The 144,179-nt window shown below is 37.3% G+C and overlaps 1 protein-coding gene across 1 annotated transcript; it reads left to right on the forward strand.

Annotated features, from left to right (window-relative positions):
- The first annotated feature begins 4,414 nt into the window (after positions 1 to 4,414).
- Positions 4,415 to 118,047, forward strand: LOC134530110 (uncharacterized). The gene is made up of 5 exons (XM_063364717.1): positions 4,415 to 4,496; positions 15,878 to 16,067; positions 32,421 to 32,663; positions 71,416 to 71,658; positions 116,746 to 118,047. Exons 1-5 carry the CDS (start codon positions 4,428 to 4,430, stop codon positions 116,886 to 116,888), a joined length of 888 nt encoding a protein of 295 aa, XP_063220787.1. The 5' UTR covers positions 4,415 to 4,427; the 3' UTR covers positions 116,889 to 118,047.
- Positions 118,048 to 144,179: the final 26,132 nt, after the last annotated feature.

Genomic DNA, 144,179 nt, shown 5'->3' on the forward strand with positions numbered 1-144,179 from the left:
ATTAAAAAAATTCCGACCACTGAATGTGAATGAGATTCCTTGCAGCAGACAAGCTGGTAACATTCGCTAAGCCCAGTTTCTTCTTAATCTGGCCAATATTCTTCACAAAAACACGCGATGAATAATATAAATGAGTGCGTGTACCTATGTACGCGCGTTAGAAGTTACACTTACATGGAGTAGTAAAATATTTATTTTATTGTTGCAAATATACAAATGTTTGTTTGTCCCGTGTGCGTTCCTAAACCAGTAATCCGATCTCGATTAAATAAATTTTGCACACTTGACTTCAAAACACGAAGAAGGTCCCTAAAGAGGTGGTGAAATTCCGAAAAACCACCCTCAACTCCCTTTCACATCCCTGAAATAATATTTTTTTTAACAATTTTTTATATGACATCTTACACACTTAAAATAAATTCTCACATCCTCCTCAAAACATAAGATTTCGAAAAACCTCTCCTAATTCCCCTTACTACCCCTAAAACAGTATTATGGTACTTCTTAATGAAATTTGCCAAACTCGACGTTAAGTGAAAATTAACTTTCAACATTTAACTAATAATTTATTCACCTCAATCATATATTTGAGATTTCAAAAAACAAACCACGTCTATCTTCCCATCACCTAAGGTATAGCATTGGTACAACTTGGTAACATCTTGCACACTTGAGGTTCTAAAGAAAATGGGAATTACTTTATACAACTGATTTAAATAAACATTTTTATTGAATACATACTATTAAAACAAAACTCCTCCAAACTACCTTTCTCACACATTCAAAGAGAATTTTTCACTCCTTGATGAAATTTTTCAGACTTGATACTAAAAATAAAATTAAAATTACGTTAAACCGACCCTTTTTCCTGGCTACATGAAGTTCAGAAATAAATAACTACCCTATTCCACTTTACTACCCCTTAAAACAGATTTTTGGCTCTCCTTGGTGAACATATCACACGAAAAGGGGAATTTATCGTCAACATCCAATTGAAGAAATTAAAGTTCACCGAAAACATATTACGAAAATTTACCCCATTGCCCTTTCCTACCCCTTATTTCTGGTCCTGCAAGATGAAATTTGGCACACTTGACGTTAAAATTAAGAAAACAATAACTGTTTACATTGATTTAAAAAAATCACCTTCACCTTGTTGTCAGCACGAGCAACGCCGAGTACTTCAGCTAGTAATTAATTGAAATAAAATAATAAAATAACTGGAGTGATATTATAAATAGGTTGGTAAGTATACATTCAATGAAATAAATAAATAAATACTCAGTATTCAATATTCATATAAACAAGTGTTTAAATTTAATTATTTCATTTAGTAAAATAATCTAGATAGTCTAGTTAATAATGACAATTATTAATATATTGATTGTTGATTCTAATGTGTCAATTAAAATTTTTATTAGATAATAATCAAAAACCTGAAACCTGAAAATAATTGTAAACACAATTTCTATCACTTATATTCACAATAAATAAATGTTTGAAATGATATGAATGAGTATTCAATATCAGCCACTAAAGTAAAAGATTTATAAGCATATATATAATTTTTATTTGTATGAAGCCTTTTTTAATGTATTCTATAATTCATCCTGTGATAATTTCGTTGCAAGGTGCGCGCGTATCATAAAAATCACACTCATAATTTTTTCATAACGCGCTTTAAGAAGTATAATTTTTAAAAAATGTTTTCATACCTTAAATTTAATATTACTTGTAGCTTGAGAGTTTTATATATTTTAAAATAAGAAAATAAAATTGTTAATTACAAAATATAAGTACCATACAGAGATTTGTAAAGATTTATTTATTTTTGCATGGTTCCACTTAGCGTAGCTTAGTGTAGCAAAGTAGACTTGAAGCACATATACATCTGCTTAACGTTGATGCTTGGACTACAGTGCTCTTGACACGCCTAGCCAGTTATAAACAAGTATGTGACATTGGTAACGCAACAATGAGCACTACAAAAAGTCTAGCCTGGAGTGATATTTGTCTCTATCTATGTAGTTTCACCACCTGAAGGAGCATGTGGGGTCTTCGGCCCGTTTTTCCACCGAGTGGTGAATGTCACGGTGGCAGAGGAAGGTCATTGTGGAGGGGGGAAAAGGACCCTGAAGGGGAATGTGGAGGGGGTTGATTTCTGTTTGGCGCAACTTCCTGCCCCAGTGATTCACCGGAATTACATCTGCCGGCGCGGCATTGTGCCGAGGCGACTCGGATCAGTTGGCGGCGAGATGATGTCCGCGAGCGTCCGGCGAGTCCGCCTGCAGACGCGCGGACGAACGGACGGACGGACGGACGGACGGACGGACGGACGGACGGACGGACGGACAGGGACCGTGGACTCGACCCTAGACGGGCCGCGCTCGAAACCCTTGTTCCTTGGACTGGCCCACACTTGATGAGGATATTCCTCCGCGCCAATACACCGTACTTTTGTTTTTGTAAACGGAACAGAAATATTCGTGTAAAAATTACAGATATTTGTAAATTTTGTACACTTACATGAATACAACTGTGTAACCACAAAATAGTGCTCGCAGTAATACTGGGTTAGGATTCTTACCCGGGAATTTATGCTCTGCGCCGTCCCAGTACCTCCAATAGTTAAATTTATTTGCAAACCGTTCTCTGAATAGCTTTCCAATATTAACTGTGCACATTAACAAGCCCAATAAAACCAAATGAAGTACATTTTGAATATATGATTATCTTTTCCATTGTTAGAAAAAAATTTATGCTGTAAAGAAACGTCAAATAAAATATAAAATTTTTCGCCAATTTTCGTAAGAAATACTCAGTATTATCTTGAGAAACGTATTTCATACATGATAAAATAACCACAGCCATGTGTTGTACAAATTTACAATACATTTCTGGCAGTATTACAAACTATTTTCGGCAACTAGTTTCCAGAGGAATCTTTTGTAAAAGTACAGTTTTTTTTCTGTGTAGCAACCCTGTCACTAAACAGATGTTCTAACTGGAAACCCTCGTAAAATAACAGCCAATGAACACATAGCATCGGGTGCCAGTGCGTACAGAGGACTGTGGAATCTATCCTGCAGGTCATGGATCCCGGAAAATTTTTCCTGTTCCTAGAGATGGACATATTTCCCTGTACTTAAGAATTTCAGCACTACAACGAATGCTTGGTCACCACAAACAAATGTTATTCATTGAAACTTGCAAAATTTTCGTTATTGTCTGGCGACAGCGTATAGAATAATATGTATGTACATTAAATGGCTGTTGTATTTGGATCACGGGTTATTTGACACGCCTTGAATAATTAGAAGCCAATCTAGTTTATAAAAATCTTAAAAAAAATCTCATAACTGAATCCCGTTCACACGGACATAAGTCTAAATGTGTAACAACCAACAAAAAATTGCACATATGTGGCTGCGTATAGCATTATGAAATCTACCATGTTGCTAGAAAAATAAACTATTTTTGGAGGTATCAAACATCACTTTAATATTTCAATGGCATGTTTTTATTCGTACGTATACATTAAAATACTAATCTCCTCGCTATTATTTTCCATCTAAAATATTAATGTGTTTTCTATCTCAATTTAGCGAACGCTGAAAAATAAGAACCTTTGTGTTTGCTTTAGTACCAGCTAAATACAAAAAGTTGGGTGTGAATTGAAATTTTTTTGCTAATTATTCAGTGCTCTTCAATGTTATTAATGTATATATTAATAAATCATAAAGTGATCTGATTGATTATTAGACTGCACTAAGTGGCTTTTTTTCTTGTGGTTGGCGGCCGCCTGAAAGAGAAGCCATCGCCTTATTTGACCTGGTCATTCAGAACGCGTTTGCTTCCGCACAAGATTGATGTGAATGGTGTTCCGACAGTGGGCTTGCACCTGTAAGATACTCGAACAATCACGAATCACTTACGATACTACTATGTTTTAACACGATGCTTATCTTCCTATATTTAGAGACTGGGAAAAAAAAAATCGTTGATTCACTGATCTCTAAGATCGACTCCACAGTTCTCAGTACACTCTACTGCTGACTTGTTATGACTTCTAACGTAGTGGCCTATTGGGGGTTTCTCATTAGCCGAATGTCCTGGTATATTGTTAGCCAACAGCAGATGCAGCTCAAAGGTAAAAATATTTGCATTTTACCCTAGCACGAAGTGAAAACGTGAATCTTCCTGGTCTCTACCTACATTTGACGGGGAAAGGTTTTTGAAAAGGTGCTGGCAGCAGGGATACGGAATAGCATCTCGCCAGGTGAGGCGTCGGTGCGTCGGTGCGGCAGAGGGGCAGTTGGGCCGGTGTTGCCCCGCGGCGCCGCGTGGCGAGGCGTGTCTCCGCCGGCCGCCGAGGTCGCTGGAGCTGTGTGCCGCTGCGTCAGTCCGAGCCACAGCGCAGCAGCAGCATGGGCCAGCCAGTCCTGGACCTCCTGAGGCTCATACTGCCGCTCGCCCTGGAGAACATGTCCGTCCAGGTGAGGACTAGTCCTTAGTCACCTCCGCGGTACTCCGCATACCCGGCCAAACCTGCTGACTTGTCTCGACTGCGTAGCTTGTGATTCAATACGTCTTTCATCGAGGGTCTTCAATTGACCAACACTCCTCTGACAATAGCAGTAGAAGCACAAAGGAATAATTAATTTAATTTAACCTTATCACGAAATTAATCCGCGAATTTTTCCTGTCTCTACTAATCGTCTGTGTTTCATGATTGGTGTAAAATTGTCCAGGTACAAGCCCTGCTGCCAGTTGCACTGATAACTCCAACTCACAACAAATTACTTCGTTTATAATAATAAATTCCCCACGGAATAAATTTATATGGAACCTAATTCGTACACTTAAAATCCGCGCACATCAATTTGCAAACTATGGCCACACACCATTAATTATTTCAAATAAAGCTTCTTAATCGCCGCCTTCTTTGATTTTTAAATTTTTTTGACGTGACAACGTCTAATAAATCGATAAACGCCGTCTGCACGCACAAAAAAGTGTCCCGTTACGCACATTATTCCGTTACACTGTGTCCCGTTACGCTCATTGTACGCTTGCGCCTCATCTATCTCTCTTCCACTCGACTGTTTATAAAGTGAAGTGAAAAGTTAATGTGGTTTTCATTGGTTATTACAACAACAATTTCGGCAATAAAGGCTAATTATTCTTGCATTTTAAAAATCTGATTACTAGTATAATTTCAAGTATTTATTCTTTTATTAATAAAATAAAAATGATTCACTTTTATTCATAAAGTATGCAATCATTTCATCAATGTTTTGTTATGACGTTGTCACGTTAAACTATCGTCCGTAAACCGACTTTACAGACAACCAATTTTTTTTAGTTAAACTTCTTTGCTGAGTTGGCTACAATATTTGAGCGTTTAGAAATTTGCGATCGTATGAGGGGAATAGTTAGGTACGTGGTGGGGGAACCGGTAGAGGAGGAGAGTGCGTCAGCGGCGACGCCACTCCAACGCATGCACTAAGAATCGAAAGTTTAGAATGCAATGGGGGAATAGATTCGTAGCGTAGAATGCTATATGCTTGTCGTAATGCCGGAAGAACATATGGCAGGGCAGAGGTAGAAATGACGCATCACAGCCATGATGCTAAGGAAATCTCGTAACGCTGATTGGGTTCGTCTACTCCTCAGTTTTCGTATCAGCTATCGTTGACACTAAAATTTTTCCTTTATTTTTTTTTTATAAGAGATTATACCCGCATACTTACTATTCTCAATTATTATCGTCTGTTTAGTAAAAAATACTAATAATGTAATAATTTATCTCTATCTTTACCTAATAAGCAAGAAGTTTCAATTCTGTTACGTGTGGAATCCACGCACACACATTTTTTTATCTATAATTCTAATTTTAAACTACTTATCCTAATTTTTAGCATGTATAGGCCTAAATAATATCTCCCAGACCTTCTATACCTTGTTGCAAACACATATTTACTAACAGACTCTAGTCCGTAAGCGCCGCGAGGAAATAACTTATTATTTCATGCATTAACCACACCAGTTCACAACTGTTGACTTCAACATGTACCAAAACGCTAAATTCCTATACCATGTTAAACAAAACCAAAATATCACGGAGCTTTATTGCAAGCGGTATCAAAATATTTTAAATGTCAAGATGGCGAGGTCTAATCCCCATTTAATAATATCTCTCCGTTCAAACCTAACAGAAGTAGTCTTCAAGACTAGAGGCTGTGAGAAGCATTCCGCCGCCTGGAGCTCCCAGCCAGACCTCGGAGCTAGGCTCTTGGGTTCGCCAGGGCGATTAGGATAGTGCAGTTACCGTCAGCAGAGACTGCACGCAGTTGCTTTATCAAGCGACTAGCTGCCCGACCCGGCTTCGCACGACTATACTAATGGGAAAAAATTAAGCCACATCTCCCATTTCCAGTAATGGTAAACAAAAAAAATTCAGTGAAAATTTATTACAATGCTGTATAATGTACCGGAGAGAAAATGAATAGCACCGATGGTTGCCCGACTCGTGCACGCAACGTACAACTGATGTACCCGTACTTCGCTACGGCAGTCTACAGGCAGATCACTCTTGCGCCGCTCATTATACATGCTCCTCCTTGTGGGTACGCCACTGCCGCGCGATGCCCGTTGCCATGGAGACGCAGAAGGCATGAACAATGCAAAATCCTTTTTTTATGTAGACAAAGTACCCACTGTTGCTTGGTTTTAACCACCCATGGGATCTAACTTTCGGAAAATGTCATCCTGCGTAATATAAGGAACATTACTGTGAAGTTTCAAGCCTGTAAAATATATATTTGAAAAAAAGGGCAGTAAAAAACAAATTAAACACAGAGAGAGGAAAAAAAAACAATAGTTTATGTTTGCGATTTAAAGTGATAAAAATTATTTAAATACTAATTGAACTCTTATGAGGGTACTGATTGCTTCATTGTTAATATCACACATGTGTTTTTTACTTGTATGGGAAAATTAAGAATGATAATGCATCTAGTGCGTGGCAACAATGTTAATAGGCAATAGCGCCTGCGGCATTGTCAACACACACTTCGTACGTGTACTGCATGTTTTATCTAACCCCCTCCAACGCATTTGATTCTAAATTGTACTTTTAGTAAGGATCCCTAATGTTATTGATAATATAATATAGCCTATAGCCTTCCTCGATAAATGTACTATCCAAAACTGAAATAATGTTTCACATCGGACCAGTGGTTCCTGAGATTAGCGCGTTCAAACAAACAAACAAACAAACTCTTCAGCTTTATAATATTAGTATAGATAACTACGAGCCCACTGCGGGCGCACCTCTTACATCAAGCTTATGCGGAAGCACACGCTTCCTGAACGACTCGGCCTTGACTTCACCTGCAGATGGCCGCCAAATACAAGGAAGAAATCGCTGGAGTGAGCTCACCTTACTGCAGTCTAATGGGTAGAGCCCGGAAAAATTCGCGGATTCATTTATTGAAATGATAGAATTTTAAATACATACTTTTGTGCTTCTTCTGGTATTGATTCAATGTAAATCTGGATGACTGTGGGCCAATTAGATACTCAACTATTTAAGGATAGAATCACAATTTACCCAGCTGAGACGCCTCAACAAGCAACAGCCAATGAACAGGCGACTTTTTCCCGAGTATGCAAAGGATCGTGGAGTCCATCCTGGAGGTAATTGAATCCGCGAATTTTTCTATTCACTACAAATGGGCGATAAGATTATTTCGCATAAAATTCCGGCCCTTACCGATCAGTTATCCAGCATCGAAGCAAGATTTGGCAACTATTAAGATAAGGCTTTACCAACTTGTTGATTCAGTTGTGTCCTTATATTTTCATGGAACTACTTTTTATATAGGGAATGTTTCTAGGAATCTTGCACTATACAAGCAAATCATTTTGTGTTTCAAAGCCAAATGTGTTGAAAAATTTGTTTATATGTTGTCTGCTATTTACTAAGAAGTCAGTCAAACGTCCACCATTAAAATGTTTGCTTGACTATTTGTGTTATTGTCACCTACCTAAATTTATTTTCTTGGTTTACTCGTACAAAACTGTTTTTTGTGAATTATTTTAAAATCATTTTCTTTACAAAAAAAATCTAAAATAAAAAAAATCGAGGTCAAGGAACTTAAAGGCGAAGAATACAAAATAACGCCCTAACTTTGTGAAGTACCTACTGCATGGAATTTATAAATAGTTTTCCGTAAAATTAAAAATTAAATTCAATGCTCAGACCATACCCATTTTCGGAAAGTTTTCATACCGAAAACTAAGTATTGCCTAATTTATCAAGATTTTAGTTCTAATTTATTTATTTTTTTAAATAACTGAAAAACGTAAAAATAAATAATGGGTGTTCCCATAATTTAATAAATTCACTCAGCGTCACAGTAATAAAAAACAATTGTCTAAATAAAAATAGATCTAACAAGTGATAAAAAGATAATCCCTATATAATCAATAGTGTTCAAAATAACACCGAATAAAACCACAGCGTTATTTCCCTCAAGGTGGAATCATAAACACTCTCCTTTACAAGTCCTCTATAAAAATCATGTAAAATTAGTATGGATTTAAACAATTTTATAGTGTTCCAAAAAGTGCATAAATCTGCATAATGTCTCAAAAAAAATCGAGCTTTCACTTAAAATTACAAAACATTAAATTACTTATCAAAAAATATAAAATTATTTTACTGAATTCAATTGCAGACAATAAAATTAAGCAGATGATAAAGAACCTGAGGAAAGAAAACCACTGCGTGAAGGCCGATTAATAAATGCAATTTCAAATATGAGAACATTTAATTTTTTAGGTCATGTTGTATAGAAAAATTATTGACTTGCTGATGCATTTCAACCTCACAGTCTGAGTGCCCTTGTGTTATTCAGAGGTTTTCAGGTTCTCAAAATATCAACAGAATTTTCATCTTTACTGGGGAAATACTGTCACTGACTAAAAAATAAAAAATCTGCTTCTGAAAGCCTCGCGAGGAAAGAGGATTAAACACAGTCTCCCAAAAGCCAGCCCGCTCGCACAGAAAGCGACCGCTTCTGTTCAGTGCAGGAGACGTGAACACCTTCATTGCCTTAAGGTGGTAGTTTCTTAAAGTACTTTTCTTCTAACATTTCATGTTTTTTCACGTGATTTTAAATCAATTCATAATAAAGCAATATGTAATAGTTTATAAAAGTTTTTCTCCAACCAAACAATTCCTTATTAAATGTCTTCATGATTAGAAAGGAAAATACTTATGTTAGTTCTAGCATTTACTTAAAGCATGAAATGATGAGCACAGAGAGAAAGGTTTTGTGAGAAAAACAAATAATAGTTCCTCTAGGCGAAACAAAAATTAATTTAATTAAAAAAACATTTCTTTAACTATAACAAAAAAAGGTTATGTATTACAAAATTTATTTTATACCCCTAACGAATTATATTGTTGAGTTGACAAATCCTTTTTTTTCAGGCCTACCAAATCTTTCCTATATATAAATAATATTTTTTTAATAAACCGTTTGTATATATTGGTCATATAAAAAAAAATTGTTGAGGCAAACAAACCTTTATTTTAGTGTGTTATAATGTTTTGGATTAACTGTTTATATGTAGCCTTCGTCTTAAAACTATTTATTTTTAGTATAATATAATATTATACACTGAAAATAGAAGGTTTTAACACAAAGGCTTTCTAAGAACGGTTAATTCAAACTGTATATCAAATAATTTCGTGCTCTCAGTAAGTGGTAGGACTGAAATGAAAATTTTCCATTCAATAGTTCATGAAAACAATTAAATAAGGACTTTTTAAGTAATGAAAAACCTCTCGCAAACAACTAAATATTATTACATTATGGAATGATTTAGGATCATGTGCAGAAAAGCGAAACATTAGAAGCAAAATAATTAAGATATTACCCCTTTAAAGGTGTGGCAAGTCCCCGAAGGGCGATTACAGAGGGGTGAGTCAAGGGCCCGGTAACCCCAAACTAAACACATTTTATACATACATACAGCCAGCCATCTTTAGCTGCAGGTTCACGACGAAAAAAAATAAAAAATAAACTTACGATCTCAAGTGCTTCTCAAAGCTGATACACATTTTCAGGTGTTGGAGTTGAACTACTGATTTATTTCACGTAATTAATTATTAAGATGGGAAAATAAGCACCGGGATGATTTTTAAATGAACAAAGTTCTGCAACCAACGCAAAAAAATTCGCGCTCTTAGAATAATTATTTCATTAAAACAATGGATGATAACACCTTTATATCCAAAGCATTTTTGTGACGTGCTGTTACACTCAAAATTTGAATTAAATAATTTTACGACAGTGTCATGTATGAGGTGATTGCGGGAATTATAATTTAGGAAATTTAATCATTTAAACTTTATGATAATTGTAAATTTATACCTTAACATAAAATCAACTCTAAAACTACAAACATATTTTGTACTAACACTTAGTTTGGATTCTTGCCCAGGCTATGTGATGTTACAGTACCTGCATTTGTTTAGGATATTTGTTAAATGTGCCCTGAATAGTTTCCCGGTATTAACTGTACGCATTAATAAGTTCATTAAATTAAATTCAAATAAATTGTTGCATATAAAAGGTATTCTTGTATAAAATATCAATGAAAAAAAATCACTAATTTTCATAACGCGACAAGAAATATATAGTATATAGAAAACAAGTATTTCGAAAGTAAAAAAATAACCACAAAAATGAGTTGTACAGATATACAATATTTTTATTGTAGTATTTCAAGCTATTACTTGGCAACAGGTTACCAAAGGAATCTTTTGAAAAAAATGCAAAAATGTATTTTTATAAGTAAACATTATCCAGGCACTTTGAGTTTTATCTTAGATATTATTATGTGCAAAACTTAGTGGTTCATTTCCCACTTTAAAAACGTATACAAGCCTTGGAAAAACCGTAAGACCCCGTAAGTTCATCAACTATATCTTTATTATGAACCTCCAGACGATGTTTGTCTGTTAAATTTCGATTCATCGTGTAAACATATTTAGGAAATTCCTGTTCAATTAAATGATTCCACGCATTTGACAATAATATAGTCGCAGATAAGTCTGTAATAGATCTCATGTAGTTACGAAGATTTTTGTTATTACAAAAATTTTTGTGTGCGCACGTGCATAGAGTGTGGTATTCTTCTACATACGCGCTGTTAAATTTGTTCCATACAAACACATATAATATCCAGATAGGTTTTAAAAATATTATTTTTATATAAGTCAAGCTACAATATTATATATATTGCATATATTGTTTTATAGACCGAATACGACAAAAAAAATCGTCTTTAAGTTAAAAAAATTCTTTCACTTTTATGAAGTTTCATTATTTCACAAGGACACATGATTGGTTTTATTTAAAAAATAATAATATTTCGTATGATATAGCAATACTTGTAACTAAAACCGAAGAAATACGACTGACTGTGTTCTTGGCTTACGCCGACTAAACCGTTACATATGTAACATAATACTCATGCATTTCAGGTACGTGGTTTACATGTGCATTAAAATTATGCAATCATATATATCTCGTATATAAACCTTTTTTAAAAAAAATTAAGTGTCCGTCTCACACGAAATGTTGGATGTCTGATTTTACTGTCGCAACTATTATTTGAGGGCTTTTCCTATAAATTTATCAAAATAATCCTCTTGCATTTAATGTTTCATCTCAAGTTTTCCCAACATATATTTAGGCCTACTAAATATCAACTACAACGGTAAGAAGTCAGGCAAGTTCATAACTATCACTACTTCATGTGTTCTTGCAAGCTGAAAATAATGTTGAATATAAATGTGGCAACAAAATTTGTGACCCAAAAACCAATTCAAGAAACAATTCAGAAAAGGTAATACTAGGTAATATCTTATTAAATAGTTAAGACAAGAAAAATATTTCATAGAAGAAGGCTTTTAGACTAAGCCTTAATCCAGGCCTTCTGTAACAATTTTTTCCCACAATCACAGAGACAAAATTTATGTAATTTAAAAAATATATTCCCGTTGAAACCAATTGCGAAGAAAAAGTTTGTAATATACAAAAAATATATTGTAAATTTGTACACCACATGGCTAAGGTTATTTTGGCATACATAAAATACGTTTTTTGAGATAATACTTAGTATTTATAACGAAAATTGGCGCCAAATTTATATTTCATTTAAAAACAATTTTTTTAACCATGAAAAAATTAATCGAATATTTAATAATTAGATTTTATTTTGTTTTATTATGCTAATTAATGTGATCAGTTAATACTGGAAGGCTACTTAGGAAATGGTTTAAAAATGACTAACTATTGGAGGAACTGGAACAACACATAGTATAAATGTCCAAGTAAGAATCCGAACCCAGTATTACGGCGAACACTATTTTGTAGTGATACAGTTGTTTTTATATAAATGCCCATGTCTAAAATATCTTTTGTTTTGCATGAATATTTATGTTCAACTTACAAATGATTATACAGTGTAGCTGGGATTAAAAATTAAATTAGATAATTATCAGTGCATGTAGTCTTCTAAAAAAACTTGCAGGGTAAAATTAATAAGCCACTCATGCAAAGCAGGGTACCAGAGTAAGTGGGTAAATAAATATGTCACGTGACCCGCTAACAGTCTTCGACGAGAGATGGGATTAGCGCAAACAACCAAACCCTACGGACGTCTCATCATAAACATCTGTCTCGCTAGAGATTAGCTCTGTTGACAGATTTGAAGTCGTTAAATGAAGGACATTAAAAAACAATATTGTTCTACGACGGACTAATGTGCTGATCCACATGCAACGTAAATATTGAGAATACTTTACTTTCATTTTTGAGGAAAGCAGATTATTTTACGATCCATTCTTTGTTTACTTATCGTATACAAATTCCTGACAAAATTGGTTCATTGTATACTTAGTTTTTTTTATTAAAATGATAAAATTATTTTTGGCCTTCAGCAGCATCAAAAGCATGATTACCAAAGTAAAACCAGCCATAGATAAGTTTCAATGTCAAAACTGTATCAGATCCCCTGCGAATGTGGTTGTGTGTATATTGGAGAAACTGGCAGGCGCTTTCAACACGCATTAAGGAGCACAAAAATTACTTAAAGAAGGGTGAAACTCAGAAATCTAGACTTTCCGAACATGCCTGGGACCATAGCCATAGAATACTCTGGAACATTGCTACACCACTCATACAGGAAGAACACCCAATAAAAAGGAAACTTAAGGAATCAGCATTTATTATCAGCAATAGCAATACATATTATCAGTAAACAAAGCATTGAATGAAAAAATATATTTATACCTTTAATTTAAAAAGAAACCAATTTATTTCACAACTCAGGTGCAAACCAACAACCCTCACAGCAATACATCAGCCAATAATATCACCCCTTTTGTGCATGACCAATGAGGATATCCCTCGGCTGCCATTGGCTGTGCATCGAGAGGAGCCCTAACATATATGTATAAATCCATGGTTTTCCATCGCTTCGGGAACTGACATCTGTTCCCGTCATCAGGCACAAACAGACTGATATTGGACAATACAATCGTGTCCAATGTCAGTCTGTTTGTGCCTGATGACGGGAACAGATGTCAGTTCCCGAAACGTCGCAACTGTTCTCATTGGAAAAATTCTGTGTTTTCAGTGCTATCGTCTTTGTGTTGTCCATTATACTTGTTTATACTCATCGCTGTGTTTATGTTTGCTGCCTTGTTCAGGTTTGTTGTCTGCCTGCATTTAATCTGACTCGTCGTTGCTAGCCCACTGTGTTTGTCTGTGTTGTTATATTATTTTTCCATGACTAATTCCCTTCACAGGAATTCTTGTCCTGTATGACATTTATATGTTGAACATTTTTGTCCGTGCTGTTGTCGTTGTGTTTTCCATAATACTTGTTTAATTTCATCGTTGGTTCCGTTTGTCCGACATCAGCTGATTCAGTCTTGTTTACTGTGAATCTTTTGTCTTCATATTTTTATTTATTTTTGATTTTCGGAATTTTCCCATGACAAACAGTGCAAAGCTGCAATGAGGTTTGTCCAAAAAACTTCGTTAAATCTATTTAATACAGTTTAATATTTTTCCTGCTGTAGCTATAGACCAGCAAATTTTCGGGTTTATTTAAAAACAATTTGAAATAAAAAACATGAATGTTATTGAAAATAGTTCAATAGTTTTTTTAGACACGCCAAAAGCAGTCCAAAACCATTCTATTAACCCCAAAAAACAATGGTTGAATAATGTGCTAGTCATTCATTATTACGTTTTTAGGAAACCACACAGAATACACGAATAAAGCTCGAGTGAGCACAGCATCATTCAGTCTAGCCTGCAGGTCATCAAACCAGAAAATCGCAGAAACTCTAGCTATAACTGGAGACACGGTTATTTCGTAGATTTATTGGGTATAAAAGTGGACTTGGAGCACATATACACCTGCTTGACGTTGATGATTAGACTACAGTGATCTTGACACTCCCTTGACAAGATAAAATAAAGTAGTTACACAATCACGTGTACCATCCTCCAAATAATGTAAATTTGCTATCAACCAATAAGCATTTAAAAACTGCTTGAAAATGTATGAGAAAGTTGATTCTATTCAAGAATGAAATGAGTCTTCGAAATTATAACAGAAATGCAAAATTCACGGTACTATTTGGCAACACATTAGACTACAAACATGGAAATATATGATATATATATATATATTTTGTTTGTTCATACGAAAAGCCAAAATTATTTTTGGATTAATTTTATTCCAGGCTTAACTTTTCTTGTGTACGTGTACAAAACAACCCATTTTGAGGTGCTCATTGGTCGATAAGGTCACATCCTTTTGGGACTGCATGTGGTTGGGTGACCACTTCTTCTCCTTGTTTATATCTGGCTCAGGGTGGTCAAGTTCCTAGAACACGGTACCAGTTGTCAAAGTGAAGCAGTTTTATATGTGCTTCAAGTCTACTTTGCCAACTTGTAATCCGCAAAATACTCATCGTTCTGTTATTAAGCAGTGGCATCGGACAAACAGATAATTTTCACGAAAAAAATAATTATTTAATTTGGAAAGTGATTGCAACGATAAAAAATAAATGTTAAAAAAATATGTTCATGCTCGTTGAAAAATATTCTTAATTTTTACAATAACAGTATTAATTAACACTACAATTATCACCTTTTAATTATCTGATTGATTCGATTGTCACGGTTCGATCCTTGACGGATGCAAAAAAATTAATTTAAATTACAATTAAAGTGACAGGCTTGAGAAATAAAACAACAAAATTACAAATAAAAATTAATTACATAATTTCTACTCTACTACAGGAACACTTGTAAAAGTTAGCAAAATTATAAACATTTAGTTCTGCATTGGCGCGAACTGACTGATTCTCAACTCCAATCGGTTTATTGAAGAAAGAGACCAGCCAGATCCTTTACTGTAACGGAATTTATAAATATTTACAATTGTATGAATATTTATTATAGCTAGAAATACAGGTACCTATCCTAAATTTGTTTAGTAGACAAATATAATTCATAGGAAATGTACTTGTATGTTAATTAACGTATGTAATTTTATAGCTTAACATGCATTACTAGCCACTTAACCAGTTTGTGATATTTTCTAGTGCCATTTTAAAATCCATGAACGAGCGCAAAGTAAAGTTAATGTCATATATATATATATATATATATATATTGGCTGCTGCCACGTCACACCTTTCCGCCATTTTGGATTCGAAAATTATTTCGGTCATGGGGAAGTTTCCGCGAGTGGTTTTGTCTGCACGCCGCAGTCGCCGTTCGTGCACGACCTGCTGCCGGCCAGCGGCGAGGCGGTGCACCGGCCCTCGGGCTGGAACCTGTACTCGCCCGGGCCCACGGCGTGGGACTGGAGCCTGCGCGACGCCAACGGCACCACCTGGCGCTGGGAGGTCCCCCAGGGCACCTGGGACACCTGGCTCTGGGGCGCCGACCGCGACAAGTGTGAGTCTCGACCCACCCTCTACACACAGGGAGGACCGCTGCCTATCCAGTCACAGCGCAGGAAACCGATTGCCAAGGCAGATACAGTAACTTTTTTTTTTGCATGCATCAATAGTGTTTTATGAAAAAGGACGCATAATTTTATTTTTGACGTGACAACGTCTAATAAATCGATGAACACTGGCTGCACGCACGAAAAATTGTCCCACTACGGATGTTCCACTACGGATGTCCCACTACGGATGTGTTTTTAATTTTTTTTTCTCCTAACCTAACTAAATCTAGTGTTTTTTTTGGGAGGGGTCTGGGTTAGGGAAAACTCTAGGTGCGTCCCAGGCCGAAGCCTTTACGTCTATTCATGCTGGGTTTAAGCCATGCAGACAAGGGAGCATGCATCGTGTGCTTGTTCGGGGATTGGCCAGCAATGGCTGCAATTGGCACCATGACTAACTCCGATTTTTTTTTGTACTTGTAAAAATAAATACGGCGCACGCAGCATTTCAAAAGTAATAAATATATTTGAATTAATGAATGCAAATAAAAGTAAATTTATTAATTAAATTGTACATTTCATTTCACTCCTATGTATCCATACAAAATAGTGATAATTCAATTAAATTGTTTCAATTTTATTCATAAAAGTATGCAGAGGTAGATTTTATCATATAAAAGATAGAAAAATTTAAAAAAAATTTCTTCCTCAAAAAATATAATATTCTTAATGCCTAAATGGTTTGGTTGCAAAAACGTATTACGGCTCAGTCTCACGCCGAATATATTTTCTTTTCATCTGGATAAATCATTTCATCAATGTTTTGTTATGACGTGGTCACGTTAAACTATCGTCCGTAAACCGACTTTACAGACAACCAATTTTTTAATTGATGTTTCATTCAGGCATGATTCTTTTAAATTATGTAAAAGAAAACAGATTATCAAATAATCGGACTGGATTTTGTTTAATTTGGCTTTTTTAATGCGCGCAGTTAAGACTAGAAAGATATTCAGAGAACGGTTTTTCAGATAACTTTAACTACTGGAGGTACTGGGGCAACGCGAATAAGAATCCGAACCCAATATCACAAAGAACACTATTTTATAGTGATGCAGTTGTTTTCATGTAATGTGTAAATGTACAAATTACAAATTTACAAACATCTGTAATTTTACATGAATGATTCTGTTCCATTTACAAAAACAAATAGAGTGCAGTGACCCGCCAAAATATGTGACCTTGTCATCGACCACTGAGCACTCTTGAAAGGTTAGATTACAGGCAAGTCGAGTCCAGTCTGGTGTGAAATGAATCCGCGGAATAACAGGGGCTCTGAATAAAACCAATAATGAGCGAGTCAAGTCTTTGTCATTTTTCATGTGACAAAACTGACAGTTCCTCAAAAGTAGTACCGCTGCCCTTGTTGCCCTGGCAACTTTTTTCTACACGTCCACGTATGATTAAGAGTGTTTGTAAATCAAAATTATCTATTTCCTTACAAGTGATAGTTGAGATAAAGTTCTCCACTAGCAGCTACCATTCTTGCAAACTGGGAAATTTCAGACAACTTGAAGGACACAGACTAAAATATAACAACTCATTAAACTATATTAATGTATGACTGCGCCAGTGGTTTCTATCTTGTAATTGGTGGTCGTTCGCAATAGAAGCCATTGCCTTATTTGGCTGGGCCGTTCAGAACGCGTTTGCTTCCGCACAGAAATTCTGTGATTCGTGTGCAGACAGTGTGCGTGTACAAGAAAGGAACACTACCAATCATGAAACACAGACGATACTACAGTGTTTACACAAAGCTAGTCTTGATACCATTTCGCGATAAATACATGCCACTGGCAATTATTCGTAGATTCCTTTCGTGATATGCTTAAATTCAAATAATTCTATGCTTCGTCTGGTATAGGTTTACTATTAATCTAGAGGAATCTTGGCCAATTTAAGACCCTCAATCACAGGTCACCCAGTTGAGACGCCCCACAAGTCCGCAGCCAATGAACAGGCGACTGTCGCCCTAATGTGCTGAGGATCGTGGATTCCATCCTGGAGGTCACTGACCCACGAAATTTTTCAGTCTCTAATTATTCGGGATAAAATTTCGATTATAAATATTTACGCGAAATTTCACAAACAGCAGATGATGACCCTAGCCATTGATAACACATACTGTCTTAAAGTCTATCAAAGAGTTTAATTCTCTGAAAAATTACAGGTGTATATTAACTTTTTTTTTACTACATTAGGGGTGTGACAATACAACTGTGATCCAATTGATGACGCCTCAAAACACCAAAGTGTTCGGAGTTCTAACTGTCCGTAAATCAAATTGCTGAATAAATTCGTCTCTTCTAGCGATACAAAGGTTTTAAAACACAGAATACTCAGAAATACTATTTCTTGAACTCACAGAATACTCCTAAAATAATTTTGGCTAGAAAACATTCGTTGACGACTTAAACACATAACACAAATTGTGTTAATAAAACTTGCGCTTATCTTTCTCCAAGAAAAAAAATTATTCCAATTTTTTCTATTTTCCTTTTTTCTAAAATGTTGATGCATTGTCCGACATAATTTCCATCTGAAGAAAGTCGGGAGCGCTCCTTGAATACGGAACTAAGAAAGACACAACCTTGAAAGACGGAAAGCCCACTGTCGAGTTTGCATATTCAGTCGATGAGGACGCGCGGCTTGGCTGTTCATTTAAATCCCGAGAGATGGAGTTCTGGGAGATCTGGAAACCCCGAGGGAATGTGAAATGTGGCTTCACTCTTACTACTCCTCTGGCACTCGGAATGGGCTACGCATCATCTGTGTCACATTTTAAGGCACGGTATTCCAAGACACAAAAATATATTTAATTATTGAATATGCTACACATGTACCCTAAACGTATTTATAGTGTACGATAAGACACCGCCAGTCCCTTATTTTTAGGAAAAGTATTTTGATTTGCCGTTCTGTTGCCCAAATTCCGCGCGTGTGCAGAACTCACTTTAATGTTTATTTCTTCCAAATTTTTGGCCCGCATCTGGCGCCATTTTTTCGTACATATTAATTTTTGTGAACACAGTGGGACGTACCAAGCATGTTAGTGTGACAAATGAAATTTTGTGATAGCGATACTATCTGGAATACATTTTGTACACTTCAATGGTCATACAAAAAATAACAGCTTTTTAAAAAGTACTTGAGAATATTGGAAAGGACGTTCTATTTTTGTGTGATGGTGCTGCTATCTCTAATGTTTATTTTCCGTAACAATTGACTCGATAGTATTAATATGATGCGTTGGAACCAGTTTCTAGCCTTGCGCAGGGCACCGTTTATTAAAACGGCTGCTTATCTGTTTCCTTACTGGGATTCGGTATGGACACTTTCTGGAATACGGCCCATGAGTTAGCTACGGTCGTATCCCAACAAGGCAGTGCTTATTCACTACCTTACCCGAACGTTTTGGAATACCTCCCGAAGTGAGTCGGCGACTTCAATGTTGTAGCAAACTTGGAACCGCTTGCAAATAGATTCAGTGCTCGAGAAATGTGAACGGACAGAGACAGGGAAGTTTGCCGGTGACAATGCCCTGCAGTATAGACTCCATAGTCCTCTGCGTTACCGGGCCAGCGAAGTTTCATAAGGTGCTGAATTGGGAGAGTCCCAAACGAGTTTCTCATAGTTGGCACTTGTACTCTTTCGTTTCACTCACGAATTTGTCTTTATGGTTAATCCGTAATCGCAAATTATTATGAAAAAACTATTTATCAAATTAGATTATAGAAGCCCTATTTGTATTTGTTATAAATTAAATTAATTCTAGTGTGACCCGAATCAATTGGTTGGATAATCTATGCATATAAAGAATAGTTTTTATTTGTTTGTGTATTATACAGATATACAGTCTTACACAGCGATGCAATTTTGCATACTTGACATTCGAAACACGAGGAAGGTCACTGTCTACGTGGTAATTAAAGAACCTACCCTTTTAAGCAGAATAATGGTACTTCTTGATAAAATTTTTCTATTGCATTGTTAATGCTTTTTTGTCTCCATGGGAACGGCTTTTCATTGTTGATGCCTTCTGCGTCTCCTGGCAACATCCATTGCATTGTTAATGCCTTCTTAGTATTCATGGTAACTGTTTTTGCATTGTTGCCCTTTTATTTCAAGCGAGTGCAGTTTTGGATATCAACAAGGCAACAAGCGATATCACTTTGTGTGGCAGGGAATAACTTTGAAATTCCATTTTTTTTTCACATGAAACAACTATACGAGGCTGCTAAATATTCGCCACGCCAGGTAGTCTGTTGGTTTACTCTCTGGATGGATAAACGAAAAACATTGTGTTCCCTCAAGCTTTGCAATTAAAGGTTCAAAATATATTTTAAAATGTAAGCGAGTCTTTCAGTACTCGCCAAGGATGCATAACATCTAACCACGGTAACGAGCAAATTAATGTGTTCTCATGTTGAAAATACACTAGTCATATGAAATTTGGACGTGAAATTTAACTTAGAATTCTTTAAAATAATACCGAGGGCAATAAATTTATGCAAATTGTGTTTTAAACTATATTTCTAATCGCGAATCACACGTAGTTTCGGTACTCACAGCTAAAATTCGCTAATGCAGCAACTTAATTACCTACTGAATCATTTGATAAGCAGACCGAAATTTTAAATTATACAATAAAACGGCTTCGATAAAAGCGAAAAAAACTTGAAAAAATACTAAACACCAGCTTTGGACCTGAATTTTGACAAAAAAAATTAATTAAAACACCGCCTCTATTGTTAAAACTCATTAAACTGTTAAATTTTTGTCTGTGTAAACTTTGGCTCACGCCATCCGTGGTTACGCATTTCCGTTTGTTTATTTCCGTCGCATTCGCGGGATTACTCACATCAAATGCCGTATGCAGATTGATAAGACGTTAGTAGTATATAATAGTATTTCCGGAAACAGGATGCAGGATGTGGATTGTGATTGTCGGTCCACCATCTTGGATTTGTGACGTCACGGCGGCAACAATTCCTCAAAATTCCTCAAAAATGACTCAAAATGACTCAAAATTTCCCGTTTTAAGAAAAAATTTCCCGTTTTCGAGGGAAAAATTCCCGTTTCGAGGGAAAATTTCCCGATTTAGTCCTTAAAAATCCCAACGGCTAGAAATGTCCTGATAGAGGCTTAAGCATCCTTAACTCAAGCCTCAGTTAAGCCTCTATCAGGATGTGACCATGACCTTTGACCTTGACCCCGACGGCCATCTTGGATCCACCATCTTGGATGACGTCATTTCGTTTTCTCGAACATTCCGGCATTGTGTTATCGGCCATTTTGAATTATGACGTCACCGTTGCAATTTACGTTACGGCCGCCATCTTTAAATTTATTATCCAATTTTAATGAAAAAAAAATTTAAAATTATAAAAAAATCAAATAACATTTTTTTAATAACATATTTAAAAAACAAACATTTACAACATGGAGCTCGGAGTCCTCGGTTCGAACCCAACGAGTGCAAAAAAATAAAAATGGCGACCGATCCTTCCCTCGTGGTAGGTGCTGGCAGACTGACTCCCGCCACTTTTTATCATCATCTAGTATGACGTCATGGCCGCCATCTTGTCTTCGATGCTGGAAGCCATCATCGTTGTATCGTCGGCTAGAGTGCGCCGATGACATGTTAGTTTAATTCGTATCCGCTAGAGTGCAGTAATCATTTATTACTGTGACACCCGCCATCTTGACATTTGGCCGCCATATTGAAAATCCGTAATTATTTAGCTAGAAATTCGGGAAAAGTTCCAAAATTCATTAAATAAATCACTCATTAATTTACATATTGATTCGATCGATTACCGTCCTCGGTTCGATACCCGATCGATGCAATAATGTTTAATCTTATTTAAAAAATAATAATTTCAATATACCATGTTCAACATTCGTAAAGAGTCTCTAAATCCTCTACGACCACCATCCTATCAGACATCAAGACAACCATATTGGAAATGTGTAATTTTAATGCTAGAGATCCGGGAAAAAGTTCAGAAATCATTAAATAAATTTCCGATCAATATACTGATTAATTAAATCGACTAAGGTCCTTGGTACGATCTAGGATGATGCAAAAAAATAAATATAACATCAATTTAACATAATAGTAACAGGTTCGAGGAATTAAACACCGCAAGTTCTTTTACAAACATAATATTTATTACATAAATTCTATTCTACTACAGGATCACTTACGAAAGCCAGCAATCTTATAATCATTTAGTTCCACAGCGGTGTGAAATGACTAATTCTTAGCTCCAAATTGTTTATACTAGACAGAGACCAGCCAGAACATTTACAGACATAGTCCACCTCTTCTTGACAGAGTTTCTGGATACCGTTTTTAACAGTTTGCTTCACATCGTTAGAACTGTAAATTACTGCAGCCGATGTCTTGAATGCACACTTCTCCACTTTGTCATCGAACGGATATGGTTTTCCATATATACAGTCCAACCACCAGTTATATTTCAAAGGTCCGTTTGTTGCTACATCATCAGTAAGCTGATTGATTATCTTCTGTCTGATATCGTCAAGAAAATTACAAATGTCCTTCGACTCACCGAACGTATTTAGATAATAGTAGTCTTTCAACGTTCCACGAAATGCAGACTGCGCCAAGTAGAAGCCATTATCGTTCACTTGTAATGCTCCGAACACAGTCTTAGGTTTAGTTCCATGTGCAGACGTCATAACAATCGGTTGCCGGGCATCTGTTTTTTTGGTTGTACGCTTTCGTGTCTCCAATCTAAAGCGAGGAGTCTAAATGTCGGCAGGTAGTTCAGCAGTAGGAGCACAGACTCCACCTTTACATTTTTTCGCATGATGTCGCAAACTGTCAATTCGAGTAAACCATTTAAGGCACTCATCACATCGAAACTTCATGCGAGAAGATTCTTCGTGCATTTGCTCCGCTCATGTCTTCATGCATCATGGGAAAATGCGAACGACGTATCACAGTAGCTGCAAGGATACCGTGGTGATGAAGACGATCCTTTCATACCCGATCCAGATACAGGCGTTGCAACAGTAGTACCATTTCCAGGCATTCTCTTATGCACATCGATGCATCGTTGTTGCGCCGAAACCTTTACTTTCTGCCGCACAGCAGGACCTTTGCATGCCTTCATGTGCGTTTTCATATTATCTTTTCTGGCAAACTGCTTATGACATTTCTCACAAACAAACATTTTACGATATAGGTTCTTGGCACATTCGCTTCTCTCGTGCCGCCGAGAATTGCTGTTGTTTGAGAAAATCTTGCCGCAGTAAAACCACCGATGTTCGCTAGTTGTCAAATCAGCATCCATTGAAGTCTCCATCGAGGTCGTATCGTCGATCGTCGTGGTTTCATGCACATCCAGCTCAGTAGTCATTAAGCTATCTTCTGCTGGTGGTATCACATCTGTTGAAATCTCCTCCAATGTTGACGTCGTCGTCGTTGCCAACGGGATCTGCTCCACCATTGTCGTCGCTGACGTCAAGGTTCCCGTAGACGATGGTACAACGTGCATCGAGTTCGGCGTTAAAGTCGGTAAAGATGCCATCGAGTTCTCAAGAACAGGTAATTACGCGACTTATGCACCAGATGAAATAATCTAGGTGATCCTTACACCGTCGACGACAGTAACAAACTGAGCGACCTGCTGTCTAGGACTCGCTTATATACATGCACTGGATGGAATAATACGCAAGTCAAATCAAGAACCATTTACTATAATACTAGATTCAAAACAACATTAAAAATAGAAGGACCATCAACGAAAAGGCAGCACATTTGGAAGCACCGACAACGAAAAGGCAGCACATTTGGAAGCACCGACAACGAAAAGGCAGCACATTTGGAAGCACCGACAACGAAAAGGCAGCACCGACAACGAAAAGGCAGCACATTTGGAAGCACCGACAACGAAAAGGCAGCACCGACAACGAAAAGGCAGCACCGACAACGAAAAGGCAGCACATTTGGAAGCACCGACAAAGAAAAGGCAGCACCGCCAACGAAAAGGAAGCACATTTGGAAGCACCGACAAAGAAAAGGCAGCACCGCCAACGAAAAGGAAGCACATTTGGAAGCACCGACAACGAAAAGGCAAAACCGCCAAAGAAAAGACAGCACATTTGGAAGCACCGACAACGAAAAGGCAGCACCGCCAACGAAAAGGCAGCACATTTGGAAGCACCGACAACGAAAAGGAAGCACCATCAACGAAAAGGCCGCACCGCCAACGAAAAGGAAGCACATTTGGAAGCACCGACAAAGAAAAGGCAGCACCGCCAACGAAAAGGAAGCACATTTGGAAGCACCGACAAAGAAAAGGCAGCACCGCCAACGAAAAGGAAGCACATTTGGAAGCACCGACAACGAAAAGGCAGCACCATCTCCGAAAAGGAAGCACATTAATTTATCATTGACTCCAATATTCATTGGCTCCAATATTCATTGGCTCCAATATTCATTGACTCCAAATATCCATGAGCTCCAATATCAATTGGCTCGAATTGCTCCAAAAGGTTCCATCATCCTTTTGGCTCCAACAGTCTTTTGGCTCCGATAGTCATTGGCTCCAATAGTCATTGGCTACAATATTTATTGGCTCCAATAATCATTGACTGCAATATTCATTGGTTCCAATATTCATTGGCTCCAATATTCATTGGCTCCAATATTCAATGGCTCCAATATTCATTGACTCCAATATTCATTGGCTCCATCAGTCATTGACAACTACAGTCTTTTGGTCCCAAAAGTCTTTTGGCTCCAAATATATTAGGCTAGAATTCTTCGAGTCCAAGAGACTATGAGACCACATGGCTACGAGTCTAAAATGATCTAGCTGGTTACGAGTTATACATGGCTTGCGAGGCTACAGAGCTACGAAGTTTCTAGTACACAGGTTTACATGACTGCGAGGATACAGGACTACAAGTCTGCAAGAGTACTTGACTACGAAGGTACATGTCTACATGACTCCAGTTATCGCATCTGTCTTCGATGGAATTTTCTCTTTTGCTACATCTACACCATCAGCATTATGTTATAAGATTACAAAACTACTTGCTTACGTAGCTTCAAGTCTACGAGGCTCCAGTACATCATGACTACGAGACTACGAGCCATGAGGTTACGAGACTATGCGATTGCAAGTCTTCAAGGTTACGTCATCGCGAGGCTATAGGACTACGAAGCTTCCAGAACGCATGGTTACGAGAATGCATGACTAATAAAAGCCGCATGGCTACGAAACTTTATGTCTCTAACTGACTACAATAGCACTATTCAGTGGTGAAAGTTAATTTATTTCATGCAAAGGTACTTGCTGCAAGCAGTTCCGCTTTTCAACATCAGATGACGTCACGTTTTGCTTGCAGGTAAAATAATATTTATTAATTTTATGCGGGATGCGGGTTGTTCACTATCGATCGCATAAGAAGAATGGCATCGATAGTCTTCAAGGAGAAAAAAGTTCGTCCTTCCTGCTAGTGATTCTCAGATTTCTCACGGTCCGCCATCTTGGATTGCGACGTCACGGCTGCCATCTTGGATGGGTGTGACTTTGACCTTTGACCGAAACCGCAGGAATGATCGCAAGCACACGGATTAACCATCATAATATTGGCAAGAAAAATCAGGAGCACACGGAGACAAACGACACATAGTTTCTTTGATATCATAAAATTACAGAAAAAAATATTTAAAAATAGAAATAAATTAATAAAATAATGTAAAATAAAAACAAAAAATATATAAAATTATGTCTTGTACTAGAACTCTATCTTTGCTCAACAATGATAAGTTTACAAGCTAGCAGAATCTGTTTATGTATTTTTTGTTTTTATTTAACATTTTTTTATTAATTTTTTTTTTAAATATTTTTTTCAGTAAATTTATGATATCAAAGAAACCATGTGTCGTTTTTCTCCGTGTGCTCCTGATTATTCTTGCCAATATTATGATGGTTAATCCGTGTGCTTGCGATCATTCCTGCGGTTTCGGTCAAAGGTCAAAGTCACACCCATCCAAGATGGCAGCCGTGACGTCGCAATCCAAGATAGCGGACCGTGAGAAATCTGAGAATCACTAGCAGGAAGGAAGAACTTCCTTCTCCTTGAAGACTATCGATGCCATTCTTCTTATGCGATCGATAGTGAACATACCGCATCCCGCATAAAATAAATAAATATTATTTTACCTGCAAGCAAAACGTGACGTCATCTGATGTTGAAAAGCGGAACTGCTTGCAGCAAGTACCTTTGCATGAAATAAATTAACTCTCACCACTGAATAGTGCTATTGTAGTCAGTTAGAGACATAAAGTTTCGTAGCCATGCGGCTTATTAGTCATGCATTCTCGTAACCATGCGTTCTGGAAGCTTCGTAGTCCTATAGCCTCGCGATGACGTAACCTTGAAGACTTGCAATCGCATAGTCACGTAATCTCATGGCTCGTAGTCTCGTAGTCATGATGTACTGGAGCCTCGTAGACTTGAAGCTACGTAAGCAAGTAGTTTTGTAATCTTATAACATAATGCTGATGGTGTAGATGTAGCAAAAGAGAAAATTCCATCGAAGACAGATGCGATAACTGGAGTCATGTAGACGAGTACCTTCGTAGTCAAGTACTCTTGCAGACTTGTAGTCCTGTATCCTCGCAGTCATGTAAACCTGTGTACTAGAAACTTCGTAGCTCTGTAGCCTCGCAAGCCATGTATAACTCGTAACCAGCTAGATCATTTTAGACTCGTAGCCATGTGGTCTCATAGTCTCTTAGACTCGAAGAATTCTAGCCTAATATATTTGGAGCCATAAGACTTTTGGGACCAAAAGACTGTAGTTGTCAATGACTGATGGAGCCAATGAATATTGGAGTCAATGAATATTGGAGCCATTGAATATTGGAGCCAATGAATATTGGAGCCAATGAATATTGGAACCAATGAATATTGCAGTCAATGATTATTGGAGCCAATAAATATTGTAGCCAATGACTATTGGAGCCAATGACTATCGGAGCCAAAAGACTGTTGGAGCCAAAAGGATGATGGAACCTTTTGGAGCAATTCGAGCCAATTGATATTGGAGCTCATGGATATTTGGAGTCAATGAATATTGGAGCCAATGAATATTGGAGCCAATGAATATTGGAGTCAATGATAAATTAATGTGCTTCCTTTTCGTCGATGGTGCTGCCTTTTCGTTGTCAGTGCTTCCAAATGTGCTTCCTTTTCGTTGGCGGTGCTGCCTTATCATTGTCGGTGCTTCCAAATGTGCTTCCTTTTCGTTGGCGGTGCTGCCTTTTCTTTGTCGGTGCTTCCAAATGTGCTTCCTTTTCGTTGGCGGTGCGGCCTTTTCGTTGATGGTGCTTCCTTTTCGTTGTCGGTGCTTCCAAATGTGCTGCCTTTTCGTTGATGGTCCTTCTATTTTTAATGTTGTTTTGACTCTAGTATTATAGTAAATGGTTCTTGATTTGACTTGCGTATATTCCATCCGGTGCATGTATATAAGCGAGTCCTAGACAGCAGGTCGCTCAGTTTGTTACTGTCGTCGACGGTGTAAGGATCACCTAGATTATTTCATCTGGTGCATAAGTCGCGTAATTACCTGTTCTTGAGAACTCGATGACATCTTTACCGACTTTAACGCCGAACTCGATGGACGTTGTACCATCGTCTACGAGAACCTTGACGTCAGCGACGACAATGGTGGAGCAGATCCCGTTGGCAACGACGACGACGTCAACATTGGAGGAGATTTCAACAGATGTGATACCACCAGCAGAAGATAGCTTAATGACTACTGAGCTGGATGATCAGGAAACCACGATGATAGACGATACGACCTCGATGGAGACTTCAATGGATGCTGATTTGACAACTAGCGAACATCGGTGCTGTTACTGCGGCAAGATTTTCTCAAACAACAGCAATGCTCGGCGGCACGAGAGGAGCGAATGTGCCAAGAACCTATATCGTAAAATGTTTGTTTGTGAGAAATGTGTTAAGCAGTTTGCCAGAAAAGATAATATGAAAACGCACATGAAGGCATGCAAAGGTCCTGCTGTGCGGCAGAAAGTAAAGGTTTCGGCGCAACAACGATGCATCGATGTGCATAAGAGAATGCCTGGAAATGGTACTACTGTTGCAACGCCTGTATCTGGATCGGGTATGAAAGGATCGTCTTCATCACCACGGTATCCTTGCAGCTACTGTGATACGTCGTTCGCATTTTCCCATGATGCATGAAGACATGAGCGGAGCAAATGCACGAAGAATCCTTCTCGCATGAAGTTTCGATGTGATGAGTGCCTTAATTGGTTTACTCGAATTGACAGTTTGCGACATCATGCGAAAAAATGTTAAGGTGGAGTCTGTGCTCCTACTGCTGAACTACCTGCCGACATTTAGACTCCTCGCTTTAGATTGGAGACACGAAAGCGTACAACCATAAAACAGATGCCCGGCAACCGATTGTTATGACGTCTGCACATGGAACTAAACCTAAGACTGTGTTCGGAGCATTACAAGTGAACGATAATGGCTTTTACTTGGCGCAGTCTGCATTTCGTGGAACGTTGAAAGACTACTATTATCTAAATACGTTCGGTGAGTCGAAGGACATTTGTAATTTTCTTGACGGTATCAGACAGAAGATAATCAATCAGCTTACTGATGATGTAGCAACAAACGGACCTTTGAAATATAACTTGTGGTTGGACTGTATATATGGAAAGCCATATCCGTTCGATGACAAAGTGGAAAAGTGTGCATTCAAGACATCGGCTGCCGTAATTTACAGTTCTAACGATGTGAAGCAAACTGTTAAAAACGGTATCCAGAAACTCTGTCAAGAAGAGGTGGACTATGTCTGTAAAGGTTCTGGCTGGACTCTGTCTAGTATAAACCGATTGGAGCTAAGAATTAGTCATTTCACACCGCTGTGGAACTAAATGATTATAAGATTGCTGGCTTTCGTAAGTGATCCTGTAGTAGAATAGAATTTATGTAATAAATATTATGTTTGTAAAAGAACTTGCGGTGTTTAATTCCTCGAACCTGTTACTATTATGTTAAATTGATGTTATATTTATTTTTTTGCATCATCCTAGATCGTACCAAGCACCTTAGTCGATCTAATTAATCAGTATATTGATCGGAAATTTATTTAATGATTTCTGAACTTTTTCCCGGATCTCTAGCATTAAAATTACACATTTTCAATATTGTGGTCTTGATGTCTGATAGGATGGTGGTCGTAGAGGATTTAGAGACTCTTTACGAATGTTGAACATGGTATATTGAAATTATTATTTTTTAAATAAGATTAAACATTATTGCATCGATCGGGTATCGAACCGAGGACGGGAATCGATCGAATCAATATGTTAATTAATGAGTGATTTATTTAATGAATTTTGGAACTTTTCCCGAATTTCTAGCTAAATAATTACGGATTTTCAATATGGCGGCCAAATGACAAGATGGCGGGTGTCACAGTAATAAATGATTACTGCACTCTAGCGGATACGAATTAAACTAACATGTCATCGGCGCACTTTAGCCGACGATACAATGATGATGGCTTCCAGCATCGAAGACAAGATGGCGGCCATGACGTCATACTAGATGATGATAAAAAGTGGCGGGAGTCAGTCTGCCAGCACCCACCACGAGGGAAGGATCGGTCGCCATTTTTATTTTTTTGCACTCGTTGGGTTCGAACCGAGGACTCCGAGCTCCGTGTTGTAAATGTTTGTTTTTTAAATATGTTATCAAAAAATGTTATTTGATTTTTTATAATTTTAATTTTTTTTTCATTAAAATTGGATAATAAATTTAAAGATGGCGGCCGTAACGGAAATTGCAACGGTGACGTCATAATTAAAATGGCCGATAACACAATGCCGGAATGTTCGAGAAAACGAAATGACGTCATCCAAGATGGTGGATCCAAGATGGCCGTCGGGGTTAAGGTCAAAGGTCAAGGTCACATCCTGATAGAGGCTTAACTGAGGCTTGAGTTAAGGATGCTTAAGCCTCTATCAGGACATTTCTAGCCGTTGGGATTTTTAAGGACTAAATCGGGAAATTTTCCCTCGAAACGGGAATTTTTCCCTCGAAAACGGGAAATTTTTTCTTAAAACGGGAAATTTTGAGTCATTTTTGAGGAATTGTTGCCGCCGTGACGTCACAAATCCAAGATGGTGGACCGACAATCACAATCCACATCCTGCATCCTGTTTCCGGAAATACTATTATATACTACTGACGTTACACATAAAAAGGAATGTTTTTTGGTGTTTTGTATTCTTTCTACATACATAAAATCTTCGCTCCACACGAAATTAAAAAAAATACATATATCCACATCCCATTAAAATATGTCTATTAATGCGCGCAAATCTCAGGCAATACCAGGAATTTTGTTTATTATAACAATAATGAGTATTAGTCTGATACCCTTTCCAAGGGAAAAAATCTTTAGGACTCGCCGATTACACAGAGAAAAATGTTCTGTATTTTTACAAAAGATTTCTTTGGAAACCAACCACCACGAAATAATTTGTAATACTACAAGAAATGTATTGTAGCTTTGTACAACGCGTGATTACGAATATTTTTACATACTTATATTAAATACTATTTTTCGTGATACTGAGTATTTCTTACTATAAATGCGCATAATTTTTATGATGTTTCATTAAAGCATATTTTTATTAACCCATGGGAAAGATAATCTAATATTCAATAATTTGACTTTATTTAATTTAATTATTATGCTTATTCATGTCCGCAGTTAGTAGGTTCTGGAAAGCTATTCACGGAACGGTTTACAAACAAATTTAATTATTGGAGGTTCTGGGACAAACATAACATAAATGTCCGGCAAGAAACCATACCCCTTATTGCTGCGAACACTATTTTTGTAGTGATTCAGATGATTTTATGTAGATGTAAAATTTTAACAAATATCTGTAAATTTACATGAATATTTCTGTTCCATTAAAAAAAATTACATTGTACGCACATGTCATCTGCTGCCCAAGAAGTTTTGCTCGAGTGGAGGTGATCGACACCAGCTATATGCATGGAATAAGCATAATATTGAACAAGTGTTACTTAAACATAGTTAGATTACCTCCACAGTGAGGGGCATTTTATTTTCAGTAAGATAACTACCCCCAAACCTCGGGATCTATTACCATGCCCTGAAAAAAGCAAATAAAACTTCGACCGAAATGTTAGAGAATATATTATAACAGGTTGGCTCAGTGGTCACATCTTCTGTCCAGTGAGCCAATATCCCGGCTTGTCAAACTACCATTCTTTCGGTGTGAAAAAAGATAATGAATGAACAGGCTGAACGTCTTGGCGATAGCGAGGTAGGGTAGCCAGGGGTGATGAGGGTTGAGGCGTTGGGAATGCAGAATCGTCAGAATGAATGGGCGAAGAGAAACATGAGTACAGCGAGAAACCACACTCGCTCACCGCAACGTTCACCACGTTTTAAATTTGCGAAAAACCCACTTAAGACAAAGGTGTGAATTTAATCCGGGTCGCCTTGGTGGGAGGCGAGTGATGTGATTTGGAAACCTACTTTTCACTGATCCCGAGTTAACCGTTCGAATAATCCTCATTCATGCTTATTTGGATTGTATGTGTGTATATATATTAATATAGTTACGTATGGGAATACAGGTCCAGAAAGGTTAGCCTAAAATAACTAATTGCAATATTTATTAATAATAGCAGACTATTAAAACTGCGCCATCCTTAAAACTGTTCGTCCCGAACACGTAACACGTCTTCCAGCGTATTCCCTCAATTGGTATAAATGCACCCCTTTCATTCGGGTATTTTTGTTCTATGAATGTGGTGAATCACATCGTTTATTCGTTTCAATACTTCAGTTGAGCCTTCCTATGCCGCTTGAAGCTTATGGCACCGGCCTTTCTTTCTTTGTTGGTTTCTATAGCCACATCAAATCCCCTTTTTCAAATACCATAACCACAACTATTTCACGGATGAATTTTACTCCAGGCTAGTCCTAAATCACCTGTATATAATAAAACTTTTTTTTTTAGATAGATATAATAAGAACACATTTTTTTGACGGGTAATACGTGATTGGGTAACCATTTCTTCTCCTTGTTCATAAATGGGGTCTCAAAGGCGTGTCAAGACCAATGAGGTCTAGTCATTAGTCTACGGCCCTCAAGTCTGCTCATGGGTCATTGACTTTTCTTGCAGATGGCCGCTCCTAAATGTAGTAAACTGTTCTTGCGCAGCGAACCACGGCGGCGGGTTCCGGCTGGTGCAGTCTGACGGCGAGGCGTGGGCGGAGCTGAGCTGGGAGCGCGCCGACGCCGACTCGGCGCGCTGGTTCTGCCGCATGCGCGAGCCCGACCAGAGCCGCGGCGAGACCGCGCGCTCCGTGCAGGACCTGCCCGCCGAGCCCTGGACGATCCGCTCCGGCGACCACTCCTGGGGGCTGGTGCGGCGGCGCGGCGCCCCCTGGTCCTTCTGCGCAGGTACTCCCTCCGAGCCCAGGACTGCCACGTCATCACGGCCATCTGACCTTACCTTCAATATCTGCCAAACATTCACCAACATTGACTCACATTTTGTCAAAACTACTAAAAATTTCCATTTTATAGAAAGTTTAGCATAAAATATAAAAAAAAAAAGAAAAAAAAAATCTCTTTTCAAAGAAATTTTTTGTATTGAGGCCAAATTTTTCATTTAATCCCTCAAATATGTAAGAGGCTTAAAAAAGCTAAAATAGGCTTAAATTACTTAAAATTGGCAAAAACTAATCCTCTGAGGTCATGAACTATACCATTTGGATAATGTCATGGCCGCGATTTTGAATTATGATGTCACGACCGCTATTTGGTTTTCTAGAACTTTCCGCCATCTTGAATTATGAAGTAACAAGCACCGTATTGAAAATCAGTAATTATTATAAAAAAAACGGGAAGAAAGTTTGAATCTTAAAAAAAAATATTTATCTGTAATTTTAACAACATTTTAATAAAACATGCACTTATGGCTGGTATCTTGGAGTCCTTGGTTTGAATTTGGTTAGGTAATTCGATTAAAAATTGTGTTAAGTCCTTCCTCCATGGAGTCTACACACAAGCTCAACCTCACCAGTAATTTCAAGGAACATATATAACACCAACATTTTTGATGTTACAGCGGCCATCTTAGATCTGCCATTTTGTTTTCGTCAGCTAGAGTGCTCTGCTACCATATTGGTTTATTTTTACCCGCTAAAGTACAGTAATATCATCCACCAGACTCTCGTAGCATTCGCCATCTTGTTGGCCACCTTTCGCGCCATATTGTCTTTCTGTAATTATTAACCTAAAAATCGTTAAAAATATCACATGTTAATATAAAGACTGATTTGTTCCATTATTGACCATGCTTAGATCCTTAGCTGCTGCAAAAAAGAAAAATATTGAGGTCTAAAATATTTATTTCATTAGTAGATATAATTAAAAGTCCTAAAAGCATCTTAAATTCCTCATCCACCAGTTGTCATTAAGATGATAATGTCATATTTGTCACCATATTAAAATATTTTATATAATTAATCTAAAATATAAAACAATTCTAAAAGTAATATAATATATATTGCTATACTTTATTAGAATGTTATATTTTCTTCAGGTTGAAATTGTTTCTGTACAATATGCTTTAACATTTTGGGTTGTGTATAGGTTGTATAATAATTCTTATGTGAATTTTTTTTAGAGTTTTATTATTCGTGCAATGAAATACTGCTTGAATTTGTTACGAAACAGAAAAAAAGAAACAGATTTTTTTTTTAAATTGGCTTCAACTAGACCTATATATTTAAACTAGGGCCAAATATGGGCCATTAATTCATACTAAAACTTTCATTACTGTGCAAAAACAACAACTGTATTGTACCATTTCTCATAAAGTGGAATACAAAATAAAAATGTTATACTGTTTATACTTAGAGACCTAGGAAATTCGCGAGTACAAATGAACCACAAACTATACTTAAGGAATTGCACTTTTCTTCGATTCTTAATCATTGTTCATCGGCTGCTGCTCTCGGAAGATTATATTTAAAATATTGAATGACATGAATGCGATTCGAAAGTTTTCTGTTGTTGTTGGTTTAGTGATGGCAAATACTGTTTGCGAAAATTCTAATGGCTCATCAGACTGCGATATGGTTCACCACCCTAGCCGATTCTTCCCTTTATATTGGCGGTCATCTGAAAGAGATATCATTGTCTTTCAGGGCGTGTTTTTCTTCCACAAAACTGTGCTGTGATTCGAGATTCAATAGTGGGATTGTGCCTGAAATAAAATCAACCACTCAAAAAACACGGAAGATGCTACAATGTTTTAAAACCCAACTAGTCTTGAATTTTTTTAAAATCCATGTCCTTGTGGTTTAAATTATTTTATGGGAGTGTAAACCACTTTGGTGCAATCGAAGGACGTTGCATAAACATGCGGGTAGTAAATGTTTAACGTGTTGTCATTGAGCGAGGTGGCGCAGTGTTAAGGAACTGAACACACCTTCCATAGGAGCTAGCTTCAAATATTGCTCCGGTCATTCTTATTGTGGTTTCCTGTGGTCTCCGGAGTTTACCACAGGCTGGGATTGTACTGTTACGAGTGGAAAAAAACCGGTACAGAAAGGATAGCCCAATTAATTATGTATAGTTTTATTTATTTAATAATGTACTGCAAATTTGAAATAATTGGCACAAATTTATTTTTCACCTAAAAATTCCTAATACAAACTTTGTTAGCCCATTGTCCATCCAAATAAAATCTTTTCTATTAGAGTCCTGCTACGTTTTCCCAGATCCGCAACCGAGAGCCTGGTGCGATTTCGCCAACCAAGTATTAGACATCATTTTTCTTCCTGCCTCAGGTCACGAACGTGACAAGTAACAATGTCCGGCTTCGTGACCGAGAGTACTTTTCTCAGTGTCCTCCCAGGAAAGCCCCGTTCCCAGAGCTCAGCTTAGACTAGCAGCTCCAGACACGCCCAATTCTAATGTTTCAGGGCTGTCGGGCACATATCGGCGCCAGCCCAAACACATTTCTCATGAGCTAGCAGATCCCCCATTCATCTTTTCCAGGAACTTCCCCCAGAGCACTGACGGGCCGAAATCAAGGACATCTCGCTGGCCAGCGAAAGGTCTACCTTCGTCATCTCGTGGCGAAGATGACAACTACTTTACTTTAGTTCGGCGAGTAGCGAGGCCTCTAACGGCCGCTACCAAAGCTCTCTCTATTTCTCTTTTAGCCCGACAGAGTGAAAACCAGTTGGTCCCATAAGGACAAGGCTTACGTTAGTTCTCATGCGGGAATTTTTTTTAACTAAACCCGTGTCTGTTTCGCCTAGGCCCTGACGGAGCACGCTGCTTTCGGGGCGCCACAAGTGACCTCTGATGCCCCTTAAGTTAGACTACCAGTCACCATTTTTTTTCTTTTGGTCGGCGGAGCGCATTTCTCAGCCAATCAAAGGCCAGTTTTCTCACTTCCTAGGCCTCCGAGCGCCTGGCGCGAGTTTTAACTACATGCAGCCCAAATGGACGATTGATTCGTCCTTCTGTCGTCACCGTTGTCGTTTCTTACTGGTGCTTCTCACCCACGATCTCTTTCGCACAGCAGTCTCACAGCGACTAGCTTAAGGGATGTGATCCCAGGGAATTCGGGGGGTGATCCCTATTTTATTTATTTTCTATATTAATATTCGCGTCAGTTCTGAATACTAGGTAATCTTGTAGCATGACTCGCGCGTGGCTCCCGCGAGCGCTAGTGCATCGCCAGAGGGAGTGATTTCCATCATTCTACCCCCAGAATGGTAAGTGGGAAATTCTTCTCCTTTTAGCCTGTAGTTGACTTTCTACTTAACCTTTGCCCTGATTTCACGATCCCTGTTTCTTGTCACCTTTATTTCTATTCTTTACCACTGTACCTACTTTTTCGTTTGGTTCCAGTGGGGTCCACGAGATTGCCCGAGAGTTATGGTTTTTTTTCTCTGGCTCAAGTCCATCGCTAAATTCAACTAAATTTATATCAGCTTCCCTCTTGAATGAACATGAACTCGGCACGTCTCTCCAGCTGCCCAACCTTTGAGCTGTCACCTCTTCTCTTCGCTGCTAGTCACCGCCAGTGAACAGACAACGATATCAGATATTGTTAAATCAGAAATAATTACCTAAATCATACTAAGTCCCGCACTGGTTGGACTAACGAATGTTTTAAGGCGGGATTTTAACTATAAACTTTCCTAGTTAAATTATTTATGTTAGTTTTTTTTTTTTGTGAAAGCTTGATTATGACATGTTTAGTTGGTCAAAGAAAATGTTAAATTGGTATTCAGGTACAATTTATAATCTATTTGTAATCGATAAGTTTTGACGGCCGGGGCCCCAGTAACTTTGCTCCGTTTAATTTTGTAATTCTTGAAACTATCAAAAGAAAATAATGAAAACTATGGTTAATAATAAAAAGTGAAAGCTTTAAGCAAACATCTTCGTTTTTAATTTCTTCAAATACGATCCACTTTTTACTCCCTCTTGTAAGAAGTAAATTTCCTTGTTTGATGTTTCTCTCTTGTGTACCTCTGAGTATACTGTAGTGTCATTCGCCCACTCAAAGCAGTTTAGCGGGCTTTTATAACCAAATCAAAACAAAGCTGTCTTTAACTACACAAAGGCAGTAATAATACTATATACAATATTATTAAATCAAAAGACTTTTAATGTCTGTCTACAAATTTATCACTTTTAATTTAGTCCACAGTATTCTCTCCTCACTGGGGCTCGGCTCAACAGTGGCTCTCTCTACTGCTTGTATCTCACCGCTCACCCCTGCCCTAACTCACTGCCTCGCACTACTCGCTCGTCCACGCACACAACACAGTCTCAGATGCACCGGTTTCCGCAGACAAAGTCCGTAGCTCATCGTCCATTTTCGATCACCCTCTTCACTACGCTGACTCGGAGGCTCACGTCACAGTTTTTATACCCCTCAGCCGTCTTCTGGACTCGACTCGCACCCTTTCGAAGTGTCGCGTAATAAGGGTTGACTTGACACCCGAAGCTCCAAGAACAATGGCGTCCTTGTAACGCCACTTCACGCAGTTGGGGCTCTGGGAAAATGCCGAACCTCCAAGGTCGCTGAGAATGCGGCAAGCGCACGGGGTTATGGGGGAGGGAGGGAGGCGGACGATGCCAGTCAAGCGTTTAATGGTATACATTCTAGTCTGTCTTCCAGTTGTAAATGGGAATTATTTAGGTCCCTAGCTGTTAGGTAACACTAATTAAATATTTAGAAATAAAACTTTTATCCAAACGCAGGAATGCAAGAGGACTGTTTAGATAATGTTATTTTTTTCAAGAAAAGTTACAATAATAGCAACAAGAAGCAATGTGTATGCAGCTGAGCATTAGTTTAACTTTTGGGTGCTATATGGGAGGGGTTGGGGGGGGGGGGGGTTGGTGAATGTGATCTAATCTTTCAGTACACTCTAGAGATGTGTAACAACAAACCTCGTAAACGAACAATATTCATGTGTTCTCATGTTTCAAGTACACTTATAATACGAAACTCGTACCGGAAATTAAACGTAGAATTATTAAAATTAATACCGAGCGTGACAAATATACGAAAATTGGGTTTTCAACAACATTTCTTGACGCGAATCACACCAGTTTCCGCACCCACCGCTAGATTTCGCTACCGGAGCAGCTGCGTCAACTATCGAATCATTCGATTTGGAGTGCGAAAGGTTAAACTATGCAATAAAGCGGCTCCGATAAAAGCAAAAAAAAAAAAAAAAAATAATAATAATTGGAAAAATAATTGTAATCCCGGCTTTAGACATGATTTTTTTTACCAGAAGATTTATTAAAATACTGACCATCTTGTTAAAATTCATTAAACGGTTGGAACTATAAGGTTTACTTTTTTTTAGGCGCTGTGAACACTGGTTCACGCCACCCGCCTCAGATGGCGGGACAGCGGTTACACATTTCCGCTGCATGTAAGTTCCTCGAGCCGAGAGCTGAGGTGTTAGGTGGTCCACGTCAGTGCAGCCCGGGGGCTGGCTTCCCGGCGCCGAGGATGCGACCGCCAGCCAGCTCCCGGCGACAGCTTCAGGGAGAGCTCTGGTCGGAGGCCAACTTCGAGCGGTGCTCCTCGCGAAGAGACGTGGGGAGTAGCGGCCTGGGGGGCGGGGAGGGTTGTCGGTGACGGGTGTTCGCATCCATCTTGATTCGCGCGTCTCGAGAGGGCTTGCACGGTACAGCAGTTGTGGTTTTGCCGTGGAGGAGGGGCATTACTACCCTACAATCGTGCGCGCGTTCCCGGAGGAATACCGCAAAACTTATTGCACAGATGTGTGTTTACCGCAACACTTGAAATAAACCAGGTGTCTTTTCCTTTAAGTCCTTTTATTTTCTCGTAAAAAATTTCGTTCAACAACACAAGACGATTGTTTTAATTTACATAAAATGAAATTCAAATGGGTATAGACATGTGTTTTGCGCTCAAATATTTCTAAACCAGCTGTGTATTAAAAACATTAATGTACACAGAAATAAATTCTCTGTAATTTTACAAATAATTCCTTTGAAAATAAGTTGGCAAGAAATAGTTTGTAGATATACCTACAAAAAGAATTGGTAAATTAAAAAAAAAACATGGCTACGGTTACTTTTGCACGAATGAAATACACTTTTCGAGATAATACTGAGTATTTATTATTATAATGGGCGCATAATTTTATATTTTAATTGAAGTTTCATTCAAGCATATATATTCTTTCAAACAAAGAAAAATAGAACATAATAGCCAATGATTAGACTTCATTATTTGGTTTAGTTATAGTTATCAATGTGCACAATTAATACTGTAAAACTGACATTTACAAAACAATTACAGTGTAACATCGTTTTTGTTTCGTGATTGGTTGAGTTGCATTGAGATACACGCCCACTGTCTGCACACGAATCACAGCTGCTCTGTGAAAAAGCAAAACCATCCTGAATGGCCCAGCCAAATAAGGCAAAGTCTTCTCTAGCAGACGCCAATCAATTAGAAGAATAAACCTATGGCGTAGTCGTACCTTATTGCAGTCTACCGAGTAGTCAGTTTTTCCCCCCGCAAAAATACCTTCCCTTAGGAATGAAACTTACACTTCAGTTAGGGGTAAGAATACCTGCTCTGTTATGCAAAAGTGTATGTTTGTTTGATTTTCACTCAACCATTTTTAACGAACGTTTACGTAATAAATTGATAAGAAGTAGCATGTAAATGTTCCTCCGAGAACTGGCTTCTGGCTGTGGAGCTTGGATCCGATCCACCATTTTGGATTGTGATGTCACGAAAGCCATCTTAGATGACCTTCACCTTTGACCTTGACCTTGAACCCGGCGGCCATTTTAGATCCGCCATCTTGTATCCGTCATCTTGGATGATGTCATCGCCACCATTTGGTTTTCTAGAAAGTTCGCCATTTTGAACTCCGCCATTTTGAAATATGACATCACCGTTGTAATTTCCGTTACATCCGCAATCATGAAAATCTTTATTTACTATCCAATTTTAATGAAAAAAAATTTAATTTATAAAAAAAATAATTTATAACATTTTAAAAATAAATATTCAAAAACACTGTTGCACTTTTCGTTACGTGCGTCATCTTGAAAATCCGTATTGTTTATGCTAGAAATCTTGGAAAAAATTCTAAAATTGATAAAAAATATATTTAATCAAATATTAATAAAATAGTTTTTTAAAAACGCACTTACGTCATGGAGTCCTCGGTTCAAACTTGGCGAGATAAAAAAAATAAAAAACGACATATCCTTCTTCCACGGATGCCACCCGCAGACTGACCTCCCACCACTTATGCCAAGTTATAGGCTATATATCGTCACCTAGTATGACGACTTGTCCGCCATCTTGTTTTCGTCTGCTTGAGAGCGCTACCATCATGATTCTCATTCATCGTCAAAAAGAAGCACATATGGACGAAAATTCGACGTGATGTGATACGATCTCATCACATGAATACGATCTCGACAATATGTGATAGGCTCCAACTGCACCATTTTCTCCAATAGCTACAATGCTCCAGTTGCTCCAATTGACCCATAGTTCCAAGTGCTCCAAAGCACCAAATGCTCCATTTGATGCAACAGCTCCATATGCTTTAAATGCAACATCAGATACAAGTGCTCCAATTGCTCCAAAAGCTCCAAAGTTCCAACAGCTCCAATTTCTCCAACTGCTCCAATGCTCCAAGTGCTCTAATGCTCCAATTGCTCCAATTGCTTAACAGCTCCAATGTACTCCAAATGCTCCAAGATCCAAGTGTTCAAACTGCTCTAATGGGCTCCAACTGCTTCAAAGTTCCAACAGCTACAATTGCTCCAATGCTCCAATTGCTCCAATGCTCTAATGTGCTCTAACTGCTCCAAAGTTCCAATAGCATCAATTTCTCCAACGCACCAATTGCTCCAACAGCCATTGGCTCCAAAAGACAATGCTCCAATGCTCCAATGCTCCAAAGTTCCCAACAACTCCTAGTGCTCCAAGTGCTCCAATGCTCCAATTGCTCCAAAAGCTCCAAAGCTCCAAAGCTCCAATTGCTTCAAAGTTCCAACAGCTCCAATTTCACCATATGCTCTAATAGGATCCAATGGTTCCAATTGCTCCAATTGCTCCAACGGCTCCAAGTGCTGCAACTGCTCCATCTACATTGAGCTTCAAATGATTTCAATTGCATTTTTAAATCGAACTTTTGCCTGATTGCTGGTATGACTATTATTACTCTCAATTTTTGGCTGTCAGTGGTGATGATTTTTACATCTTTAAGTTAGAAAACGTATTACGAAAACTCGGCATTAGATAGAAAATCGGATATCAAGGAATGAAACAACCACTTTTGAAATCCAAAATATTTTTTTTTCAATTTATTCAATTATTTATTGTTTTATTTTCATGGCGTAAGTGTGTTTTAAAAAAATTTTTTGTTAATATTTGATTAATTATATTTTTTATCAATTTTAGAATTGTTTCCAAATTTTTAGCATAAAAAATACGGATTTTCAAGATGACGGCCGTAACGAAAAGTGCAAAACTGTTTTTAAATATTTATTATTAAAACTTGATTAATTAATATTTTTATAAATTTTAATTTTTTTTATTAGCATCGGATAATAAATAAAGATTTTTAAGATTATGGCCGTAACGGAAATTGCAACGGTGATGTCATAATCAAAATGGCGGAATGTTCTAGAAAACTAAATGGCGGAGTTCAAAATGGCAAACTTTCTAGAAAACCAAATGTTGGCGATGACATCATCCAAGATGGTGGATACAATATGGCGGATACAATATGGTGGATCAAAAATGGCCTCTGGGGTCAAGGTCAAGGTCATCCAAGGTGGCCGCCGTGACGTCACAATCCAAAATAGTGGATCGGCTCCAAGCTCCACAGCCAGAAGCCAGTTATCGTAGGAACATTTTATATACTACTGTAAGAAGACTGTTTTTATTCTTGTAGCAGCATGAATGATACGTGTTTACTAGTGCTTTGGTTAAAAATGGCCTTTATGAATACCCATGGGCAATAAGCTGTTCATTGGAAGGCATTTCCGATTTTTTAATTTACTCTGCCAATGTTGGGAAGATTGCCCACATTTATATGACATATACTTATCCAAAAATGATATCAAGAATAAGACGCACAAGTGTTGGATACTTCTTGTGAAACGTTACTTAAATAGATGGCTACTTAACAGTCTGTAAATTCAGAACCGTTAAACCTTATAAAAACTTTAAAAAACTATAATTTTTACTAATGCTAATCTCTTTATTTATTATTAATTTCCAGCAACAAAAATAATACTCACGATAATAAGAGTACCGTACTTCGTAGAAACGACGCCATAACAACGAAAAGATTATGGAGATTAAAGAAAAAAGGGTTTTGGGAACCGCCTTCCAAGTTACGGGGTGAATACTTGCAAAAGTTAGCCGTAATGGGATTTCCGTTCACTTAGTGTGTTCCTTAATTAATGAGTTACGCCCTTGTGTAGGTAAACACTGATATGAACGGTGATTAAAAACTAATTTGTTATTTCCACGAGAACCCGCGCCCAGGGTCAGGTTTTAGACTCGCAGCCCGCGCGCCGTGTTTCAAAATTAAGATCGACAGCTATAAATAATTTTTAATTTGATTAATATTCTATATAAGACCAATTGTATGTAATTAAATTTTATAAAGCGACAAGCCAAATAACGACAAACAGATCGAAATGAATCAAAAGTCATCGTAATGATTAGATTATAATGATTCCGTTAAAATGATACGGTGCGATTATGCAACACATAAGCTGAGAAAACATCTCAAGAAGGATCGGAAACCACTGGTCTAGGTTGCTGTAACGTGGCTGATACTCCTAGAAACCGGCTGCCTTGCCACAGGCACAGATCTGTCTCTCCAGCCAGGCTGGAGAATGCGCAAGGTGGGACCAATTATTATTTCAAAACAGCCTATATGTAGGCTGTTCATAAAAGAATGTCCCAGTTTCAATGGTATATTATAACCATTTATTTTAGACTATTTACAACAAATCATACATCAAATTGAAGATTAACTAACCTAGTTTCTCTTACAAATGTTATACATGACCACCTTTAGTTATACGGCACACATCCAACCTAAAGTTCCATTCTTCCCACACTGTGGTTAACAAGTCTGGAGTTGTGGAATAAGTAGCCTCTTCCATTCTGTGTCTCAACTCTGGAAAATCATTAGGTAGCGGCGGGACGTAGACACGATCTTTTATAAAGCAACAAAGGGAAAAAAATCGCATGTCGTTACGTCAGGTGAACGTGGAGACCAGCGAAAAAGAGCTCTGTCGTCTCGACCATTACGACCAATCCCACGGTCAGGGACTTCGACGTTCAACATATCTCGTACAAAGAGTTACAATAGGGAGAGGCTCCATCCTGTTGCCAAATAATGTCTATTAATTGGGGAAAGAGCCAATCGTTCCAGATAATCAAGCGAGAAAACGGCAAAGCAGTACTCGTGCAGGCGATTATCTAAAACTGTTTGAGTTACTTTAATTGTGACCTTGAAAAAAAACATTCTACAGCACTTACCGTTGATACTATTAAAATTTATAGTTGGGACATTCTTTTATGAATATACTGTATAAATATATATATATATATTTATATACACCACATATATTCAAACTCTATTTGTACAGACTAGGGCTTTCAGTATTTCCATTAGTTTTTAATTAATCTTTTTTATTATATCTTCAATTTCGTATTTTTCTATGCCTCTTCCTACATGCATTTTTTTTGGATCTCAAAATATGCACTTGAAATTTCTAATTTATTCTTTATTATTAATATTTATAAATTTGAATAACATATATACATATATTAAATTACTCAAACCATTTCCAGGTCGATTGAAGGGTAGTCATAATATGATCTATAATGTCCTATTTCGGTTTTCATCTGGCCACCTCCTTCCTGTGCTCTTCCGTCTGCCTCCGTAGGTCTTTTGTATCTTTACCTTTATCTTCTTCCATATTCTCTATTCTACATTTAGTTGTCAAGGATTCTATTATATCTTCATTACTTCTTCGACTCTCTCCGTCTCCATGACATCGACGTGGGTTCGGAATGTGTAATGCATTGACGAGGGAAACGGGAGTACCACGAGAAAACCCACACACAGCCGTTGGCAACGTCTGCAACGTCTCCCGCTTTATCTAGAAAGAAAAATTTAGCTTTGGCTGTTTCGGGACACGCGTTGATTTAACGCGAAACGTTGTAACCCTTCTTCCTCCTTAATTGGAAGAGGGGTTGCGTCCCCGACTCACTCTGGGCGCGAAGGGAAAAAATAAATGTTAAAACCAGGCATAAAAAGCTAAACAATATAAATTCCCCACACCACTGCCCAGGGGTCAGGCCAAAAACTTCAAAGGATATAATAGCAGAGTAACCATTAAACAAACAAGAGGCAAGACTTTGGACGTATGTTATTAAAAAATAGAAATTTGCAAAAAAAGTATTTACTATACATAACCATACAAGCTTAGTTACAAAAGCTGACGTTAATAATGGCAGCATCTTATCCCCATTTGCGATACTAACAATAACCTTTAAAAAAATCGTAAAAAAATAAATACTGATAACAACAAGTATAAAAAAAATATATATATTAATATATATATACATAAAATATTAACAACGCCTTTAATAAGTAATCAACTATTATCACCAAAAGGGCGTGAGGCGTGGCCACTATAAAATACCAAATTTAACTGACTGCCCTAATACCAAAAATCGAAACAAGACAATCAATACAAATATATAAAAAATTCTACAATAATAATACTGAAGTACAAAAAATTTATTTAAATAAAGTTCTTAAACTCTCAATCAACGGTTTAGTCTTTCTTCAGATGTTCGTTGCTAAAGACTTGCCAAAAAAACAAAGTTAATATCCTAGGCGTGCGCTGGCTTCCTGACCTTCCTCACCAACTCCAGAGTCTAATGCCACGCCGGGCCATAGATACGAATTCACAAAGGCGTGAACGATGATAAAAAAAAAATTATCTTATTTTTAAGGGAAATGTAGCAAAAACTCTTCACGTAACATAACTATGTTACCACAGAAGTATTTATCATCTACTTCAAACAAAGTCTTACTTCTTTATTAACTTGCCAATGATTTCATAAAAACGTAGAATGGCCGCACCAACCAACATCAGGCTGCGCATGTAGTCCAATACCGATCGCATACTTTTAATAATACTGCACAAGCTGATTATATTAGCTTAAGCCAACTTTAAGTATGCAAATTCCGAAGACAAAGTCTCAAAAACAAATTGCAAAATGTTCGTTTCTTCCAAACTTATACTTTTATTACAACTACAGGCAAACGGGCGACCTTTTTAAAAAATCCCTCACTGGAACAACGTGTGAAACAAATGGGCCTCTTCACCAAACAGGCTAATAAAAGTTCCGTCCAAATAAAATTTAGTATGGGAAAATACACAGTTCACAAGGTTTGCCAAAAACCAGTGCAGCACCACGAGGGTAAAAATCAAAATCGCGGCCTCTCTTTACCTTGATAACTTCTGTATCACATTGCCCTGTCACCCAGCGGGGAGCCTCCATCCCAATACTCTTCGTCGCCCGTTGCCGTCCGGCACACCAGTCCGCACCGTCACATAGCTCTGTCCTCGACGGTCGCTGGCCACACACTCCTCGCGGCCCCAGCTGATTTTCACTCCCGGCAAGCCGAATGTCTGACGTCATCAGCCAACCGCCGGGCGCTCGTCAAGTGGTATTTACGTGAAACACAATCGATGTTCTTAAACTCATAATCGATAGCTACCAAACGGCGTATAACTAATTAACAGAAACAAATATAATTAAAAAAAATTACAGATAAATTAACATTAATTAAAAAAGGCGTAAAAATACGTGAAATAAAAAACCATATAAAACTAGAGACCAGCAACAAAAATAAATTACAAGTAAAAATGTGGCCCTGCCGGCCACAACGTCTGTGTCAGCGAGTCGCTCGTAGCGTGATGGGTTGAAATGAACACGATTGTAACGCCCCTCGTGCCACAAAATTAAATTATTTTAAATTAATTAAAAAGAGCCTTGGAAACTGCTGGGTAAGAAAAATAAGAAAAATTAAGTTATTGACCAGAGGTGGCACGAGGTGGAGAACAAGATAATTTGGAACTCCCTGACACAAGCAACTGGGGAGCTGGTGGATCATTTAAGGGAAGAAGGTATATCATAAATAACTTAACACTACACAAGTAGCTTGGTCTATAGGTTCCCTGTTTTATTTTAAAATGTAAATAATGAATTCTGTTTTCATATTATTCAAACCTGACAATAAAAATCTTAGTAATTAACAAAGTTAAAGGGGGGCGTCCCAGGATTATTTAAAATAATACATATTACACCTTAACCAAAATTATTACATAGTCAAAAATTTTAAAATTCCACCAAATTTGAATGTCCCAACAATTACATATATATATGAGTTTCCTCGATTTTACAGATTCTTGAGGAAGGCACTGTTCGCTGGTAGGCTATTCAATCGATTAATGTAGTTCGTAGCTAGAAAGTGGGGGGGGGGGGGGATGTTGATTTCACATTACCACCCGGGTCTTCAAAAAATAACGTCGGGTCGCAGAAACCTCTCTTCTAACGTGACCCGCAGTGGAGGTGCAAGACCCCGAGCTGGGAGCAATTTGTCTCTCCAGCACTTCGACCCTGTCTGAAACCCAAATCAAATTCAAAACGAATAAGACTTGCTTCCAGACAGTCCTACACCGTCGGCGCAAAAGGCCAACAAATGGGAATGGGGGGGAAAAGGCCGGATTGTCACTCACCAGACAGGGAAGTTGACTTCTATTTACAGATGCGTCGCCAGCCAGGAACTGGATCCCGCGAATACGCGGCTGGGCGCGGTCGTTTTCTAATTTCAAAAAAAAATTAAAAGATAAAAAATAACTATTACATTTTATACTACGCAGACGGACTAAACTACTTGAAAAAGATTATAGGGATAGCATCCCTCATTTAGGCGACTACATAGTCGGTTGCGGCCGGATGGAAGTTTTGCAGAGTCTCGTCGACTCGCCGATAATCAAACGGTCCGTCTGCAGTCGCGGCGCGAAGTGTCCCGCGGAGAAACGTGTCTCGTAATTAAAAGTAAAACTTGAATCAAAAGTGGAGGGGAGGACTGGGAGTCCGGACCGAAAGGTCCCGAAGTTCCCCGAGTGAGGGCCATAAAAAAAAACTCTGATTGAAGTCTCGAAGCTGGTAGCATTGCGTCGACTTTAGCGCTACCTGTTGGGGGCTGTCTGAAATAAAAAGGAATCGACTCGCCCAAGGCGTCTGCTTAAACCAAGGGTTAAAGGGCGCAGTCTAGTGCTACACTCTGGCGGCCTACAGGGTAAGTTGGCTGGGTGGTTAGCGAGTTTGCCGCTAGGTGTCGCAGGGTGGTCCATCTTGGCACACACATTTTTTTTTATGCAAGGCATCCTGGGAGACGGTCGCTGTATGCTGGGGTTTCTGACCTGTCATTGGCCTTAGGCGAATTCTTAGAACCGAAAGAGGAGGGGGGGAGCAAAAGTGCAACGACGCTGAGAACAAGCGTCCATGACGTGCTTTTCGAGGAGAGAACCTAATACGTATTCGTGACCAGACTTACTTCTCTCAGCAGCTCTCTGAGAAGTAGGAGCTTGCAGCCCAGAAGCTGCTCTATGCAGTTTTGGTCGTGCAGGGAATTAAAATTACAAACTCGGGACGTGACTGCAGGCGAGAGAAATTTCAACCGGGCTGACCATGTCCACATTAGACAGCAAAATATCAGATTGGCCCCCTGGGAAGGGGCTTCGGTCCACTGGCACAAAGTTTAAATCCGTGGCGTACACCGGCCTAACAAAAAGTAAATCACACCCATTAACAACCAGATAAATTTAAAAAAAATAGAAACCCCAAAAAATTTTAAAATTATAGAATAAATTTAAAAAAGTGACGAAATGCCTAATTTCCGGCACATACTCCCCCGCTTGAATGCGGAGCATATAGGGAAAATAAAAAAAACAACACTTACACTGCTCAGTAAAACTAGTACCAGGTTCGCCTGTATCCTACTACTTATAAAAAAAATATTACGGTCAATTCGAAAGTGTATTATAATTAATTAAATTACCCTTAACGGTGAATTATGTCATGAGGAAAGTTGATCTCAGATGTTGGGAATGGTGTCACGTGACAAAACTCTAAACATGGGCTCTGTGAGGCGGGCCGAAAACACTGGGCCGGAACCGGAACTTAGTCCGTCGGGTGCCAGTTATGAAAGATGGGGATTTGTGTACCCCTGAAAATAGTCTTTCCATAAGAAGCCGAAGGCATTGGGACTCAGCCCTGCACAGTCAGGCGATGGAGAAGACGGTCGAATTTGCTGCTTGCTCGAAGGCGAAACAGAACCTCAGTCCCAGAGTGACACAAGACCTATGGGTGGATTTCCCTTGGCGGAATTTTAAATATTTGGGGATGAAAACCCCAAAAGATAAACGATCCGTAGAAATGAACGAATTTAAAAATATTAAATATTCGATAAATTAGGAAATTTCAGTGCATACCACTCTGATGTTTAATATAATTAACTAATATTTATTATTTAAAAGTATTCTGCGAACAAAACGATAAATTAACGACTCTTTGCACTCAAATTTAAATTATTTAAAGAAATGTAAAAAGCAATAAACCAACAATTATAAATCAAAAAGGGATAAGTTATAATGAAGCGGTTAGATCTTCCATGACTGCTGATAGGCTTCGCACTGCCTGAGAGGGGGTTTGAACATAGGCCGTCCAAAGATGAGTGGTGGGAATGTAACCCAAAGAACACTCGAAAATGGTCATGAGATTTTTCACTCAGAGGACCTGGTCATGGCTCGTTGGCTCAGAGGACCCTAACTTTTGCACCGCTCGTTGGCTAGCTTGACCTAGCTCCTATTTTAGAAAAACACATAAAAGAAACCAGTTTGCCGTCTGGAAGTCACGTAGCTCTTACTTAAATAAAGCATCTTATCGATAACGATGTAAAAGAAATACAACTTTGGGGTAGAATGCAAAAGAAAAAAGAAAAATTGCTAGATGTGACAGCTTCAGTGCTCAGACTTTATGTACGTCACTGTACATCACATTTACGTGCAAGGGAAAATAAAGAAATAAACATGTACAAGTATTAACGCAAAATCAGTACAAAAAACACTACAAACATTATTTTTTGCTTACTGTACGAATTATGGTTATTAAAAAAAAGGAACGTAATCAGAAATTAAATATATGAAATCGTGGAACAAGATTCATGAAGATTCAAAAAATATCAGAGAGGTATTTCTGAGTAAAAAAAAAAAACATTAAAACTATTTACGTCAAGTAGCTTGTTAAGGACTGAACTTACGTATGTAAAAATTAAAAATTAAAATATCTTAAATTACCTAGCTTGTGCTAGCCTAGAAACAGGATGCTCAAACATACCCAAATTAATTAAGTGGAACTCTCGTTGGGGGTTGAAAGTATTTCACCACTCTCGGTGATTACCTTAAATATTAAAATGAGACTAGTCACCTCGTAGCTGCTTAATTTCGGGGAAAACTTATTTTTATATGCGTGATTATATTATTATTATTGAGCAAAAAAAAAGGATGCCTGTTGCCCTACTGCTTGTAATAGAAGCCGAATTAATTCCATGTCCTTTGACTGTAACATTTCCTGAGTCAAACACAAGGTTGATAATTAAATAGGGTCCATTTAAACTTGGTTTGAATTATTTAACATAAATCCTTAAAATCATTTAATAAATAAAAATATTAAATTTAAAGCTTAACCTTAAAGTACCTGTATGCTTACAACTATTTATGTCTTTGCTATATTAATGAAATGAAATTCATCCCGTTGATCTCAGATTTTGGATATCGTGTAGGAACACAAAATGGGCGCTGTGAGGGAGGCCGAAAAGCACTGAGGCCGAAACAAGGGAAATGCGTCCTTGAGCACTCAGTGACGAATGGGGACTGTAACCCCTGTAAATGGGTATGGTAACCCGTAACTTACAAACTATATTGGGAATATAACCCCTGTACATAATTGTTTCGCTGTCCATAAGAAGTCGAAGGCATTGAGTCATAGCTCTGCACAATCTGACGATGGATCAGACGAAATATATGAATTTAATACTTGCTTGAAAAGCGAAGCACACCTCGGTCCCGGATACCTACATTTATTGACTCACATAGGCTCAATATGTTCAAGCTCTGACGGTTGATCAGACCATCAGGCTGAAGCAGAGAGACCTACGAGGGAATTTCACCCCTGAGTTAGTTCGGGTTCGAAACCCGAAAGATCAACGAATTTGGATGAAAAATTGATTATGTAAAGAAAATTTAGGTAATAAGAGATTGACTGATATAATATTGTAGTTATTATATAATTTTAATAAATCATAATTCTTGCACTCAAATTTAATAAAAACAACTATAAGTAACATCGTAACATGATATATTATGATCCTAAAAAAAGCTAATTTTAAATTAATTATATTTTCGCTGTCGGATCTTCCATGGCGGGCACAAAAGTTCACACTGCCTAGGAGGGGATTTGAACATAGGTCGTCCAAAGGGTGAGTGCTGGGGATGTAACCCAGGGCACACTCAATGGTCATAGGATTTTTCACCTAGAGGGCCAGGTCTTGGCCCATTGGCTCAGAGGACCTCTCGCGATTTAACGCCTGAATTTAGTGCTGCACTGTGACTAGCTTGACCTAGCTCGACTTTAGAAATACACAAAAATTAAACCTTAATGCCACCTTGGAAGTCACAGTTGCAAAACACTGTAAAATAATAATGAACATCAAACTGATAATTTAAGGTAGAGAGCAAGAAATTAATCAAATTTATTGTACAGTGATGCGCGAGCTATGTGCTCAGTTTTAAATACGTAGTTGTACGCCACCTTATAAAAGAAATTGATACCGATCCAAAATAAATATAAAAGTTAGTAAATGGTTTACTCAAAAAATCATAATCACAAAAATATTATTTATCCTTTACTTAGCCTTCTTAGATTGATTGGCAAATAGCTTATAGAAAACTCGACGTTAAAAAAGTATAGTACTTTATCTTACAATAAATTCCTCACCTCATGGCTAGCATAAAAAGTATTGGGGATTCAACCCGTGTATATAAACAATTTAATTCAGTAACCTTTCCTTAAAGGCATGAGTGATTGCACCTCTCGTTGGGTGATCACGAAATAAATCTAAACAAAAGCTAGACGCATGGATGTGTATGGTGACACAATGAAATGGTACGTCGAAGTATATTCACGTTGCTTGTGAACGACGCATTTGAATTAGAGTACTTGAGTAGATTACTTAAGAGCATATTCTTATTTGAAATTACATCATGAATGGACCCTTTATAAATTTATTTTACGTACTATTAAAATACTTAATCGTTAATTTTAAAATACTTAGAAAATGTAAACAATGGCAGTTTCTTAACATTAGCTAAAACAAAATATTTTATATTATCATATTCGTATAGTTAATATTATTATAAGTTATATATAAAATTATTGAGTTATATTTTAAGTTCCCCTAGATTATGAAAATACCTTGCTGCTAGATTTAAAGCAGTATAGATTATTTATAGTGCGTATCTTGTGACATAAAAATTGTATTACTAGGACATACAAAGGATGGGTACTTGTTTACAAAAGACGTGGTGCGTGGGTGGAGTAGAGAAGAGTTCCGCGCGGTTGGCGGTCGGCGCGCCCAAGGCGCAGAGAGACAAAACACAACAATGTCCGAAAGGACTTCTATGATCTGTTTTTCACAAAGATTGCCTGGTTTGCAGGCGGATGTGTTATAAAAAAAACACAGACAAAAGGAGGAATTTAGACAAACTCAGGACACTGTCGGCCGTGAGAAACCAACTAGATTGCAAGGCATTGTTTCGCTGCCGGACACGGGGTCAACGGCATGACCTTGTCTCCTCCAGCCGGTGAGCGGGAAGAGGAGGGGTGAGGAGGATGACAGGGAGAAAGACACGCGCGCCTGATAACGCGCTGCCTCCACGTACGTAGCGCCGACGGGGCCGCGCGGTGTCTCACCGCGCGCAAAAAGTCACCGCGGGACGTAAAACTCAATATAAATTTTAAAATAGAAAGGGCAACATTGCTACAGGGTGTACCAGCGATCAGTTCACAATGTTATTATTACAAAATTGCTATCACAAAATTTAATTAATATTTTTTTAAATATATATTTTTTTTAATTTTAGGTATGCCTACTCGATTTAGGTATGCCTATAGACCAAACCATGCTCTGCTACCAATTGTAACGCCCCTCGTGCCACAAAATTAAATTATTTTAAATTAATTAAAAAGAGCCTTGGAAACTGCTGGGTAAGAAAAATAAGAAAAATTAGGTTATTGACCAGAGGTGGCACGAGGTGGAGAACAAGATAATTTGGAACTCCCTGACACAAGCAACTGGGGAGCTGGTGGATCGTTTAAGGGAAGAAGGTATATCATAAATAACTTAACACTACACAAGTAGCTTGGTCTATAGGTTCCCTGTTTTATTTAAAAATGTAAATAATGAATTCTGTTTTCATATTATTCAAACCTGACAATAAAAATCTTAGTAATTAACAAAGTTAAAGGGGGGCGCCCCAGGATTATTTAAAATAATACATATTACACCTTAACCAAAAATTATTACATAGTCAAAAATTTAAAAATTGCACCAAATTTGAATGTCCCAACAATTACATATATATATGAGTTTCCTCGATTTTACAGATTCTTGAGGAAGGCACTGTTCGCTGGTAGGCTATTCATTCGATTAATGTAGTTCGTAGCTATAAAGTGGGGGGGGGGGGATGTTGATTTCACATTACCACCCGGGTCTTCAAAAAATAACGTCGGGTCGCAGAAACCTCTCTTCTAACGTGACCCGCAGTGGAGGTGCAGGACCACGAGCTGGGAGCAATTTGTCTCTCCAGCACTTCGACCCTGTCTGAAACCCAAATCAAATTCAAAACGAATTAGACTTGCTTCCAGACAGTCCTACACCGTCGGCGCAAAAGGCCAACAAATGGGAATGGGGGGGAAAAGGCCGGATTGTCACTCACCAGACAGGGAAGTTGACTTCTATTTACAGATGCGTCGCCAGCCAGGAACTGGATCCCGCGAATACGCGGCTGGGCGCGGTCGTTTTCTAATTTCAAAAAAAAATTAAAAGATAAAAAATAACTATTACATTTTATACTACGCAGACGGACTAAACTACTTGAAAAAGATTATAGGGATAGCATCCCTCATTTAGGCGACTACATAGTCGGTTGCGGCCGGATGGAAGTTTTGCAGAGTCTCGTCGACTCGCCGATAATCAAACGGTCCGTCTGCAGTCGCGGCGCGAAGTGTCCCGCGGAGAAACGCGTCTCGTAATTAAAAGTAAAACTTGAATCAAAAGTGGAGGGGAGGACTGGGAGTCCGGACCGAAAGGTCCCGAAGTTCCCCGAGTGAGGGCCATAAAAAAAAACTCTGATTGAAGTCTCGAAGCTGGTAGCATTGCGTCGACTTTAGCGCTACCTGTTGGGGGCTGTCTGAAATAAAAAGGAATCGACTCGCCCAAGGCGTCTGCTTAAACCAAGGGTTAAAGCTCGCAGTCTAGTGCTACACTCTGGCGGCCTACAGGGTAAGTTGGCTGGGTGGTTAGCGAGTTTGCCGCTAGGTGTCGCGGGGTGGTCCATCTTGGCACACACATTTTTTTTTTATGCAAGGCATCCTGGGAGACGGTCGCTGTCTGCTGGGGTTTCTGACCTGTCATTGGCCTTAGGCGAATTCTTAGAACCGAAAGAGGAGGGGGGGGAGCAAAAGTGCAACGACGCTGAGAACAAGCGTCCATGACGTGCTTTTCGAGGAGAGAACCTAATACGTATTCGTGACCAGACTTACTTCTCTCAGCAGCTCTCTGAGAAGTAGTAGCTTGCAGCCCAGAAGCTGCTCTATGCAGTTTTGGTCGTGCAGGGAATTAAAATTACAAACTCGGGACGTGACTGCAGGCGAGAGAAATTTCAACCGGGCTGACCATGTCCACATTAGACAGCAAAATATCAGATTGGCCCCCTGGGAAGGGGCTTCGGTCCACTGGCACAAAGTTTAAATCCGTGGCGTACACCGGCCTAACAAAAAGTAAATCACACCCATTAACAACCAGATAAATTTAAAAAAAAATAGAAACCCCAAAAATTAAAATTATAGAATAAATTTAAAAAAAGTGACGAAATGCCTAATTTCCGGCACACGATGCATTGACCGCGTACTGAAACTTTGAATACAAAACAGACACTGAATGGTGCTATCTTCGCTCAATGTGTGCACTGGTGCAGGCACAACAGCGGTAGGGGTGCTCGCGGAGTTCACTGAGCGCGCCTGGCGGCTGTGCGACGCTCCAGAGTCAGTCTCTGTCCTCGGCGCCGGACTCTGGGGCGCCTGTGAGTGGCCCTTAGCCTCCTCTTGCCAACGACAGATGTAAATTATGTTTGCGGCTGGCTCTTCCACGGGCTGAGGCTGACATATTGCATTTTAAGACCTTTCCATAAGGTTTCTTTACATTTTTACATATAAATATTTTCCTAAATACACCATTTTTGACTTAAATCTATACACAAACACATGAATCCCCGCGCCATCACATCTGAGTCGTGAGCTGCACTGAGTAGAAAGGAGCGACAGCGCCGGTTGTGATCAATCCCCGCCAACCCGCTCGTCCGCGACGCAAACTCAAGGTCGTATCAGCGAGCTGACTATAGGTGCGATAAATAATGACACTGCACTTACGTCTCTAAGACTAAGAATATTAAGGAAAGACAATATGGACCTTTACGTTACGGTACAATATTCTGTTTTGGTGCGCGTATGTTTCGGTGTGGTTTTAAAGACGTTTCACGTCAAAAATCAATTCCTGTTCGGACCGGCACGGCGCGGCGCCGGGAACGGAACAAGATCGTGCTTGCAGGGAGGCGGGCAGTCCGACCAGCGTGGCCCGGGTTAAACGAACGAGTGTGGATGTTTCTCTTGAGCTCAGTGGCGCACGCAGAGCTTCATTTCGGCGGGAAGAGGGTGATAGAACCGCTTTGCCCGCTGTTTACATTCAAATTATTTCCTTTAGTTGCGCAGGGGAAAAAAAATGAACTGTACTTTAACAAAATTTTCCCTTGGAAACCAGTTGCCAAGAAGTAGTTAGTAATACTACAAGAAAGATACTGTTACTTTGTACAACACATGGCTATGGTTATTTTGCATGGACGTAATAAGTTTTTAGAAATAACTTTGAGTAGGTATTCCTTACGAAAATTGACGCATAATTGTATATTTTATTTGCTATTTCATTCAAGCATTTTTTCTAACCATGGTCAAGATATTCTAATATTCAACAATTTGACTTTATATTATTGTTCATGCTTATTATTTGCGTAGTTAATAATGGAAAGCTATTCAGGGAACGGTTTACAGATAACTTTAAATACTGGAGGTACTGCCACAACACAAAAAAATTAATTTTCGGGTAAGAATTTGAACCCACCATTTTGAAGTGATAAAGTTGATTTAATGAAAATGTACTAATTTACAAATATATGTAATTTTACATTAATATTTCTGTTTCATTAAAACAAATAAATGACAGTTTGCCAAGGTGTCACGCTCATGTCGCATGATTTGAACATACAGAGAACCCAGTCGGCAGCCAAGTGGAACGGAGCCTTCAGTTGACAGCCGTGAGCTGTAGACTTTACAAAGAAACCCAGGGCGACGAGAGACTGTCCTTTTTCTTCAAACGTGTCGTCGCGGACTGGAAGAACATAGCCGTGTGACGTGAAAACCTACAAACCAACAAACCTTCGTTACGCTCATTAATACAAAATTTCACGCAAATTCAAATAAAAGTACTTAGTGTGGATAGTTAAATTCTAAAAGTTAAAAGAGTTACTATTGATGTAGAAATCTAACAAAAATGCACTCCTGGAGATATAAACAAAATCTTAACCACGCACTGGAAAGATTTAAAACGTAAATAAACATTCCAGGCGTGTATGCTTGTAGAGGAATCGTAATTTTCACCACGCTTGACAGCCAATGAAAATAGAAGCAGCTCAAAAACTATACAGAAATTATAAATTAAAACCAATTGAAACTGCTGCATACCATTTAAAGCCTGACCAAGAAATTGTTGAAACCGCTTTTCGTGAATCAGTGTATTCATATAGTGTGTGTCTGTAACTCAATGTCACAATTTTATAAGTGGCTTTTACTAATTCTCCTTTGAGTTGCCCTCCTTCAGCGCGTGCGTCCCATTTCAGGTCAATATTCTATATCTTCGTCAATCACTGTTGAATTTGTATAGTGTTTGATTGGTTTGGCTTTAAAACAAGTAAGTAATATATACTGCATTATTTATTAATTATTAGCTTTCAAAGTGCCATTTTGCGTTTTTGGAACTTAATGATAAGAGGAATGAAATAAATTACACAACTAAAATAAATGCTAATACCTAATTCATGATAAGTTTTGAATATGTTTTCAGCAAAATATATTAAATTTTATCTACAATTCAATTCTGTTTTAATTTGTGAGAATTACATCAGTAAAATAAAATTAAACATTGTTTCCAAAACAATAAAATTACCTTAACCCCCCAAAAAGATTCAGAACTAGGTTCGATGAAATACTTCTTCTTGTACGCACTAAAAACTTTATAAAAATTTAACTATGGCATCTAGTTATGCATACAGTAACACACTCAAAACGCATACAGTAACACACTCAAAACGTTAAGACACTAAATAATTCTAAAAGTTTATTATTGTTTATCAGAAATATATAAAACGTCCTGAAAAGGGCCAAACCATTTTATCTTAGCTTCATAGTGAGGTTCACTAACACAGCAGAAAGTAAACACCTGTTGGCAGATCTTTCAGTGACTAACATTCAACTGATCCAAATAACTGATTCATATTTAGAATGTGAGCCAAATGAATACGCGAAGTGTATTTTAACATGATGACGTGTTTCTATCTGCCGACACTGTCTGTGTTCAAATGCTTGTTTGTTTGTGCAGCGGAGAGCAGAGGTTGTGACGTCTCGTGTGAGGTAACATTGTAAATGTTTGAGATTCCGGTTCTCTTTGAGTGCCGGGTGCTATTGTTACTAAACAAACTCAACTCTGGCCTCCAATCGACACAAACATTTACACGTGGATAGTTACAGCAATGAGCCATAATTACACAACACAAAACAAGCACAGCGGTCTTGGCTACAATGGACTTATACTTAACCACTTTCCTCTGTTTTATTAGATGGTTTTAGCCATGGAGGAAAGAAGTAAGAAAGTGGCTGTGTACAATCATTGCAATGTTTGAAATTGAAGAAACAATTAGAACGTTCCTCACTACCCTTCCTATCCTACTAATATTATAAACGCGAAAGTTTGTAAGTATGGATGGATGGATGTTTGTTACTCTTTCACGTAAAAACTACTGAATGGATTTGAATGAAATTTGGCCTACAACTAGCTTATAACCTGGATTAACATATAGAGCCCATATTAATATGAAATTCCATCCCTAAGGGAGTGAAAAAGTGATAATTTCATTTTATAACAGAAAAAATCATAGGTCGTAGACATACAAATAGTGAGTGAGTGTCATTTCTATATGTCTGACGCACGATCATACACATAGTAAGGTCTGGCAAATTAATATTTTTCTCCTTGGTGAGACCAGTCCGCTTAGTTGAGCTTGCAGCGGCTAGCAAAATAAAGGCGCTAATAACAGTTTTGTTCTTAACTTCGTCAGTAGATAGAGTTGCCTTGAATTTTAAACGCACCATCGTTTGATGCGTTTGTCATGTCTTTAATTTTCGTTTGTTTGTGCCGTATGCGTTCCTATACCATTCATCCGATTGCGATGAAATTTTGGTGATTTGCTATGCGCATGCCCATGAAGGTTACTGAGACGGTGTAACTATTTTTCAATAGTTGGAGCACGAATCGTGTCAAAAAATGTGTTTATTTCATTTTATATAGCGGCACTTCGTCTGTTTTTGTTTTATAAGTGCGCACGCATGACACAATTTATTTAAATATAAAAGAGAGACAGAGATAGAGTGATATATATATATATATATATATATATATATATATATATATATATATATATATATATAGTGAGATAGAGACGGAGAGATAAGTTGAGATAAAGCGAGGTATAGAGAATGAAATGGGTTAGATATAGAGATATACTTATAGATGTATAGAGCTATATAGAGACTTATATATAGAAGATATAGAGAAAGTGGGAAGTATATATGTAAATATAAAGAGATAAATAGTGATAGAGAGATACATAGATGTATATATATGTAGATAGAGATAAATATGTATTTAGAGAGATGGATAGATGATTTGTATATGTGAAACTACTTCAAACAAATTACAAAACAAAACTGAATGAGGCATTGCAATGCAGGCCGAGCATTAGCTAGATAATGGAATCTTTTCAATATTAGTTATCTCTTATTTTTCAGTTTTTTTTCTATACTGGTTTATAAAGTCTAAATTACATACAGACCAGGTAAATAACTATAAACTGGCATAACAACGTCTGTCGGGATCTGAAAGTGATATAAATTAATTTTCACACTTGACATTCAAATTAAGAAGACAATTACTAACTACATCTGATTTAGAAAAAGGTCCCCTTCACCCTGTGTTCAGCCCGGGCAACGCCGGGTATTGCAGCTAGTCAGGATATAACTTTATTTTGGTTATAGGTCTAATACAGTAAAGTTAATTCCTTGCTGATGTGATGTTAACAACTTTGTTTGACAACAATAACTTCATGGTGGCGTTTCAATGATTCCAACTAGCGAGTTACTTTCGAAGTATTCAAAAATATTTTAACATAAGACTTTATTTAGCTACGGTTTGTTTTGCTTACTATTGGCTATTCAAATTGACACAACCTGCCACTGCCTAGACTAATACCTCCATGGTTTTAGCTTCCGAGATAAAAATCAAAATGTTGAAAAACAGTATTTAAGCATACAATTCATAATAGCGCTGTAATATTTCAAAGTAATGCAGAAAAAATTTGCCCCTTGAGCGATGTTTATAACTTAACTCCATGGTACAAACATAAAAAAAAAATACAATGCTTATCATAATTTAGTGAAAACCTTTTTAGAGTTATACTTCTATAGGCGCGTTTGAAAAAAATGGTGAAAGTGAATTTTTACGTTGTGCGCCCACCAGACATCGAAATTTACACAGGCTAAAAAAAAAATTTACGTAGGCCTACAAATAAAAATGTGCTTTTAATTTTGTGATTAAATTTGAATACTGGTTCATATTATTAAAAAAACATTTATTTACTGTGGAAATTAGTGACAGAAATTGTGTTTATAAACTTTTTCAAGTTTAATTTCAAGTGTATTTATAGATGTGAGGTTATGTTTCCGTGTATAAATTATTTATTGTTTTTAATAAATAATTAAAATTATTAAAGTATAATAAATATTCAGCATATTTATTGATTATCATTATTAATTGATATATATTGATCTTGATTATTTTACTATATTATATAATTAATTTTTACAAGTGTTTGTATTGAATACTGATTATTTGTTTAAACCTTTTCAATTGAATTGTATTTATACTCTATGAACCGTATTTATAATGTCACTCCAGTTATTTTTTATTGATTTTTCTATTAATCATACGCATACAAATTTCATTTTTTTTTGCGCCACGTGAGTAAGTACACGCATCCATTTTTTTATTTATCAAATACTACTATGTAGCACGCGACGTTAGGAGCTTCTGATTGGCCAAAACCTTAACACTACTTATTCAGTAATAACGCAGTATTAACCAAAAGTTAAACTCATGGAGAACTCTTACGCGATACTAATAAAGTACACTTGGGTAGATAAATGCTTATTGCAATGTTACGTTGGTAGCAATAATAAAAAATGTAGTACGAAACAACCAAATTCATAATACACACCTTCAACATGAAGTTGCATGGAAAGAAGTATATTATTTTGTGCCCATTTATAATTTAATATTTCTTAAATAAATATTTAAAAAATGACATTTTGAAAGTATTTTTATTTATAATTTTTGTATTCTTCCAAAAAAAAAACACGGTATGACACTTAAAAAATCGGTATGGTGTTCCAATCTCGTTATTGTTCGCTAACAACGCTTGCGGATCAAGAGCGTGATCGAAGCAGGGTTTCCTGAAGGGCGCAATTAGCAACAAACCACTAACAACCTCTTCAGCTGGTCGGCCGATGGCTCGCGCTTCCAGCCTGCCTGACGCGGCGGTTAATGCTTCTGTTTAGCATGGCTACGGTTTTAGTCCCACCCCCTTTTTCCTATTTCTCCCCTCCTTTTTTTAGGAAGTTACTGTCATCGTACTTAAAGTTCTTCGTAAATGTTATGCAGGTAGAAGTGATGCATAAAACATGCACGTATTGTTAAAACATTTCACCTTAAAATTGAGCGAAAAATGGGAATATGTGACACGTAAGTAGTATGTGAATGGGGCTCCGGCGCCAGGTTTTAAGGAGTGGTGCCTGTATTGCCACCCGCCACATTGGATTGTGAAGTCACGGCGGCCATCTTGGACTCAAAAATTCTTCAAAATTCCTTAAAAATGACTTAAAATTGCTCAAAAATTTCCGTTTTAAGGGAAAAATTTCCGTTTTGTTCCTAAAAAAATTCAAAAATTAGGATTTCGAAAAACCTCTAAAGTCATTTTGCCTTAGAAAGAACACAATTTCCATATAGAGGCTTAGGCATCCATGTATACAGCCTCCGATAAGCCTCTGACGTCATCACGGATTATGTCATCATGGCATATGACGTCACCGTTGCAATTTAATTTACGGCCGCCATCTTGAAAATCTTTATTTATTATCTGATTTTAATGAAAAAAAGTTCATAATTCATAAAAAAATTAACTTATTAAAATACTGATTGATTAGATCGATTCCCGTCCTTGGTTCCAAACTGGTAAGAACAAAAATAAAAAAAACAACAGATCCTTTCTCCAGGGAAGCCACCTAGACTGGCCTATCACCACCAATACCAAGGTATATATCGTCAGCTGGTATGACGTCATGTCCGCCACCTTGTCTTCGTCTGCTGGAGGCAACCATCTTGTTTTCGTCTGCTAGAGAGTGCTGACATAATGTTAGTATAATTTTCTGTTCACCATACCTTTGACCTTGACTGTTGAAATTGAACTTTGACATTGACCTTTGAACTTTGTCCTTGACCTTTAACTTGACCTTGAACTTTGTCCTTGACCTTGATATTTGACCATGACCTTGACATCTATCTTAGATCCGCCATTTTGTGTGCAGTTCTCGCTACCAGGAATGATAGTTAACATATATTACCCGCTAGAGGACATTGCCACCATCTTGTTTTCATCTGCTAGAGAACTCCATCTTGTGTGTGTACTTGTCTGATAGAGTGCACTACCATCATACTTGTTTAAGTTTTACCTGCTAGAGTGCAGTAGTCATTTATTATTACTGTGACACCCGTTATCTTATCATTTGGGTGCCATCTTGGTAATTTGTAATTATTTAGCTAGAAATTCGGGGAAAATTACAAAATTCATTAAATAAATTTATTATCAATATACTGATTGATTCGATCGATTCGATCGATTCCTGTCCTTGGTTCGATCCCTGGACGACGCAAAAAAATTTAATTTCATATAAAAATTAATAATTTCAATCAATCATGTTCAAAATCCTCAAAAAAAAGTCTTATAATTCTCTACGACCAGCCTACAGTGAGCCATTATGACCGGAAACTTTTAAATTTTGTATTTATTGACCTATAAATTCGGGAAAAGTTTCCGAAAAAATCATTCATTAATTTACATACTGAATCGATGGATTCCTGTCGTCGGTTTGATTCTTGACCAGTGTCAAATGTAACTAAATATTAAATATATTTAATACTCTGTTTTCCATTACCTTTCGCGGAATTTATTAATAATTCACTCTACAAAAAACAACTCAAGACAATATACATGTCCGACGAATTAAATACGTTGTCGCATTACCTAACATGAAAGCCTAGTTTTTCGATACATAGAATAACCTCTAAAACATTCATATACAAAGCCACACATACATATAGACTAAACGTCTTCGGACCACAAGACCACCTCATAAACTATGTCAGACGTATGGACCAGTCATTTCCGAACCTCACGACCTTCTTCATCGACAATTAAACCAACGTAACATGTTTTTACGCTTACAAGAGGACCAAGAATTCCATCAAAAAGGAAGCACAATCAAAAAGGCAGCACATTTTGGAAGCACCATCAACAAAAAGGAAGCACCATCAACAAAACGATAACACATTTGGAAGCACAATCAAAAAGGCAGCACAATTTGGAAGCACCATCAACAAAAATATAACACATTTTGAAGTACAATCAAAATGGCAGCAGATTTTGGAAGCACCATCAACAAAAAGGCAGCACATTTTGGAAGCACAATCTAAAAGGCAGCACATTTTAGAAGCACAAACAAAAAAACAGCACATTTTGAAAGCACAATCAAAAAGGCAACACATTTTGGAAGCACCATCAACACAAAGGAAGCATATTTGGAAACACAATCAGAAAGGCAGCTGTGTTACAAGAACTAAGTCTTAGTTAGAAATCAGAACACAAGAAATGAAGCAGAACATTTTTACTATCAATATTTAATTTATTTCTTATCATTATACAGATGAAAGTAAAACAAGACATTATTGTATGTAGCCAGCTTCCCTCAGTTCTTTGAGTATGGATATTTCTTTGATGCACGAATAGTTTCCTGCACAAAGCGAGACATATTGTAGTCTTAGCCGGTCAACCAATATGTTTGGAATTTTCCATGATGTGTAACCAATCTCTTCTGCTACCATATTCCTTGCATGTTTATTATAAAAACTTTTAATATCACAATCGTCCCAGTGATCATAATAAGCTTTATCAGTTTTATTTATTATAACACGTCGTTTCCATCGAATCGGTCTCAGGACACCGCCACATTCTTCGATCTTGCCAGCTTTAGGTGCTTCATCACAGTATATGCCTTTGTCAACAGCCTCAGAGTCACTGTAGCAATCACTGTAGAAAGCATCGTCTTCACCCAGATTACCGTAATAATTCGATGTCGATGATGTTGAAGTTTCTTCATCGTCTTCATGCATGCTTTTTAGGAGTCCATCATTTTTACAAAGTATGAAAGATCTACTTGAATTCGGCTTGATTGTATTCTCACTTTTCACGTACAGGATTCTTCCATTGTCTTCATTCTTCCTTAAATCATCAACGTCCTCCAATTTAAGTTCTTTATCGAGATCGGAAGAGCCACGAACATAATCTCTCCCAAGACAAGGAAAATTATTGTAATACAGATCACTCTTCTTTAGTCTAGTAGATCCATCGTTGTCCTCTAGCTTGTACGCAGGCTTGACGTTACAAGTTCTGTCATGTCTTTTTAAGCTCTCTCTCCGCGTAAACGACTTGCTACATCGAACACATCTTATCATATTGTGTACTGGATTTTTAACACAGTAATTCTTCTCGTGTTATCTTCCATTATTTCTCAAGATAGATTCTTTGCTGAAAAACTTACACCTGTGTCCTTTCGATACAGCGACAGACACCGAATCAGGATTCATATTAGTTACTGAGACTAATACCAGATGCAAACTGAGAGTTTTAAATTAGATCCGTTACTTAAATAGAATCTTTTTAATATTTCATCAGCGAGTGTTAAGTTATCTCATTCAAAAGAACTTGTTACAAGTAGTCCCGTTTATTAGCATGAGATATCGTCACGTGTTGTGTTGAGTCATAATTTATTTGTTTATTTTATGTGGAATGCGGGATGCTCACTAACGATCGCAAAAGAAGGATGGCTTCGCTAGACACCAATGACAAGGAAGTTCGTCCTTCATGATAGTGTTTCTCAGTTGTTTCATGGCATATTATTTGACTGAGGAATATGTGTTTCATTTTTAATTTCAAATGATTAAACATGTTGTGAGACACAACACAAAGCTACGAGGCTTCAGGATACATGGCTCCAACTGGCTACAATAGCTCCAGTCAGCGACGTGAATAAAGTTATCTCATACAAAAGAACTTGTTACAAGTATTCCCGATTTTTAGCATGAGATGTAGTCACGTGTTGTGTTGAATCATTATTTATTTATTTATTTATTTTATGCGGGATGCAGGATGCTAACTAACGATCGCAAAAGAAGGATGGATTCGCTAGACACCAAGGACAAGGAAGTTCGTCCTTCGTGATAGTGTTTCTAATCCGTCCTATCACATATTATCGGACCAAGTAATTATTTTTTTAATTACACCTGATAAAAATATTACAAGTGCTGATTTAGTAGCATAAATTCACAATTTAATTGCAACTCTGGAAAAAATGGCATCTCTCATTAGGTAAACAATCCTTAATGCAGAGATCGTTTTCTTGGAAATAACCAGAAGCACTTGAGAAACAACGGGAATAATCAGGAGCACACGGAGAAAACCATCACAATACTAACAAGAATAATCGGGAGCACAGACCACGGGAATAATCAGGAGCACACGGAGAAAACCACCACGATACTGTCAAGAATAATCGGGAGCACATGGAGAAAACCATCATAATATTAATAAGAATAATCGAGAGCACACAGAGAAAGCCATTACAAGTATTACATAATAACAGAAAATCACAGAAAAAATTTATAGTAAAAAAAATGGTAAAAATTACAAAGAAAAAACCTGCTTGTGAACTTCTCATTTGTAGAACAAGGATAGAGTTTTAGCACAAGCCGGAATTTTGAGTGGGCGCTTGGGACCAAGATAACCGTCTGTAAACCCAAGGGAACACGGCGCCGTCAGAAACGTTCTCAAAGAGCCAAGCAAGTTAGGGTTCGACCCAACCAGGACCCGAGCCCGTACAGCCTTGGTGGAAGGGGAGAGATCTTCCTGACTCAGCTACCGTGCAAAGAGTAGGATTTCCTTTGTAAACGAGGTGCCAGTAAATGGTTTGTAATACTACATCAAAGATATTGTAATTTTGAACAACACATGCCTATGATTATTTTTGTATATATATGAAGACTTTTTCTAGATAATTATGAGTATAACTTACGAAAATTATGGCATAACTATATATTTTAATTTATTTTACATTCTTGCATAATTTTTTGAAAACTTGGAATAGAGAATCGAATATGACATTTAATTAATTTTTTTCGTGGTTATTATGCTGGAAAGGTATTCAGGGAATGGTTTATAAATTACTGGGACAACACAAAGCATAAATTCCCGGGTAAAAATATGAACCCAGTACAACTGTAAACACTATGTCGTAGTGATACAGTTGTTTTAATGTAAATGTTCAGTTAACGAGTATCTGTAATTTTTGTAAATATTTCTGTTCCGTTTGCAAAAAAATAAATCACACTGAGGTCACATCACTTCTGCGAAAAACACTGGTTACAAATTACTCAGAGATCTTCTTATACCTAAAGTTTACCCACACACATGCTAAGGATAATTACACAAAACTAACGACCTGCTACTTATGAGGCATCATTAATATAAATTTTGGTAAGTGTCCAGCGTTTTCAATAGTTATATTCACGTTAACACGTACTGCCCATGACTAAAGAATTTCTTTGTAAGCAGTTTAGACATTTTTGTTTACTCACGAGACAACACAAACATATTTTATTTAGAAGTCCACGCGAAAGGGCAACATGTAGCTGTCAATGTGAGAATAAAGCTTCGAAAACAACTAATTTATTTTGAACCGATTTTGAAAGATAAAAAAATTACCGTGGGTCATCCTTAAAATATAGACATAAGCTACTGTGGACGTTTTTGTAGGACATTTTAAGTACATTAATTTGATATATCGGTTATGAATAACTCAATGTAAGCCATGTAAGCGCCCTAAAAGCGTAATTTTAAAACTTGATTCTAAAACATAGAGATTTATAAATTAACTTCCAAATTTAATATGACTACATTATACTCATAAACGTTCCGAAAGAAATTTTCAGAATGGTAATTTAAACCGCATCAATATCCATTCTGTAGTTTGGGAAAGAGAAGTAAGAAAACAAATAGACAGACGTGGATAGCAATTTTGTTTTATACTATTTAGAGATGATTTACATGAATATACATTAAACCTATTGATATTATATAGGTATTAATAAAAGAGAGATTGTGGAGATTGTGAGTCCTGGAGCCGTGGGTTCGCGGAATAGTTTTTTGGGAAGGGGGGGGGGGTGAGAGAGAGAGAGAGAGAGAGAGAGAGAGAGAGCGGATCCGTTCGTACCTCGAAGATATTTTTTCAAAATTGGTTTTAGTATTTTTAATATCAATTTTTTTAAGCGATTTCCTATAACTTTTCCCGATAATCTTCAGAGCAACGCCTTATTGCATTGAAGATGCCTTATTCACTTGCGAATATCAATGCAGCTTTCTGCTAATATCTAAGCCATATTGATACATTATTGGGTTAATAAGTGTCAACTTGAAGGATCTTAAAAACTTTTTAATCCAAAATGTTGTTTTTGGTTAAGGTATATTTCACTACTTTTTTATGTGTCATAAGTTGATTTTAAAAATTAATTTGATTTACCAGAATGAGCAGTGTGTACGTGTTCTACCTATAGACTTCCGCAGCGAAGCAGGGTGTATCACCTAAACATATATTATAATCGTGTGAATACAACATTCACAGAACAATAACATACAGGCATAATCTTGGACTGCGCATTTGGCGTTTGTACGATGTAGAAGTGGCACTAACACAATAGGAATTCCCCTGCTCCCATAAAAGGAGAGTAGTAAGAGACCAATGGTATGCGGGCACCCTCCACAGCTTCATGTCAGCTCATGCCTACGTGTGACGCTGTGTACCCAGCGGGTGCATGTGTGTGGTGTGTTTGTGTGTGTGAGAGAGAGGGGGAGAGAGAGAGAGCAATGTGTAAACAGGCCAAAGAAGAGCTCCACATCAGCACGCTGCAACAACAGCTGCTAACTGTTAACTGCCCCCATTGTTCCGGGCGCACATACGCTCCTGGATCGAACCTGCTCTGCTGTTTCCCCTCCCCCATTAACAAACCATATCCGGTTCCGGTACACGCACGGAGTGAATACCAGGCGATCTAGCACTGCAACCGAACGTTGGGCCAACGGAGGTACACTGTTAGAAATTACAGTAAATTTAGGGACTTTTTAACGAAGTATTTACCTGAAATAAACTAAGAGTTCTTCGTAATTTAAAATAACTGAATATTCAAAGAAACGCTACGGAATTTCGACTTCCCAGTTGTATGTTTCGTCATTAACGAAGGAAACACACACCTAAGCAATATAAGAGTGTTATTGATGTATACTTAATTTTTTTTAATGTTTTATTAATATAACAAGAAAATTAATTTGTATTCATGTTCTAAATAAGTGAACTCAGGGTTCGTAAATTTACGAAGATCCCTGGATAATTTGTAACCCGCGTTCTTCGTAAATAATTTACGATTATTGTAGGTGAAAATTCTGTCTTGATTTTGAAGTTACCCTGGGTAGCAAATTTTTTACAAATCAAACCGCTACTTATTCTAATTACAGAACATTTATTTAATAGTTTTAAAGGAACTCTTTAAGAAGAATTGTTAAAACATCACCATGAAGTTAGTCTTGTTTAACAAATATTTTATCATCACATCAGCAAGTAATTAGAGTTACACTTCATTATACAAAAAAAAAAGTTTCGCTATATAGATGGGCAAGGAGTTAAGGGATCGTTTTCATCTTGAAATAACTTATAACATGGCAATATTGCTCACATCAACTCCCTAAAATCCGAACGCGCTGATTCTGATAACACCTTAAGGCCCGCTCTGACACACCTTTTAAAAATTTGATTTAATTTTCTCATCATCACTATTATTAAAATACTATTTATAAAATTGTATCACATGCCTCCCTTGCATTTTTTTTTTCTGTCACTAATATTCTCAACAGATATTCACTAAGTGTAGTATCATGGGTGTAAAAAAGGCACGTGGGATATTAAAATTATCATCGTTCGCGTAACTTCTTGCAGCCATTATGTTACACTTAGTGAATAAACCATCGAAATATTAAAAACATAACAACAAAATCAAGAGAGGTATTGTGTTGAATTTCAGAACTAGCCCTTAAATACTCGTATAAAAAATTTAAACAAAATATGTGTTTGCGTAGGCGAGTCTTTCGGTAACAAGTAAATTCGTGTTTTCTCTAATGTTGTAAATAAACTTGTAGTATGAAACTCAAACACAAAAACATTAACATAGAATTCTTTAAAGTAATGCCGAGCGTGATAAACACACGAAATTTGTGTTTTAAAATACACTTCTTTACGCGAATCAAGCGCAGTTTCCGCACCCACCACTAGAATTCGCTGCTGGAGCAGCTACGCCGTCTAAATAATAACTTGATTTGCAGAGCTAAAGGTTAAACTATACAATGAAAACACTCCTATAAAAGTGAAAAATACTTTTAAAAAATACAACACACCAGCTTTGTACCTTATTTTAGACAAGGAATTTTATTAAAATACTACCCATCTTGTTAAAATTCATTAAACTGTTAAAACTGTAAAGTTTCCCTTTGGCTTTGTGAACATTAGTTCGTGCCACCCGTCATAGGTGGCAGCTTCGTGGTTACACGTTTCCGTTCCATGTAACTTCCGTTTAATTCACAAAATTACTCCCACCCAATGCAGTATACCAAGAGCTAAGATGTTTACACATAAAAAATTATCAACATGGCTTGTTAGACCAAGCCTTAAGGGGAGGGATTGTAACTGAATGATGTCATGTTGTTTTCAATAGTAATACAGCATAGGGTGAATAATTTGATGGAACGCTGAAAGTGAATACTGCTACAATTACGTTTTCCCTGTTAAGTCATTGGCGTTAAACGTTGAATTCTTTTTGAGAAATAAAATAACTGTAAAATAAATGTCGATGGAAAATTTTGCATTGCATTTGAAAATATTTTATAGTGCGAACTATGTCCCAGCCGAAGAAAGTTTTCAATATCTAACGATACAAAATTGTTATGGCGTAAAATAAAAACCACTGTGATCATTATTACGTCCCTTAAGATTGCACACGACATTTTCTTTTTTATTTTTCACGAACTCGGGCTCGTATTTCACCAAAACCAGAAGTGACTGATGTTTTATATAAACGTTGACGTTATGTATGGCACAGTGTGCTCGATACCTACAGTCTCTCTGCGGTACCTATGTTGTCCAATACTCCACATCAAATTTCCGAAGGAAAAAAAAACTTGGTTGAAAGTTATCCAGGGGTTTCCTGAATCTTCGGGTACAGCTTTTACTTACTCCTAACATGAACCCACAAGAATCTTAGTGGATTATTAACAAAACGTAAAAAATAGTGTTATTTTTACAGAAAAAATTCATCATTTCCTTTCACTTTGGATTTACTTTAATTGTAGCGGAACATATAATTCGCACAAAGAAAAAGGTTTCTTTGGTACAAACAAATATTTTGTATATTATGAAATTAATATATACTTGCTGTACTTAAGAATTTTTTTTTGCTTATAAAAATTTTTATTTGCAACAAAATTCGTTTTGTAAACCTAACAAAATATACAGTTGATTTGAAAAATCGTTTTTAGGTATAGAAAAATTTTACAACATAATTGATTTAAGATGTTATTTTGGACATACGGCCTCATTTTATGCAATAAGAATCCTAATTTACGGACAAAAAGTGAAAATTACAAATTAATGAACATCAAACACACAGAAAACATGAAATCAGCCGGTGTCAAAAAATAATCCTTACTAATATTATAAATGCGAAAGTAATTCTGTCTGTCTGTCTGTCGCGCTTTCACTCCAAAACTACTGAACCGATTGAAATTAAATTTGGTACACAGATAGTCTAGTGCCTGAGAAAGGACATAGGCTACTTTTTAATGCGAAAAATGGGCTGAAAGGGGGGGATGAAAATTTGTATGGAAGTATCGTCATTTTTAGAGCTAGAAGCTTGAAACTTATTTTTTAGTCTGTTTATTCGATATAAATAAATATGACATTCAAAGTTTGTAGAAGTTTTACCCTCAAGGGTATAAAATAACAATAGGGAATAGGGGATGAACGTTTGTATGGAAATATGTAAGGTTTATGTGAATGTTTTATAAGTTTGCGACAAGAAACAAAATATTAGAGCTATTCTGATGTAACATTTACGGAGTCATTGCAAAATGTGAATCTGAAGTTAACGCGAGTAAGAAACTTGCCAAGCACCGCGCCTTACACAATGAGCGCTGTGTAAAAGCCTTGGTAGCGTGAGGGGGGGGGGGGGTGCGGAGCGCGGCGTGGTATGGCGCGGTGTATGTGGGGAAATATGCCTAAGTGTGCTTACCCGAACGGGCAGACGATTGTAGCACATGTATGCGAATACTTATCTTTATGTTTTATCTTTATGTTTTGGCAAAATATGGGAAAACAAAAAACGTAGTTTATAAAAATGTACTTATATAAACTCATATTAATACTTTATACCTTATGTACTTATATACTTAAATAATTTAATAAGCTCTTTGCAGTGAAACACTGCAAATAGCTCATTAAAGTATTTATACGTATGTGTCTTATTTGTAAAATAATTAGCCTAAATAAATAAAAATGCTACCCAAAGACACTATTCCATGCGGACGAAGTCGTGGGCTTATCTAGTAAAACATAAATGGCACAGGAAATTCCGTTAAAATGAATAAGGCAAAAATAAGTTTTTACAGCACAGACGAACTCAGTGAGCTAAAACGACGAGGCAGTGTAACAAGGACAGAAATCAAAGACCAAAAACGACTTTGTACAAAACAGTGACAAACAGACGAACCAACGATGACACTAAACATATAATACAGACGCCACAACGACGAAAGCACATACGTACACACTAGGCTTCCTGAGACAACAGCAGAGACGTTTCGGAACTGAAATAAGTTATAGTCCTCAGGAATAAAACAGACTGACAGCAATGGCATATCTCCGAAACAAGATTTTGAATCAGTCTTCCCACTGCAAGAACCATTCAAAGAACGTAACAAATAGTTTGAATTATATATATATATATATATATATATATATATATACCTATATATATACATATATGCTATGTAACAATAATGCTGCCACGATACACCATCGTGAAGATTGCAAACATTAATTTTGAATATGTTAAAGAATTTTAAATTATATGTTACATACATAAATTCTTATGTGATTAATGGAAATGTTTTATCATAGTAGGGAGACATGTGCAAGAAATAATAAATAAAATATCACATGCGTTGTGGTTCAAGACGATGAAGCCCCATGAAAACTGTTCTCAGATGAGCAAGGAATGTGATAGAAATGCCACATCTGTAACGGATGGCACGAAGTCAGACGAACAAGCCTGTGTTGCAGACGAGCTGTGCGTCGCGCTGGACGCCGCCTCGTGCGACCGCGGCCTGCACGCGGCGCGCCTGGGCGAGGAGGGCATCGACTCGGTGGAGTGGGCCGCGCCCGGAGGGGACTACCGGGTCGTCAACGTGCGGCTCAGGCGCTCCGAGCCGGCCAGCGGCGGCTTCTTCAGCGACATGATGGACGCCGTGGTGCAGTTCTTCCGCCAGCTGTTCGGCGGCGAGACCTCCGGCCGCAGCGGCGAAGGTGGGTGGAAGTCTGGGACCACGTGTGCCGTGGGACCTTTCAATTCTGGGACAACACTTTTGCTGTTGATGGCTTGTATTTGGAATGGTCCAAAGCAAAGATAGGATGTTCAAGAAGACAAAGGCATAGGTGTCAATGCTGACATAGTTGATTTCTGAAATTGTGGACAACACACGTAAGAAGATCCAACTAGTTGTAAGTAATTGTGCAAAATACTTTTGGAGTCTTGGAAAACGTATCTATAAACATACACTTGGTTGTTGGTGGTTGGTAGCTGCTCTCTAAGTCAACTGAACATTCAGTTGGTTGTTGGTACTGGTGTATCATAAGTCAAAGACAGCTGTTGGTTCTTGGCATTATTGACGGATTAAGTCTACCATTTGGTATGTATTTTGTCAAAATTATATTTTATATGATGACAGCGTCTTTTAAAAATCGTGAAAAAATTTAAGCAGTCATACACTAAAATACTGTTGACACTGGTGTGAAGAAATGTTATCTCAAGGACATTTGCAAGAATATGAAACTAGCTGTTGGGCATAGTAATACTGTCCTTTGAAAGCAAGCAGAAATAATGTAGATAGGAGGAGGTTGGTGTTCACATCAGAGTCACTGAAACTCTCTGTTAGTGGTTTTCTTGCTGCTGGTTTAAAGCCTGAAAAATCGATTTAGGAATACACAATTTGATTTTGAGTGTTTGTGTTCAAAACGGTCCAAGGCAAGGATATCATATTTAAGAAGGCACAGGTAACCGTTTGGAGATATAAGTTAATGATGATATAGTGGACGTTTTAAATATTGGATAACACATTTAGAAGATACAAATGGTTGTTGGTAGTGGCGTAAAATACCCTTAAATTTTGGACAGAATAATGATATTTGACAGCTAAATGATTTTGGACAAAAAAAAATAATTAATGTCACACACTTAGCCGTTGATGTTTGGTGGCTGGTAGTTGCTCTCAAAGTCAACTGAACACTTGGTTGGTGGCTGTTTAAATATAGGCGAGGTTTAGACATAAGTTACTTAAGAAAAAATAACTATTATTTTCTCAGAGTCACAACTCATTCGGGATTAGCCAAGCTGTCCTCCAAAACCTTTTTTATATTACTTCATCTCAAACCATACCTGGAGCTGCTGCTGACTTACATTTAGTTGTGTTTAGTCGTATAGTCGGCACGTCCAACTTACTGGCTCTAAAATGTCACACTATTTTCATATCAGAATATTGCATTATTTACATTATATTCGATTACAAATAATGATACCAAAGTTGATGTTAAAAATTGTATAAAATATTTCCTCTTACACCTGATGCTGGAGTGCGGAGTTGGAGGCAGGTGTCCGCCATCTTGGATACTGACGTTACGATGGTAATCTAGGATGTCTTTGACCTTAGCCTTTGACCTTTACCTTGAACCCGGCCGCTATATTGCATTATGACAATTTGGAGTATGATTTCACATCCACCACTTTGTTTCCTAGATCTTTTTGCTGTCTTGGATTCCACCATCTTGGATTCTAGAACTCCCCACCGTCTTGGATTGACCCTCTGGTTTTCGTCTGTCAGAAACAACCATTTTGTTTTTGTCACTGGATGTCTCTATATTGGATTATGTAATGTCCGTCATGGTTTTCGTCTGCTGTAAGTCGCCATATTGGCTGACATAATTTTCGCCATCTTTGTTGCTGCAGTTTGTTCCTAGAGTACGCCAACGTCGTTCTGTCTTATGCATGTAAGGTGGATGTTCCATTACCTATCAGTGTTGTTATGATTCTTATAGAAATAATAAATTTATTTTTTATACAAAATACATAGGAAACGAGGTAATACAAACCATGACAGGACGGACCTATTGCATGGAAAACGTTTGCTTTTGACAACACGGCCTTTAAGACATATCACAAACTAAGAATTAAGTAACACATATAAGGAATTGTAATTTTTGAATATTAAGGAATTGTAGTAGCACCAGAAAGAGGCCCAGCCGCCATCTTTGTTTTAAATACTTGCTATTAGAAAGACTAGAGTAACGTATTGTACACATCATCTGTAAGAGTGTGCTGCCGCCATCTTGAAATAATGTAAACCCGCTAGAGTAGCAGTAGTGTTAATCAACAGATCATCATAGCATTTACCAAATAGTTGGCCAACTTGGCTGCCATATTGAAAATTTGTATCTATCAACCAAAAAATTTGGCAAAATTTCCAAAAATTATTTTAAAATTTACCTATTAATAGAGGAGAGGAGGCTATAATGGAATATCATTTCTTTTTCGAAAAATAACTTTCCTGGCTTTGGAATAAAAAAAACCAAATCCTTATGAGTATAATATAACAAATTGTAATGAACTGTCACCTGTAAAAAGAATACTATTTATTTTGTTGTTAAAAAAAATGTTGTTTCAAATATGAAACAAGTGGAGGTTAATATGAAATAGTCAGGTAATATGGAATATGTGATTTAAAGAATTGAAAAACTAATTAGTGATAACACCACGAAACAGAGCAGAACCTTCGGTATACCTTATTAATCTACTATTCCTCTATATTGAATAAATTAATTAATTCTTATTTTCGGTTTGATACTTGACCCGGGGCCAGAAACTGTAACTATTGCTTCAAAATACTTATTTAATTAAAAATGACGAAGTAGCTTAAATTACCCTAATACCAGTTTTTAGGAAGCTGCTAGGGCCATATTAGCCGTCATTTTGAAAATCAGTGACTATTAACCTAAAAATATGTAAAAATTATAAAAAATCATTTAAAATTAACCTGCTAATACATTGACTAAACCGGATGATTTCCGTCCTTGTTTCGATCTTTTGGTAGTGCTAAAAGTAATTAACTTTAAAATACTCTTTTCATTTTTTCTTTCGATGAGTTTAAAAATATTAATTACTAAGTCCAAGGATTGTATACAAGATAACTGCACGATTGAATTTATGTCAAACGATATTTTTATGGTAACGATGTAGGCCATATTCGGCGCTTATTATGATTACTAGTGTGTCAACTAAAACATATAAGCCAAGTGTCTCAAAACCAACAGGTTTCCTTTGTCAATATTAGGTATGAAATACGTCGAAGCAAAAATCAATTACAATCTTACATAACGATACTTGGAATACGTATAAACCAATTCATGTACAATTTCAGCAATATGGGCTAAGCGTATCCCAATCATGAGACCTTTTTTGATGCTTGTCATACCTTTCAAACAAGCTATTAACTATTTAAAGCAAGCAGACAAGAGAAGAGTCTTTGAACTACAAGTCCTTCATCATGGGTATAACATATTGAAAGCATATAGATCAACTAACTAAGCATGTTAACATTAGATTAGAACCAAGCATCCCAACTTGCTACAAAACGAAGAGGTTATGAAACATCCAATCTTTAGTCCTGTCTTCTTGATTACGCTCAGTCATCTATGATACATTTGGAAACACGTTTGGACACATATTTTGGGTACACGTTCAACAAAAAGTACACACATAAGTCATCTAGGACACACATATGGACACACATTAAAAAATGACACATTCATCATCTAGGATACACATTTGAACACACATTCGACTTATAGAACATACAATTTGACACACATTCAACAGTAAAGTACACATATGCTTCATGTAGGACACACATTTGGAAACACTTTCGTCATCATGGATGAGCATTATGTTTCAATAGGCGATATAAATGGTGAATACTGATCTATTATTTTTATTTACCTCACTTGTATAAAATATATTTAAAAATAGTGCAACCATTATATCAATAATATATTGGACTTCAAGTATGGAGAATTTCTCATTCCTGCGAGAAGAGCCTCTTGCACACAGAGAAGTAATCAAATATCTCAGCCTGTCGACCATTCCAGTTGGATCGTCCCACGATATGTAATCCGACTCTTCTTTGTTATGCCTTTTAATATCAATATGCTGAATATCTCTAAAGTCTTTTGTTTTATCACCTGCCTGAAAGTTACTGTCATGATCATCGTAGCTATCAAAATCTTCATTTAGATTATTGTAAGAATTCTAAATCTTTGACGACGCAGCTTCTTCATCAGTTGCAGGATATTTTATAACTGTCCATCATATATCCAAAGTTCGGAGGATCTACTTGAGATGGGTTTGAAAATATTCTCAATTTTCGTGGAAATGATACTTCCATTGTCTTCAGTAGTCCTTAAAACTTGAACGTCCTTCAATTCAAGTTCTTTGTCGAGATCAGGAGAGCTATGAACATAGTCACTTTCAAGGCAAGGAAAATTATTTTCGTCATGCAGCACACACTTCTTCAGGATCTATATCACACTCTTTATCAGCTATGTCGTTGACCTTTATTTTGTATGTTTGCACGACTTTACAAATCTTGCCATGTCTTTTTAGGCTATCACTTCTCGTAAAAAAACCTGTCAAGCCGATCCTAACTTAACATTTTGAGTAGTGGGCTTTTAAAACAATAATTATTGTCATGACATCTAGCATTCTTTCGCAAGGCAAATTCCTTGGTGTCAATAGTTATAATTATTTTATTGACAGATATGAGTAGAAAGATTATCATTTTGATAATATTTTAAAAAGTACCCCACGCTTTTTTTTAAATAAAATACTTTTTTTATTTTACACTATTTTTAATTCAAATGTGTTAAATTATATTTTCTATTTTTTAGTTGGATTTTCTATAAAAGCGTGTTTTTTTTTATTTTTTTTAAACTATTATTTATTTTCTACTTTTTAGTTTGGTTTATTTATAAAAGCGTGTTTTTTTTTAAATTTATTTAAACTGTTATTGTTATAATCTACTATTAATTCCGTGATAACTATAATAACTGTAATTATTTTCCAAATTATTTACGTGTACAGCTGTATTGATAGCCAAATCTCGTTTTTAGAAGCCATTCAAAGATTTTAACGTTATCAATATATACAGTGAGACTTAACGGTATAAGGTTATTGACGAACAAGTGATATCGTCCAGTCTTACATACTGTACGAAATTAATGCTGTGAAGCAGGAAATGATGGGAGATACGGATTAATTATTACGTGAAGCGTTCCACATTTACGTAACAGGAATTTTGGGAAGGATAAGGTTGAGAAAGAATGAGGAAAGGACCTTCTCAATGAGAGTGTCTTAAATATGTGAGAAAAATTCGGATAGCCCGGACTGGGATTCGAACCCAGAGCCTTCCGACGACATGTTAGCTGCTCTACCATCGGGCGCTCGATGTACGATAAATATGGCACAAAGCGCCCCACGCTTTTTTCACAATAATACTAGTATTTTTCATTCATTATTGTTTTAAGCTTATTTTAAAAATTATTTTTCACTTTTTAGTTTGATGTGCTTTAAAAGCGTGTTTATTAGTTTTTTTAAATATATTTATTTTTCACTTTTTAGTTTTATTAGAAGGATTGGCGAAGTCCCAGACGAATTACAGTTGGATTTACGGTACCAATCCCAAAATTTGTTGTAAAGAAAACAAATAATTTTTTTTTCAGCCGTGGACGGAATTAGAACCCACGACCGGTGAATCCGAGGGTTACCGTCATCGAAGACCAGCGCCTTAATCAGCTCGGCCAACAAACCAACTGACGAGTATTTATTGTAATAATACCTACTAATACCCCTAGTGCTCGAGCTGGAAAGTAAGTACCGTAGACGGTACGCGTGCGCGACTGCACGGTTGTCTCACTTGCTCTCACAGAGAGTCTGGGTGAGGGAATTATTTAATTCTGTCGATCCTAATCAGGATAATGAGATAAATTTATTAAATTAATGTATTGTCACCGGTCCTCGATAAGTGTGCGAAGTTTAAATTAAATATGTCCGTTTAAAGTGGGTCAAAATCGAGTTCAAAGGAGTCGGTTACAAACATACAAACAAACATACAGGTGAAGCTATTATAAAGCGTGTAAAAATGCCTCTTGGATACTGACTGGATGTGTCTGACCACCTACTGGGTGCGCCTGGCTACCAACTGGATGTGTCTGGCCCCCTACTCGACATGCGTTCCTGACCACTGAATAGACGCGTCTGGTCACCAACTTTATGTAGCTGTTTAATCGACTTAGATGTTAAAATGCGCTGAAAACACACGTCGAGGTATGCAGAGGTCACGCTTCGCCCTTCTAAGAAGACTGTAGACATCTAGAGACGTGAATTGCTGTAATAAAAATTATTTTTTTTTGTCCTTTTTTCTCAAACTGACATGTTTTGGTAATTTTTATCAAATTATCTTTTATCGAATCAAGCATGAAACGAACCAAGGTCAGAAATCAATCGAATGAATTATCATTTTAACATGTCACTTTTTAAAATGATTTTTTTGGTAATTTTCCGAATTTTTAGTTTAATAATTAGAGAATATCCAGATGGCGCCAAATGATGATGTGGTGGAAGCCACAGTAATAAATTATTCCTGCACTCTAGTGGTCAAAATTTAAACTAATAAGTCGGTAGCGCTCTTTAGCAGGCGAAAACAATAATTCGGATCCAAGATAGGGGCCTCCAACAGTCGAAAACAAGATGGCTGCATTGACATACTTTTTGGCGTAATATCTACCTTGGCATTACTGACGGGACGTCAGTCCGTCGGGTAACTTCCATTGATGAAGGATGCGTCGCCATCTTAATTTTATCCTCAGCAGGTTCGAACCAAGGATGCAGATAATTTTTTATCAAAATTTATTTAAATTAAATCTTTTATATTAAATAAAAATTCCTGAAAAATTCGGATAATGATTGCGGATTTTCAATATGGCAGCTATAACGAAAATTGTAACGTTCTATAATCTAATATTACTACCGTAGCGTAAAGTGCAACACTTGTCATACACATCCAATATGGCGGGCGTAACGAAAAGTGCAACGTTTCTAGAATCCAGATGGCGACTTATACGAAAAGTAAAAAGGTGATAACTTAATTCAAGATGGCAGAAGTTTTTATTTTAAAATTTTTTATTTAATTTTTTATTAATTTTATTTTTCTGCTTGGATCAGATAATATTTACAGATGTTCAAAATTACGGCCGTAACGAAAAGTGCAACGTTTCTGGAATCTTGGATAGTGGTAGTGACGTAAACAATTTTTGGATTTTTTTGGATTTTTTTTCGTCATATTTAGTCAAAAATTAAAGATTTTGGTTTTACAGTCAAGGTAAATATCAAAGGTCCAGGTCAGAAGGTCAGAAGCTTATTGGAGGCTTTCCCTTAGGGAATTTAAACATCTTAGGGTTATTTATGATTTTGGAATTTTTCTGTTTTGAAAACGAGAAATTTTCCCTCAAAACGGGATTCATTCTCTCAAAATATTGAAATTTCTAGGAATTTTGGAGAATTTTGAGTCATTTTTGATGAATTTAATAGAAATGGACACCGAAAATGGCCACCATGACCTCACACCTCGCTAATCTCGAGTGCCAGTACTGGCCAATACATAATACTTACTACCCTTATTTGTGCCATTTTTGAGATTTTCAATGCACGTTGAAACGGCTCAGTAATTGTTTCCAGTTTTTGCTTGTAACTCTTACGTCGTAGTCAGTTTTTGTGTGCGTCTGTTGTGTAATATTTCTTCCAACAGAATTCCTTCCACGGAATTCTCTGTGCTGGATAAGCATGCAACATTTGACATCAGTTGATATTATCTTGGTTTACGTGTGTTTATGTATTCATATTTGCATCCATTCTTTATGTTTTTCCTTGACAATTATTTTTAACCAGAAATGTAATATGTTTATGATAATTTTAAATTGATCTTTCACATTCCAAGGTTTTTTCAAAACATGCAAATCTATTTAAATGTTTTTGCCAGTATATAGGCAGCATAGTTATTTTTATGTCGCCAAAAATACTTTGTGTGATTGAAATTGACCAAAATATTTGTGGTTATAAAAACAGTTTTTTTTTTTTTCGTTTAATTTTAAGTACACGGGCCTTTCTTCAAAGAAAATAGTCCTTTTTTAAGGAAAATTCTCTACTTCCTTAAGAAAATGGTTACAATTTTTACAGGATTAGTTAAAATTATTTTTAAAAGAAATGTGAGAAATTTTCCTTAAAAAAGAATTTTTCATCATTATAGAGATTTTTTATATCTTTTATTTTTTAAATATAAATAATTATAATACAAAAATGGGGGCCGTGACATCACACGATTCATGGTTGTGGCCGGATTATCGCTCACTCCTGTAATTTCGTCACAGCTTTTCCTTGGAGTACAGGCATCCAGTTCCATATCTTGAGCTGTTTTTCTTGAAGTTTACTAAGAAAAAGTTTTCGTTAGCTTTGTTTAATATGTAAAGAAATAACAAGCAAAACAAATTTGTTGTCTTAGTATTCAAATAGCTTATTATTCCAGTCTGCGAATTTCCAAGTAGGCTTAAAAATAACAAGAAACTTCTTAAAAAAGAATGAGTTTGTTTTTATATTCAAACTTTTGTAATATTTGGAAAATTCCAAAACTTATTTTACTGGTTGAAATTATATTTTATACAGATAATATAGAATGAGCTTATCTGCAAGAAGAAAAAAATATTTTTTTGAGAAAAAAACATTATTATTCAAATTTGTATTCCCCGTTCATTTGCTTTTGATTGAATTATTTTACGTCAGGAAAGTAACATCGTAAGGTACTTTGATTTTCATGTTTGTTTGCAATAATAGACAATGCAGTTGAATTGGACTTTCGATTGCCGTATTTTTAAACGCCTGAGCTGCTAAAAATCTGATCTTAGTTTTTTTTCGAAAGGGTATTATTAAATAAATTTTGGTTGTGTCAAACACTATTTAAATCGATACAGACACATCGTCATATATATTTTGCGACAGGAAAATAAATTATAAGTCTAATTAAAACAAATTTTACTAATAACAAAAAAAATATTGCTGTTACGAATATTATTTTTATAACCAAAATATTAAATTGTAACTGAATCATATATATATATACACACATTTATTTCGTAGTGGTTATTAAACATTATTTTTTGTTTGTAAATAAAAGTTACTATGGTAAAAATATTAAACAATACAGCTTAAGAAATAAATATGTAAGAGAAAGCTTAGCTTTTACTTCATATGCGTATTTAAATAAGATGGTGAACCGATAACACGGAAGGAATTTTTTCCAGTTGGCGTCGGTAGTATTCCTCGAGAGACGAACGAACGCCTCGAGGCTACGAGCAGATGACCCGCAGTTCGTAGCCGTTGCGCGGGTTGCGTGGCTGACAGGGACGACCCGGCACTACAACAGCGCACGACACGAGGAGATAAACAGGCCGAGGACCCGGGACCTAGCCCAGAAGTAGGACATGAAGTGTGCCCAAGAAGAGTATCCTTCACCGAGGGGTGTCCCTCACCCAGCCGAAACGGAAGCGTTCTTGGGCGGGCGGTGTAGAGCATAGAACAAGGAGAGAGATACAGAAGTGCGAATCTTAGAGTGGAAACTTAAAAATTTTTTTTTGCGCGATATGTGACGCTATTTTGTGGGGGTATCCATTACAACTAACAAAAAAATTGTCAGGAAATTTATGTTATAAAATTGTTTTTTCTATATTAATGAGTAGGAGGTTCAGTGTTTCCGGTATGCCACACTTCAAAATATGTGGCTATCAAAATAAAGTAAATTAATTTACACTGGATTTGTTTGCCTGATAATAGCTGAGGCATTACTTCTCACAAGCAATGTAGCTAAGTTAGTGATGCTTTATGATAACTAATATCTAGCGTGTTGGCCCAAAATTGCTTCAAAAAATATGTCTTACACTTGGCAATTAAAGTTTCTCCTCCTCGTGCGCTGCATTCGTTTCACATTTTTGAGTGTTTTACTTTCTACTATACTAAAGGATATTTAGAACCTCCGTTACTTCGCAGAATCATTTCAATAAATGGTGGTCTCAAATGACGTATGCATGATCAAGTCTATTTAGAGTGATCATTGGTCGGTAACAAGGTCACACCTTTCGGCAAATTACAAATGTTTGTTTAACATAACCTTGTTGAAAAATGACTGAGGGTTGTCAAAGGCGTCTCAAGAGCACTGCAGTACGATAATCAACATGATGCAGATGCAATTGTGCTTCGGTCAGTTTCGCTAACCACTGATATCCGAAATAATCTTAGCTTTATAGAAAGTATTTTAAAATTTTAGCTTTTTCACCATCAAGGTGGTTTATCTTATTTTATATTAATACTAGCGGACCCAACCGAAGTTTCCTGTTCAAACGTTGTAAATCCAAAAATTATATATTTTATTAAATAAACAATAAATTGAAAATATAAAACTTCAATTTTAAATATACTTTAAACTATAAATGTTATGATGTTATAACTTACTAAACAATTTTTTTTATTTTCAAAGAGGCGTTCAATATGTCATAATTTGCATATAATAAAATGAGATCTGACAATTTAAAATTGTAGGTTAAGTTGATTGTTATTGAATGCACGTGTATACATAATAAATTAAAAGTAATGAAAAATCGTGTAAAATACTCACTTCAATACTGCACCTTACATATTTTGCACTATGCATATTTTTATTACACTTTCAAAAGTAGAATAAAATGAGAACTGACAGTTAAAATTTGTAGGTTAAGTTGATTGGTATTGAATGCACGTGTATACATCATTAAAATTCACGAAAAATCATGTAAAATACTCACTTCAATACTGCACCTCACAAATTTGCACAATGTTTATTTTTAATTACACTTTAAAATGTTATTTCAATAAATAATAATATAATATTCTCAATAAGCAATTATATTTTATTTTTATGTAATAACAACACTAAGCTACGACGAAAGTAACCGATATCCAAAATAAAAAAATCCATAGAATCCATCCAAAAATTAACAACACATAAATAAATACACAACACACACACATATATATATATATATATATATATATATATATATATATACTGTGAACCTTAACCATCCAAAGATCAACAACAATTTATAAATAAAACATTAATTTAATAAAAAATTTCCAGTGGACTGAATTGTGAATCCAAACCATTCTCAAATCCACAAAAACACACAAAAATAAATTCATCAAAATCGGTCCAGCGGTTTAGGATGAGTTCAGTCACATACACACGGACAGACGAATTATGTAAGTTATATAAAGATTTATTTCTTTACTTAGGAAAATTATAAATAAATGTTTTTTTTACGAGGTTTTGTTTATAATCGTCCATGAAAGAGGAAAAAAAGTTATTTTAAATTATAAGTATAATTTTTGTAATATCAGAAATTTATTTATTTTGTTTGGTGGTATTATCACATGATATACTAACATGAGGGATATATGTTTATATAGAAGCATAATTCACTTCAGCAAAAATAACTATCGATGGATTAGTAAAATTATGAGACTAAATTAAACTTACAATATATTTTTGTGACCGTTTCATTAAGGGTGACTAACCAGAATTCGAAAGTGAAAAATTTGTTGGAAAAATAATTAAGCCAGCAAATTAAATGAAAGCGGATTGGTATTTGGAAAAAAATCAACAAAACGTGAACATGAAATATATCGGGTACAGCTTAGGGGTGTCGTTAAAAAAACTCATATGGCTTTTAATATTTGCGTCTTTTTGTAAGTGATTTAAATTTAATCAATAATTTAACTACTGTTTCGATTTTCAAAATGTGTTTATGATTTGGAGAACCTGAAGTAAATTGATATTTTAATTCTAATATGAACTGAGATCCCTAAATCATTTGTTAAACAATTTAAAATTATCATTTTTTATTTAGCCTTTATTTTGAAAAAAATAGTTTTTAATTTTCTATTCCAAAACAATAACTTTAAAATATTTAATTGTATAATAAACTTGGAAAACTCAATTTTAATTTTTTAATATAACAGGTTGTTTATGCATATATTGACGACATTCTAGAATTAAAAACGAAAAGCTATATGGTGCGTATAAAAATTATATTTAAAACGATGTTCCACAAGGTTACGTGCTAATTTTTCGTGTTGGAATTGAAACAGTAATGTATCTCTCAGGTGCTAAAATCATTAAATAAACACCTATTAAACTGATAAAACAATTTTAACAATCATTCATCGTTATTTTATGAAATAGTTATTGAAAATCGTTGCTTAACACATGAGTTTACAGAAACATAATATCTTAGGAAACTACCTACTTAATAAAAGGATGTTTATTGACATGAGTTGTATCAAGTATGTAAATATGGTAAAAAGAAAGAAAAAAATTCCAGTTGTTAGTTGAAAGGATGCGCGAGAAAAACAATCAGAGCTGATAAAGACGAAGATAGATAGACAGAATACCAAACCTTTAAAAGCACTGCCAACTTGCAGAGTAACACTTATGACTGATGATGTTGATACTATTTCTGCGGGTTGAAAGCCATGTTATTTGCTTCATGACTACCACCCACGCATTGGTGGCGCAAAAACATTTTAATGGTCATAGAAGCGTAAATATCAGTTCTTCACTATTACGGTAGTTATTCACATACACAGCATATGTATCTATATATAAAATTTTAAATAAATAAATATATATATTATAGGTGGAGTTTATGATTTGACGGTATATTTGCCCACCGTGATAGTCGCCACATAAGTTCTCGCTCAGGGTCACCCAGGACTTGCCCGAAGAACTAGAGTCAGATGAGTAAATAAAACACGTCAAATCTCCTTTGATACCAAATAAATATGCAAAATCATAATGCATCTAGGAATCATTTTGTGCATATTTCTACCCTCCCGTCTGGAAATTTAACTGAAGGCGTAATATATAGTGAACCTGGCACGTGGGCCGCCGAGTCCCTAGACATTACTGCGAGTCGTTTTGTTGTTAAGGCAGTTTCATATTTAGTTCTAGTTGTTATGGCACAAATTACCATATCTTTTTCTACAAAAATGCTATTTTGAAGTTAATTATATTTTGTAAATGTATAAGGTTCAGTATTATTGTTTATAACTCTAAACTAAAGAACAGTAGTAGCTATTTACACGTAATTTTTTTATATAAGTGTAAATGACGTGACTATGTTCTATTATCCACTAAAATATTTTTCATTTATTTTTTATAGTTTTACAAACAAACATATTAAGTTCTTACTACCAAGTATCGGTTACTAAATAAAGAATTTAAAATACTGGAAAATAACACATTTGCGAATAACTTATTGGGAAAGATTTAAAAGACTTCTTAAAGAAACCGGATAAGGCTATATTGCGAAAGTATTTTACTTCAAAAAATTAAACAAGCGCGATAAATTCATTGTATTTTTTCCTGTATGTACTAATTAAAACTTACATTAAATTGATATGTATATACATACATACACATATATATATACATACATACATATATAGGCCCAAATTAATATTTAAGCCGAAAGAGCCAACTAGAGTTTTTCACACTTGTTATAGAATTAAGTTTTATTTGTTTTATATTATAAAGAAACAGTGTTTGTATGTAAGAGCAATTTCTAAAATTATATTACTTTTATAAAGCAAAATTAATAAAAATGGTCAATACAGAGAGTATATGTAAATAAAAAATATGATTACGAAGTATATAGCGATATTTGTGACTAAAAGAGGGAGACTACGTAAAAATTGACTTCTTCTTTTGCTTAAGCTGACTAAAACGTTACATATGTAACCTAATAACCATGTATCACTGGAACGTGGTGCCCAAATGCGCTCCAAATATACTGTCTTACATATCTTATACATATTGCAAATATACACAATTTTTGGTTCTCAATATACTATTTATGTAGTTATCTTTGCCATCATATTGACACAATATTAGTTGGATACATTTATTTTTTGAGGCCAGATACGATAACGTTAGTCACTGACGTATCATTTTATTTTAGTGATATATATAAGACATTTGTCCTGTTGAATATCTTTATCTACCCTTACGCAGTCGGGCACTATAACTATGAATAAATAAACTAAGTGGAATATTTTTTTAATATGTGCGATTGTATACAACATACATTATTCTTCAGATCAATTCCAGAATCAAACATGAATTTCCTGAAACATACGTTCAAGCAATATTTAATAAATGTTTCCGAGAAATGGTTTTTATCGCAGGAAATACAAGGTGGAGACATAGGAACCCAAACACACCATCTTGTTTTCAGCAGATTTTAGACCATTACAAATTTCTTTAGTGTGATTTTTAAAATTTTGCTTCGTTAAAAAATAGTTTATAAATATATACGTAATGCATTAAGTTAAAAAGAAAGTGACTGCTACAAAAATTCATTTCAGGCATTTTTAAATAGTAATAATTTTTGTTATAGTTTTTTAAAAACTCTCAATGTGTGATATATGTGTTTAGTAAGAAATATTTTCAACATAAAAAATTGGAAGATCGTTATGGCATAAAAAGTGTTAAAATCAGTATGGCGTCTTTTGGTTCATACATTCAGTATCGCGTATAGGCACTTCCTTATCTCAATTTTAATAGGGTCTTTCACTTGCTATTAGCGCTATGGGAGACGCAAATTCTCAAGACGACGACAATGAATATTCAAAGCACTAAGATATTAATTAATGAGACGTGATTCCTTGGAGGAAAGGGGTGGGGTGGAGGTACGGTTTTAACGATATTACGCAAGAAGATGTAATACGCAGCCAGATTATCCGCTGTTCTGGTTGTTATCAGCAGCGCGATCACAACACCGGGTCCTGGCGGCACAGCGCTGCACAGGAAAATATTATCTCTACTTTTACAAAAGATTCCTTTAGAGGTATTGTTCATAACACTACAAGAAAGATATAGTAAGTTTGCACAACACATGGCTATGATTTTTTTTGCAAGTATTAAAAACTTTTTTTTACTAAACTGAGTATTTCTTATGAAAATCAATGCATAATTTTATATTACAATTCATGTTTCGTTTAAATATTATTTTTTTTAATTGTAAAAGATAACCGAATATTCATCTATTCGCCTTTATTTTATTTTGTCGTGATTATAAATATGTGCTGTTAATAATGCAAAACTATTCAGTGAACGCTTTAAAATAACTTTAACTATTGGAGGTACCGGTTGGTATACAATTGCGATACAGTTTCTTGCAATTAAATTTATAATTTTACTAATATCTGTAATCAGGTTATGGACGATTCCTGCCCTTAAGACTGTTCTGTGTCGTCGAATATGACTGTAAGTTCACAGATGCCGTAAGTAAAAACCAGAAATATTCCATTCACGAGAAAATCCTTTATGGTTCGGACTCACTCGCGATGTTGAATTTTTCTTCTTATTTTTTCGTAGTTACATTTTTCTAAGGGCTATTTTTAAAATATTTATTTGATACATTCCTTAAATTTGCTGTTCTACCACAAATATTTTCAACGGATATTTACTTAGAGTAAATTCGCGTGTATAAAAAAAAAGGCACGTAAGTCTTCGAAATTATCATCACTTGCAATATCCCTCGAATAAAATTATCACGAAAAGAAGGGGGGGAAATAGCGTGTGGAACCTAGCCTCAAGTGTGATTATTGGTTAACATCGAGTACAAGGTTCAAAGCGGTAAGTTTCTTCGCAAAAATTTCTTAACGCTCGTTAGACAGCAATGAGTTATGCAGGTGCCAGCAGTTTCAACCTTGTGATTGGCGGTCGTCTGCAAGAGAAACTATTGCCTTATTGGCCGGGCCATTCAGGAAGAGTTTGCTTCCGCACCAAATTGCTGTGATTCATGTGCCGACGGTTGACGCATACCTAACGAGTAATATGTAATAGTAGATCCAGCGGCAGGTTCAATGTTGTAGATTGGGATTGTGCCGACCGACATATGGGATAATTACGTCACGGTGACGAAAATTTCCACAAAAATCTCAATAAAACGAGTAAAAATTACTCAAAATGTGTAAATATTTCTCTCTTTCGAGTTAAAAATTCAAATTTTGAGGTAAAATTGCGCACTTTTTTCTTTAAAAAATTTCTGAAGGTTAAATGTCCCCAAAGAGGCTTAAATTTCCCAAAAATATTATTTACAAAATTTAGAAAATTAAATTCAATCAGCTGAGCCTGGATTTTTATTGACCATTCACCCTCACCATGACTGAAATATGACATCTCATACCCATGTAATTTAAAATCTCAATTACATTTTTACATAAACACTAAAATATATAGTTTAACATTTATAAAAAAATATTTATTAAAAAACACACGTCAAGAGTCACAAGTCCCGAATTCGGACTACCACCACTTAGTCTAAAATCGTTCAGCCTAATACCCTCTCTGAAACACTATTCAGCCTAAAGTCACACAGCCTAAAGTCATTAAGCCTAAAATCACTCAGCCTAAAGTCATTCAGCCTAAAGTCATTCAGCCTAAAGTCATTCAGCCTAAAGTCACACAGCCTAAAATCGTTCAGCCTAAAGTCACTTAGCCTAAAATCATTCAGCCTAAAGTCGTAGAGCCTAAAATTATTCAGCATAAAGTCGCTCAGCCTAAAGTCACTCAGCCTAAATTCGTTCAGCCTAAAGTCACTCAGCCTAAAGTCACTCAGCCTAAAGTCACTCAGCCTAACGTCGTTCAGCCTAAAGTTGTTCAGCCTAAAATGTTTAAGTCTTATGTTTTAAGTATCAGACTGCTGTAAAACCGTGATATTTTTTACAATCGCTCAGTGATTGTAGTGCTATCTAGGAAGCAGTGTTGGAATTATTCTCGAAACCTAACTCTCGAGATGCAAAGCAAAATGTCTGACATCTGGTAAGGGATTGGGGAACCCACAGAATGATGATAAGCAGCATGTGCTCATATGTTTGCATGCATGAAATAGGATTAAATTCGAGCCGAAGAAAAATGACAGGAGACACTTCAGTATAATATACCATATATAAAAATCACTAAACATTTGTATTTAGCAGCTATATTTTCTTAAACCTAAAATAATAACGTTGGAAGCAGTCAATATCGAACTGTGAACACAAGCTTTGCACAATTTATTTGTGAAATTTTTCCACGTTTTTACACATACATAATAATATAGGGGTGACTCAATAAAAGAACGTGTAAATATTAAATTTTATTATAAAGGAATTATAAACATAATCGTAACACACTAACAAATATTAAAGTTTATCACAAATTCGGTAACAAATTAAAGAGCATGACAGCGTATATACTGTACGAAAACTTTGGTACGTGGACGATTTTTTATGGTATAGGCCATAGTTCTATTTTAGTACGACTGTACACTAAATTTTTAAAACAATATTATTTGTCGTACTGTTATCTTTTAGGCATTACTATTATACTTATCGTAGCCTACATATAAAAATTCCGACATGATAGCAAGTGAGTACATTGGGCGACAGACTGTGTTCCTTTTTAATATGGCAAACGAAGGACCGCATAGAAGTGAAATTTCTTTGTTTTTCTTCTCTTAACAGAATCTCTTAATGAAGAACATCAAAAATGAACAGTAGAACAAAGAATGTGTTGCCTGCAAATGCATTTAATATAAACTTCTTATTGTAAGCACTGATGAATCGCTTACATATCACAAATCTGTTTCTCAGTTTTTCGAGTAAGTTTTCATTTGTATAATTGCGGATTTTTTGACACTTTATATTGGGGTTTTTATTGTAAAAATATGTTGTATTTATATCGCTATTAATAGCATTACTTAAACGAAACCATGACTTAGATCGTACGCTCTTAATATTTATTTTTATGAACGTAATGCAACATGTAAAATTTTCAAATTTCTCAATTTTCATTATTATCCTATTTACGTAATTTTTTTTATGTTAAATATTTTTTACTACGACACAAATATGTTAACATTTTGATAAAAAGTTGTCTTGATATCATCCACATGTATATTACCTCTATGCTTTGTGTACCATACTTAAATTTTGTTATGGCACCAATTACGCCAGTTATAGAGCTGTGAAGTCCGGGATTAGTATTTCGAATGATTTGCAACTTTCCGAATCCCTGCCATTAATAATGTATGATGGATACTTGTTATTTCCTATTTGTGATGGCATGTGTATGTGACGCTATTGGTTTTTCGGCATTTTTGAAACATTAACGGCGTTAGGTACCTGCCATCTTCGGAAAAATCCGCTGGGGCGTGTTGGCAATGTCAAGGGTGCGATGAGATATACAACTTATTTCGCGACCTACCATGTTGCCATGCTTAAAGCCAGTAAAAGTCGGGAGTAACGTCTGGGTCCCCGGCCATTCCTCCCTTTGACAGCTAGTCAATACAGCAGAAATTCTACATAACAGCTTGGCCGGGGGAATTCCTAGTAAACCTTTAGTTTTTTTTTAAAGCCCAAGGAAAATTATGTGACTGTTTAAATTTTTATTCTGCGTGTATATATAATGATACTGTCTAGGAACTGGATAAATTACCACATCACTTTGCATATAAATACGAAGTAAATAAAAAGATGGCCTTGAAATACATCACGAGAGAAAAAAAATCGTTATTCAGAAGGTATCAATTTAAAAAAGTGAGTAATTGTTGCTAAGATACAGGATACAATTGAATTCGTGGTAACTCTTTTGTCGTTCATGTAACTTATTGTCCACGTGTTTTGTAGCAAACAGCAAAATAAATCAATATATTAAACGAAATCAATAAATATTGTTTTTCTCATTAGAACATGGTTTGTGTGCAATTATATTATTGTAACTGTTATGTTTATCTCTGCTCCCATTATTACTATCATAGTGAATATAAAACGATTTTTTGACAGAATTCTGTTGAACTGCAAATTAAGTTAGAGTTATGGCAATTTTTTTAAGCTTTTTGAAGTATAGAATATCGTTTCATTTGTACAGTACAAGCATAGATTTGTGACATCGTTATTGCTTGTCAAACCAAGTTAACACACTATAAATTTTCTGCTCCTACAAAACTGTCTGATTATTTATAATTCTGATGGCAAGTGCCATGCCATCGTGTTCATAAAAGCACGGTAGGTGGTGGCTTCATGTGTATACTGTTGGCAGTATGTATGTAAAAATAGAAGATACCGTTATTGATAGATGAAAGCAAATGCAATGTGCCAACATTTAATGTATAATTGCTTATTAAAAGAAACATAAATTTTAAAAATTATAATAAAAATTTAAGATGTTGTTAAAGTCGCGCCGTCGAAATGATACAGACGTTGGTAAAATCACACAAATATAAAACCGAAAACCGTTTCACTAACAGGTCAAGAATGTACTACTAAACATTATTTATGGAGAAAACGAAGTGGTAGGGGAGTAATATAAGTATTTTCTTACTGTTTTGAAAGCAACCGGCTAGAATTATTTAGCATATTCGAGACCTTCAGGCGCACAAACGCTATACATCCGTACTGAGTGCCTCGCACGTCTACGCGCAGGCCACTGACAATGGGTGTAGTATTTTTTTACGTTTACAGCATATCTCAGTACGCATTTGTCTGTAAAGGATTAATTTATTTATGTATATATATAATTTTTTCAAGATTAATATATATTACAGCCTATATAATTCTACAAGATTTCGGAAACGTAAAAGTATGGGATGGAGTACAGTTGTTTGATGGTGATAACAGCTAAGCAAAGCAAAATCAAGACTATTTTAGTGTAGTATTCGTTGATCATTGATATATATAAAACGTTAATGTAAGGCAGTCAACAACAAAACGTGCCAGAAGATGAGCGCAGTATCCTGTAACCAACCGCGGCCTCTCGTCACATAGGCTACTGTTAATAAATTGTTACGTTGATGTATTACGTTTCTTCGTTTTCTGCAGGTTATCTACCACGCTAGGCCGGTGCCTGACTCACATACCTCTGGGTTGCTATCAAGGGTAGCATGCACGGCCAGTACATAGTAGAGCTAACATTCTTCCAGCTACGTTGAACCGAAATTTGTTAACTAACAACAAACCAAATAAATTACTGAATATGGCAGGGCTGCATAGTATGAGAAATCACGTGGTAAACATGTCAACAATTTTTTTTCCCACAAGAAGCTGCAGCTGTTAGAACGAAAAGACTGGGGGTTATACATGTAAAAAAAAAATCTGCGTTTTCTAAATGTGATAATATGAAAAGTGCATATAAATATAACATTGCTTGGTAGTACGATAAACAATATTATATTAATGACTATATAACAACTTGATAATGACCGGATATTTTGTCAATTATTTAGTGAGCAAGCAAATTGCATATATTAGGGCGTGTGTCAGGTCGTGTCTCAATTGGTTTAGAGTGCTCTGTCGTGCTCAGGTTTCTACGACATTTATTCATCGTACAGAGCACTCTGGCCGTCTCGATAATGCGCTGAGAGAGTGCGAAAGAGCGAGAGTACCAGAGAAAGCGATGCTATATACTTGCTGCACTCTCTCGTACTCTCTGCCATCCGCTATATTGTTTATATTTGTAGAACGTGGTTATTGCAAACGGTGGATATGTTAAAAATGGTGCTGAGACATCACAATATTTCAATGCAACAAAGCATTGCAGTTGTAATTTATTTTAATTTGTGCATACATTTTTTGCGCGTATCATGTGTTTTAAATACATACTAACATTGCTTAGATATCGCATTGTCCCAATTCAGAATGCGAGAGCACGAAATAAGGAAATAGCACTCTTGCCATCAAATAATGCGAAATGATGCCAGGGGATGGATAGAAAGAAGTCAAGGCTAATCTTGGCTTCGCTCTCTGAGGAATGTTAACAAAGGAAGGGAAAGAAAGGTTAACGCTTGCCATAGCTGTGGATTTTCCGAGAAACGAGAGGGTGGCGGGAGGAAGCAATTTTGTTTACCTGATTCAAGAAAGAACTGCAATGTCCGATTGCAACGCATTTCAATAACCGGGATTCGCGCCTAGGACAGTTAGGGCGGAATTCATAGTGAACTGCGTTGTTTTCATTTCACAGTACAATAAATAAGTATTACTTATTCGAATGCTTTAAAGTAATACTTCATGAAGTAATACTTGTTGAAGTACAACTTATTGTGATTTCATAGTCACTATAAGACATAAGTACTTATTTCTCAAGTATTCATAAACAAATAAGCAATACTTACTGTATAAACCGTTCTTCGTCAAGTTTGTTTATTATGCATATGTTGTTAAATGCATAAGCCGATTGTAATTGTTCAGTTATTATTTCTATAGACATAGCCCATTTTTAAATTTCAGATTTCACATTTTTAGAACAGTTTGTTCATGAAAACTTAATTAAAAAGATAACTTTGCAGCTAGTTTGTAATCAGAACATCACCCTACATAACCTTTTTCATGTCTGCTTTGCGATGGATGTTGGCAAGTGCAACGATTTTGAACGACTTGTGGAGCACAAAATCTCCATTATTTGAACCAAAGCTGTGGAGTATTGAACGCTCCAGAATGCCGGAAAGCACGCAAAACCTACAAAAACATTTAAAAAAATTAATAAAAACTTATAATAGTTAAATTTTTAATTTGAAATGAAAATATATTTTAAAACAATATGTGAATATTAAAACACCGAAAAAGCTTGTTTCTATCATTTAAATTACAAAAGTATGGACAATTCACGACGCGAACAAAATGCATTAATTTTTTCGAAAACGGTGGCGGCAAAAATGCTGTACGATTTTTTGTGTATTTCAGAATTAAGTTAATGACCACATCGCAACCATCGCTGAACAAATGACGATATAGGCCTGTGACTTCCCAATTGAACGCTTCTAAATATGAATGTACTAGTCTACAAAAATAATAATTCAAACACGTTGTGTATTTTAAATGATGATAGTTTCAATGTGTATCTGACCGGCGTATGTAATGATAACTTGGCATCAGCCGAGTGAAAGTTTAAAGTAATTTAAATAAAGTAAGGGTTTGTTTTTTTTACTATGTCCATGTATGAAATAATCACATGACAGCAATAAGTAACTATAGTGTCACAACATTTGGGAATTTCTGGTGATACGAGTAGTATTTGGTTGAAATCATCTTAAAAAGCCTAGATTTATTGGCATTTTTAGTGTACGCTGATTTCCGATTTCATCTAATTATATCAACCACTTGGAAAGGTAATATTAATGGGCTGCTTTTCAGATCCAGACGAACAATATGTTATGTGAAATCACTTGAGATCAATATTCATTCGACAATCTTATTTTGTGGTTATTGTTTCCTTTAATTAAATATATATACAAATATATGGTCTATATATATCGAACTATGCATTTGCTATACTGCTGAGGTATTAAAACAGAAACAAATACACTCAAACGGACAAGAATATTCGGAAAATGTAATTATTTGTATGTTTTTCTTTATTTGTTGAAATAATTTGTAAGTAATTCATACAATATATATCGCAATACAAACTATAAGTATGTTCTGCTCAATACGATCAAAATCCCTTCCTTAACTATATTCTAGAGTATAAGAAGTAGTACATTCGGCGAGCTAAACAAATTACTATAGGTCATACACTTTATTTGATATAATTTATTATTGGTTTACTTTTATATTTAAAAAAAAGAGCACTTTTTGCATATTTCATACGATACCAGACAAGCCATCACATTATCCGGGCTTCCTAGGTACAGAGCTACGCACTGTGTTCGCAAATATAGTGAGAATATCTCAAGTTTAAATAGCTGACCGCGGTAACCAGGATATCTGGGACACGCTTTCAGCCAACGCACAGGCCACCCGCCTTAATACAGTTCACCTGATTACGACTGCTAGCCATTACGTCAGGCGTCGCAGCCAGTCAATGCGGATGTGTTTTAATTATGATACAATCACTGGCCATCTCCAGCAACACTCACATTGGAGCATTTTTACCAGCGATATTGAGAAATATGTAATGTTGTTTGGCGCTTGTTCGTGTCAGGGGGGAAATATGGTATTGGCGAGGACGTCATCAGCATCCGCATCTACTCGCATACAGCTAAGATTTACATCTGCCATATAGTGACGAGTAAATGAGTCAACTGCACGGACTCAGCGGATACTTTTCCGAATGGTAAGTTGTCAGGATTATTAAGGGTGTTAGGCCCAAATTCATTTATATCATATTATTTTGTCTTTATATTGGCCTCATACGTACAAGTTTCTCTGCAAAACCGATTTTCACTAAAACTTATAGTTTTCTCATAACAGGCACTCATTTCTTGTAGGTATTATTTCAGTAGCCGATCGATGTAATTTAGTCATTTTTGGTAGTTTACAAGTTCATTATGCATACTATTGAGAGATATATTTTAAAATTTTTAAAAATAATAAGTTATTCGTGTGCTTGAGCCAGAATTTGAGAAATTTTCACTTTTTTCTGGAACCAAAAAAATTTGTATAAAACATATAATAATACAATATTACGAAATACCTATCTGAATATACATTCATCTAAAATAAAATATGTGACTCTTACTGTATCAAAATCGTAAGCTCCAACGGAAGTAATGTATCCCCTGAAATTCCAAATATATCAAATGCAACCCGCCACTCTAGTGGTGCCTTGTTGTCTCACTCATCTGAAAATTTCAGGTAGGAAGACGACAGTATAAGTTCTTTGGTTGGGGGGGGGGGGAGATTAGCAGGTGATTTGGACCGGAAAGGATAAGGCATTTAGGAACACATTAGTGACACTGGAATTTCCCCAGCCTGTTTCATGCTACAGACAGGCAATAGCTCGTGTACCACTAGTTTTGAGAAGGGGTGCGGGAAACTTAAATATGATTAACTGTGGGGAAGGGAGAGACCAGCAAAGGAAAAACGATGCTGAAGCTGATGTTATATCCGTTTGAGTGGCCTAGCATCCACAGTACTGGATGTAAACAAAACCTTCTTAATGGTAATGGGACCAGATATTTGTTGCATTTGGTTTTTGTACGCCATATTTAGTTGGAAGAAACAAGGTTAAGTTACTTTTTAATGCTTCGCTGAAATCATAATATTCCTAGGGAAACGTGCACAATGTTTCGCTTTGCATACCAATCGCATGACAAGTTGTTATTGATGAACATTGTGCATTAATGTCTACCGAAATTGCATATTATTATTTCTATCTCGTCTATCAACTATAGAAAATGTAAGCTATCAACTACCTGACTAATGAACCTCAATATGGAAATATGAGTTAAATACAGTTTTCTTAAACCTACTCAATTAAACATTGTGTTTGATTTTTTTTTCACGTTTTCATTTATATATTTTATTATAGATGGATGGAAAAAGTAGGGCTACTGAAAGCAAGGGCAACATGAATTTAAAATTACTAAACGTCCACTAGACATATATACTGTTCACTTTAAAGGCAGCCGCCTGGCTGGGGCTCCGAGGCTCGCAATAGATGGGGCGATAAGATTGATCCGGCTATGAGTACCGAGTGCACTAGCACTTTTGAGTGTTATCAATGCTCCCAACTGGCGTGTATGCGGAATGAACGACACATTTTGTAATGGGACATTCAGTCGTTAACGTAAAATGTTATTGGTGAAAAATTTGTAGCAAAATTTAACGCATACTTCAATCTAAGTTTTGTTTGTGCCCGGTTGGTATTTATGAAATATACTTCAGTGTGAAGAAGCCCTGTTTGACTATGTTGCAGCGCTCCAAAATGATATTTCTAGCATGCGTGTCGTCTTCAAAGTTACATTCTGCCCTCGTCTTGAGTGCGTTTTCTTTTTGTAGGTAAACAAAATGTAGGCACGTGAAATAGTTCTGTCTAACAAAACGTGTTTTCAATTACGTTGCAATGAGTATTTGTCTTCATGCCAAGCGGCTCCCTTAAAAACAAATTATTATTATTATCGTGGAAAACAAACTTGCATACAGACAATTGTTGTTCGTGACTGCCGAAGAGAAACTTTGAACAAAAAATTATGTCAGTGTGCTTATACGTAGCTCTCGTTTTGAGAAAATAGCTCAAAGAAAATACTAGGTAATCACCACACAATTGACTATCCTAATATATAGTATTACAATACAATTTTTTTGTCTCCTGAGCCGATAGAAACCAATTATATGTTTGTATAGGGCAAGGTATTTCACAGGAATATTTAAGGGCCAATCTAAGGGAAATTGTGAATTACATTTTAATATGGGGCTTCACGAAATATATTGTAATCATGTCTACAATAGCCATTATGTTATAAATGTTTCGGTAAAATTACGTTTACAACTTTACTGTTCATGAAACTTTACAAGCTGAATGTGATGACCCTACAAATGTAACCTTCGAGTCGAATCTGGGGGAAAATGCTGGATGGAATATGACAATGCGACTTTTCGCGAAATGTATCGTCATAAGGCCTAATTAGATATTACATTGTAAGTTTTCTCGTTGCGTTCATATCTGCGTAGCTAATCAAACTTTATAAATTAAAATTAATTTTCTAGTAATAAAATCGTTTCTTGTAAACTTTAATGCTGTTCGGCACTTCAAACATTATAACAATAACAGCCATTGAAGTAATGAACGGTAGCTGTAAAATGTAATTTATAATACTTTGACTTTATAGTTAATAATTCACGTCTGCTGTGTGCACACTGTTGTACGAAATGCATTTATTGACAGCAGTAATGAGGCTCATAACCTACCTTTCTGTGATGATAATTTTTTCCTTGTTATTTGCGGGGGGAAGGTAAGAGACAGATGCTACTACGATCTTAGAAATATAAAATATAATATTCACAAAACCATCTTCCTTAACTGTGGTCAATTCGTAATATAAGCAAAGTGGAGATGTTTATGCGTTACCCAAAACAGCAAATACCCACGATATTTTTGAGTAATTTTACGTATAGCCTTCTTCTAATAAGTTATCATATAACAAAATTTTTTTTGCGATAAAGGTAAATGAAAAAAAGTCTACGAAAACGTCTTTCAACGAAGCACAGTACTATTTTACCATAGCAACTGCATAGGAACGAGTTGTTTAGCTCCGAAATTGCTGTGCACTGGAATACCTCGTGCAGACGACTTGAGTAGCGTATGGTTCGCTTTACCTGTACGACGATGTCACTGATCCCTAGTCTCTGAAAATAGGAAGCGAAAGCTGCGAATTGAACTTACTTTTGTATTATACACTTGCTCTCCTTCATATGCATTTATATTATTTTGTCAAAATGGCTAGACCATCTATTATAAAATTGAAACTGCATACTTGAAACAAATGTCTACTATTATGGTGCAAATGAGACGTAGATAATTTAAAAATCCGCTAGGAGAGAAAAAACATAAAATAGAACCCGAAAGTTTTTTATCACTAAACTGTCTCACAGTAAAAATGTCTGTAAATATCCACTGAGAAAAATAGTCACTGAGATATCAACAAAACTGTTCTGTAATCCGTTTAAATGGTACCTGCAACAAGACTTTAGTAATATTAACATATTGTTTCCTACTTCATTACACTAACTATCGTTTGAAGAACAATCCAAATCTTGTAACGCGTTTTCTGTTGGAGGAACTATATTCTCTGTAGACAGAACAGACATTTTTGTTGTTACAAATGTATAAATGATTAAAAATACTGTCTCGAAGTATTGTAAAAATTACTAAACATGTTACTGCTGAGCCAACAAACTGTTTCGCTAGCAGCACCAATCACTTTCCGTTACAGTTACAATAACTTGGTTCTAGAAACTATCTGATTTTGTTAAAAGTTTGTAAACTAGCTGGGTAACCTTAACAGTACTATATCGTACCCGCAACAAGCTTGCTTCGGTTTAAAATACTATCCTACTTGTTGTGACTACCATCTGATTCTGTTAAAAGTTTACAATCAAACTGGGTAACCTTAACAGTACTATATAATGCCCGCAACACGTTTGCTTCATTTTAAAATACTCTCCTACTTGTTGTGCCTACCATCTGATTCTGTTAAGTTTGCAAACGAACTTGGTAACTTTAACAATGCTATACTATGCCAGTAGTATATAATAGGGGCACCGAGCGCAGGTATCAGGTAGTGGGTTGAAGATTGTCGGTCCGCCATCTTGGATTGTGACGTCACGGCGGCAAAAATTCCTCAAAATTCCTCAAAAATGACTCAAAATGACTCAAAATTTCCCGTTTTTCGAGGGAAAAATTCCCGTTTCGAGGAAAAATTAGGATTTCAAAAAACCACAAATGTCTTTTGCCTTAGAAAGAACACCAATTCCTAAAATAGGCTTAAGCATCCTTAACTCAAGCCTCAGTTAAGCCATTTCTAGGAATAAGGATACCATGACCTTTGACCTTGACCCCGGCGGCCATCTTGTATCCGCCATCTTGGATCCGCCATTTTGGATGACGTCATTTCGTTTTCTAGAAAATTCCGGCATTGTGTTATCCGCCATTTTGAATTATGACGTCACGGCGGCCATCTTGGATGAGCGTAACGGGACGTAACGTAACGGGACATAACGTAACGGGACAAGCAGATCACTGCAGCCATCTCTGATCCGCCATCTGTAAATCGAGCGCCCCACTATTGATGAAATGTTCGTCTCTGTAGCCATATTGATTTTTTTCTGTTCCGCTGCAGGCCGCCATCTTGGATACCGTCGACTTTGTTTCTGTTGTTTGTTCCTAGATAGCGCCAGCGTCGCTCTTGATTTTTTTCTGTTCCACTGGAGGCTGCCATCTTGGATACCATCAATTTTGTTTCTGTTGTTTGTTCCTAGATAGCGCCAGCATCGCTCTTGATTTTTTTTGTTCCGCCGCAGGCCGCCATCTTGGATACCGTCGACTTTGTTTCTGTCGTTTGTTCCTAGAGAGCGCCAGCGTCGCTCTGTCTCATCACATAAGGTCGATGTTCCATTACCTACCATAGTTATTAAGAACCTTATCGACATTATAATTTTTATTTTTTATGAAAAATGTATTGGAAACGCTGTGATTCGAACCATCGCAGCTCTGATCTCTAGGTTGGAAAACATACGCCTTTAACCGCTCAGCCATCGAGACATTTACCAGACCAAAGATTAAATAAGGTATATATAAAAATAACATGCATGTTTGGACTTGTAATTTTTTTTAATTTAAAGTAATAATAGCACCACCTGTTCGAGACAGACCCACCATCTTGTCATTTGGCCGCCATCTTGAAAATCCGTAATTTTTATGCTAGAGATGCGGGAAAAAGTTCAAAATTTATTAAATAAATTGACAATAAACATAATGTTTGATTATATCGATGTACGTCCTTGGTTCGATTCCCGGCGAGAGTAAACGGTCGATCCTTCCTCCATGAAAGCTACCTAGACTGATCTACCACCAGCAGTACCAAAGTATATATCATCAACAGGTATGACATCATGTCCGCCATCTTGTCTATATCCGCTGGAGACCACCATCTTGTTTTTCATCTGCTAGAGTGTGCCGATCCCATGTAGTATAATTATCTGGTCACCATACTTTTGTCCTCAACTGTTGACATTGAACATTGACCTTGAAATTTGACCTTGACCTTGAAAATTGAACCTAACCTTGAAATTTGACCTTGACCTTAGCCTTTGGCCTTGACCTTGAAATTTTACCTTGACCTTGAAATTTGACCTTGACCTTGAAATTTGACCTTGACTTTGAAATTTGACCTTGACCTTGAAATTTGACATTGACCTTGAAATTTGACCTTGACCTTGAAATTTGACCTTGACCTTTAAATTTGACTTTGACCTTGAAATTTTACTTTGTCCTTGTCGACCATCATGGAACCCGACATTTAATGTTCAGTACATGCTACCAGGAGCGACCAACTGCTGGAGTACGTCATCTTGTGTGTGTACTCATATTATAGAGTACATTTACATCTGGTTAATTTTATTTTAACCTGCTACAGTGCAGTAATCATTTATTACCGAGGTGCCCCCCGCCATCTTAAAATTCGGACGCCATCTTGAAATCATGTAATAATGTAGCTAGAAAAGCGGGAAAAAATCCAAAATTCATCAAAAAATCACTCATTAACTTACAAATCGAATCGATGGATCCCTGTCTACGGTTCGATTCTTGACCAGAGACAGTTGTAACTAATTATTAAATAAATGTTAGGTTCTGTTTTCCATTACCTTTCGCGGAGTTTATTAATCATTCACTCTACGAAAATCAACTCAAGTCAATATACCGGACCAACGAATTAAATCAGTGCCGATTAGCCTATTATGAAAGTCTAATTTTTCAATAATCTGAATAACATATAAGCCGTTCATGTACAAAGCCACACATATAGATCAATTGCCTTCAGTCCATAAGACCGAGTCCTGTCATTATCAGACGTATAGGCTAGTCATTTCAGGACCACATGACCTTCGTAATCCATCGTGACATTTTTATACATTCTAAAGGACCAAGTAACCTTGTAAAATATTTTAGTAACACCAAGAGGTGATAAACTAGTAAATATTCAATCACTACATTTTGTACTACGCGCAATCAACAAAAAAGGAAGCACCAACAACGAAAAGACAGCACCACCAACGAAAAGGCAGCACATTTGGAAGCACCGACAACGAAAAGGCAGCACATTTGGAAGCACCGACAACGAAAAGGCAGCACATTTGGAAGCACCGACAACGAAAAGGCAGCACATTTGGAAGCACCGACAACGAAATGGCAGCACATTTGGAAGCACCGACAACGAAAAGGCAGCACATTTGGAAGCACCGACAACGAAACGGCAGCACATTTGGAAGCACCGACAACGAAAAGGCAGTACATTTGGAAGCACCGACAACGAAACGGCAGCACATTTGGAAGCACCGACAACGAAACGGCAGCACATTTGGAAGCACCGACAACGAAACGGCAGCACATTTGGAAGCACCGACAACGAAACGGCAGCACATTTGGAAGCACCGACAACGAAACGGTAGCACATTTGGAAGCACCGACAACGAAACGGCAGCACATTTGGAAGCACCGACAACGAAAAGGCAGCACATTTGGAAGCACCGACAACGAAAAGGCAGCACATTTGGAAGCACCGACAACGAAACGGCAGCACATTTGGAAGCACCGACAACGAAAAGGCAGCACATTTGGAAGCACCGACAACGAAACGGCAGCACATTTGGAAGCACCGACAACGAAACGGCAGCACATTTGGAAGCACCGACAACGAAAAGGCAGCACATTTGGAAGCACCGACAACGAAACGGCAGCACATTTGGAAGCACCGGCAACGAAAAGGCAGCACATTTGGAAGCACCGACAACGAAAAGGCAGCGCATTTGGAAGCACCGACAACGAAAAGGCAGCACCATCATCAAAAAGGCCGCACATTTGTCATTGGCTCCAATATTCATTGGCTCCAATATTCATTGGCTCCATTATTCATTGATTCCATCAGTCTATTGATTCCATCAGTCTAGTGACTCCATCTGTCATTGGCTCCTACAGTCATTGGCACCTACAGTCATTGGCTCCAACAACTGTCTTTTGTCTCACCAACTCCAAATATATATATTTGGCTAGAATTCTACGAGTCTAAGAGACTATGAGACCACATGGCTACGAGTCTAAAATGATCTAGCTGGTTACGAGTTATACATGGCTTGCGAGGCTACAGAGCTACGAAGTTTCTAGTACACAGGTTTACATGACTGCGAGGATACAGGACTACAAGTCTGCAAGAGTACTTGACTACGAAGGTACTCGTCTACATGACTCCAGTTACCGCATCTGTCTTCGACGGAATTTTCTCTTTTGCTCCAACTGCTCCATCAGCATTATGTTATAAGATTACAAGGCCTCTTGCTTACGTAGCTTCAAGTCTACAAGCCTCCAATGCATCATGACTGCGAGACTACGATCAATGAGGTTACGAGTCTACGCGATTGCGAGTCTTCTAGGTTACATGATCGCGAGGCTATAGGACTACGAAGCTTCTAGAACGCATGGTTACGAGACTGCGAGGCTACAATTCTACGAGGTCCCAAGACATCCAGGCTACGCGACTACGAGCCATGAGGTTACGAGACTACGTGACTACGAATCTTCAAGTTTACGAGACTGCGAGGCTACAGAGCTACGAAGCCTCTAGTACACAGGTTTACGTGACTGCGAGGATACAGGACTACGCGACTTCGAGCCATAAGGTTACGAGATTACGTGACTACGAATCTTCATGTTTACGAGACTGCGAGGCTACAGAGCTACGAAGCCTCTAGAAAACGAGTTTACGTGACTGCGTGGATACAGGAATACAAGTCTGCATGAGTTCTTGGCTACGAAGCTACTCGTCTACAAGGCTCCAATTGACACATCTGTCTTCGATGGAATTTTCTCTTTTGCTACATCTACACCATCAGCATTATGTTATAAGATTACAAAGCTACTTGCTTACGTAGCTTCAAGTCTACGAGGCTCCAATACATCATGACTACGAGACTACGAGCCATGAGGTTACGAGACTATGCGATTGCAAGTCTTCAAGGTTACGTCATCGCGAGGCTATAGGACTACGAAGCTTCCAGAACGCATGGTAACGAGAATGCATGACTAATTGGCCGCATGGCTACGAAACTTTATGTCTCTAACTGACTACAATAGCACTATTCAGTGGTGAGAGTTAATTTATTTCATGCAAAGGTACTTGCTGCAAGCAGTTCCACTTTTCAACATCAGATGACGTCACGTTTTGCTTGCAGGTAAAATAATATTTATTTATTTTATGCGGGATGCGGGTTGTTCACTATCGATCGCATAAGAAGAATGGCATCGATAGTCTTCAAGGAGAAGGAAGTTCGTCCTTCCTGCTAGTGCTTCTCAGATTTCTCACGGTCCGCCATCTTGGATTGCGACGTCACGGCTGCCATCTTAGATGGGTGTGACTTTGAAATTTGACCGAAACCGCAGGAATGATCGCAATCACACGGATTAACCATCAAAATATATATAAGAATTATCAGGAGCACACGGAGAAAACCATCATAATATTGGCAAGAATAATCAGGAGCACACGGAGAAAAACGACACATGTTTTCTTTGATATCATAAAATTACAGAAAAAAAATATTTAGAAATAAAAAAAATTAATAAAAAAATTAAAAATAAAAACAAAAAATACATAAAATTCTGGCTTGTACTAGAACTCTATCTTTGCTCAGCAATGATAAGTTTACAAGCTAGCAGAATCTATTTATGTATTTTTTGTTTTTATTTTAAATTTTTTTATTAATTTTTTTTATTTCTAAATATTTTTTTTCTGTAATTTTATGATATCAAAGAAAACATGTGTCGTTTTTCTCCGTGTGCTCCTGATTATTCTTGCCAATATTATGATGGTTTTCTCCGTGTGCTCCTGATAATTCTTATATATATTTTGATGGTTAATCCGTGTGCTTGCGATCATTCCTGCGGTTTCGGTCAAAGGTCAAAGTCACACCCATCTAAGATGGCAGCCGTGACGTCGCAATCCAAGATGGCGGACCGTGAGAAATCTGAGAAGCACTAGCAGCAAGGATGAACTTCCTTCTCCTTGAAGACTATCGATGCCATTCTTCTTATGCGATCGATAGTGAACAACCCGCATCCCGCATAAAATAAATAAATAATTTTTTACCTGCAAGCAAAACGTGACGTCATCTGATGTTGAAAAGTGGAACTGCTTGCAGCAAGTACCTTTGCATGAAATAAATTAACTCTCACCACTGAATAGTGCTATTGTAGTCAGTTAGAGACATAAAGTTTCGTAGCCATGCGGCCAATTAGTCATGCATTCTCGTAACCATGCGTTCTGGAAGCTTCGTAGTCCTATAGTCTCGCGATGACGTAACCTTGAAGACTTGCAATCGCATAGTCTCGTAACCTCATGGCTCGTAGTCTCGTAGTCATGATGTATTGGAGCCTCGTAGACTTGAAGCTACGTAAGCAAGTAGCTTTGTAATCTTATAACATAATGCTGATGGTGTAGATGTAGCAAAAGAGAAAATTCCATCGAAGACAGATGTGTCAATTGGAGCCTTGTAGACGAGTAGCTTCGTAGCCAAGAACTCATGCAGACTTGTATTCCTGTATCCACGCAGTCACGTAAACTCGTTTTCTAGAGGCTTCGTAGCTCTGTAGCCTCGCAGTCTCGTAAACATGAAGATTCGTAGTCACGTAATCTCGTAACCTTATGGCTCGAAGTCGCGTAGTCCTGTATCCTCGCAGTCACGTAAACCTGTGTACTAGAGGCTTCGTAGCTCTGTAGCCTCGCAGTCTCGTAAACTTGAAGATTCGTAGTCACGTGGTCTCGTAACCTCATGGCTCGTAGTCGCGTAGCCTGGATGTCTTGGGACCTCGTAGAATTGTAGCCTCGCAGTCTCGTAACCATGCGTTCTAGAAGCTTCGTAGTCCTATAGCCTCGCGATCATGTAACCTAGAAGACTCGCAATCGCGTAGACTCGTAACCTCATTGATCGTAGTCTCGCAGTCATGATGCATTGGAGGCTTGTAGACTTGAAGCTACGTAAGCAAGAGGCCTTGTAATCTTATAACATAATGCTGATGGAGCAGTTGGAGCAAAAGAGAAAATTCCGTCGAAGACAGATGCGGTAACTGGAGTCATGTAGACGAGTACCTTCGTAGTCAAGTACTCTTGCAGACTTGTAGTCCTGTATCCTCGCAGTCATGTAAACCTGTGTACTAGAAACTTCGTAGCTCTGTAGCCTCGCAAGCCATGTATAACTCGTAACCAGCTAGATCATTTTAGACTCGTAGCCATGTGGTCTCATAGTCTCTTAGACTCGTAGAATTCTAGCCAAATATATATTTGGAGTTGGTGAGACAAAAGACAGTTGTTGGAGCCAATGACTGTAGGAGCCAATGACTGTAGGAGCCAATGACAGATGGAGTCACTAGACTGATGGAATCAATAGACTGATGGAATCAATGAATAATAGAGCCAATGAATATTGGAGCCAATGAATATTGGAGCCAATGACAAATGTGCGGCCTTTTTGATGATAGTGCTGCCTTTTCATTGTCGGTGCTTCCAAATGCGCTGCCTTTTCGTTGTCGGTGCTTCCAAATGTGCTGCCTTTTCGTTGCCGGTGCTTCCAAATGTGCTGCCGTTTCGTTGTCGGTGCTTCCAAATGTGCTGCCTTTTCGTTGTCGGTGCTTCCAAATGTGCTGCCTTTTCGTTGTCGGTGCTTCCAAATGTGCTGCCTTTTCGTTGTCGGTGCTTCCAAATGTGCTGCCTTTTCGTTGTCGGTGCTTCCAAATGTGCTGCCGTTTCGTTGTCGGTGCTTCCAAATGTGCTGCCGTTTCGTTGTCGGTGCTTCAAAATGTGCTGCCGTTTCGTTGTCGGTGCTTCCAAATGTGCTGCCGTTTCGTTGTCGGTGCTTCCAAATGTGCTGCCGTTTCGTTGTCGGTGCTTCCAAATGTGCTGCCGTTTCGTTGTCGGTGCTTCCAAATGTGCTGCCTTTTCGTTGTCGGTGCTTCCAAATGTGCTGCCGTTTCGTTGTCGGTGCTTCCAAATGTGCTGCCTTTTCGTTGTCGGTGCTTCCAAATGTGCTGCCATTTCGTTGTCGGTGCTTCCAAATGTGCTGCCTTTTCGTTGTCGGTGCTTCCAAATGTGCTGCCTTTTCGTTGTCGGTGCTTCCAAATGTGCTGCCTTTTCGTTGTCGGTGCTTCCAAATGTGCTGCCTTTTCGTTGGTGGTTCTGTCTTTTCGTTGTTGGTGCTTCCTTTTTTGTTGATTGCGCGTAGTACAAAATGTAGTGATTGAATATTTACTAGTTTATCACCTCTTGGTGTTACTAAAATATTTTACAAGGTTACTTGGTCCTTTAGAATGTATAAAAATGTCACGATGGATTACGAAGGTCATGTGGTCCTGAAATGACTAGCCTATACGTCTGATAATGACATGACTCGGTCTCATGGACTGAAGGCAATTGATCTATATGTGTGGCTTTGTACATGAACGGCTTATATGTTATTCAGATTATTGAAAAATTAGACTTTCATAATAGGCTAATCGGCACTGATTTAATTCGTTGGTCCGGTATATTGACTTGAGTTGATTTTCGTAGAGTGAATGATTAATAAACTCCGCGAAAGGTAATGGAAAACAGAACCTAACATTTATTTAATAATTAGTTACAACTGTCTCTGGTCAAGAATCGAACCGTGGACAGGGATCCATCGATTCGATTTGTAAGTTAATGAGTGATTTTTTTGATGAATTTTGGATTTTTTCCCGCTTTTCTAGCTACATTATTACATGATTTCAAGATGGCGTCCCAATTTCAAGATGGCGGGGGGCACCTCGGTAATAAATGATTACTGCACTGTAGCAGGTTAAAATAAAATTAACCAGATGTAAATGTACTCTATAATATGAGTACACACACAAGATGACGTACTCCAGCAGTTGGTCGCTCCTGGTAGCATGTACTGAACATTAAATGTCGGGTTCCATGATGGTCGACAAGGACAAAGTAAAATTTCAAGGTCAAAGTCAAATTTAAAGGTCAAGGTCAAATTTCAAGGTCAAGGTCAAATTTCAAGGTCAATGTTCAATGTCAACAGTTGAGGACAAAAGTATGGTGACCAGATAATTATACTACATGGGATCGGCACACTCTAGCAGATGAAAAACAAGATGGTGGTCTCCAGCGGATATAGACAAGATGGCGGACATGATGTCATACCTGTTGATGATATATACCTTGGTACTGCTGGTGGTAGATCAGTCTAGGTAGCTTTCATGGAGGAAGGATCGACCGTTTACTCTCGCCGGGAATCGAACCAAGGACGTACATCGATATAATCAAACATTATGTTTATTGTCAATTTATTTAATAAATTTTGAACTTTTTCCCGCAACTCTAGCATAAAAATTACGGATTTTCAAGATGGCGGCCAAATGACAAGATGGTGGGTCTGTCTCGAACAGGTGGTGCTATTATTACTTTAAATTAAAAAAAATTACAAGTCCAAACATGCATGTTATTTTTATATATACCTTATTTAATCTTTGGTCTGGTAAATGTCTCGATGGCTGAGCGGTTAAAGGCGTATGTTTTCCAACCTAGAGATCAGAGCTGCGATGGTTCGAATCACAGCGTTTCCAATACATTTTTCATAAAAAATAAAAATTATAATGTCGATAAGGTTCTTAATAACTATGGTAGGTAATGGAACATCGACCTTATGTGATGAGACAGAGCGACGCTGGCGCTCTCTAGGAACAAACGACAGAAACAAAGTCGACGGTATCCAAGATGGCGGCCTGCGGCGGAACAAAAAAAATCAAGAGCGATGCTGGCGCTATCTAGGAACAAACAACAGAAACAAAATTGACGGTATCCAAGATGGCAGCCTCCAGTGGAACAGAAAAAAATCAAGAGCGACGCTGGCGCTATCTAGGAACAAACAACAGAAACAAATTCGACGGTATCCAAGATGGCGGCCTGCAGCGGAACAGAAAAAAATCAATATGGCTACAGAGACGAACATTTCATCAATAGTGGGGCGCTCGATTTACAGATGGCGGATCAGAGATGGCTGCAGTGATCTGCTTGTCCCGTTACGTTATGTCCCGTTACGTTACGTCCCGTTACGCTCATCCAAGATGGCCGCCGTGACGTCATAATTCAAAATGGCGGATAACACAATGCCGGAATTTTCTAGAAAACGAAATGACGTCATCCAAAATGGCGGATCCAAGATGGCGGATACAAGATGGCCGCCGGGGTCAAGGTCAAAGGTCATGGTATCCTTATTCCTAGAAATGGCTTAACTGAGGCTTGAGTTAAGGATGCTTAAGCCTATTTTAGGAATTGGTTTTTTTCTAAGGCAAAAGACATTTGTGGTTTTTTGAAATCCTAATTTTTCCTCGAAACGGGAATTTTTCCCTCGAAAAACGGGAAATTTTGAGTCATTTTGAGTCATTTTTGAGGAATTTTGAGGAATTTTTGCCGCCGTGACGTCACAATCCAAGATGGCGGACCGACAATCTTCAATCCACTACCTGATACCTGCGCTCGGCGCCCCTATTATATACTACTTATGCCCGCAACATATTTGCCTCTATTTGAATTACTTTTCTATTTGTTGTGCTTACCATTTGTTTCTGTTTCAAACTTTCAAAGCAGTGCCAATATTTGAACCTCCAGTCCTGAAATTAATATGCAGGCATGCTAACAGTGAACAATAATTTAAAAAAAAAGTTTGCGATTAGTTTATAGATGTAGTTGTGGGCATTCCCATTTTGTACATAGCTTTGTAGTTAAAATAAATATAATCGTACTTTGCATTCATACATAGCATCGTAATAGTATTTTGTGAGTGGTGATAGTTGTGTCAGTGTGGTCAGACCACTTGACACCCACAAAGGCGATTCACGTTCAATCTCCGGTGGAGTCAGCCCCCGATTTTTCGCAAGTGGGAACCGTGGTGGACGTTGCCATTGGCGGGCTAGTTTTCTAGAGAATATTCTGTTTCCGTCAACTCTCCGCTGTACGGCCTAATTTAATATCATCCTTCAAGGCACGTAGTTGCGTCCGGGCTCCCAGACAGAAATCTGCATTCGGTGTACAATACCTGCCCTCGAGTACCCTCCCCATTTCATACATGTTTGGTAGTATCATGTGAGATGATAGAACTTTGTAATATGCACGTACACTAAATTTAAATTAAAGCAACCTTGAACAAGTTCAATGAACAATATTCACACGAGTGTGCTGGCCACGTAACTCAAGTTCAAGTTCAACACGAACCTGATTTAGGCCTGCAGCTGTGTAATCGGTTAAAATGATTTTACTACATTGGAGAGCTAATAAAAAAATTAGGCAGGGTAAGTAAATATATATTCATGAGTACACACAAAAAAAATATTGGACCACTTATAACATGATGCGTAGCATGTGGGCCATCACCGATGCAGCAGCTCACAGCCACAGCGATCTGAGTTCTACCAATGGGTCATAAATGAAATTTCGGGTGTTGTATTTTCGAAAGTCGGCCATAGCTAACAAGCTAGCAGAGCCATTATTTATCATAGCCAGAAGCTACCCAGCATTGCCAGCAGTAAACGTGCAAACGGACAACTGTAGTTTGCTGCATGGGAACATAGATAAACTCGGTTCCTATTTTAGAATACTACCTGCGCGTGCACGTCCACCCACGGCTTTGCTGGCGTTAAATATTCGTAGCAATTTGTAATAATGTTTTGCCTTGGAATAATATCTTAAAATTTGATTTTAAATGCCCCACGTTTAATCGGTGCGAACTTCAGACCGTAGATTAAAATGACTAGTAGTTTCACTTCCTAATACGTTGAATTTCGAAAAAAAAAACTCATAAAACTAACTGATCTTATGACATTATTTGCAGTGACCAATTTAAGTTTAAATCACGTATCGATAACGCGTCAAAAATATTGAACCAGTTATTGAAAACATATTTCATCCAACTCCCATACCTTTGGAGATGAAATTTCTTATTTTTGCGTGAACAGCTTCTTCATAACTGATTAGTACTCTACTTAATGTGCAAACGCTATAGTTTCATAAACCAACACTTAAAAAAAAGATTTATATGTTCATCATCTTTGCCATAATATGTTAATTTTCCGGGGGAAAACATGTCAGTTTGGAAATCTTGATTTGATACAATCTTATTCGACTATCTCTGTATGTACCACAAATGGCATATAATCATGCACTTCAAGTGCTATATGTAGTGTTAAAACTTATGCTACTCAATTAAATTATTGTGAAAGAATCAATTCTCAGAAGTTGTTTATTTATCCGGTTTAGTAATATTGATATTTGTCTAGTTAAAATTATCTGTTTAAGATTTTGTTTATTTACTTATAGCCTAATTACCCACTGACCAATATTAACATATTTTTGTTTGTTTATTTTAAGAATTATTAATTGATTTATTTCTTTAAAATAACGCTATTTATTTCATTTAATATTTTATTTGTTTTTCTCTATGCTAGAACATTCTCATATTACTATGCCAGTTGAATTATTACTGCTTTGTGAAATATTTCCTTACTGAGTGTCACCTATATTTTTATATCTTTGGTGCACAGTTTAAATGAGATTTTGGCTTTGTTAGCAAAAATTCCGTGGTGCTGATTCGAACCTTGTCCGATGAAGACGTGACTGAGGCGTAGTCATGTCTCAATTCTTCCTAATTAATAGTTTAGAAACTTAGGGCCGTAATTATAAACGTCATTCGAATGACAACCAAACCAACCGCCCTCCAGCGCAATCGATGGTTTCGTAGATTGTAGTCCTCTTCCGGAGGTCGGTTGACCGCCGGCGAACAACCGACCTCCACTCCAGGGTGGATGAGGTCTGGCGCTCTGCCAGCGGTCCTCCAGCGGACATCTGACATCTCTATTTGTGAAAATGGCAACATATCTGATGAGGTTAGGTGGCATATGCAAAATTTTTTCAGCTTATACAAACAAATCGAGTAAACGGAATAATTGCTGGTACGAAAAAGATACTTTTGGGACATGGCAGACCCGTTTGGTTACTGCTACGTGATAAATTTAAATAGTCGTACAGTTTGTAAATATGTGTGTATCGGTATTTGAAAACAAAACCTAACATCAGAGTGCAATCTTTAAAAGAAGATGTTAATCCTACTTTCACAAAACCATATAACATGGTGTGATAATACTAAGTATCACAGAACACTGAAACTTTAGTTTAAATTGTTTATTTATATTTTTCAGAGTTTGTTTACTTTAATTCACGTAATTTTATTTATGTCAAATTTATATGTCTTTCAATTGTAATAATCTCTAGAGTTTGTTTTGTTTATTGCTCAGAGCAGTAGCAATGTCTCTATGTTTTGACAAAATTTTCTAATGTTTGAAAAAGATACGTGATTAAGAGAAGATGATTGGTCTATGGATCGGCGGACCTTTAAAATGGAAAATTTAGGCATTGTTGGAATTTTGACGATATAATTTTGGAGAGAATAATGAAGAGGAAGGTTTTGTGTGCCATTTTTGTGGCTGGTGTGTGTGGCCGCGTCGGGCATTTCCGACGCAGAATTCAGCTATATTTTCAGCAGATATTTCACTGAATAAGTGAGCTGTTGCGCCCCTGAGCCGGGGCGAATGTTAAGGTAATATTTAATTACCGGGGCTACCTTTATCTATGGAAATATAAGGTACGAAAGTTTAATGTATTTAGGCCTGAAGTTTTGTGTTCCGCGAACCACTTATATGAACTGTTTCGGCCTAGTAACTGATTGTTCCTGTTAATGCCTCTGGTTTTCGTCATGGCACAACATAATTATCTTAACTTTCACCCAGTAGTCTCGACTTAAAGATTCTTGTGTGATCCGAGGGAACTGAGTTAGTTGATTTTTAATTCACTTTAAGTATTATTATTTACCATAAATGAACTTTTGCTTTCGGTTGTGCCCAACATAACTATGTAGATAACTTATATTTTATTTTATATGAGTTATGTGTAAGCAACCTTGTTTCCCAGTGTTAATCACCTTATGTGTGTCAAACTAAGCTTTAATGTTATTGTGTTTACACTTATTCATAATTTTAATAAATAAAAGTGATAATTTTCAGTTGTATTAATATTTGAAATGGGTAACATTGGGAATAAGCCGCAATTGAAAAACCACTTATAGCAGTGGAAATATTTATGAGTAATATAGTAATATTAAAGTGTGGCGCCCGTATAAAAATAATAATAATAGTTGTCCTATTACCTATAGCAACTAAAATTTATTCATGAAATAATAGTAATTATATACAGACTAGTCATAGAAGTTATACATATATGATAGGTATAACACATGATCAGATGATTTAATTACAGAGTACAATTATAGAGTGGCTAACCCTACTTGGAGACAGTCAAACTGCGATTAATATAATTGTGGTAACGAGCAAGTAATTGTACAATGGATGTGATGTTTTCTTGGTGGTGTTTTGCAAATCAGTAGTGTTTGCAAAACTCGAAAACAACAACCATGTGATTAAATACATGACTAATATAAAAACCATCATTTTCCAAATGCCACTTTCGCTCAGTAGGACAAAACAAAAATGGTACAAGAAGAATTATTAGGAAAGGTTAATGAATCACACTTTATTGGGAGGATCCAATCCTCTCCTAAACCATCCTACCCCGTTACTGTAACTAGGTTATTATGTACACTACCTACTGACATTATTGCTTAGTTTTGGTGCTACAGATGATAGAAAGCACGTTTTTTTTGTTTTAATTTTAGGTCTACTGTGCAAGATTTCCAACATGCAACCATAAGTTGAACTACAATTCTTTATGGAGTAGTTGACCTAAGTTGTGTAGTTGTTTGTGCTAATGGCACGTTCAGAGTTAACAGAGCTTTGTACTGTGAGTGGCCTATGGATCATATTTTCTGATACACTCTGAACTGACATTGCCACTATGCTTGGTTTTTGCTGGAAAAAAAAACGCAGGGTAGTAGTTTTTTGATTTTCCCTCCCCATCTTAAAGATCAGAAAATCAATTTTGTTTTAGAACAGGTAAAGTTACAACTGCTGTTAGATCTCTAGCCAACATGGTTTTAAATTCATTTAACACTAACAACTTTATCCAAGCAAATATGCGTGAGTTGAGTAAGTCATTTGACTGTGTACCATAATATTTTAATATCCAAACTACAATTTTATTGTATATGTGTTGTTGAATTAAATTTTTTTAGGACATATATAATAGGACGAAAGCAATTTGTAAAAATATGACAAATCCTAATGCACCCTAACCTTTTTACATGTTTAAATTTTTTAATTCAAATTGCCTCAAGTTTCTTGTATTCCGTCACGTCGCGCTTATTTATATTCAAGTAAATAGCATTATTTCTTCAAAATGACAGTATGTTTAACACATACTCTAGTATTTACATTTTATAACCTTAAAACTATTTTCCGACTTTCGAGCCACCTAGCTCACAGTCAAAAACAATAACAAGCTAAATGCAAATGATTTTCGAAGGCGTTTTCCAAAATATCGAAAAAGTGTGGTTCGGAAGTATTTCAAACACAAAAATCACAGCAACGTTGCCACATTTCAAGGTGAAGAGCCATCCAACTCTCATTCTTCGGGCGGTCAAATGGCAGATGTTTATAACTAGGAAAGGGTGGATTGCCGCCGGTAAGCCGCTGGGTGGGTGACAGCCGGCGGCTTGCCGGCAGTCATTCGAATGTCGTTTATAAATTCGGCCCTTAATCTTCTATTATCAGCATAGTTTTGGCAGTAAACAAGTTTTCTACAGTTTGAGGTAAAAGTACAGTGTTAATTGGTTTAAAATTCAGTTTTAAATAGTTTCTTTAGTGCACGATGTCAAGCGTCACCACAAGAGAAGCCTACGAGGGAGTCATGAAAAATTCGTTTAGTCAAATTGTCGACCCATACTTTTCGGATGTGTATTTTGTACTAAAATATGTGAGTTTAATTCACGTTATCGTTCAAACGTTAATGGTATTCTTGAATTCGTGCTTGACGTATAATCGAATATATCTTAAAATGTACTAGCCCAGAGGTACCGAGAAATGAATTTCAGTTGATCTATTTACTGATTTACCCAGGGAATAATTCAAGTACTATTCACAAAAGTAAAAGTCCTAGTGAAGAATTTATTGTAAAGCTCTACAAAGCTATGCAATTTTAATGGTAATTGTGTCTGTTATATGTGTGGTTTATGATAGCCAATGTTCATTCCTTGGACGTAAAGTCTTTCATTATTTTATTTTCACATTATGTGATATGGTGACAAGAACATTGTTATTGAATTTTCTTGCCACAAGACTTATTAAATTTATTATTAAATGTGTCTAGTTGCTAATTATTTCGTATTGCAGTGATTATTGTACCGTCTTAAGTTGTAGTTCTTAGGCTGACGCTCAGTGACGTGTACTCAAAAAATCTCACAGATAACAAATTTTCTGACATTGTTGAACTTGAACTGCAAAAAACCATGCAAAATGCACACACTTCACAATTATTCAAAAGAATTTAATATTATTGTAATATGACACACATATCGCGTCGCAAGAAAGTTACATCTTCCTACAATATACCAATGCGAACCCTAAAACTTATTAGTGCAATTCTTCAAGAAAAATTGTTGTTAAACATGTCATAGAATAATTACAAAACTTTGAATTATAGGTACACATACAAAACATATTAAGAAAGAAAAGGACGCCAGTGTCAAATGGTAGCGTGGTGGATATAACGTCCACAATTTATTCTAATTGTGTCGGTTAACACAATTTCAAGCCGTTCAGTATGGTTTTAATTTTTGGGCACAAAATAGCACTGAGTCTACAAATAACTGACCTGCCAAAATGTTTTTTTTTATTTATTAAAAATAGGTTATAGATTATTTTTGTAATTAATGCACACATTCATTTAGAATCGACCTCTACCAATTAAGTGAAATGTTTTGTATATTATTATTACATTTTCATAACGCTATGGCAATTCTCAACGTATTACTACTATTATTCTTTTTAGTATTTGCAGCTTATTTGTTGTGTTCGCCTTGCCAATTCATTATACATTTAAGTTTAATTTCTGTGGCTTTAGCTGTTATTGCCGCTGAATGAAAAGGTCGAAAATGTAGTGCTCATGGCACCATCTTCAGGTGAAATCTGACACTACCGTCCTCTACGATATATCGTATCAGTGCTGCCACCTAGGAATAAAATATGTTACTACATGAGATGCGAAGCGCACAAAACTTAAACTTTTATGCCATTGCGTATCAGAACCGTCACTCAGCCTAAATTTATTCAGCCTAAAATCGTTCAGCCTAAAAATACAACCGCTCACATAAATTAACAGCCAAGATCAGAATTTCGTTCTGCCTAAAGTCATTCAGCATAAAGTCGCTCAGCCTAAAGTCACTCAGCCTAAAGTCGTACAGCCTAAAGTCATTCAGCCTAAAATAACTCAGCCTACAGTCACACAGCCTAAAATCGTTCAGCCTAAAGTCACTCAGCCTAAAGTCGTACAGCCTAAAGTCATTCAGCCTCAAATACATCCAGCCTAAAGTAACATAGCCTATAGTCACTCAGCCTACAGTCACTCAGCCTAAAATACATCCAGCCTAATTTTAGGTTAAAAATTTTTAGGCTCTGTGACGTGTACTCCCGAATTCTCGGTTCGATTCCCGGCGGATTCACGTACAAAAAAAAGGGGACACATCCTTCCTCATTGATGTCCAGAAATTAGACTGACCCCGACGATTACTACCGAAGAATATATATTAGGCAAACCAGTGTGACGTCAAGGAAGTATCTTGGATCCACCATGTTGTTTTCGTCTGTTAGAATTCGCTGCCACCATATAGTTTTAAGTTTTACCCAATAGAGTGCAGTAGTACCAATCACCAGTTTGTTAGCTGTTATTGCGTCCGCCATCTTGTTGGTCATTGTAGCCGCCATCTTGAAAATTCGTAATGAAAAAAATTGGGATTCATTTCCAAAAATCATAAAAAATATTATGTAGTAAAATATTTATTGATTCGATCGATCCATGTCCTCGTTTCGATGCTTGTTCGGTGTAAAACAAACAATAAGGCCCCTAAATATTTAACTAATTGGTCCAAGTGGTATTCGACAGCCCAAAAGCTCAAAGCTTATCATTGGTTGAAAGTCGTATGTCGTGTGGGCGTATCAGATTGTCTACTATGTCCTCATCAGAAATTTTATATGGACATAGAGAAGTTTTGAGTAGTCTGTTGAACAAACATAATGAGAAGGGGGGGGATATAAATATTGAAAATAGTAATTGCTTTTGTGTCCATCACAATGTTTAAATATATATACATTAATACAATCGCTACCAAATTCTTTGTAGGGAAGATAAAATTGTTTTTACTCTCGCAAAAATGATATATTTATTGAAGAACAATTATCTTGTCATTCATACACCCCCGTTTTTTTTTAAACACTGGAAATATTTGTCCGGGTCTATGTGCATAAAATGTTTGCAGCGGCCTCCGAACGTGTTTTTTCTCTCTCTCTCCAGTGTAGTTTATATGGAATTCATTTGTGAGATAAAAAAAATACACAGTGGTCGAAATTTTTATAAAACCTGACCGCGCGCGTGTTGCAGGGAGCTCCAACTCCGTGATGCGGCTCATCTCCGCGATCATCGGCCTGTTCGCCTCGGAGGACTCGGCTGCGGAGGGCGCGGCGGCGCGCAACCAGACGCAGCTCGCCGAGGAGCTACTGCGCCTGCGGGCCGCAGAGGTGTAGCCCCACGACACTCTGTCCACTGGCACAGCCCATCTGCGGACTTTTCATCCGAGGATTCAACACAGATAAACGAAGAGTTATTCGTAATCTAAAATAACAATTGAATCTTCGTGGAAACTACGCAGTATTTCAACTTCCGATTTGCAGATTCAGTTTAAACAAACGTACACACACGGAACGAAAGGAGAGTGTGTTCTTGTTGTAGACTTAACCAGTTTATTGAATGTTTTGTTAATGAACCTAGAATATATATAATTTTTTTGGATTCATGTTCAAAGTAGGTGAACTCAGTGTCCGTAAATTAACGAAGGTATCTGCAAATTTAGGAAAATCCATGCATAATTTGTAACCAGCGTTCTCCGTAAATTGGAGATTGAAATTTTTAACAGTGCGTACGCGGGCAAATGTAGCCGGTTCATTGGCTGCCTACTGGCGAGAAGTCTCAACTGGGCAGCCTGTGATCCGGCCATTCTTCAGTTAAGGGGTTTCCCACTGGCCGAGATCATGAGATCATGCTCTATAAACTGAAGCAGCTTAGAGGTTTACACATTTGAATTTTATCCTAACAAGAAATGAATATGCGAGTTTATCCGGTCCCTGATTATAGTTAGGGGCATGCCGTTTACGCTATAAATATATATATATATATGAACTCTCACTTGATTGCAATAACATATGAGCGTACCAGCGGTTCTTCTGTTATTTCTCAGCAATAACGATTCCTCATCTAAGTAGCTGATCAGTATCCTTACAAAATCTGGGGCTTACGAAGTTGTCTAATATCTTTCAAGTGAGAATTTAGAGGTTCGTAAATTCTTGAAGTTGAGTTCCTGATGTATGTATATATATATATATATATATATATATATATATATATATATCTTCGATCCACGTTTTTATTGTAACACATATATTATTCTATTTCAGACGAGTATTGAAATCTGTGTATGTTTATTAACTCCTAGGCTTTCGAGAAATTAGCTAACTTTTTGTTGATTGCACGTTTTTAAATTATATTTAAACATGCATTGAATATAGTCACCTGATAATACTTACACTAATCTAAAATATCTTTGAAAAATACACGGCTATTTCATGCACTTAAACGTGCAAAATCTTAAGTATTCAAATAATATAAAATAATTCAATTTAACATTATAATTTAATTAGTGAAAATGTATTAACTATATTATATATAGAAAATCAACATATATTTTATGTGATTTTACGTTGTTCCGTACTGTATATCAGTCAATAAAATATTAAAATGTGAATATGATTGTCCTGATATTTTGCAAGTTGGAATAGATGCTCGCCAGTCCATTCTGAAGTTATCAAATTTTGTACTGCTGTTAATAAGTATGACTTTCTAAAGGTGTGTTTAACTCCATTTTAACTAGAACGCAATATTTTAAAAAATAATCACTTATATACGCTGTATTTTCAGTTTGCATGATTAAAAAAAAACCTGAAAGCCTGTATTTAAATTTAAATTACCCTTAACATATATTCTTATAGGCGCGAATATTTCATGAAATCATTTCAATCCAGGCTAGACTTCGCTTGCATTTGAATAATAATGATTCTTTCAGTGAGTTCATTGGTCGTTGACAAAAGTACATACTTAGAGCGGTTGCGTGTGATAGGGTAACCAATATTTTTCCTGTTTGAAACTTTCTCAGGGTCGTCAAGGGCGTGTCAAGAGCGCTGCAGTCCAATCAGCAACGTGAAGCAGATGTATATGTGCTTCAAGTCTACTTTGCTACACAACTAATCCGCACAACCATCGTTATCATTCCATAAATTGCATTACAACTTTATTCTAAGTTTGAACGAAAAGATGGAATACAAGTATTATTTATGAGTTAACCCATAATCACGCATTGCGGCAAACACAATTACTAACTGATGGGGGAAGGGGTAGGGAAATCAAATATGATATTAAATATTCTCATCCTGGAAGTGCAATCAAAGCGTATTAATGTCCCTTTACAATTAATCTCAAGCTCTATAATTAATACCTCATCTGATTCGTAAATAAAATGCACATTTCACACAAAATGTGTTTGAAGATTGTAATCAGGTAAGTCTAATGAAGTGTGTCATGTATAAAAAAAATACACAGAAAATGTTTGAATACAATTTGCAACAAACGATGATTGACGTATAGTCTTTGTTTATGTGAGTTAATTTTATTTCCTGGCAGTCGCAGGTGGCATTTACGGGTTGGACTTCAATTTCAGAACCAACTGCTTTAATGCGTCCTGCAAAGTGTAATTATGTTTTTTTCATAATCGAACTCATGTTTATTTATTTGTGAAAAACATTTATCTTTGACGTTCTTTAAATATAGTGACCAGTTTAAATTAAATCCCGAAAACCCCAAGGATGTAATGTATCTTATTTTCGGTATGAATTGTTTTATAGCTTGCATGACAAAATACGCTTTCAGGTTTTTTTTTTGTAGTTGACTTTAAATTTAGAATGAATTGTTATTTCATGCATGACCACCAAGTATACTTGACACAAATAAAAACATTGCTAAATTTCTCATGATTGCTTTTTATATGCACATTAAACTAAACAAAAAGACAATTTAGGATGTTTCGCTTGTAATGCTTCACGGAAATCAAGTGCTTTATAAATATAATTCCTTCGGAACCATTAGATTAATCTTGGGATTACAATTTAAAATTTAATTGAATTTCAAGTCATTATCATTAGCATATTTTGAGTTAATAATTTCGTAAGGAAAGACAGGCAAAAGTTTTAAACGTAGGATTTTGTTTAGGAATCCAAACTGCAAACGGGAAAAAACATTTTTATTTAAATATTTGAAAATCAAAAACATTACTATTTTATTTATTTTAATTGATACAGTGCTGAATTTACTGCGGTTTTTTATATAGTTGAACGGTAGGCAACATAATTTATACATCTCTACCGGTGATTTATTTGTTTTAACATTATTCTTGTTTTTAACTGGTTTCTAAAAAAAGAAATTTAATTAATGTAAATTTAACTATTGAATATATAGCTTTATTTAGTATTTTTTATTTTGAAAACCTTTTGGTTTGTATATCTTATTGATTTTGTAAATTATGTAAATGAACGAAAATTCTTTGAAGTAATATAAAAGAAATATAACTGTTTGCGGTACAAAAAATATTTAAAAGTTGCTTGAAGAATTTTTATTTATATTTATATATTTAAACAGAGAATGTTCCTCGCAGTTAAATTTATTTAGTTTTGTATAATAAGTCTACACCAGTGAAGTCACGGACCATGATAAAAAAAAGTTTTAAATGTTTAAAACAAGTGGATTAAGTGGTTTCTATTAAACTATTCCACCCCAGCAACTTTTATATCGGAGTTCGATAATTAATAACGGGCACAAGGGGGAAAATTCGCGGACAGGGCAATTAGCCCGCGGCGCCAGGTTGCGGTGAGGTGGATTGCTCGCAATGGCGGCGGGAGGTGTACGTTGTGTAACACATTGTCATGAATGTGACAAATGCCTGGCCGGCAAATTGAAACACGCGGGGTGATACATCAAGATGTTAAATAGGCGGAGGGTTCGCAGCAAATTCAAGCAGTGGAATATTCGGAACTGACGAACTATTTGGGGCGAAAGCCGTTTGCTCAAGTCCGGGATCATTAGAGACGGTGAGTTCGTGATGGCATAAGAATGTAGCATCGACAAAATGCATAGTTGTGGTAAGCGGCAGCGCTCTGAGAAAACCCACCGACTCAGGGAACGTCCGCCATGTTTTCCACGTGCGATAAAAAGCCTGGATTGCACCCCAATGGAAATTAAAATTTTCCTTGTGGATTATTTAATGGCAATCTAAAAAAAAACTCTTTTACTAACTCGTGGTTATAAATAGGGAATGAAAATATTCGTGTTTTTCGTTGACCTCTAGGATAGACTTCACAGTCCTATGTACACTTGGGCAAAACTCCCCTGCTCATTTTCTCGCTTGAGAGATTAATAGCCTCAATTGCCGGAGATTCTATATTTATTCAGGGTCCTTCATATGAACTGTGAAACAATCTTGAAGCCCGTCAAAGATAAAATGTTTATAATTCTAGATAACCACGGAAATAATCCGCGGATTATTCCGCGGAAGAGCCCGGGAAAATTCGTTGATTCATTTTGTTATCTGTTAGAATTGCAGAAATAGTACCTGGTTGCCATATCACTAGCGGCTGGAAAAAATTCGGAGGTCATTGACCTATAGGACAGACTCCACGATTCTCTGCACACTCGGGCGAATGTCGCGTGTTCATTGGCTGCGGACTTCTCAGGTGTCTCAACTGGGTAATTAATGATTCGGCACTTCTTTGATTGAGAGTTTATAGTTGGCCGAGATTACTCCAGATTAACAGTGAACCAATAGGAGAAGAACAGAAAGGCGTAGTTACATGAATTTTAGTATGTCTTGAAATTAATCCACAATTATTCCTGTCTACATTTATCACCGATTTTCCCGACTTTCATGCCGAGGTCTCTAGACAAACAGGAAACCTGCCTCTGTAGAAGTGCCAAATCACGAGCAACCCACTCGAGACTCTAGCATGTCGAGTTACCAAAACACATATGACATCGCCCAGAGTATACAGAGAACTATGGAGTATATCTTGTAAGTATTTCATCCACGCATCTTTCAAGTCCCTGCTTGTGAATATAAGATATACGTAATCGTAATGCTTTAGGTTTTAGTTTTGATTATTCAAAACCTAATTTTTAGACACTTGCATTGTTTACGAGAGGTTGCACACCATTGTACACGTGAACTGTGTTCTTATTGTACCATTCGTAGTGTCGATACGCCCCGAAGGACAATAAATAAAAACAACATTACAACATTCAAATGACCCAATCACTTGCAGTCCGGCAGGAACTGAAGATGTGGCAGCAGCCTACTTACAATACACACCAACTGAATTGTGTAAAGTGTATGGAGTTTATCATGGTACCAGGGAACAACGCGATTTTTTCAGGTCAGTATCATGAGCGTAGAAAAAGTATTATTTTAATGCATTTTACAACAGAGTATTGGAAAAATTAGAATGTCATGACTAGGGACTGGAAAAATTGTGGTTTCAATAACCTTCAAGATATACTACACTGTCCTCTGTAAATTCGGGTAAATAACGCTAGTTTATTGGCTGCTTACTTGTGAGTCGTCTCAACTGTTGAGGGTTTCTCATTGGCCCAGAGTCGTCGAGATGAATAATGGGCCAATATCAAAGTTGACTTAAAAGTATATGTTTTTGAATTTCAGACTATGGCAAAATTAATCCGCGAATGTTTCCGGTCCCTAGCCCGCTAGCAGATGATGTGTGTTAACTAGCGCACTTGGAATCGTGTGTTGAAAATAAAATGACGGCTTGGTCTCAAACAGGTAGGCTAATGATATTTATTAGTCCTTCAAATAAAACAAAATTACATGTCCGGATTAGCAAGTTTTTTTTATATACCCTATTTAATTATCAGTCTGGTAATTGTTTCGATGGCCGTGCGGTTAAAGGCGTATGTTTTCCAACCTAGAGGTCCGAGATGTGATAGTTCGAATCACAGCGCTCCCAAAATATTAAGTAGAAAAAATTAATTAAATAATTCGATAAGGACCATAATAAAATTTACGTGCAATGGAACCTCAACCGTATGTGCATGAGACAGAGCGAACTTGGCGCTCTTTAGGAACAAACACCAAAAACAAAGATGACTGAATCCAAAATAGCGGCTTCCATTAAAACATAAAAAACAATATGGCAACCATGACATCATTCAAAATAGCGACCTCTAGCAGATGACAAAAATATGGTGGACATGACATCAGAATCGAATAAATGGCAGCGATGTTGGATCCAAGATAGCGGACGTGACTAGATATCAACATGGCGCCCATAACAAAAATTTAAACGTTAGCGACATAAGATAACGGAATATTCTATAAATCAATATGGCGGAAACCAAGATGGTGGAAAAAAATTGGTGGGTTCAAAATGGCCGCCCCATTGTCGAGGTCAAAGGTCAAGGTAATACAAGATTGTCGCCATGTGTCACAATCCAAGATGGTGGCGAGCTTATTGAACTGCACCGTGCACCCTACCCTGGAACTTACACTTGTCCCAACTTTGTACCCTGTCCTAGACTCGAGTATTCCTAACTACTTATAGCTCAAGATAGTACTGTGACATCTTATAAGCGAACGGAAAAATTCGTGTATTTATTTGGTGATATAGAATTCAAATACACATACATTTGTACAGCGGTTGCTAATGGTTTATTGTAAATCTGGATGACTTTGGCCCAGCTGGAGACACTCGACCAAATACGTATGAAATTACACGTTACCTCTCATCAAGCAGCCAATAAACAGGCGACGTTTGCCCAAGTATGCAAAGGATCGTGGAGTCTGTATTGGATGTCAGTGAACCCGCGAATAATTCCAATCCCTACCTATTATATAAAAAATTTGCTTGTAAATATTTCTACTGCCGTAAATAAATATGAGCCACTTATAGATCATAGTCATGAAAGTAGTATACAAATGTATTTCCTAGATCTGGCGCTGGCGCGTGGAGCCGAGAGCCGATCCACATCTCTGACGTCACATCCATCTCTGACGTCACGGCGGCCATCTTGGCCAAGCGTAACGTGACAATGTGCGTAACGTGACACTTTTTCGTGCGTGCAGCCGGCGTAACGGGACACAGCGTAACGGGACAAGTAGATCACGGCAGCCATTTTGGATTCGCAATCTTGGATCCGCCATCTTGGATGAGGTCATTGTGTGTTCTCGAAAATTCCGGTGATGTGTTTTCCGCCATTTTGAATGATGACGTTACCGTTGCAATTTTCGTTACGGCCGCCATCTTTAATTTTTTTATTTATTATCCGATTTTAATGAAAAAAATTCCAAAATTCATCAAAAAATTAACTTATTCGAATTCTGATTGATTATATCGATCACCGTCTTCGTTTCGAACCCGACGAGTGCAAAAAAAATTAAAAATGGCGACCGATCCTTCCCTCACAGTGGACGCAGGCAGACTGACTCCCACCACTTTTTTTCAAAGCATATATATCGTCAGCTGGTATGACGACATGTCCGCCATCTTGTCTTCGTCCGCTGGAGATCACGATCTTGTTTTCGTCCGCTAGAGTGTGCTGATACCATGTTAGTATAATTATCTAGGCACCACACCATTGACCTTGACCTTGAACTTTTACCTTGACCTTGAACTTTGACCTTGAACTTGAAATTTGACCTTGACCTTGAACTTTGACCTTGACATTGAAATTTGACCTTGACCTTGAAATTTGACCTTGACCTTGAACTTTGACCTTGACCTTGAAATTTGACCTTGACATTGAAATTTGACCTTGACCTTGAAATTTGACCTTGACCTTGAAATTTGACCTTGACCTTGAACTTTGACCTTGACCTTGAAATTTGACCTTGACCTTGAAATTGGACTTTGTCCTTGAAATTTGACTTGGTCCTTGTCGACCATCAAGGATCCGACATTTTATGTTCAGTACATGCTACCAGGAGATACCACCTGCTGGAGTACGCCATCTTGTGTGTGTACTTGTATTATAGAGTACATTTCCATCTGGATAATTTTATTCTAACCCGCTACAGTGCAGTAATCATTTATTACGGAGGTGCCCCCCGCCATCTTGAAATTCGGCCGCCATCTTGAAATCATGTAATAATGTAGCTAGAAAAGCGGGAAAAATTCCAAAATTCATTAAATAAATCACTCATTAACTTACAGATTGATACGATCGATTCCTGTCCTCGGTTCGATACCCGATCGATGCAATAATGTTTAATTTTATGTAAAAAGAAATAATAATTTCAATAAACCATGTTAAACTTTCGAAAAGAGACTCTTAATTCTCTACGACCACCATCCTATCAGACATCAAGACCACCATATTGGAAATGCGTAATATTAATGCTAGAGATCCGGGAAAAAGTTCAGAAATCATTAAATAAATTTCCGATCAATATACTGATTAATTAGATCGACTAAGGTCCTTGGTACGATCTAGGATGATGCAAAAAAATTAAATATAACATCAATTTAACATAATAGTAACAGGTTCGAGGAATTAAACACCGCAAGTTCTTTCACAAACATAATATTTATTACATAATTTCTATTCTACTACAGGATCACTTACGAAAGCCAGCAATCTTATAATCATTTAGTTCCGCAGCGATGTGAAATGACTAATTCTTAGCTCCAATCGGTTTATACTAGACAGAGTCCAGCCAGAACCTTTACAGACATAGTCCACCTCTTCTTGACAGAGTTTCTGGATACCGTTTTTAACAGTTTGCTTCACATCGTTAGAACTGTAATTTACTGCAGCCGATGTCTTGAATGCACACTTCTTCACTTTCTCATCGAACGGATATGGCTTTCCATATATACAGTCCAACCACAAGTTATATTTCAAAGGTCCGTTTGTTGCTACATCATCAGTAAGCTGATTGATTATCTTCAGTCTGATATCATCAAGAAAATTACAAATGTCCTTCGACTCACCAAACATATTTAGATAATAGTAGTCTTTCAACGTTCCACGAAATGCAGACTGCGCCAAGTAGAAGCAATTATCGTTCACTTGTAATGCTCCGAACACAGTCTTAGGTTTAGTTCCATGTTCAGACGTCATAACAATCGGTTGCTGGGCATCTGTTTTTTTTTGTTGTACGCTTTCGTGTCTCCAATCTAAAGCGACGAGTCGAAATGTCGGCAGGTAGTTCAGCAGTAGGAGCACAGACTCCACCTTTACATTTTTTCGCATGATGTCGCAAACTGTCAATTCGAGTAAACCATTTAAGGCACTCATCACATCGAAACTTCATGCGAGAAGGATTCTTCGTGCATTTGCTCCACTCATGTCTTCGTGCATCATGGGAAAATGTGAACGACGTATCACAGTAGCTGCAAGGATACCATGGTGATGAAGACGATCCTTTCAGACCCGATCCAGATACAGGCGTTGCAACAGTAGTACCATTTCCAGGCATTCTCTTATGCACATCGATGCATCGTTGTTGCGCCGAAACCTTTACTTTCTACCGCACAGCAGGACCTTTGCATGCCTTCATGTGCGTTTTCATATTATCTTTTCTGGCAAACTGCTTATGACATTTCTCACAAACAAACATTTTACGATATAGGTTCTTGGCACATTCGCTCCTCTCGTGTCGCCGAGCATTGCTGTTGTTTGAGAAAATCTTGTCGCAGTAACAGCACCGATGTTCGCTAGTTGTCAAATCAGCATCCATTGAAGTCTCCATCGAGGTCGTATCGTCGATCGTCATGGTTTCCTGCACATCCAGCTCAGTAGTCATTAAGCTATCTTCTGCTGGTGGTATCACATCTGTTGAAATCTCCTCCAATGTTGACGTCGTCGTCGTTGCCAACGGGATCTGCTCCACCATTGTAGTCGCTGTCGTCAAGGTTCCCGTAGACGATGGTACAACGTCCATCGAGTTCGGCGTTAAAGTCGATAAAGATGCCATCGAGTTCTCAAGAACAGGTTATTACGTGACTTATGCACCAGATGAAATAATCTAGGTGATCCTTACACCGTCGACGACAGTAACAAACTGAGCGACCTGCTGTCTAGGACTCGCTTATATACATGCACCGGATGGAATAATACGCAAGTCAAATCAAGAACCATTTACTATAATACCAGAGTCAAAACAACATTAAAAATAGAAGGACCATCAACGAAAAGGCAGCACATTTGGAAGCACCGACAACGAAAAGGCAGCACATTTGGAAGCACCGACAACGAAAATGCAGCACATTTGGAAGCACCGACAACGAAAAGGCAGCACCGACAACGAAAAGGCAGCACCGACAACGAAAAGGCAGCACATTTGGAAGCACCGACAACGAAAAGGCAGCACCGACAACGAAAAGGCAGCACATTTGGAAGCACCGCAAACGAAAAGGCAGCAGCGACAACGAAAAGGCAGCACATTTGGAAGCACCGACAACGAAAAGGCAGCACCGACAACGAAAAGGCAGCACATTTGGAAGCACCTACAACGAAAAGGCAGCACCGACAACGAAAAGGCAGCACATTTGGAAGCACCGACAAAGAAAAGGCAGCACCGCCAACGAAAAGGAAGCACATTTGGAAGCACCGACAAAGAAAAGGAAGCACCGCCAACGAAAAGGAAGCACATTTGGAAGCACCAACAACGAAAAGGCAGCACCGCCAAAAGAAAAGACAGCACATTTGGAAGCACCGACAACGAAAAGGAAGCACCATCAACGAAAAGGCCGCACCGCCAACGAAAAGGAAGCACATTTGGAAGCACCGGCAAAGAAAAGGCAGCACCACCCACGAAAAGGAAGCACATTTGGAAGCACCGACAAAGAAAAGGCAGCACCGCCAACGAAAAGGAAGCACATTTGGAAGCACCGTCAACGAAAAGGCAGCACCATCGACGAAAAGGAAGCACATTAATTTGTCATTGACTGCAATATTCATTGGTTCCAATATTCATTGGCTCCAATATTCATTGGCTCCAATATTCAATGGCTCCAATATTCATTGACTCCAATATTCATTGGCTCCATCAGTCATTGACACCTACAGTCTTTTGGTTCCAAAAGTCTTTTGGCCTCAAATATATTAGGCTAGAATTCTTCGAGTCTAAGAGACTATGAGACCACATGGCTACGAGTCTAAAATGATCTAGCTGGTTACGAGTTATACATGGCTTGCGAGGCTACAGAGCTACGAAGTTTCTAGTACACAGGTTTACATGACTGCGAGGATACAGGACTACAAGTCTGCAAGAGTACTTGACTACGAAGGTACTCGTCTACATGACTCCAGTTACCGCATCTGTCCTCGACAGAATTTCCTCTTTTGCTCCAACTGCTCCATCAGCATTATGTTATAAGATTACAAGGCCTCTTGCTTACGTAGCTTCAAGTCTACGAGCCTCCAATGCATCATGACTACGAGACTACGAGCCATGAGGTTACGAGTCTATGCGATTGCGAGTCTTCTAGGTTACGTGATCGCGAGGCTATAGGACTACGAAGCTTCCAGAACGCATGGTTACGAGACTGCGAGGCTACAATTCTACGAGGCCCCAAGACATCCTGGCTACGCGACTACGAGCCATGAGGTTACGAGACTACGTGACTACGAATCTTCAAGTTTACGAGACTGCGAGGCTACAGAGCTACGAAGCCTCTAGAAAACGAGTTTACGTGACTGCGTGGATACAGGAATACAAGTTTGCATGAGTTCTTGACTACGAAGCTACTCGTCTACAAGGCTCCAATTGACACATCTGTCTTCGATGGAATTTTCTCTTTTGCTACATCTACGCCATCAGCATTATGTTATAAGATTACAAAGCTACTTGCTTACGTAGCTTCAAGTCTACGAGGCTCCAATACATCATGACTAAGAGACTACGAGCCATGAGGTTACGAGACTATGCGATTGCAAGTCTTCAAGGTTACGTCATCGCGAGGCTATAGGACTACGAAGCTTCCAGAACGCATGGTTACGAGAATGCATGACTAATTGGCCGCATGGCTACGAAACTTTATGTCTCTAACTGACTACAATAGCACTATTCAGTGGTGAGAGTTAATTTATTTCATGCAAAGGTACTTGCTGCAAGCAGTTCCGCTTTTCAACATCAGATGACGTCACGTTTTGCTTGCAGCAAGTACCTTTGCATGAAATAAATTAACTCTCACCACTGAATAGTGCTATTGTAGTCGGTTAGAGACATAAAGTTTCGTAGCCATGCGGCCAATTAGTCATGCATTCTCGTAACCATGCGTTCTGGAAGCTTCGTAGTCCTATAGCCTCGCGATGACGTAACCTTGAAGACTTGCAATCGCATAGTCTCGTAACCTCATGGCTCGTAGTCTCTTAGTCATGATGTATTGGAGCCTCGTAGACTTGAAGCTACGTAAGCAAGTAGCTTTGTAATCTTATAACATAATGCTGATGGCGTAGATGTAGCAAAAGAGAAAATTCCATCGAAGACAGATGTGTCAATTGGAGCCTTGTAGACGAGTAGCTTCGTAGTCAAGAACTCATGCAAACTTGTATTCCTGTATCCACGCAGTCACGTAAACTCGTTTTCTAGAGGCTTCGTAGCTCTGTAGCCTCGCAGTCTCGTAAACTTGAAGATTCGTAGTCACGTAGTCTCGTAACCTCATGGCTCGTAGTCGCGTAGCCAGGATGTCTTGGGGCCTAGTAGAATTGTAGCCTCGCAGTCTCGTAACCATGCGTTCTGGAAGCTTCGTAGTCCTATAGCCTCGCGATCACGTAACCTAGAAGACTCGCAATCGCATAGACTCGTAACCTCATGGCTCGTAGTCTCGTAGTCATGATGCATTGGAGGCTCGTAGACTTGAAGCTACGTAAGCAAGAGGCCTTGTAATCTTATAACATAATGCTGATGGAGCAGTTGGAGCAAAAGAGGAAATTCTGTCGAGGACAGATGCGGTAACTGGAGTCATGTAGACGAGTACCTTCGTAGTCAAGTACTCTTGCAGACTTGTAGTCCTGTATCCTCGCAGTCATGTAAACCTGTGTACTAGAAACTTCGTAGCTCTGTAGCCTCGCAAGCCATGTATAACTCGTAACCAGCTAGATCATTTTAGACTCGTAGCCACGTGGTCTCATAGTCTCTTAGACTCGAAGAATTCTAGCCTAATATATTTGGGGCCAAAAGACTTTTGGAACCAAAAGACTGTAGGTGTCAATGACTGATGGAGCCAATGAATATTGGAGTCAATGAATATTGGAGCCATTGAATATTGGAGCCAATGAATATTGGAGCCAATGAATATTGGAACCAATGAATATTGCAGTCAATGACAAATTAATGTGCTTCCTTTTCGTCGATGGTGCTGCCTTTTCGTTGTCGGTGCTTCCAAATGTGCTTCCTTTTCGTTGGCGGTGCTGCCTTTTCTTTGTCGGTGCTTCCAAATGTGCTTCCTTTTCGTGGGCGGTGCTGCCTTTTCTTTGCCGGTGCTTCCAAATGTGCTTCCTTTTCGTTGGCGGTGCGGCCTTTTCGTTGATGGTGCTTCCTTTTCGTTGTCGGTGCTTCCAAATGTGCTGTCTTTTCTTTTGGCGGTGCTGCCTTTTCGTTGTCGGTGCTTCCAAATGTGCTTCCTTTTCGTTGGCGGTGCTGCCTTTTCTTTGTCGGTGCTTCCAAATGTGCTTCCTTTTCGTTGGCGGTGCTGCCTTTTCTTTGTCGGTGCTTTCAAATGTGCTGTCTTTTCGTTGTCGGTGCTGCGTTTTCGTTGTCGGTGCTTCCAAATGTGCTGCCTGTTCGTTGTCGGTGCTGCCTTTTCGTTGTCGGTGCTTCCAAATGTGCTGCCTTTTCGTTGTTGCTGCTGCCTTTTCGTTGTCGGTGCTTCCAAATGTGCTGCCTTTTCGTTGTCGGTGCTGCCTTTTCGTTGTCGGTGCTTCCAAATGTGCTGCCTTTTCGTTGTCGGTGCTGCCTTTTCGTTGTCGGTGCTGCCTTTTCGTTGTCGGTGCTTCCAAATGTGCTGCATTTTCGTTGTCGGTGCTTCCAAATGTGCTGCCTTTTCGTTGTCGGTGCTTCCAAATGTGCTGCCTTTTCGTTGATGGTCCTTCTATTTTTAATGTTGTTTTGACTCTGGTATTATAGTAAATGGTTCTTGATTTGACTTGCGTTTTATTCCATCCGGTGCATGTATATAAGCGAGTCCTAGACAGCAGGTCGCTCAGTTTGTTACTGTCGTCGACGGTGTAAGGATCACCTAGATTATTTCATCTGGTGCATAAGTCGCGTAATAACCTGTTCTTGAGAACTCGATGGCATCTTTATCGACTTTAACGCCGAACTCGATGGACGTTGTACCATCGTCTACGGGAACCTTGACGACAGCGACTACAATGGTGGAGCAGATCCCGTTGGCAACGACGACGACGTCAACATTGGAGGAGATTTCAACAGATGTGATACCACCAGCAGAAGATAGCTTAATGACTACTGAGCTGGATGTGCAGGAAACCATGACGATCGACGATACGACCTCGATGGAGACTTCAATGGATGCTGATTTGACAACTAGCGAACATCGGTGCTGTTACTGCGACAAGATTTTCTCAAACAACAGCAATGCTCGGCGACACGAGAGGAGCGAATGTGCCAAGAACCTATATCGTAAAATGTTTGTTTGTGAGAAATGTCATAAGCAGTTTGCCAGAAAAGATAATATGAAAACGCACATGAAGGCATGCAAAGGTCCTGCTGTGCGGTAGAAAGTAAAGGTTTCGGCGCAACAACGATGCATCGATGTGCATAAGAGAATGCCTGGAAATGGTACTACTGTTGCAACGCCTGTATCTGGATCGGGTCTGAAAGGATCGTCTTCATCACCATGGTATCCTTGCAGCTACTGTGATACGTCGTTCACATTTTCCCATGATGCACGAAGACATGAGTGGAGCAAATGCACGAAGAATCCTTCTCGCATGAAGTTTCGATGTGATGAGTGCCTTAAATGGTTTACTCGAATTGACAGTTTGCGACATCATGCGAAAAAATGTAAAGGTGGAGTCTATGCTCCTACTGCTGAACTACCTGCCGACATTTCGACTCGTCGCTTTAGATTGGAGACACGAAAGCGTACAACAAAAAAAAAACAGATGCCCAGCAACCGATTGTTATGACGTCTGAACATGGAACTAAACCTAAGACTGTGTTCGGAGCATTACAAGTGAACGATAATGGCTTCTACTTGGCGCAGTCTGCATTTCGTGGAACGTTGAAAGACTACTATTATCTAAATATGTTTGGTGAGTCGAAGGACATTTGTAATTTTCTTGACGATATCAGACAGAAGATAATCAATCAGCTTACTGATGATGTAGCAACAAACGGACCTTTGAAATATAACTTGTGGTTGGACTGTATATATGGAAAGCCATATCCGTTCGATGAGAAAGTGAAGAAGTGTGCATTCAAGACATCGGCTGCAGTAAATTACAGTTCTAACAATGTGAAGCAAACTGTTAAAAACGGTATCCAGAAACTCTGTCAAGAAGAGGTGGACTATGTCTGTAAAGGTTCTGGCTGGACTCTGTCTAGTATAAACCGATTGGAGCTAAGAATTAGTCATTTCACATCGCTGCGGAACTAAATGATTATAAGATTGCTGGCTTTCGTAAGTGATCCTGTAGTAGAATAGAAATTATGTAATAAATATTATGTTTGTGAAAGAACTTGCGGTGTTTAATTCCTCGAACCTGTTACTATTATGTTAAATTGATGTTATATTTAATTTTTTTGCATCATCCTAGATCGTACCAAGGACCTTAGTCGATCTAATTAATCAGTATATTGATCGGAAATTTATTTAATGATTTCTGAACTTTTTCCCGGATCTCTAGCATTAATATTACGCATTTCCAATATGGTGGTCTTTATGTCTGATAGGATGGTGGTCGTAGAGAATTAAGAGTCTCTTTTCGAAAGTTTAACATGGTTTATTGAAATTATTATTTCTTTTTACATAAAATTAAACATTATTGCATCGATCGGGTATCGAACCGAGGACAGGAATCGATCGTATCAATCTGTAAGTTAATGAGTGATTTATTTAATGAATTTTGGAATTTTTCCCGCTTTTCTAGCTACATTATTACATGATTTCAAGATGGCGGCCGAATTTCAAGATGGCGGGGGGCACCTCCGTAATAAATGATTACTGCACTGTAGCGGGTTAGAATAAAATTATCCAGATGGAAATGTACTCTATAATACAAGTACACACACAAGATGGCGTACTCCAGCAGGTGGTATCTCCTGGTAGCATGTACTGAACATAAAATGTCGGATCCTTGATGGTCGACAAGGACCAAGTCAAATTTCAAGGACAAAGTCCAATTTCAAGGTCAAGGTCAAATTTCAAGGTCAAGGTCAAAGTTCAAGGTCAAATTTCAAGGTCAAGGTCAAAGTTCAAGGTCAAGGTCAAATTTCAAGGTCAAGGTCAAATTTCAAGGTCAAGGTCAAATTTCAATGTCAAGGTCAAAGTTCAAGGTCAAGGTCAAATTTCAAGGTCAAGGTCAAATTTCAAGGTCAAAGTTCAGGGTCAAGGTCAAATTTCAAGGTCAAGGTCAAAGTTCAAGGTCAAGGTAAAAGTTCAAGGTCAAGGTCAATGGTGTGGTGCCTAGATAATTATACTAACATGGTATCAGCACACTCTAGCGGACGAAAACAAGATGTTGATCTCCAGCGGACGAAGACAAGATGGCGGACATGTCGTCATACCAGCTGACGATATATATGCTTTGAAAAAAAGTGGTGGGAGTCAGTCTGCCTGCGTCCACTGTGAGGGAAGGATCGGTCGCCATTTTTAATTTTTTTTTTGCACTCGTCGGGTTCGAACCGAGGACGGTGATCGATATAATCAATCAGAATTCGAATAAGTTAATTTTTTGATGAATTTTGGAATTTTTTTCATTAAAATCGGATAATAAATAAAAAAATTAAAGATGGCGGCCGTAACGAAAATTGCAACGGTAACGTCATCATTCAAAATGGCGGAAAACACATCACCGGAATTTTCGAGAACACACAATGACGTCATCCAAGATGGCGGATCCAAGATGGCGAATCCAAAATGGCTGCCGTGATCTACTTGTCCCGTTACGCTGTGTCCCGTTACGCCGGCTGCACGCACGAAAAAGTGTCACGTTACGCACATTGTCACGTTACGCTTGGCCAAGATGGCCGCCGTGACGTCAGAGATGGATGTGACGTCAGAGATGTGGATCGGCTCTCGGCTCCACGCGCCAGCGCCAGATCTAGGAAATACATTATTTGTATACTACTCATGAATTATCATAAGCTAAAATGTTGGAAGAGCGTAATTTTGGTTCTCAATCGAGGCAGACAGAAAAAAAAAACATTTTAGGCACTAGCGTAAGCTCATAGATCAATGGTCAGGCAAACTTTACTGTCGCAAACATTAGAGTGTACACCATAAATGGTTACTCACCTTACATAAGTATGTTTAATAGTTAAGAAGACCTTCAATATTGGTATATATTACTGGCAAACAAGAAAATAATGTTTAAAAAATTTATAAATAACATGGTTTTTATTATCACTACACGCTTCATTTACGAAAAAGTTTTTAATGCACAGATAATATACATCTACATAAATAAGTACACATTTTTTTTAGAAATTTTAAATTATGCTATTATAATTGTATCAGTTATTTGTCAAGATACCCGTCATTTGCCATAACGTTTTGTGTAAAGATATTTCCCAAAACGCCACAGTTTTCCTTATGTGGTCCAGAAGTAATGACGTTCTATATGGCGTAAATATTTTAAAGATATTTTTTTAATCATTTTTGACTGTGATTCTATGAGAGTTGCTTCTCTGCAATTTTCTGGTCTAAAGAGAACGCGGTCACTTACAATAAACGACCATGATCAGAAACCAGACAATGAACTCTAGCATACCATTGCTAGATACCGGAACTTTTTGCAGATTCATTTCGTGATATTCGCAAAATTCAAAATAATTTTACCTTTTTGAGTCTTCTGCTATTGGTTCACTTTTAATATGGAAGAATCTTAGCCAATTAGAAGCTCTCAATCAAAGAAATGTTGAATCACAAACTACCCAGATGAGACGCAAGTAGATGTATTTGGTACGTATGGGGACACCGGAGGACGGAGGGGGATCCGGGGATCCGCGACAGCCACCTTAAGGCTTCGCTTCATCAGCCATGTTGGATTACGTCACTTCCGCCCGCCATACACGCACGAAAAAGTGTCCCGTTACGTTCATCAGCCATGTACGCACTAAAAAGTGTCCCGTTACACCGCATTTTTTAAAATAATTTATTATAAAAATATATATATATATATATATACCATCGTCTGCCAGAGGCAGCCATCTTATTTAGTGGAGACCACCATCTTGATTTCATCTGATGGTATCATCAAGTGTAGGTATTTAAAGTACGCTAGTGTATGTAAGGTCGAATTCCTATCCCGTACCAGCATTATTATGACCCTTATAGACAAAAATCCACAAAATCCACAGTCATTTTGCTGTTTTAACCACCGTGTTTTCTTATAAGTTTTAACTAAAATATATGTTATCAATACTATCGTTGTGGATGCGATAGTTAAAGTAATAATAATTAAAAAACATTTATTACTCCATCTTAGCTGACCAGAAATTTTTTCAGAGTCCTAACTCACAAGTAATATTCTCTTCTCATGTTTGCGTACTCATGTTTTAAAGCTGCATGGAAGCAGATATTTTTAATGTCTGCGTATAATTACATTCCTAAACAAGTTCATGTTTGCGCATATTTGTGTCTTCAGGAGACCGCCCTCTTGATTTCATCCGATGTCGCCATCATAATTCTAAAGTACCTTATTGTATGTATGTAAGGTCGAGTTTCAATTCCCTGCCAGTGTTGTTATGAACCTTATAGACAAAAATCCACAAAGTCCACAACCATTTCCTTAAACTTTTATATAACAAGACATATGTCAACAAAAATGGAAACTATAAAACAAAAAATGGAAACTATACAACAAAACCTCAGCTTTGAGGATGCGATGGTTATAGTAATAATACTTAATAACTTTTTCTTCCATCAAATTTAATTACTTACTACCTCATAGTAGTCACAGGAACAAGAAATTTTTCAGAGTCCTAACCCACAAGTAGATAAGTATCTGTTCTAAGTAGGAACATGTTCGCGTATTAATATTTAAAAAGCTGCATGGAAGCAGATATTTTAAATGTTTGTGTAAATATCCGCCCCCCTAAAATTTTTAATAAAAGAAAAAAAAACACTTGCTGTCTTTATCTTGCACGATAATATTATGCTAGAAACAAAAAACGGCGATTCACATTTGTACAGTATTAGATGTGCCCACTCTTCACGAGAGAAACCGCATCCAACACATAACATTTTACGTTTCAACTTAATGTCTGATCGCTATAGTTTATATGATGCAGTTACAACACTCACCTCAGCCATTACTACCGCTACGAGATGCACTTCATATTGAATAAAAATAGTAGTTTAAAGTCGTGGCAAGAAGTGGAAGTAAATAAAATATCAAAAAATATTTAACACTGTTTAATAAAAAAACACACACTCCTTCACACCATCTTCTCCCCCTTGTTAAAACAATACCATTCAAAAGGCGTTACCGACCCCCTTCACAACACCCCGCTCCGCATTACTTTCCATACTAGCCATCAATTACTCTGTCCACACAACTATACAAGCATCACACAGCTCCAAAGTCGATAATTGAGGAATAAGTGTCTAATATTCCCCCAACCCGGCAGCAATATCCTCCACAGTCAGAGTGCAGGTGTTCACAGGTACATCTGCGAAGTCTTCCCTGGACTCTTCATCTTCATCCATCGCAAGAGCTTCTTCCTGGCCGCTAGGCTCCTGACAGCACGCATAGAACTCATCCTCAGCAATGTTCTCATAGCTGGCACGACACATCTTACTAGCTCTGTTGATAACTACGAATGATACATCATACTACACTTTCTATTGCAGTCCTGTTCGTGCGGGCCAAGCACACATGTCACTGACGCACGGCCTTTGACGTCAGCACATCTACCCTCTCCCCCCCCCCCCCTCACCGTGAACCATCCACGCCCCTAATAGCTGCGTCATTTAGACCTGTTGCCACATGTCCCCAGACTCCTAATACCATTTTAAGAACCTTCGAAGAACACCCCGACCTCTCGTAACTAGTGAAAAGTTTCAAACAGTACATGAATAAATACATTTTTTTATTTATTTTAGACTTGCATTTATTAATATAAAAATTTACAACATCTCAAAAAATTAAAATTTATATGATATCAGTGGATTTTATCCAACTGATTTTCACATTTATCGAATCCTAACCACTTCACAAACAAGGGATCATCTTTCTAATGTATCAATTTTTCTACTTAACAATCGCTTGGGTACTTGGTAGGCTGAATTTCTTCCCCATAGAATCCGCCACATATCGCCGAACCTCGTAAATCTTCCAAGTAGTAACACCTCGGATGGTAATTAGATATTTTACAACACGGAATATTTATGTCGACCCTTTATAAATACACACAAAATATTCAATTTTAGCTCTAAGTTTTATTACGCCTAGTTTATTTGCATCAAAATAAACAGTTTCCAGGAGTGAGTTATCGTTTACATTAACAGGCACCATGCCAGTTTTTCTGTATTTTCTGTAACATATAAATCCACATATAACTCCCTTTTGCTGCGAACTCCCTTCACATGACTTCCTTTAGAGCAGGAATAAATCATTCATCCACCCATCCTTTTATCTCGGTGAACATAAATTAATTGTATTTCTTTTTCCGAACATGGCTACAAGGCTAATGGCTATAAGGGTACGTCAAAAACACATAAAAAAAATCTTTGTATAAAAATACCAAATCAGCAAATTTAAAGCTTACTGTAGAGCAGAAACCTCCCTGAAATATGTATTTTTATGCTTACTACAACACCATGTGGCTTTTGAACCATTAAATATTCAGCCCTGGCTACAGACTTGACAACGAACAATCAACAAAAGGAAGCACATTCGGAAGAACATTCAACAAATAGGAAGCACAATCGGAAGCACATTTATAGAAAAGGACGCACAATCGGAAGCACAATCAACAATAAGGAAGCACATATGGAAGCACAATCAACAAAAGGAAGCACAATCGGAAGCACATTCATAGAAAAGGAAGCACAACCAACAAAAAGGAAGCACATATGGAAGCACAATCAATAAAAAGGAAGCACATTCGGAAGCACAATCAACAAAAAGGTAGCACATTCAACAAAAAGGAAGCACATTTGGAAGCACAATCACAAAAAGGAAGCACATTTGGAAGCACAATCACAAAAAGGAAGCACATTTGGAAGCACAATCAACAAAAAGGAAGCACAATTGGAAGCACATTAAACAAAAAGGAAGCACAATCGGAAGCACATTAAACAAAAAGGAAGCACAATCGGAAGCACAATCACAAATCGGAAGCACATTTGGAAGCACAATCCACAAAAAGGAAGCACATTTGGAAGCACATTCAACGAAAAAGGAAGCACAATCATAGAAACAATGCACAATCGGAAGCACATTCAACAAAAGGAAGCACATTCATAGAAAAGGGCGCACAATCGGAAGCACAATCATTGAAAAGGACTCACAATCGGAAGCACATTTGATGAAGAGGAGGCACAATTGGAAGCACAATAAAAGAAAGAGGTAGTATGAAGGCGATGAGAACTTAGTGTAAATTTTTTTTTAATTCCCCATGAAAATGCTACTTTCTTCGTTAACTTTTAGTTCTAAATAATTAACAAGACTTGGGATAGTATATTATAATCATCATTTTCACATTTCTCGTGATCATTATAGTCATCTAATATTTTGCTACCATTTCACTTTCTTGCTTTTATAGACACACCATTCTTAACATTAACCAGCCTTGTTTTACAGATAGAGGGCATTGCCAGACCTCAAGAGGGAAGAGAATCATCTTACAAACGAGTGTTTCTCGGCTGTACTTAACCTATTTAATGAATGAGTAATGGATATTTTTATTCAAGTGCCACCTGAATAAAATGCGGATATTTCTTATTTGGTGTCAGGAATTCTCAATACAAACGGATATCTCTCAATATATTCCAAGAACAATTCAAAAAATAAAACTCAATAAAAGATATATGACTCAAGAAAAACAGGAAGCACATTCCATTAAATTAATTTATTAATTCAGAATCATTCCTCTATAAGAATACAGATGTGTTTATTACTAATGTGAACACACATTTAAAACACTAATACTCATATTTAAAACACAATTTATCATATTTTCAAACACAAATCAGCTTATTTCAAACAATAAACCACACAATTCACAAAAACCGCATATTTCAAGACCAAGAATAGAAGTTTGAAGTGATGTACTTTTCTCTTCTAGAGCGACTCGTGATGTTACAATCATCTGGTTTTCGTCGATGCTATAGATGTTTATGCAGGCACCAGGATTCTGTTTCTCGAACAGAGGGATCTGGCGAAGTGGATTGGGAAACTCGATGTTAGTGAATTGAACTTCCCCTCCAAGTCATTATAGCACTGATTAACATGCTCAGATGCTCACCCTCATCTAACTTGACCAGGATTGCACACTTAAAACGTATGTACTCATCTAAGTATTTACAGATTGACCACCGCATATTTTTCTTTGATGCAGGTAGGTATTTCGATGTAGGAGCTAGCTCGAAGTGGATCAAGCTTATTAATGTGTAGTTGTAGTCGCTTAACACCAGACAAAGACCATCCGGACCCCTTTCATTTGTAGTTTTCTTCCTCTTTTCATATCTTATAGATGTATTCAGTAATGACATGCTCCACTTCACGAACTACAAAGAGTGGAACATTCATGGTTTTGAAGGTCCTCTTGTCTTCACACGTGCCTATTGGCTTTTCACAATTGCACTCAAGCACGATGTAATACTTGAGTGGACCATCCTCTTCAATTTCCTCTACGAGTTGGCTTATTAGTTTAACCTTGATAGAGGCCAAGTATGTACATGTGTCCTTGGCAGAAGTGGTATTATTTTCTACCACACAAGACTTCAAGTTGCCCCAGAATCCCACTTCTGAAATAATGAGGCTGTGAATGTTGGCCAAAACCCGCCTCTATCACCAGCTATGTTCAGCTGGTGCTTGGCTTAGGCTTAAGCGCGTCCATTCGCTGCTTCTTAGTTGATAGTGGATCAGGACCCTTGCACACTTTGGTGTGTGCTTTCAACTTACCAGCCCTGACGAACACTTTAGCATAGCTCCCACACTGATACATTTTATGGCTAGGGTTGAGACCGCAAGCCGTCTTCTCATGATGTGTGACATGGCTGGAGTTTTCGAAAATTTTGAAGCAGAAGCTACACCAGGTGACTGAAGTCGCGAGGGCAGCACCAGTACATGTTGTAAGATATTACCGCAATTTATCACTGCGAGCAACCATCTTTCCACACAGATGACACTGCTTGAGGTCATGCTGAAGGTTGTCAGCACACTGACGTTCATAACAGTAGCAGTTATTAGCTGTCGTATAGGTAGCAGGGCAAAAACGCCATTTCTGCATGGTTGATGTCATCACAACAATCGGTAGTCTGTGCTCAATGCACGGAACACGCGGAGGAAGCCCGACTTACGGAGAACTATAACAGGAGACTTAAGAAACAATTTAGCTAGCCATTACATGAAAATGCGGTCAACCAATAAAATTGGATCTTTCCACGATGTGTAATCAATCTCTTCTACCACCATCTCACTTGCTTGTTTATTATAAATACTTTTAATATCACAATCGTCCCAGTGATCATAATAAGCGTTATCAGCTTTATTTATTATAACACGTCGTTTCCATCGTTTCGGTCTCAGGACACCGTTACATTCTTCGATCTTGTCAGCTTTAGGTGCATCACAGTCTATGCTTTTGTCAACAGCCTCAGAGTCACTGTAACAATCACTGTAGAAGACATCCTCTTCACCCAGATTACCATATGAATTCGATATCGATGATGTCGGGGTGCCATTATCGTCTTCATGCTTCCTTTTTAGGAGTCCATCATTTTTACAAAGTAAGAAAGATCTACTTGAATTCGGCTGGAATGTATTCTCACTTTTCACGTTAAGGATTCTTCCATTGTCTTCATTCTTCCATAAATCATCATCGTCCTTCAATTTAAGTTCTTCGTCGAGATCGGAAGAGCCACGAACATAATCTCTCTCAAGACAAGGAAAATTATTGTCGTAATGCAGATCACTATTCCTTAGTCTAGTTGATCCATCGTTGTCCTCTGGCTTGTACACAGTCTTAACGTTACAAGTTCTGTCATGTCTTTTTAAGCTCTCTCTCCGCGTAAACGACTTGCTACATCGAACGCAACTTATCATATTGCGTAGTGGTGTTTTAACACAGTCATTCTTCTGGTGTTGTCTTCCATTCTTTCTCAAGATAATTTTTTTGCTGCAAAACTTACACCTGTGTCCTTTCGATACAGCGACAGACACCGAATCAGGATTCATATTAGTTACTGTGACTAATGTTAGATACAAACAGACAGTTTTCCAATTGGAACCATTACTTAAATATAATTTTTTTAAATATTTCTTAAGCGAGAGTTAAGTTATCTCATGCAAAGGTACTTGTTGTAAGTAGTTCTGCTTTGCAACAACAGATGACACCACGTATTGCTTGCAGGTAAATATTATTTCTTTTTTTCATGCGGGATGCAGGATTCTCCAAGGAGAAGGTAGTTTGTTCTTCCAGTTAGTGTTTCTCAGATTTCTCAGGGTATATTATTATTTGACTGAATAATGATTTTTTTTTAAATTCCACCTAATAAATATAAAATAGAAGCACTCAGAGAAAACCATCAGTGAGGATGTCGTTTATAAACATAATAAATTACCAATTTTTTTTTAAAAAAAGTCCAAATTTAATCCTTAAGCAACATGAGAGTTCTAGCACAAGTGGGCTTGTGCTAGAACTATCATGTCGCTTAAGCAAAGAGTTCACAAGCGGGCTTGTGCTAGAACTCTCATGTTGCTTAAGCAAACAGTTCACAAGCTAATATTATAATTAAATAACGAAGCAAGAACTTTATATTGAAGTCGTTAACATATTGTGACATCCGAAAAACCATTCTACGTAGTTTTCATGTTAATGGCCTTTTGACCCTAAAACCATTTTTAACTCAAAACTTTAGAGATGATACTTTTATGGTAAAGAAAACTGCCGTAGTTTTGCAAAAATTACTCCCAGCCTGGTGCGTACAATAACGAGATGGAAAACTTCGTTCGAGTTTGTTAATAGGGATAATTATACCGAGGTGGTAGAAATAGTGCAAATATTAAAAAGAAAACTGAAAATTTTTCAAAATACCCTTATAACAATATATATGTATACTTACATATGTATACACTGCATCCATTCCTATGCAAAAAATTTCCAATCGATAGAGACCTGAAAAATGAACAATTACAAATACCTATAGGATAGACTCCAATATCCTCTATGCACTCGTGCAAATTGCATCTGATAATTGGTTACTGACTCTGTAAACTGGGATGCTAGTAATTCGCTACTTCTTTTGTTAAAGATTTTCCATTGTCCAGAGTCTTTTAGATAAACTGTGGCACAATCACTGAAGTAGCAAAAAGTCAAACGCATTTGGATTCTAGCCTGTCGCGAAACGAATCTGCGAATATTTTGTGTTCTCTAGCAATGGTTCCTTTGGAAATACTCTCTAAAATACAGAAAAAACCTTTTTTTTTTTACAATGTTTAAAGAATTTTCTATGAAAACCCAGCGTGCTCAAAATATGTATGAACCTGAAAATAAGCTGCGTCTGTAAGCCGAGACAAAAAGGATTTGTTTTCATTTTTTTCGCGTGGCTAAAATTGCAATAAGTCGTGAGCTCACGAAGAAAATGTTTTATGAATCTTCCTAGAATAAGACTGCCTCCAATGTCTACCACAATGCGGGAATGTAACGCTGGCATGCAGTAGTATAATGGGAATCAATTTTCACGAAATTATTTGGAGACTGCTTGAGTGTTAAAACGCTGTAGCATAATCTACGTTTCGTGATTTTCCAAGCATGTTTTAGGTAGCCTACACTCCCACGTTCGGCTCACTAATCACTTGATACCGGAAAAATTTGCGAATTCATTTCGTGATGTGGTGAAATAATACCTGTGTGCCTCTTCGGCTATTGGTCCACTGTTAATCTGAATAAATCATAAACAATTAAAAACTCTCAGTCAAAGAAATAACAAATCACAAGTTACCCATTTGAGACGCCTCACAAGTCCGCAGCCAATGAACAGGCGACGTTTACCCGAATATGCAGATGCTCTTGGAGTCCATCCTGGAGGTCATTGAACCCGTGAAATTTTGTAGTCCCTAATAATCTCAAGGAAAGTCTCGAGTGGTCTGGCTAAAGAAGGCAATGACTCCTCTTGCAGACGGCCGTCATTTGATAAGAAGCCGCTGGAGTGGCATACCCTGTTGCAGTCTATCAGGCGAAATACCTTTTCATATGTAGGATTTTAACAGAAAATTTCAGCGACCTTTTCTGACATTGAAGGGAATTCTTTCCACGGACGCTTACATCAAGTTGGTTTCAGAGAAGCTGATCATCCAGAACTAAGTAACTAAGCCAGAATGTACCTCAGTGTCAGTCAACAACTGTAACCAAACAATACTGTAACACGCACAGATAAGCACTACGTTTGTTAAGAGACAAAAAATGACAAAAATACCACCTACATCCAGTTTTTTTTTAAATTTCAGTTTAGTACAGCACACTTCAGTTTTATTTCCAGATATCCTTATGATAACTTTTCACTACTGAGGAATATATAAGGTTAATTATCACGAGAAAATTTCACTGTTGATAGAAAATGCCATATTTGTCACATTTATGTTCTTATTTACACTGATATGTGAAATAATTTTGTTTTACATTTCACTCAGTAAATGAGAATGAAGATATTGTAAGCACAGATAATCTGTGGTTCACCCTTAAATAACTGTCAATCATAAGACAGAGTTAAAGTATATTTCTGACGATTTTATCACTAATTATTTTGCTGTAAAACACGGTATCTAGATATATTTACCTATTTTGAAAAGTAAACTACTAAAAATAAAACCAAATCCTATATAGCTAAATTTATAATAGGAAGAAAATACTTTAAAAAATTACTGACTATTCAAACAAGCCTCCTATCAGTACCAAACGGAAAACTTCGCTTATTCAATTCGCGATATAGGATAAAGTTCAAAAATTCACACTGCAATATTGTTTCAAAGTTTGTTTGAAGAACTCTGGGCCAATGGGAAATACTCGTCCAAAACGAGTAGGCAGTCTAAGCACGAGCTACCGGTAGAGATGCCCCACAAGATAGCGACCAGTGAACAGGCGGTGTTTGCCAGAGAAAGTGAAGTGATACCGCGAGCTGTTTTCATCCCTACGTATCATTTAAAATTCACGTTGGGATGTTTACGAATAATACTCTAACTTTACAATACATTCACTCACCGGAGTCATTTTACACTCGGGAATACACATGAGATTCGCGATTTATTTTTCTGCTACCACGACGATCTAACTACCCACACTTCCA

The sequence above is a fragment of the Bacillus rossius genome, chromosome 1 (genome assembly GCF_032445375.1).
Source record: "Bacillus rossius redtenbacheri isolate Brsri chromosome 1, Brsri_v3, whole genome shotgun sequence".
NCBI lineage: Eukaryota > Metazoa > Arthropoda > Insecta > Phasmatodea > Bacillidae > Bacillus > Bacillus rossius.

Bases quoted from the DNA above. Each gene is read 5' to 3' on its own strand.
- LOC134530110 (XM_063364717.1), top strand. From the start codon at position 4,428: ATGGGCCAGCCAGTCCTGGACCTCCTGAGGCTCATACTGCCGCTCGCC. The intron at 4,497-15,877 runs GTGAGGACTAGT...TGCACGCCGCAG, and splicing joins TGGAGAACATGTCCGTCCAG to TCGCCGTTCGTGCACGACCT. The intron at 32,664-71,415 runs GTACTCCCTCCG...CCTGTGTTGCAG, and splicing joins CCCCTGGTCCTTCTGCGCAG to ACGAGCTGTGCGTCGCGCTG.